This window comes from Notechis scutatus, chromosome 5 (assembly GCF_049901735.1).
Source record: "Notechis scutatus isolate UNSWTSFEM ecotype Mainland chromosome 5, rNotScu1.2, whole genome shotgun sequence".
Classification (NCBI taxonomy): Eukaryota; Metazoa; Chordata; class Lepidosauria; order Squamata; family Elapidae; genus Notechis; species Notechis scutatus.
In genome coordinates, this window is record NC_142013.1 from 90,529,739 (window position 1) to 90,651,634 (window position 121,896).

Consider the following 121,896-nt stretch of genomic DNA (forward strand, 5'->3'; position numbering starts at 1 on the left):
AACCAACAAATTTCAGCAAATATAATATTGTGTGTCTCTTTGTTGCTATCTGAATGTTTACATCCCAGGTCCAATAGTATGGATACATATAGCCTAGTATGATCTTTCTATCCATTTAGGATAGAATGAGGTTGAGGAGAGTATCCAGTGAAGGGAAAGTGGTGAGTATGTAGAAATGCCTTATCATGTGTTGCAATTTCCCCAGACTACTAAAGAATTTCCTTCTCCTGTCCTGTTTCAATCACCATGCAACCTGCAGTGATGGTTAAAGGAGATGAAAAAAAGCACCTGGTTGTAAAAATTGATGGCGTGATAATGATATCAGTTTTACAACCCTCAGTGCTATTTTTAACATAGGAGTAATGTTGGTGTAATATTCAGGCAGCTTCAGCTTATTGCAAATACCATTTCTTCTTTCCTATAAACAAAAAACCCTAAATATTGGGAATTCCCTTTAAAGGACGAGATTTCACTTATTCCTTTGAACATGTTTGCACATTTTTTCCCCAAACAAGGAGACAAAAACTATTACAGATACTAAAAGCACACAAGAACAATGTATGTGCTAGCAGCTTATTTCCTTTTCATGTGGTGTGGAAGGGGAGTTCATTCTTGGGTAGGACACTGTTTTAATGGCCTTTCTTTACTTGCTGTATTGACCAGGCAACTGGTTAGGCTCATGTTTTTCAGCATATTTGTAGTATTCCTGGTTCTGAAGTGATGCTAACTCTCAGGACCATTTCAGTTGCTTTGAGGGCATTGGGGTAAACATGGTGGCATGTGCAAATGCCCTGACAATGTGTTTTCCCATCTGATATAGCATATAAACATGAATCTGGTTTTATCTCAGGAGGCCACACTGACTGAGTGTAAAGTGATAGGAATTCTTTCTCCCAGCATCACCTTCACTGCTAGCCCAACGTGGTAGATAAGCTTGTGCAGATATTCTGTCTTTATTTGGATGTTTGTGCAGCCTTTTCCTAGCCTAGTTGCCCCCACAGCAACTAAGAAATGATTAAAATAATAATAAAATAAAAAATACAAGCAGCAGCAGAAATGCAGCACAGATAACAGATAAAACAATGTCACCATCATTTTAATAGAGTTGAATGATCAAACTGAAACAGGTTTCTGATGGAGACCATTCCAAACAAAACTTAGCTAACCATCCAGGATCTGCACTAATTAGACCATTTCAACCAAGCTGCTATTAATCATCATCGTTTTTTAACAACCCCATAATCCCTTGTGGGGTGGAATCTGGGCAACTGAATGGAGCTAGCAGAATGTTTTAATGGCTGGATTCCCCTCCTGTCACCAATGCAGAGTTATATTCAGCAGATATATTCTCAGTGTGCCCAGGGAGAGAAATATCTGCCTCTACCTAAGGATCGAACTCACAGCCTCGCGATTGTGAGGGGAGAGTTCCAACTCTAGGCCACCGCACCACTCCAACCAAGCTGCTATTAATGAATTAATAAAAAGTGGGTTGTAATTTTGATGGGAAATAATTCTAGAAACTGAGTGAAATATCAAAAAAATTCCAACCGCAATCTCAAGAGAAGAGCTTTGGCTCTTGTTCCTAGAATTTTTAGCAGTGTCTAGAAAAATGCAACCCGTTTGAAATAAAGCAACTGTAATCACTGGTTACATTTTATTTACCTAGACAAATGCGTAGATATAAATAATAAAAGAGCAACTGGGATGCACACTAGCATTCAGATTTCAATCTGCTACAAGAATAATTACTTTTTATGAAGCTACAAATGCCAAGATAGAAGAAGACCAAAAGAAGAAAAAAAAGACACTTTCTCATGTTAAGAGATGACTCTCCAGTATCAAAATCAAACAGCAATTCAGCAAATTAGATGTAAATGAATTACCATTATAAATTGTGAAATAACTTTGTACATGGGTATATTTACATAAGAAGTTAAATAAAGCAATTCTTCTGAGTCAGGTGTATCTCAGATACTTCCTTATGGAGAATTTTAAAAGTCTGTAAAATTTCTTTCCTGGATTTATTCAACAAATAGACAGCTCCTAGCAAAGCCAGTCTGCTGCGGTTAGCAATGGGAACTAATCAACCACAATAATATCAAATTAAATGGCTTTAAAGACAATAATTATAAATAAACAATACACAAAGACAAAACCATCATCATAAAGTTACACAACCTAGGAATTATCAAATTCCTATAGGGCAGGAGTGTCAAACCTGCTCACACCATATTGTGATGCATTGCAATGTTTTTTGCCTTTGCGGAACTGGGGTGGGTGTGGCCTGCACAGGCCGCCATTTTGACAAGCCTACTATAAGGCAGGGAGTTGGACTAGATGATCTATAAGGTCCCTTCCAACTCTGATTATTTGTTATCTGTTAATAGGGAAAAGTGTAAAGCATATAGATAGGGGGTTTTTAAAGTTCTTTTTAAAGTAGTTCAAAGAATGGGCAGATTTTACTTCTCTTGATTTCATTGACTTCTCTTGACTGTGTTTCAGTGTCTCACAATATGTTATAATTCCATATTTTCTCCAGTTGTTTTCTGAGCAAAGGAAAGAGTAATTATAAGGAAAATACCATATATATCTGAGCTTAATGATGCTTCGGTAGTGTTTTATGCCACAGTTCTATAAATAGGCTGTCATATTTCATTAGCTAGTTTAATATTAAAACATCCTTTACACACCTCAAATATTCCAGACAGAAGCATTCTGGAATTACTTCTTTGGGCTATGCTTTAAATTATCATTTATGGCTTACCTAATCTCCTTCAGTCTTATTATCACGTAAAGATTAAGTTATTTTATTTTATGATACTTGAGCATAGAGATGTCTATGTGTCTTTGGTGCCTGGAATTTTTCAAAGATATGGTCATTTTTTATTGTGCCATATAAGAAAATTATCTATTGATTAATATTTCCTATCAAGATATAACCCCCAATTTAGATATGCATTAGAATATAGATAAATATAGGTATATAAAATCTGTTAAAGTAATGCTACTTTTACTTTTAAATTGGTTTAATACTTTCTAAAATAAAATTGACTAGGTGGCATTGTCGGAGTCAAATCTTAGCAACCATATAGATAGATTTGTTCCATAATCCTTACTTTGGTCTTTCACAAGGGTGTCAAACTCAAGGCCAGTGGGCCAGATATAGGCCATGGGGTGCTTAGATCTGACCTGTTTATTGGTGAGCAGAACCAACACACACACACACACACACACACACACACACACACAGCGTGCAGTTATGGGACAGCTGACAAAATTGAGTTGAGAGTGAGTGTGTTTTTATACCTTCTTTGGGCTTTGTATTTGAGATTCCTGTTCCTGTTTCTGTGCAAGAACGTGTCCTTTAATATTCTAGTGGCTATTGTCAGATTCCTATGGGGTCATGGCTGGCTCTATAGGTAAAAGGGGAAGTGTAAATCCTAGGTATTTGTCTGAGCTACTCTTGTCTTGCCTACAGTGGAGCCTTGGGCCACAACCATAATCCATTCCCAGACTCCGGTCATGACCTGATTTGGTTATGTCCAGAAGCATGACTACGCATGCGCACATTTAAAAAATGGTGCCGAAGGGGAAATTGGCACAGAAAGGGAATCTTTCCATGCTAATTTTGTTTGCCACCCAATTCAAAAATCGGGTTGATTTTTTTGTTCGCCACCCAATTTGGTCGCAACAGAAGCATTCATGGCCCAAGGTTCCACTGTAATTGCTTATCTGGAGTTTCTGTCTGAACCAGTCTTTCTAGATGGATTACCAAATCTGCATTTCTAAAAGCTGGCCTCCTCAGTTTCTGCTTGGGGGCAGAAAGACTATTGCTGGTTTCTGCCTCCCTTAAGATTTTTTCCCATTTCTCCTTTAGGGGAAATATTTTATCCTGCCCTTTTTATATTCCCCAAAACATTTCATTCTCTAGGAGGGTGGGTGGGTGCTGACTTTCTACAAGAGAAAGAGTATGAAATAATTAAAGTTGTTTTCATTTTTAATGATACAGTAGAATATACTAGTCTTTATGATAACTTTGATTCATTGTTTATACACTCTTAGCTTATTATTTGTACCATATTTCCTATCTTCTTACATGTTCTGTATTTCTTTTTATTTATATTCTTTCTTTTTAAAACATCTGAAAAAAGACAAAAAAGACACAAGGGAGGGTTACTAACCTAATCTAGGGTTATCCAACCAATATTATGCCAACATTATCTATATATATAAAAGCGAAATACCATTCATGCATCATCACAAAATCTCCAGAACTGTAAAGCCTATAAACTTGAAATTTGGCATATATGTTCCTCTTGGCTTCTAGGTGCTCGCTAAGACCATCAGAGCATTAGTATTTTGTATATTATTATTAACATGCTTTGATGCTAAGGAGTTCTACTCCCCCTCCCCACCTGAAAAGAAATCTGTTCCAAATGCAAAACACAAGCAGAGGAGAGGAGTTTCAGTTTCACAGCACCAAGCAGCTTTAGTATAGGACAGTTGAGCTAAGCCACGCCCAGGGTCCTTGCTGTCTCCTTGCTCACACAGCAAATACTGTTTCAGTTTCCAAGCAGCCCTCAACTCTCTCACACACTGACTGGAAGCTAGCCAGATGCATACCGATGGATGCTGGTAGGTAGAGGCACAATTTTTTTCCTTATTTTCCTCCCAAAAAACTAAGCCCAATCACATAGTTTTGTAGCAAAGCACAGGTATCGAGCTAGTAATAAGTAATGAAGGCAGGCTTTCTATCACTTCAGTTATGGTTAAGTGATGCTGGAAGTAGAGAAATTGCCAAAAACAGGAGTCCATAGTATAAAATATTTGGCTGTTCAAAGTTAAAATTAAATAAGATGCATTTGAAGAGATGTCTCTCTAGACAATTCAAGCCTATATTTGGAAACTCCAAATGGCAAATTAGCACCAACTATGCTTATATTCGATTTGCAAACATTTTACACTAGCAATTTGACATATGTTGCAAAGATTTCAACAATGTACAGCCAACTATCACTCAAACCTCCCCATATTTTAATAAAAAGTTTAGTAAATGTCTTGGAAATACTGAATCTTCAGTTTTCTTATAGGATTTGTACAGAACTATCATAAACATTCATAATTAGCATATTAATGGGAATGCTATCGAGCAGGTGCACTCTTACTAATACTCTTCAATCTGTTCTGTTTTGTCCTCTCTGTTGTGGAGAGAATATTTCTTACATCTGGCAAGTATTGCTCAGCATAAGCTGCTTTAAGATGTTTTAGATTGCAAACCATTATTGAGGTTCCCAACTAGCACATCTTTCTTTAAAAAGGGCAGCCACACATCAGCCATGAGTTAAACCACTTGTTTTAACTGACTTTTTTCCTCTGCACTGCAGCCACCAGAACCATCAATTCTATAGTTGCTCCTTCTCGTCTTCGTTGCCACAGTGATCCTTCCACCATGTCACTAAAAGCCAAACCACAGTTCAATTACTCAGGAGTGAAGTTATCTCTGTGGCAACAGAGAATAATCCAGGGGCAACAGCGGTGCTAGTCAAACAGCTACTGTTTTTCTCTCTTCACCATCTGTTCTTAATGCTTATCCTCATAATTATATTGTTTGGTTGTGTTAAAGGCTTTACTGGGAGAAGAAAGGGAGGAGGAAAATTATAGCTGAAATGCAAAGAACAACATAGTGAATATGCTGCTTCTGTTTGGGTCATGTGCAGTTCTTGCACATTTATTTAGGAATGGTATGTAAAAGTTGGTCTAGCAGCATAACACAATTTGCTTTGGCAACTGGTATCTCAAAATTAGATATTCTAAACAGGACACATGGAAACTGACCAGAGGTGGTATTCAGCAGGTTCTGACCAGTTCTGAAAAACCGGTAGTGGAAATTTTGAGTAGTTCAGATAAGTGGCAAATACCACCTCTGACTGGAGATTTTACAGTATCCTTCCCCTGCCATGCCCACCAAGCCACGCCCACAGAACTGGTAGTAAAACAAATTGAATCCCATCACTGAAACTGACCCATTTCTGAACAACCTAAGTGGCATGTGGTCAGACTAGCTATCCTTATAGGACAAAATAGTATCAAGGACCACTACTAGTGCACAGGGAATGTCCCTCCACTGGAGTGGAGCAGTTGGCACACAAAGAAGTGATACGCAGCCAATAACCTGGAAAGCTGAAACAAACTGGAAAAACTATTTTTGATTTAGAGAAGTGGAGGATGCCTCTCCTATGAATTATGGGTGGATCAAAAATAACATCATTCTTTTCTATCCCCAAGCAGCAGTGGGTGGTCCATTCTCATATATTGGGGCAACCTGGCAAGCAGGATCAACCCTAAGAAAACAAAATGGTGGCCAGAGCAGGAGGGTTCTAAGCACAATGTTGCTTTCAGTTGTTGACATGGTATTTCTCTAGAATTGTTCACTAAACTTCATTCTGCCTTCACCAGAGGCGGGAAAAGAAACAATGGTTGGAAACTAATTAAAGAGAGAAGCAACCTGGAATTGTGGAGAAACTTCCTGACAGTGAGGACAATTACCCAGTGGAACAGCGGATGCTCCATCACTGGAGGTTTTGAAGAAGTGATTGGATAGTCACTTATCTGAAATAATATAGTTTAATAGATAACAGATAATCAGAGTTGGAAGGGACCTTATAGGTCATCTGGTCCAACCCCCCACCCAAGTCTCCACCCTACACCATTTCTGACAAAGGGCAGTCCAATCTCTTCTTGAAGGTCTCAAGTGATGGTGCTCCCACAACTTCCGAGAGCAAGCTGTTCCATTGGTTGATTGTTCTCACTGTCAGAAAGTTTCTCCTTATTTCCAGGTTAAATCTCTCCTTGTTCAGTTTCCATCCATTATTCCTTGTCTGGCCTATAGGAGCTTTAGAAAATAGCTCGACCCCTTCCTCTCTATGACCCCCTCAAATATTGGAAGACTGCTATCATGTCTCCCCTGGTCCTTCTCTTCACTAGACTAGCCATGCCCAGTTCCTGTAACCATTCTTCATATGTTTTAGTCTCCTGTCCCCTAATCATACTAGTTGTACTTCTCTGCACTTTTTCTAGAGTCTCAACATCTTTTTTGTAATGTGGTGAACAAAACTGAATGAATAGGTGTGGTCTTACTAAGGCTTCTCCTGCTTGAGCAGGGGGCTGGGCTAGAAGACCTCCAAGGTCCCTTCCAGCTCTAGTCTAGTCTAGTCTTGCCTTCTCCAATCTAGTCTAGTCTACTCCAGGAGTCGGATTCAGCCGGTTCAGACCGGTTCCAGCGAACCAGATGTTAAGTTTACATCTGGTTCACCGAATCGTTATTTGAACCAACCGGCTGCCCTGCCCACCCTGCCCTGCCCCTCCTAGAAGTCTCCATATGGCCCATTTTATTTTATTTTTATTTATTTATTTTGATTTGTCAATCTCTTACAAGATAATAGCTATAAGTATGTACATAGTTATGAATACATGAAATGGGTACATATAAGAAAAATAAAAGAAACAATAGGACAGGGACGGTAGGCACGTTGGTCCGCTTATGCACGCCCCCTACAGACCTCTTAGGAAAGGGGTGAGGTCAATAGTAGACAGTCTAAGGTTAAAGTTTTTGGGGTTTGGGGAAGAAACCACAGAGTCAGGTAGAGTATTCCAGACATTGACCACTCTGTTGCTGAAGTCGTATTTCCTGCAATCAAGTTTGGTGCGGTTAACCTTGAGTTTGTATCTATTGTGTGCTCTTGTGTTGTTATGGTTGAAGCTGAAGTATTCATTGACAGGTAAGTCATTGCAATGTATGATTTTATATACTATACTTAGATCAGACCGAAGACGGTGTAATTCAAGGTTTTCTAGGTCTAGAATTTCAAGTCTGGTGGCATAAGGTATTCTACAATGAGTAGAGGAGTGGAGAACTCTTCTTGTGAAATATTTCTGGACTTTCTCAACTGTGCTAATATCAGATACGTCATGTGGGTTCCCGACTGATGAGCGGTATTCGAGTATTGGTCTAGCAAGTGTTTTATATGCTCTAGTTAGTAGTGTGATATTACCAGAGAAAAAGCTATGCAGGATTAGGTAAACAACTCTTAATGCCTTTTTGGCTATGTAGTTAGCCATATGGAGCCCTATGTAGGGCTCTAGCACTTAGATCATTAGAGATGAGTATTCCAAGGTCCTTTACAGAGCTTGGATCATCAACAAGATCTTGACTATTCAGCTTGTATTTTATTTTCTGATTGTTTTTGCCAATATGTAAGACAGAGCATTTATTTGTTGAGATTTGAAGTTGCCATTTGTTTGACCATTCTGATAAATAGTCAAGATCTTTTTGAAGGGTAGCAGTATTGTCTGTGGTATTGAACAGCTTTACATCATCAGTGAAGAGAACGCAGTTGCTCTTAATATGATCACAGAGGTCATTTATGTAGAGTATGAAGAGAGTTGGTCCTAGAACACTGCCTTGGGGGACACCACTATTGACAGGTACAGAATTTGATAGGACACTCCCAATTTTGACCATTTGTTGTCTGTTTGACAGGAATGCTTCTATCCAGTTATGCAGTTTGTCCAGAGACACCATAAGATTTTAGTTTTAGGAGTAGTTTGTCGTGAACCACTGAATCAAAGGCTTTACAGAAGTCTATGTAGATTGCATCTATTGTTTTTCCCTGATCAAGTTGTGTAGTCCATATGTTTTTGCAGTGTAAGAGTTGCAGATTACAGGATAGTTTTTTTCTGAAACCAAATTGTTTATTGGAGAGTAGGTTGTTTGTCTCTAAGTGGAGGATAATGGATTGGTTAATAATTGATTCCATGACATGACAGGTGATGCAGCATAACGAGATTGGTCTGTAATTTTCAACTAGGCTGGGGTCTCCCTTTTTGAAGATGGGGATGACCGTGGCTTGTGACCATAAGTTAGGCAAGGAGCTGATCCTGAAAGATTTTTCAAAGATTATGCTTAGAGGTTCTGCTATGGCAGTGGATAGCTTTTTTAAGAAGTAGGCACATATTCCATCTGCTCCAATAGATAGAGATGGTTTTAGATTGCGTAGTGCTTTTTCAACATTGTCTTCTGTAAAATCGATATGTATTAGATCATTGTAGTTTTCTGTGGTTCGGCTAGGAAATACTGGGCATGATCCATTGCTGTTTACAAATACTGAGCCAAAGAATGTGTTAAAGATGTTGGCTTTAATGGTGTCGTCGTTGCAGTCTTTACCATCAGGTCCTATCAAGGGAGGGATGGACCTTGAGTCTTTTAGTTTGTTGTTTACAAAATTGTAAAAAGCACGGGTGGAATTGGTGCGTAGAAAGTTTTCCTCTTGTTTGATGTGATAATTGGTGCATTCAGTCTTTATCTGGTGGCATATATTTTTGTATCGGCTTTTGAAGTTGGCAATGTGACCAGAGTGTTTGTTTTTTTGCCAGAGTGATCTCTTTTTGGATTGAAGTTTCCTTATTGTTATGAGTAATCTGATTTTATTTTGTTTTGGGAGTTGTTATTGGTACATATAGTTTGATGACACTTTTGAATTCAAGTAAAAATATGTTGTAATGGTCTTCAATAGTATTGCATCCAGTGAATAGAGATTGCCAATCAAGGGATGAGAGATCGTTGTCTATAAGATCATAGTTGCCTTTTTTGAAGTTATAATTGGGCATTACATCATTGTGTCATTTTGTGTGGGCGTATGTTGAGACAAAAGTCAATCATATTGTGGTCACTGTTGGAAAAGGGTTCTTTAGTTTGTATTCCGTAAATTAAATTCAAACTACTGCAGAAGATGAGATCGAGGCAGTTGTTAAGTCTAGTATTGTTGGTTACTGGTTGTTCCAGTCCCAGATTTGTAACAGCATTGTAGAAGTTGGCATGTATGGGTTCAGTTGTACATTCATTTAGGGTCCAGTTAATATGAGGTAGATTGAAATTACCAAGAAAGATAAAAGTATGTGGGCAGGATGCTGCCCATGTTAGTATTGAATTTAGCTTGTTTGCATGTTCGATGCCATAACCAGGTGCTCTGTAACATAGTAAGAACCGAAATGTGATATTTAAGGATAGTTCACAGATGATGGTCTCAGGAAAAGCAAGCTCCTGGGTAACTTGGATGTTTTTTAAATGTAAGGACTTTTTACAGAAGATAGCAACACCACCTCCTCTACGAATTTCACGATCTGATCGGTAAACATGATAGTCTCTTACTGTGGTACTGGAGTCAGGGAGAGATGCGTTGAGCCATGTTTCACAGACAAATTAGATGCAGGTAAGTGCAGGGTCCATGCAGAGATTCTGGGAGGGTGAAAAACATGACTCCCAGAAGTTCCAGAAGTCCAGAAACTGGCCTGATACTGGCTTCCAAAGGGCCTCTTGGACCCCGGGGGAGGTGTTTTCGCCCTCCGGGAGGCCTGAGGAAAACCTCCAGAGCCTGGGGAGCACTGAAAAACCAGCATCCCAGAAGTTCTGGTAGGCCACACCCACCGTGGCCACACCTACTCAGCAACTAGGCAGAGAACCAGTTGCTGGGATTTTTGAATCCCACCCCTGATCTTGTCTAATCTAGTCATCTATTCTATTCATCTATTCTATTCTGTTCTTTTCTGTTCTGTTTGCTAGATGTGATGGTTGCTAAACAATCCTTTGGCTTCTACGGATATTTCACAAAGTCCTGCTCAATGTTTTGAATATAGGGAGAGTGTTTCTTTGATATTTTTTTCTAGAGCTGATCTTAAGAGAACAAGAGCTATCATTAGTGTTGTGCCTTATATATAGATTGCATCACTGTCCTATTAGAATGTAAAAATGGACTCTGTACGTGTGGGTATAGATGTCTTTGTGGATATGGATGTGTTCAATCTTGGGTTTTCTTTTCAACGGAAATTAGCCACATATTTCTAAATCAATAACATGAGAGACGTGAGATGCGCTACTAAAATATTATGAAGTAAACTCCATCTTCAACATGAAAGTAATATCAGTTACTGATGCTATATGATTACAGCTCCTTTGATTTCTGTACTCCCATTAGCAAATCAGTTGTTCTAAAATAAGTATCTTTGAATCCTTTCTCCCAACAAACTGAACTGAGAGACATAAACACACTCATTGAGACTACTTTTTTCCCAGAAGTAATTACCTTGTTTATCAAAGAATTCTTTGAGAAATAAAACTCTTCACAAAGAACATTTTTCTTGGGCAGATAAGAACACATCCTCTCATTTTTGTTCATTTAGACTAGCTCATTGTAAGCCTGCTTTATAACAGAACTGAAAGGCCTTCTTCAGGGGGCTACTTGAACAGGTGAGGCTTGAAGGTAGAACATAAAGAGGGACTGTGACCTCCAGCAGTTCTGCTCCATGGGCAGCCTCCACACTGACGGGGTAGCAATGCAAACAACAGCTATTTAGCCAAAACAGCTTTTCAGTGCTTTACTTCTGAGTTCAGCACATCAGGAATGTTAAAGAATAAGATATTAACTCTTGCTGACTGGGGGCAACAACTTACTGATATTAGTCACCTGCTTCAGCCACCATCATTGGAGACTTTTAAGAAAAGATTGGACAGCCATTTGAAGTGGTATAGGGTCTTCTGGTTGAGCAAGGGGTTGGAGTAGAAGACCTCCTAGGTTCTTTCCAACTCTGAAATTCTGTTCTATATTCTACTGTTTTTGCTTGCCTCCTACTATTTTAAAATCCATTTCCTCAGTTCTGGCCACAATACTTCTTGGACATTTCAGAAACCACCTTCAGTGTGAGCTAATTGTTCCTAGCATGGTTAAAGGGGCTAAAGCAAGCATGGCTAGGACTGATGCCCAAAAATAGTTTGGGATATCCATTAGAATAGAATAGAATAGAATAGAATAGAATAGAATAGAATAGAATAGAATAGAATAGAATAGAATAGAACAGAATTTCAGAGTTGGAAGGGACCTTGGAGGTCTTCTAGTCCAACCCCCTGCCTAGGCAGGAAACCCTACACCACTTCAGACAAATGGTGCTTTGGAGAATAGCTTGATTCCCTCTTCTTTGTGGCAGCCCCTGAGATATTGGAACACTGCTGTCATGTCTCCCCTAGTCCTTCTTTTCATTAGACTAGATTATCTCCCTGATATCCTCTTGTTTGTTTTTTCCTTTCTTGTATGCTCTTCCCTCTTCTCTCCCTTCTAAGCAACTGGTTTCAGGGAATGTACACAGAGCTCTAAACAGAAATCTGAACTACTCTTAAAAACTGAATCTGAAAAGGCAGTATGAAATGACACTGCAGAATCTCACAACCTCCCTTTCACTTCTCCAAGGAATAGGCACCCATAAAGCTTATCTGAAATATTCGATATTACTTAAACCAGCAAAAATATTATTAAAAGCCTTGCTATACTGCTATTTATTTATTTATCTATTTATGTAAGATCAAGCACACCCTGATTGGGAATAATAATGGAAGTTTTTAATCACGTACAGGTAATCCTAAGTTTATGAGCAGCATTGGAACCAGAATGTCCCTCGCTCAGCAAGGCAGTTGTACAAGGAGTCATGTCCAATTTTACAACCTTTTTTGTCATGATTGTTAATCACCGTAGTTAAATGAATCACACAGTCATTAAGCAAATATGGCTTCCTCCTTTGACTCTGCTTGTTGGAAGCTGCCTGGGAAGGTCACAAACAGCAATCACGTGACCCTGGAACACTGCAGCTGTCGTACATAAATGCCAATTGCCAAATGCCCACATTTTGATCATGTGACCTCGAGGACACTGCAATGGTTGTAAATGTGAGAATTAGTCACAAGTTACTTTTTTTCAATGTCATTGTAACTTCACAGAGTCACCAAACAAATGATTGTAAATCGAGGACTTTCTGCACCCCCATTCCAAGATTTTAATGGAAGAACAGTCCATACCATCTCATCATTCTCCCTTTCTAGACTTCCTATATTTCTCCATCATTTCTTCCTTCTTTGTATACTGTGAAATATTCTTTTAGGAAAGGAAGGCATGCAGTATCTTTTGAATGTTAGTGCAAGGCAGCGCCTACTGTGAATAACTTTGAATATCATGAATACCACAGAAGCTGGGATGCAGGAAGTTCTTTTAGCCTTCCAAGTTGGTACTCAGGAAGGACAGGACAGGGAAGGTAACTGGCTGACACCAACGTGAAACTACAGGGAAGGAGGAGGAGATCAATTTGACATGGTTCATTGGGCACCAGTTTCCGTTATCTGATTAAGCAAAACAATCACAAACAAGATTACGGTTTAGAATGAAGAAGTGGTTAGACTAAAAAAGCAAGTTGTTAAAAGGCAATGGTCAGAGGGAGGGAACCATTTTAGAAAATGTAAAAGAAGCTCTTAACTTAAGCTTTTCCTGTTGCTTCTATCTTTAGGTGGACAAAAAAATCATTAGTATTGATATCACAAACAGATCAGGGCTTTTCCAGACAAGTCAAATTAATGTATCTGTTTTTAACTAAAAAAAATTTCCGAAGGCCATCACTCTGCTAAGTAAATAATTCCCTCAACACTGTCCAACTATTTACAAAGTCTGCACTCCTATTACTATTAATCTTCTCATCACTCCTTATCACCCATCCCCTCCCACTTGTGACTGTATGACTGTAACTTTGTCACTTGTATCCTTATGATTTATATTGACTGTTTCCTAGTATGATTTGATTGCTTATTGTACCCTATGACTATCATTAAGTGTTGTATCTTATGATTCTTGACTCTCGACGAATGTTTCTTTTCTTTTATGTATACTAAGAGCATTTGCACCAAGACAAATTCCTTGTGTGTCCAATCACACTTGGCCAATAAAAGAATTCTATTCTATTCTATTCTATTCTATTCTATTCTATTCTATTCTAATGATATAAGAAGGAAGTGTTGCTTACATTTTAGATTTGTGCATTTTCAATCAATAGGCCAGCCCAATATTATTGCATGTTAAAGCACCAACTCTTTGATTGTTCAGCTTCCATTTGTTTGGAGGAATCATACAGGGCATCAGCATTAGAATAGTGTATGTGACATTTTTTTTGATCCTTGCAATTTATTTCAGAAAGTGTTGTGGAAATGAAATTTACTTTTCTTAGCTGACCTTCAGAAAATAAATACGGTCAAATCAGGAGGCACACCATAAGGAGAGTGAAATTTACACACACTTGTTGGAGAGTGTTTTTATTTTTAAAAAAACCACTTGCAACCAGCATTTTGTTATTGAGTTCATGGTTCTCCCTCACTATTTGTATAGTGTGTATGTAATTATATTCTCCCTCAGTATTTGTATAGTGTGTATGTAATAGTATGCAATTGTATTTATACATGAAATTTACATTTATGCATTAAATTATACCAATAATGCATTAAAAAGAATCTATTTGCTTATTATCCATATAATGTTCTGTCTCACTTGATCCTGCTTAATAGCAGATTTCTAGAGCTGTTAATTTCAAACTGTAGCCATGGTAGCATTGGAGGATTTTTGCAGGTTCTTCAGTAAGAAAACAAATTTTGATATCCAAGACTCTTTTAGAAAAAACACTTCACTTGCCCACCACTAGTGTCTTTTACATGGTGAAGTTGAAGAGACTATTCAATTTGTTCAATTGGGGTGAGGAAATCTTTTGAAAAGGCTTCTTGGGAATGCACAGGAGCACACATGAAGCAGCCATGTCATTCTCCAGATTCTAGCATTTGGAAGTTTGTTTGTTTGTTTGTTTATCAAATTTAGAAATCATCCATTTCCCTCACAAAAGTCGGATGTCTCTGCCAGAATGGGCAACCAGATACAGCTTCCAAAAAGGTTCACAACCTTGAAAGAAGATACAATCTCTTTCTTTCTTTCTTTCTTTCTTTCTTTCTTTCTTTCTTTCTTTCTTTCTTTCTTTCTTTCTTTCTTTCTTTCTTTCTTTCTTTCTTTTTCTTACTTAAATGCAGGGGTGGGATTCAAATTTCTTAACAACCTGTTCTGTGGGTGTGGCCTAATTTGTGGGTGTGGCTTGGTGGTCATGTGACTGGGTGGGCATGGCGTGTATGTAAATATTATAAATATTTATGTAAATATTGATTTTTTTATAAAAAAAGAGCAACTTTTACCCAAAAGCAGGCAAAGCAGGCAGGCAGATTGAGTTGCTCACAGAATTACAGATTCACTTAGAGATCTATCTTCCTGCAATCGGCTCCCTGAGTCTGTCACATAAAATTTACTTGCAAGCAAACTCACAAAGTTAACTCACAACACACCATGTATGTAAATATTGAATATTTTATTTTAAAAAAGAGAAACTTTTACCCAAAAGCAGGCAAAGCAGGCAGGCAGATTGAGTTGCTCACAGAATCACAGATTCACTTAGAGATCTATCTATCTGCAATCGGCTACCTGAGTTTGCACTGAAAAGCTTCAGTCCGAAGGAAGGTTCGGCTCTGCTTTTAAATTAGCTAGAAAGCAAGAAATCCAAGGATTTCCTGCTTTCTAGCTAATCTAAATCTCACGGCAGAGCAAAACAGTTGATGGTCAGGGGAAAAAAAGGAAATATAGCAACTTACCAAACCAGGCAAGTTGGATGGCTCGCATGCCAGGTAAGAAGTGAGTGGGCGGGGAGGGGAGGGGCCAGCCAGTGGAGCAATTTGCCAGTTCACCGAACTGCGGACATGTGTGTGCAGCGTTTGCAAGAAATCATCAGCTTTGCCACCTGGACAGCTGACAAGCATTGCGCGTGGGTGCACAGCATTTGAAAATCCTCTTGTTTCCTGCTTTTTCAATCTCAGCTGTGCCGTGCAAAACAGCTGAGGAGGGAAAAGCAGGGAATAGCCTAGAGCCCGGGCAAGTGGGTGGGCCAAATACCAAACCAGTTCAGTGTCAGCTGCTCTTCGCAGCTGCAAGTTCTATAGAACCAGGCTGAACCAGTGGCATCCCACCCCTGCCTAAATGTAGAACTTTACTTTTTTCCCCATTGAATTTCCTTTTGTTAGATAATGCCCAATGTTCAGATCTGTCAAGATCCTTCTGTATCTTAAGCCTATCTGGTACCCAAGACAAAATTCAAAGGCCTAATTCCTCCCTTAATCAAACAGCAATAGTAATAAACGTTTCTGCATCTGAGTTTTCTTATGCATCTTTCATTTATAACCAATTGGAAAATATTTTATAATTTTCTGTAGGTTAGTCTTATAAATCACTTAGATTAGCCTTCTCTGATTTGGGTAACCTCTGATAACAAGAACTTCAACTGTCAAAAATTGGTAGGATGGCTGGAAAATTCTGGGAGATTAAATTCACATATCTAGCTAGCATCCAGTTGGAAAAAAATTATTTCAATAACTTTAGCTCTCTTCTGGAATGTCCCTCCAGATGTTGAATCAGTGGGATTTCTGGGATTTCACACCTTGATATCTGTTTAGAAAACCTTTCTTTTTCCTGTCTTGTCATGCTCCAAGAATCAGAATCTGTTTTCCTTTCTGCTTTAAGCCTGAAGTCGCAGCAAACCAGCATAAAAGCAAAGGTTTAAAAAAAATGGAAAAGGTATTATGCCAACAAGATGAATCTGGTTTACACTCTAATTCTTGAAGTACATAACTAAGAGTCGTTGTGTAGTTGAAAATAAAATATATAATAGAAAAAGAAACCCAACATTAAACAAGTGTCCTTGTAAAATACACGTAAAGCATGTGTATTATTCAAATATATTTATCATAATACTAAGATAGGCTGGAGTATCAAGCTGAGTGGCCAAACATAAATAAGATTTATAAATTCAGTGGCCAAACATAAATAAAATTTGTTGCTAAGCAGCAGTGAAGTGGCCTTTTAAATGGAGAGTAGGTAGAGAAATAAGATGGCATTTCACATAGCTACCCAAATGCTATTTTTGCTTAAATCAGTTGTGATTTATTGCAAATTCTCACGGTAAAATATATCAATAATATCATCAACTTTTGTTCAACTTTTAATCTAAAATAAATACACACTTTCAGAGTGGAATTTAAAATGTACTTCCAGTTGGAAATACAAGCTTTTTGTTTAAAGTATACAATTATTTCAGTAAGTATAATCCTAAGAGAAGCATCACTTATATGCTTAAGAAAACAATACCTTACTCCCATCAGACCCAAATGCATCCTGAACAATTCCTCCTATACAAGAAGCCTTCAAGAGCCTACAACATTCTACTAACAGCAAGGACTCTAACCAAGAAATGCCAGTGTCTCCCTGTTTCTAACATAAAATAAAATAAAATAACTCTCTCTCTCCCTCTCTCTCTCTTTCCCCTTTTCTCCATCCCTCCACCCCACCTCTCTCATTTTACGGGTTGAAATGCAATAAATATATGAAATATAAGACCAATGGTTTCTTTCCTTCAAAGAGGAAATTTTGAAGAAACTCAGTGTTTTATCAAATCTTAATTCAACTATAGTAGGCCTCTTAGAGCCAGGCAGCATGGCTTGAAAGCACCAGACTTAACCTGTGGAGCACCTGTCTGCAATTTAAACAATGACAGGCTAAAACAGGGGTCTTCAAACTTGACGGCTTTAAGACTTGTGGACTTCAACTCCTAGAATTCCTCCTCCAGTCATGTTAGCTCAGGAATTCTGGGAGTTGAAGTCCACAAGTCTTAAACTTGCCAAGTTTGAAGGCCTTTGGGCTAAAACAATGTTTAAAATTCATCTTCAGTACTTAATAAAACAAACATATTCTGTTATGAAATGCATTAAAACAAGATTTGACAAAAGTTTATTTTGTTTCTCTCAGTTTCTCCCGGAAGCTGTGAAATGTTCAAGGGATGGAGTGGATGGGATTATGATATCAAGGAAATTGTGCAAAAGTAATGGTTTCATAACTAAGTTCCTGCAATGTTCCTGAGACATTATATTCTTTTGAGTTCATCAACTCTTTTTATCTAATAAAACCACTCCAGGGATCAAAGTTTAAGAGAATCGATGATGCATTTGAGTATCCTAGCGTGCAATAAGCCACTCCTGAGTGCTACCATTTATTGGGATGTAGAAGGTCATTCTGTGAATTGTTCAAGGCTGAAGCATCGGGAGGTACAGTCCATGCGATTGCACACCTTATAACTTTTAAGAACTGTACATACTATTTTTATGGTATGACAACTTTTTTAAAAAGAAGAGAAACCCAGTTTTAATTGTTTTATTCAGCATTACTCATGAATAATATAGGCAATAAAAAAAACAGAGGTCTCTGGCCTCTAGATTTTAGACATTTAAAAAAAGAGAGAATTTTACTTGGGATATGCATATCAAGGCAGAAGTTGTTTTCTGGACTGGTTATTTCCTGGAGCTTTACTTAAACTTCTATTGCCCCATTGAAGATGGATTTCCATGAACACATATATATTTATCCATTCAGGAAAAGTATTCTGTTTTCTCCATTATTTCTTCTTCCCAGCTACATACACCACATGTCATTTACCTATCCGTTGGGAATTTCCTCCAGCTTCTGGATGGAGACATTCATCCAATCCAAAGCATGCTTCAAAAAGGACAAAGATACATAACTACTTAAAATTAACTGTCTATAAAATAAGATACTACATTTATTGACCCACGCCTGCAATATTTGAAGCTATTTGCACCTCCATAGGTCAGGATAACTATAATTAAGCAGGAGAGCCAACTCTTAACAACCATACAATACTAAAACATCCTCCATCTATTAATTAGCAGCAAATCACTGAAGCCTGGATTAACAATTAAACAAAACAATCATATGCTTGGGGAACCAAAGGTAGAGGGATACCACTGAGGTTCTTCTCCTAGCTATCATGCCCTTAATTCTTTCACTGCCACGCTCAACTTTAGTTTAATTTTTTGCCATTGTCCTTATCAGCCATGTTCAGCTTTAACATTTGTTTTAAAAAAGCAATTTTCTGTGGCATGATGAGTAACTAAAGTTAAATTTTGATTTGAAGGTGTTGTCAAATATTTCAAATATTACAATATGAGAATTTTGCTTCGGTCAGGGGGCACCATGGCTGGGTCTATTCTTAGGACTTTATTAAGTCTCAGTTGACTTAATCTGGCCCCAAGTTAATAGCATTAAATCTTAAGACAGGAAAATACAAAATACACTTAGGAGCGGGAGGTGCCAAGAAAGAGCCTTCCTCATCAAGCAATTATCATAAAATCCACTTGCTTACTTCCATTGGTGAAAGCAAAGATTTTGACGGGAACTTTACCCCACATGTGGTCCTCCAGCTCATATTTTGGAGCATCCCCAGTTCACATCATTGAGGTTCAGGAGGAAAATAACTGATTTTCACTTTAGTGGGCTAGGAAGGGTGGTGGCACAGCTATTTTAGCAAAAGTAAGACAGTAATAAGTTTGATGCAGTGGTTAAGACAGCAGACTAGAAACTGGGAGACTGTGAGTTCTAGTTCTGCCTTAGGCACAAAACCAGCCAGGTGATTTTGGGCCAGTCACTCTCTCTCAACACTTGGAAAGAGACAGGAAGAAACTTTGCCCAGAAAAATGTAAGAATTAGTCCAGGCATCAACACCATCTCTGAGGCACATGCACAACAATAAAGAGTGGAGAAAATACGTTAATTCTCAGTGAGGAAACCATACCTATCACCACCTGAAATGTCTAACCTACAAAAAGTTGATTTCTTATTAGACATCCCATGACATTGCCATATCACCAAGTTTATATTCAGCATATCTGAGACAAGATTATCCTAACAATTTATTTAAAGTACAGACTATGAATTAGGAAAAACTGAGGAATATAGATCAGGACATTGAGCACAGTGTAATGGTTAAAAAATAAACTTTTAAAGTAGCCAAACTTGTATTCCTTAAAAATTGGAATGCATCTGTTAAGGATTAGATCAGACTATCAATATTTTAATCTGGGCAAATAAATCATGACTCTATTTTTAAGACATATTGATTTTAACCTTAACAGATACTAAACCAGAGTTTATTAAATTTATGAAATGGGTGAGGTGGATAAAAAGATTATCATCCAGGGAATAAGAACAGGCATACAGAAATGTGTAATTGAGGAAATAGTTTGCATTTTGAATATTTTATAGTTTTTAGGTCATGCTCTGCAAGAGCAGGTATTCTAGGATCAATATACAGTGATCTAGTTCCACAAATACTGGGGCGGAATGTTACCATATTGTTATATAAACCCCAGCAGAAAAGGTGAAGTGTTAAACTTCCCTCATTAATTAATTGTGTTTCACACAATCTTGTCAGTTACTTTTGAAAGGTCAGGTTGATTTCCTGCCTGGCTGATTCACAGAAAGCGGCATGTGTAAATATCTAATTTAATACACTGAACAAACAGATTAAGCATCTTCTCTGTGATGGTTTCTGGCCACAGTTCAGTCAGAAAACTCCAAGAAAATGAAATTTTTAAGAATTAAAAGGAAAGAGGTTTTTTTTACCATTTTTTGTTGGATGTTGTTTCTAGTCATTCCAAAATGTTTTGGGTTTTTATTTGTTTGCCGTTTTTTAAAAAGAGAAAAACCACAAGTTCCCTGTATCTAGAAGTCACATAGAAGGTTACCCATTTCAGAGATTCCTACATCAACAACAAGATATCTAGTAGCTATGGCCATACTTATTATCACTCCAATCTTATCATCTCCAGCGTTTTTTTCAAGATTTATTAGAAATCCATGTCCTAAGCCAGTCTTCTCCAAAGTGGAGCCTCAAAATGTGTTAGACTACAACTTTTTGAATTTTCAGCTGATGGGGCATCATGAACATATTGTGACGTTTTTCCCCTTCGCTAAACCGGGCATGGACATGGCCAACGTGTGACGCATCCAGCCTGCAAGCCGTGAGTTTGACACTCCTGTTGTAGAAGGATGTCAAGGCTTTTGTCAAGGTTGAGAAACACCTGTCTACTTTAACTAAGTAGACCTTGGCATGGAAGCAGATTCATGTTTCCATCATTCATTTAATAAGGAGAAAGTTATGCCAATGGACGTAACTGAGCAACATTACTATATTTCAGGTCTATATTATATATATTTTTTCCTTTTAACAACTCCAACCCCTTGCATCAAGGTGGAGTTGGAGCAACTAAAGCAGAATTGTCCAACCTTGGCAACTTTAAGACTTGTGGACTTAAACTCCCAGAATTCCTGAGCTAACATGACTGGAGGAGGAATTCTAGGAGTTGAAGTCCACAAGTCTTAAAGCCGTCAAGTTTGAAGACCCCTGTTTTAGCCTGTCATTGTTTAAATTGCAGACAGGTGCTCCACAGGTTAAGTCTGGTGCTTTCAAGCCATGCTGCCACAAGTCCACAAGTCTTAAAGTTGCCAAGGTTGGACACCCCTGAACTAAAGGGAGCTGAGCTTTTAATAGCTGGATGTTCTTCCTGATGCCTGTGCAGAGTTCAAAGGGCTCAGAGAGAGAAATATCTGCAGTACTTAGGACAGAACTCACAGATTGTGAGGTGAGAGCTCCACTTCTAGGCCATCATGCTGCTCATGTGTATTATACATATAAATTTAACACATGAATATTTTTAAAGAACTATGTATCTGTTAGAAATAGCACTGTTCTCATGCCAAAGCACAACAGTTCCTCTTATGCAGGGCCATCATATGCCACCAGACTAACCAGTTCTGCTTGAGAAACTGAGGGCCTTAGGAATAGAGTGCCATGATATCTAGGTAAGTGCAATTAATTAGACCTCCATATCTAAAACAACACAACTCCTCATATCCGGTCACTAGATATGATACCACCTTCTACAAAATTGTTTTTTCATAGTATTATTTTGATTTGAACATGTCTTTTGCATGCAAGTGCTCCAATTGCATTCATGGCAGGTATAAAAAGACACCGGTAGGCAAGAAATTACTTTACATGTTGGGATAGAGAAAACCAATATTGTTGGATCGCCATGTGCAGAACAAAGATCCTACAGAGGTTTACTCGTACTATACTTCTTGACATGAGCACATAAATACTTTTATACTATCTGGAAATTATTGTCTTATTTAACCTATTTAACCAAGATGTAAAGAAAAAAGAGAATTGACCTTTTCTTAAGCTCCTGGAGATAAGGCAGAATATAAATGAAATACAAGCAAAATAAAAGTACAAATAATTTTTGAGAAGTCCAATCCTAACAATGTTTATGTGGAAAAAACAGAAAGTAGGACTACATCTAATCAAGCTTTCATAAAATAAATCTATAAAATTCAGGTATGTATGTATTGTGTACGCACGTACACAATACATTTATCTGCCATAAACTAGAATATAATTGTGATACATACAGACATTCAGAGCTTCTCTCTCTTTTAGAAGTGTAGGAACAAAAATGGGAGAAGCCAGTGAAGTGGCTCTTTCTAATGGCAAAGCTGTGTCTAAATTTCAAGATTAGTGGCAATGTTATATGAAATTACCAGTTAAAAGACCATCCTACTTGAAATCATCCCTTCCTAAGCATGAAGCATGTCTCCCAAGCTTTCAGAGTGGCTTTTCCTATGTGTAAAGAGCACAAAAGAAAATAAATCAGCATGTGACCTCTGAATTGTGTCTATGTTCCTATGTTCCAAGCTATGGATAGGGAGCTGAGCAGAAAAATAGATGAACATAGTGATGTGCCTTGGGCTAATCATGAAGAACTTTGAGGATAACTCATTGCCAAAGCCTTTCATTTCTCTGTCCATTATAATCCTTGTGCACAAGGAAAGTGGACTAAGGGAAAGCAATAACCATTTGTACTTACAGGTGAAAATCAAACTTAGATTACACAAGGGCTTCAAGCCACATTTCAATGGAATTCATGATTTTAAGAAAGAGGTTTACTCATATCAGTTAACAGCTTGAAGAATTCCTAGTAATGATCTTCTTAAATAGCAGTTTTCAATTATTTATGTCATTTCATTGTCACAGCATTCCTCCACTTAAATACATCGTTTTCTGCATTTAGCAGTTTCCCACATTAAATATCTCTTTGAGCATCTCTAGTACTATTAGTTAAACATGTAAATGATGGTGATATAAGTTAGAATATAGTAAAAGAAGAAGAAACAAAAGTGATTACATTCCTTAACAAATTAGGACTTTACAGATCCATTTAAACATGCACTTATTTAAACCTTACATATAGAAGGGATGCAGAGGGCACCTTCTAGTTGACATTGATCAAAATCACAAGGACCACAATCAACACTTTCGAAACCTGTCGATTCCCAAAAGAGGGTTTAACACTTATCGTGTTTAATCTCTCTCCCTGAAACTTTAAAAAAAATGTCTTGCCTGAATGAAAACCACACTCTCTTTTTTCCCTAAACCTGGAATTCTCTACCTCAGGGGTCCCCAAACCTCAGGCCGTAGCCCAGACTGAGGCCTATTCAGAACCAGGCCACACAAGCGGCAGCAAAGCGAGAGCAGCTCCATTTGCAAGAGTGATGGGTACACGCGCATGCATGCTACTCACACAGAACCATTTCCCCTCCCCCTGCTGGTCTGCAAAGCTAGTGGCCTAGAGGTGGAGCTCTTGCCTCACAATCAGAAGGCTGTGAGTTCGATCCTAGATAGAGGCTAATATTTGGAGCAGGGGGTTGGACTAGATGACCTCCAAGGTCCCTTCCAACTCTTGTTATTCTATGATACTACTGCTTTACCTCAGCGGTCCCAACCTTAAACTCCACAGACAGTGGCAGTGGCAGTGAGTAACAGCAGGCAGCAGCAGCAGCAGAGGGGAGAGGATGGTTTCGCATGTGCAACCTAATCCCTAATGCTAATAGATCTTTGTGCGCTCGGCTGCAGACTGCTACCATCTGTGGACTGGGAGTTGGGGACCCCTGCTCTACCTGATTTTATACATTGATAAAACAGTTACCAACCTCAAATTCAACAGCTTTCAGAAAAACACTTTTGTGTTGTTATTATACATATGAACATAAAACATGTGTTTTGCAATACAGACACATTCAATATGCCTTGCCAAAATTACAAGCAGAAACTTCACTGCTAATTCCCTTCCGAATAACGGGAAGGGACAGAAAGAGAACAGGCTATGAAAAGCAACCTGACGTGGATTTGCCAGAATTTAACATTAAAGCAATGGAAAAGTTACAAAATATCCTAGTCTCAATTTGAGGGCAAGCTTTGCGGAAAATTATCCACAACCAATGTATAAATCAAAAAAGAGTTTGTATTCTTTGAACAATGTAGCTTGGATAGTTCCATCCACCACTGAAAGCTGTTCAAAGCAGGCAGGCAAATCACTCAATCAATCAATCTTGGCTTTTACTCCCTAAATCTATTATTTGGGTGAACCTCAGTGAAAACTGAGAATTTGCCACAGGCTGCCATGCCACTGGTGTGTTTAAATAATAGCTGATATCGGGAGCCTGTGTGTCATTTGACTTTGACTGATAAATGATGCTTCTAATATTTCACAGACCACACTAGAGATAATACTTGTTTACACCAAGCCAACTTCAAAACCCTTTGTCTTCTGCCTAGTATTCTTCACTCTTGACAGCTAATGTTGACCCACTCTTCTGTTGCATTTATTTATTTTATAGGACTAATTTTAGAGATTTCTTTTCTGTAACATAAAGTAAAACAAGAATCTTTTTGTAACATGTTGCAGCAATCATTCATTAAGAACCACCATTACAGCTCCCATACAACGGAAGGTGTCTACATCAGGGGTGTCAAACTCATGGCCCAGGGGGGGCGATGCGTCACACACTGGCCATGCCCACCCCCTGGTTTAGTGAAGGGGGGGAAAGTCACAATACATCATGTGAAGACATGACACTGCGAGTCTGACACCCCTATTCAACATCATATAGTGCCTTATTGTTCATGGGCCTGAACCTATAAGATGATATTTACATAAGATCCATATCATCTAGAAACTTAATTTCTAGCAGTTTCAAAAAGGGGACTTGTTAATAAAAATTAAATTCTCCAAGAGGACAAAGTAAACTTTGCTTTTTATTCAGGATATCAACCATGAAAATTGGAATCCTCCTTAACAAATATAAGATAGTGTATTATTTATAACTGTGATTTTTTTAACCAATAGTACTCATAATAAAAGTGGGATTCAGAGGTATTCTGGGTGAAATTCAGAGTAAATCCCTGAAATTTTAACTAAGTTTTAAAAGTATACACACATGAGCGAGCATACATACACACACACACACCCTTCTTCGGGAAAAATATTTCTTTGTTTTTATTTTTTATCATGATGGAACATTGGGCCTTTGATAGACTTCAGTTCTTTGGTGAAATTTAAGACACAAAAATAAATTGAGAACAACTTTACTACAATGTTATTTTATTGTCAGGACCAGGCTCATGAAGGCAGGGGAATGGGTATTTTCCTGAAATTCCATACAGACAGGTTGCTGTATAATTAATTAGGTTTTTAGAAGAAGAATATTCTATGTTACATCAAGAACTATAGGTTTTTATTTTTGCCAGTCTTTTCTGTCCACTGACAGAGACAAACTAGTTTCAGCAGCTAACTTTAAGACAGGAGAGACAAAATACCATTATCACCAGAGAACACAAAAGTGTAAATGCTAAGGTTTGGTTGGCATGGCTTTGTGGGTGCACTTTGCACACACGCATACACTTTGCATGCATGCACACACCAAACGCGCACTTTGCACAGGCACAGAGGCGTTTTGACTCACCACCTGCAATCCTGCACTCTCCCTGTCGCTTCAGCAGCTGCCGCTTTGCATGGCAATTGCTGTGCCACGCAACGCAACTGCGCTTCAAAAGCAGGGCGTAAAGGTTAGTATAGGAGCCCGGGCGGACGGGTGAGTCCAACACACAGCATCAGAGAGACCAGTTCAGTCTCCACTGCTCATCGCTGCTAGAATCAGGCCGAACTGGTAGAATACCACCACTGCTCTGGCCTATACCATTTCAGACAAATGATTGTCCAATCTCTTCTTTAAAACTTCCAGTCTTGGAGCATTCATAACTTCTGGAGGCAAATTATTCCACTGATTAATTGTTCTTACTGTGAGGTAATTTCTCCTTAGCTCTAGGTTGCTTCTTTCCTTGATTAGTTTCCGTCCACTGCTTCTTGTCCTGCCCTCAAGTGCTGTGGAGAATAGCTTGACTCCCTCTTCTTTGTGGCAACCCCTAATATAAGAAATGTCATTAGTTCCCAAAGATAAGGAACCATGTCAAAAGGCATGGTTTTCTAGGTGTCACCCTGTAATCCAAATTAAGGGATTACAGGGTTGTAAAAATGGAGCTTTTCTATGTGCATCACTTATAAATTCAACAGACAGCCTCTCCTGTCTATTAAGAGAAGTCAACAAACTAAAAACATAAGTTTTTGTTTTCTGAAAACAATAGCTAATGCTACTGCTGCTGCTGCTGTTGTTGTTAATATTTGAAGACCAGCAAGGAATTGTAGGCAAGACAGGAGAAAAAGAGAAATACTATAATTTATGTCAATCCAAATCAGTATATCTGGTCACTACTTCTTTCGCTTGTTATTGAAATGGAGTGAAGCTGTCACATGCAAATATATGTCTATGCTTATATTTAGCTCCTTCATCTCTGCATGTTCACAGTAACATGAGAGAAATAATTGTTTATGACAAATACTGTATTCTTATTGCTTATTGAATTTGTTCCTATTTTTACCTTTTTCATTACTATTGCTGCCTCTTTCTCCGGACCACCTTCAAAACATTTTAACAAAATCGTAAGTGCCATAGTGACCCCTGGTGGCTATTCTTGTTCAATCAACCCCTTGACTGCTCAGAAAAATTCAAATTAAAGTGGCAAGTAACTGAGCCCTGATCATTATCAAAAATGTGACATACTGAATAGGAACCAGAGACAGAAGATTCATCCACCACATCTTGGATTTACATCAAAGCTGAAATGTTAGCTGTATTATCTCTTACACTAGGGAGGCTTGACTTTAAAGCACTCATTATTGAATCGCTCTGTTAGCAAGTCATATCTTAATTAAAATGCAGCTGACAGTGCACCTGTCTATAAATCTTCTTAATAAAACCCATTTGTTTGAAGGAGGTGGGTAAAAGTAAGTAGCTCCCCTCTCTTCTACCTAAAATGAAAACATTTTATTATTATTAATTTTTTTTCAGCACAGTTTGAATAATTCATGAAAGCATTGAACATGAGGAGTCTGAGAAAGTTTACTTAAGAACATGGACACTTTCAACTAATTTAAGAAGGGGAGGGGAGACAGGTGAAGTCAAAATTCCAGCTGCTAACTCTTCCATGCTTACAGGATGCTGATCCTCCTGGGAGAATATCTGTTTACATTGTAACTCTCTTCTAAGCTTGGTATGTCATGTTCCTTTGTTAAGTCCTTATTTATTCTCTCCCTCTACATTCTGCTTATGTGTCTTCCCAAACTCTTCCTTCCTGCTTGGATACTAAAAAAAAACACCAAGCCATCAGAATTGTCACCAAGCAGCACACAAGAACAAAAAATAAAAATAGTCTCAAGATGCCCAAATATAGTATACCTTTATGAAATTGAGATCAAGCCTTTTCAGCTTTCTTTGGAAGCTATTATTTAATAAATCAACAACAAATGCTATTCTCTTTCTTTCTTTTTTTAAACCCTACATTAAGCAAACCAAAACTCAGTTAAACTTTCTTTAAAGCATTACTTATGCGTATATATTGTAGAATTTCAGATGCACCGGCCAGTATTTGCCACAGTTGGGATTCTCTGGAAATGTTGCAAACAGATGACCTGTAAAAAAAATGTAATAGGCAAATTTAGCAGAGCTCCATTTGCCTTTATGAACATATCTTCGTGCTCTATTCAGTGCCAATATGGGACTTGCACACAGTCCAATCTAGGGATGGGATGCTACCGGTTCACTCCAGTTCTATAGAACCGGTAGCTCTGAAGAGCAGCAGACACAGAACCGGTTCGCTGTGATGATCTTTCGGTTGTCTGTTTGACCCAGCCGCCCGCCCGGGCTCTTGGTTGTTCTTTATTTCCCGCTTTTTCAACCTCAGCTGCTTTGCATGGCACAGCTGACATTGAAAAAGCAGTAAAGAAGAGGATTTTCAAACGCTGCGCACCCGCGTGCAGCGCTTGTCAGCTGTCCAAGCAGCACAGCTGATGTTTTTTTCCAAATGTTCTACTCTCTCTCTGACTTACTCTCTCCCCAAACCAGTAGTAATACTGTTTGAATCCCACCCCTGGTCCAATCTCCAATATACTGTTGTTGTCCTCTGGCCCCATCTAGTGGCTGGGGTCAAATACCAATCTTTATCGTTTGGAAACTGATCCGGCCATTTAACATCTCCATTCCCATCACCCCGCTGCCCATTCCAAAAACAAATGCATCCTGGAAAGCCAGGTTCCATTTTCTTTTATCACTCCAAGGAAACAGAAGCATCAAGAAGAATCTAGCTTAAACAGTGATATACGTTCATCTGAAGACAAAAATCCAGATCCCATACACGCAGCATCACTGGTGAGATTTAGATTTATCTGTATTTGTTAATTGTTATGCTCACCAGCAGCTCAACATCACTTATTTTGTATTTGGGTTCTTACTGCATGTATTTCTATTTTTCCCAGTTTCATCCATCCTGTTCCTTTAATAAAGCATTTAGATTAGGGATGTCAAACTCAAGGCCTGCGGGCTGGATCCAGCCCATGGGATGCTTAGATCTGGCCCATGGGGCCACCCTGGAAACAGTGAAGGACCAGCCTGTGGTGGCTCTGCTAATGAAAATGGAGCTCAGGAGGCCACACACAGCCCTCCCAAACACCATTTTTGCTGGCAGGTGGCTGTTGCAGCCGAAAACAATGCTGGTAGAGCACTCAAACCACCATAGGCGCCCTAACACGTGCGACGTGGAGCTGGCTACACCCATCCTGGCCATGCCCACCTTGGCCCACCCAAGGTCAAACACAACCCTGATGCAGCCCTCAATGAAATCAAGTTTGACACCCCTGATCTAGATCTATGCACATGGGGTTTTTTTATTGGAAGATAGGTAGGTTTAGCTTCATTGTAAGCTGCACAGAGAGTAACATGTAGTGAGGACAGAACATTAGAAGAAAGTAGTGGGTGTAGTTAGAACTGGTTCCTGAGCCTTAAATCAAAATTTCCCATTCCCACAACCATGATGAGAAGAGCAGCAAGGTGGTCCAGCACTGACTGGAAGAAGGGAAATCAGGCACCTATATGGGCACAGGTGCTCTTTTCATTAGTTGCATTTTAAGTCGTGGGTGTTCTTTTTCTCAACATAATCACAATTCTTTCTAATAAAAGATGGTCATCTAAAAGTGGACTCAGTACAACTGCTACCTGCACAGTCTTCTGCAAAGAACCATTAAGCACAACCTCACCCTCCCATTATGGAATCATCTTGACTATGGCTCCCATACGCTGCTCATGTAGCAGCAAAATCAATATTCAAAAGATGCTCGGAGTGTAAAGTGTGGAATACCACTGAAGAAAACTGACTTGAATCAAGAAATATGCATGGTGAAATTTCAGTTTTGCAGATAGTTATGCTTAATGATCCATTGTAAATGACATGGTCATATAGTGCAATGTCATATGACTGTACCACTTAAAAATAGCAATTCCAGCAGTCCCAATTGCCATTGTTAAGTGAGGACCTCACCTGATCATAACTTTTGACTTCCTGAAGGCTTCCCAATAACTTTGCTTATGGAAAGCCAGTAGGGAACATCCGAAATCTCAATCATTGCAGCTCACTGCAACATTGTAATCATGATCCAGGCCAAGCTTGTAATCATGTGAACACAAGGACGCTGCAATAATCAGAACTATGAAGACCAGTTATAAGTACTAATACCAATGCAAGTTTGAACAAAAAAATGGACATAAACTGAGGATTTTCTGTGTCTGCATCTGATTTTCTGTTGTTAAATGCTAATGCATTTATAGATATAATACAACAGTTTAAAAATGTGATTGAATATGACCGCAGGTCTACTAAATAAAGGAAAATGGGAGAGACATGTTGCCCAAATTTCAGATTCTCAGTCAAGACTATAACTTTCAGCATTTTTGGTTCTTGTAGCAAGGATTTGAAATGATACATGTCCTCTTACTTGGGCACAAATTTTGAAAGTACTGCCTTCTTCCTGTTCTACTCCTCTCAAGGTACCATTCCACTACCACTATCAAATCAACAGTGGAGCAAGAACCATTTAGCATGCCTTGTTCAAAAACTCTAACTTTCAGGAAACTAAGTGGAAAAATGTAAGTTTTCTTGCATGCACAGTTGATCCTGGCATCTTTATCTGAATAATCAAAGCAATGGCTTTCCTACCAATCTTGCCTGCTAAAACCTTCATGAAATTTCAAGGCCTGGACCAACTGAGGTTCTAACAAGATGATTGCAAGGCTGACTATGCCCTCTGGGTCAATGTAGTTGTGTTATTAACTTCAGCTTGAAAAACCTACATTCCCCACTGGTAACTCTTCTAGGAAGTATTAAATGTATGCACGAAATCACTAAAGGATGTTGAAATAGGTCAATCATCTTTCTTGTGCACATATATTAAATGCCAGTTTCCTTACAAGATAAGGAATTATAACTCTCACATTTTGTGGGGCCTCTGAATATAGAACAATGACTAAATGTCAAGTCTTACTTCACTGCTCAGAAAAATAAAGGGGGGGAAATATCACAGGGAGCGCACTATTTTGTGATTATTTCTATCTAGCATTCTTTTAAGAGACAAAATCTGAGTATTTGGAAGTGGGACAAGAACAGGAGAGGAAGGCTGTAAGAATAAGGAGTACCAGTATGACTTTGCTGTCTCCAATTGTTCTGTTATTTTGAATATATCAAGGTCAACACCTTGCAGTCTCCTGCTTACGTTTATTTCAAACAGTTTCTCATGCCTCAAGACTAATCTACACAGAGAGTATATATTCCAGACAGTTCATTTCCCCTTGTCACTGTTTTGTCATGAACCGTTTCTGCAAAACATTATCTCCTATAATGACAACAAGGACACCATCCATCTTCAGCTTTGATGTTTGATCGGCTTTATAGCATTCTCTTGACTTTCCATCATAGAGTATGCAGTGGTTTCAATGTCAAAGAGATGTTTCCAGATTTTGCTTCACAATTTGCCACCAAAGGATCACACAGATGTTTTGAATTACTTTAAAACATTTAATAACCTGATCCAGCATTGCTGACATCAAAATTCAATCATGTTTCCTAAGATATTTTGCCTTTCCTCCTGACCCTAATCCCTAATTCCCTGTCTTAAAGTCAGTCCATCCCAGTGAAGATATCCCAGACCACAATTTCCTAAATGCCAGTTACTAATATATTTACAGGAGTTAACTGTAATTCATAAGGAGGGATAACTATAAAATAATGTCCAGGAAACAGGGTCAGCTCTTTTCTTCAATCCTCCTATGAAAAGACCCATTATATTATTTGCTTTTAATTTAATTTGCTTCTTTTGCTTTTACTCAGTTGGTTAAAAATATTAAATCCATTGCTGAACCTCTGGGAAAGGTATGGTGAACTGTAGACAGCTCTTGATATCAATTATTGAAATGCACAAAATGACATTAAATATTATAACACTGGAAATATTAAAGGAGATATTTCAAGAATGAAGCAGGAATTAGTAACTACAATATCAATGCTGTCAGTAATGATATCTAGTTCTGTGGATAGAGCAGAGCAGTGATCCCCAACCTTTTTTATGCCGCGGCCTGGTACCGGCATCAGCTGGGCGCCGCGGCCCGGTACCGGCATCAACTGGGCGCCGCCATCTTTTTTTGATGAAAAAGTGCTTCCGGTGACCTCACCGGAAGCACTTTTTCATCAAAAAAGATGGCGGCGCCAGCGCTTCCGGTGGCTTTCTACCCGGAAAAGCTCACCGGAAGCGCTGGCGCTGCCATCTTTTTTTGATGAAAAAGTGCTTCCGGTGAGCTTTCTACCCAGAAAAGCTCACCGGAAACACTTTTTTATCAAAAAAAGATGGCGGCGCCCAGCAACCAGCAGCCCGGTAAGACTTGTTCCGCGGACCGGTACTGGTCCGTGGACCGGTGGTTGGGGACCCCTGGAGTAGAGCATGTCTAAAAGATGTTAATGATGGAATAGTAAATGCAGAACAAATTTTATTTGACAAGACAGAGAAAATATCAAAAATGGGACTAGAAATGACAGGCCAAGAGAATGATTTCAAAAAGAACACTTTACTGGAAGTACAAAGGAAACTGGCTAAAGTTTTAAAAGTTAAAAGAGAAATACAAATGATAAACCAGAATGATCTGGAAAGCGCTTTAATATTGAATGTGCAAAAGAAGCTTGTTAATGCTTTGGAGAAATCTGTGCAATAGATTAGAATTCAAAAGAAATCAAATCTTATGGGAATATTTAATTCAATTAAAGATTAAGACTATTAGATGTAAAATAAAGCAATATAAAGTTGGTTTATTTGATCAAGGTTAAAATACAACCTTTTTAAAAGTTCTGGCAACACTTTGTGGACTTTTTGCTGACACCAGGATTGAAAGTTGATATTTTATCAATTTGTTTATACATAAGGGAAGGGAGAGGGGATGAAGAGATATTTATTTAACCTCATCGGGTGAAGAGTTATTAAATTAGTTTATATTTGCTATGATGAAATACATACACACACACACACACACACACACACACACACAAATCATTTTTTCTTCTTTCTTTCCACTGTCTTTTCTTTCTCTAAATTTACTACTATAATTAAAGGTCGTAATAAAATTATTTTAAAAATAAATTTTAAGTCCACTGCATTCTAAATTCTCATCAAATCAAGATGACCAGTTACAATGATCTTCATATCTCCTCCATAGTAATGAGACATTGTTTTACTTCATTTACCTTAGCTGGGTCTTCTACTTGGTAGATCTAAGTTTTGAAAGTCTTAATATTGGGCAATCTGTAAGTGAATTTATGCTGTTAGACCTAGTGAGAATTCTTTCTGCAAAACAACAAGAGACAACGAGACTCAGTTATACTGTTAAAACCTACTTAACTTTATTGTGGCATTAACCAGCACAAGTAAGTTAGTATTCAAATATCCAAAATATCCCAAAGTAAATTGACAATGTCAGGATAGTTAAGAAAAGTACATACAGACCAAAAAAAATTAGCTAAAAGATCACGTTAAACCAAAATATACTACAGTATACTCAGGCTATTGAACAAATTGGTGTATCCTGCAAGGGTGATCTATTATCCGATTTCTGACTCCCTGGTTCTCCACATATCTTTTCATTACTGTATTCTTATATATCTAACTTATCTGTATTTTGTCTTGTTATATATTTACATTATGTTATTGATAAGGTCTTATGACTATTCAATTAAATAAACAATACAATATAAAGTAAAAATTGCTTATATGGTTATTGATATGATTGTTGTATCCTGTTTTGCTAATCAGGTTGTCAGCATTCCAAAGAAATTTCCCCATTTCAATTCAGCACTCAGAGACAAAGTCCATTCAAGTAAGAATTTATTAAGGAAGTCATGTTGGCACATCTGGGAAAACCCGAATCTGAGACTTCCGGGTTTTCCTTTCCCCAAGTGAAAATCAAAGATCCATCCCCGGCACCCATCAGTCCATCACATGGCCCAATCAAACGTCGTTCTATCTGAAGCCAAACCTTCACCCACTCCCATCTAGGTGCAGGCTGACATGTCCTTGACTTGTGAGAAGAATGTTGTTGAGTCTAATCTACTACTCACTAAGAATTCCCCCTCCCAAATTCCCAGACACTAACTGTGGCAGCCTTGAAGCTTCTAAGAAAATATAGGGCAAATTTAAAAAAATGTGGCTTTCATGGCTGACACAGGTATGGCGTAATTAGACCATTTCAAAATTCAGTTTTAAAACTGGCAATATAGAAGAATATGTTCAATAGTTTCTACCTGTCCTGAGTTGCAAAGACATACTCTTAATGAGTATGGGAGCTTTTTGTATCTTCCAGCTAGACGTGCTGAGAGCATTGCATGGGACTAAGATTAAAAAGAGCATTGCATGGGACTAAGATTAAAAAGAGCATTGCATGGGACTAAGATTAAAAAGAGCATTGCATGGGACTAAGATTAAAAAGAGCATTGCATGGGACTAAGATTAAAAAGAGCATTGCATGGGACTAAGATTAAAAAGAGCATTGCATGGGACTAAGATGAAAAAGAGCATTGCATGAGACTAAGATTAAAAAGAGCATTGCATGGGACTAAGATTAAAAAGAGCATTGCATGTAAGATTAAAAAGAGCATTGCATGGGACTAAGATTAAAAAGAGCATTGCATGGGACTAAGATTAAAAAGAGCATTGCATGGGACTAAGATTAAAAGAGCATTGCATGGGACTAAGATTAAAAAGAGCATTGCATGGGACTAAGATTAAAAAGAGCATTGCATGGGACTAAGATTAAAAAGAGCATTGCATGGGACTAAGATTAAAAAGAGCATTGCATGGGACTAAGATTAAAAAGAGCATTGCATGAGACTAAGGTTAAAAACCCTTCTCTGATTTGGGATATTAAGCTGTGAGATATATAGCTGTACCAGAGTGTATCTCCTGCTGTCTGACATGGGAAACTGAGTGATATTACTGGCATCCATTTGAGTTAAGAACATCCATGTGCTGTATTAATAGTAAAGCCTTGGAGCAGGAGTCCCCAAACTTGGCAACTTTAAGACTTGTGGACTGCAACTCCCAGAATTCCTCAGCCTGCTGGCTGAGGAATTCTGGGAGTTGAAGTCCACAAGTCTTAAAGTTGCCAAGTTTGGAGGCCTCTGCCTTAGAGTAACCCTGGTGGCACAGTGGTTAGAATGCAATATTGCAGGCTAATTCTGTCCACAGTCTGAAGTTTAATCCTGATGGAGCTCGAAGTTGATTCAGTCTTTCATCTTTCTGAGGTCAGTAAAATGAGGGCCCAGATTGTTGGGGGCAATATGCTAACATGCCACCCAAAGAGTGTCTCAAAAGTGGTTTTTTAAAAGGAACTGGACTGTTTTTCCTTGAGGAAGAAGATAACAGATAATCAGAGTTGGAAGGGACTTTGTAGGTCATCTAGTCCAACCCCTAGGCCAAGCAGGAGACCTTATACCATTTCTGACAAATGGCAGTCCAATCTCTTCTTGAAAATCTCAAGTGTTTCACTTCTCATCCAAGAAGCTTCCTCAGTTGTGACTGGATGGTGAGGGGATGGAAGGGTTGTATTTCTTTGCAGTCATCTGGTCATTAGCGTTTTCTCTGAGAGCCTCTGAGGCCACCTTATCAGAGTGCAAATGGTTGTAGAATCTTCTTGAAAGAAGCTAATGAAGCTCCTTGGATGAGAAGCAAAATTTCTTCTTCTTCCTCAAGGAAAAACAGTCCAGAGACAACCATGAACTATGAGAATCTCCATAGACATTCACTCAGAGAACGCTGTAAAAACACTATGGGGTGGTATATCAGTCTAAGTGCTATTGCTCTTGGTAAAACTATTCTAGGGTACTGTGAATTAGTGGTGCTCCAGAAAAAAAAAAAACTTCAGCCCTATTTCTGGAGCAAGATGGTATCCTTCCCAGAAAACTATTGTCCTTAAAAGAACAATATGACTCTCATTGGATGTGTGCTAGCTTCCATATGAAAATGCAGCATCCTGGCTTGTGGGGAAGCCAAACCATCTCTAACTATGCTTAATAGAAGGATGTCTGCAAAACGTGATAAAGTGACATTAGCAGGTTGTTACCCAGATTGTGAATGCTCCAACACTGGAAGTTTTTAAAAAGATGTTGGATAATCATTTGTCTGAAGTGGTGTAGGGTTTCCTGCCTAAGCAGGGGTTGGACTAGAAGACCTCCAAGGTCCCTTCCAACTCTGTTATTCTATTCTATTCTATTGCATATGTGAACTCTACATGAGCAGAGAAAGACAGAATATAAGTGATAAAAAATCACACTATGAGATTGAAAGCAATTAAAAAACTACCGTTTTTCTTCATTCTCTCACTCATTCATTCATTACCACTTTCATACATCCAACATTATAATCTGAATGTTGAACATTAATCCAGAAATTACACACACAACACTCTTTCCAAGCTTTTTGAAAAAGAATCTATGGATAGAAGATGAAGACACAAGAAACTTTTTTCTCCGTTTATTGCTGTTGAGATCACATACGTGTCAAAAGATGCCAGACTGAGCTATATTTTGGAGAAATGTATCATGCACACAGCATCTTTATGCCCTGTGTTTTACTCCTTGAAGAATAATTGCTTCTAAAATAGGAAATAATTAGCAACAATCATCCACGTTCAAAAACAAATGAGGAATAATTAGCTTAAACATCTATCCAAGTTCAAAAACTTTGTAAGTTTATTTTTAACACATATAGAGACAGGCAAGAGACATGTTATAAAGAGAAAAATGACTCCATCTTATTACATATAACTCTAATAGTTTGAACTTAGACAGGAAGACAGAGAGTGGGATTAAAATTTTCCAAATAACAAGTGAAAGGAAACACAGTGGAAATTCCAGGGCATGGCATTGATACAAATTGTGGGCTGGGAGGAAAAATAAATGTATGCCACTAACAAGAGCACAAACATGCCTTGATAAACATTTATAGAGGATATATGTCCTCATGAGCTTCCCTCCATTTCATCCCTAATGTCATCTCCCTGGCCAATGGAGGTACCCTAAACTGCTGTTCTAGTTTTTAAAATAGTGTTCTTCCCCTTGTCCTGATGTAATTTATATCATGCAACATGCAGAATACAAAATAAAAGAGTTGGCGAGACCTGGGAGGTCTTCTACTCCAACCTTCAGCTGAAGCCATTCATTGCCTGTCTTGCCATTCCCTTGAGAACATTACCAGTGTAGGGTACATGGAAACTGGAATGACAAGAGTTCCCTCCCTTCTTTAGTCTGAGTGGCAGGTCACCAGCACAGAAGAAGAAAGATGTGGGGAGAAATAGAAACAGAAGATCCAAAGCACCTCACAACCCTTCCAGTTAATCGATAAGCTGTCACTTCGGCTATTTCTGGACATGAGTGTAACAGTCTTCTGGAAAACCACTTAATTGTGCTCAAAAGTAGCCTGGCACAAATTGGTAAAGTAAAGAAAAGATGCAGGACAGAAACAGGACATGTAACAGAAGATTCTATCTAGTTTCACCCAGCACCAGCAACTTTATACTCAGAAACTTGAAAAGCAGCTAAATCCCAGCTAAATGGGCACCCACCCATAATCTCCCAAGCACATCCATCACAGATGCGTGACAGTGATTGTTGGCTGTTTTCCCTGCTGTCAGGTAATGCTATGCAGGAGGAAAAAGCAGCCAGGAGAGTCCACCTGTGCTGTCCAGAGAGTTTATAGTTAATTGGGAATTGGGATCCATTTGCTTTCTCCCATTCTCCAGCCTCATCACTCATGCAGAATGGAGCTCACTTAGGAAGGCATACTTTTCTGCCAACAAAAGGCATGAATATGAATGCAGCCATGGGGAAGAGCCCCTCAAGTGGAAACAACAGAATGTGCATAATTATAATTATCATTGCCAAAAATAACCCCCACTCCATGTCAATATGGACACAATGTGTTTCAAAAATTATTGTGGGCATAGTTCAACTACTTCAGAGATTGAGTTCTTCTTCTGTCAGCAAAGTCGGTTAGGAGTGAATTAAGAAGAGCAAATAGCCTGAATCAATCCAAATAAATGGAAATAATTTTTCGACAATTCCTCTGACTATCATCAGTGCAAACACTCACCAGGTAAGTATGCGTATGGGACATACAAACCTGCTTCCCAGTAAACTGATGCATCTCTATCCAATAGGAAAATGGTAATTGATCTATATCCCATCTTTATTATTTGTATAAATAATTCAAGGTGGTTATTTATTTAGCATATGAAGAGAACATGACAGAAGAGAAGTAGACATATATACACAGCCTATATAATTATAAGTAAAATGTCTATGAGGGTATGGCAGTGGCCTCATAACTGAATGTCCAATTCTGCCATTCGGGCGATCACCTCTGCAATTGCTTCATAGATCTAGGGAACAATCTTGCACAATATGTTTAATAGTTTCAGGGGTGGGCTGCTGGGGCCTTGCAGGGGTTCAGGAGAGCCCCTAGCTAAGGTTCTGTGCAGTTCAGAGAACCCCCAAATCTCACTCCTGGCTGGCCTCACCCACCCCGCCCCACCCCTCCCAGAAGTCCCCACATGGCCCGTTTTGGATGCAGGTAAGTGCAGGGCAAACACGAAGACTCAGGGAGGGTGAAAAATGGCCTCCCAGAAGTTTGAGAAAGCCAGAAATGGGCCATTTCCAGGTTCCAGAGAGCCTCCGGAGCCCGGGGAGGGCAAAAACACACACACCCTGCTATTGTGCAGGAGGCCGATTAGGCCACGCCCACCATGGCCATGCCCACCAGCAACCGGGCAGAGAATCCCTTGCTAAAAATGTTGAAGCCCACCCCTGAATAGTTTGCACATCAGCACCACAACTGCAACAAGGGGAATCTTTCCATCTTGACTGAAATAGGGCAGAGGCCCTTCTTCCAGTATCACACCTAATTCTTTTCAATTTCGATCAAGCAAAGAGAGGCAAGTCAAAACAGGTGGTTTGGTAGAGGGATCACTAATGATCAGGCCACAAGACCATTCCCCTCTCCAGGCATTCTTGGGGTTAAACTGGTAGATGTTGAATGAATAGCTGTTTTTCAAGCTGGCCTAGGGATTTCAATCTTGTGATGGGCTATGCATTGTCCTGGTGAATAGGGAGAGCCTTGTTGTTCAGCATCCTTGACTGTACCCAAATGAGAACTTGGGGTGGTATGATATTGCTATGTACTGGTAACCAGTGCACAGGACTGGGATGCAATGTGCCAAAGATGATACTCATTGTCTGGCACAATTGGATATTGCCCATTTGGGTGTGGGCACTGTTAAGCCATATGTTGGCACAATATTCAGTTGTGGAATAAAGCAAAGCCAAGGGCAGCAATAGTCACCCAGGTCTGTAACATTCCTTAAGCTACATGTGGTCCCTGGGTGGTGCTAAATGGGAGAGAATGACCAGATGCAGCAGTACTGCCCTTACGGACATCACAAACAGAAGTGCACAAAATCAAATTCAAAGTGGTGAACACACACAATACTCCTGCCTCCTATTTTCCCTACCACAACAACCATGTGAAGTGAGTTATGCTGAGAGTGAGTGAGTGACTGGCTGAAAACCACCCAGTCAACTCTCATGCCTAAGGCGGGACTAGAACTCACACCTTGTGGCTTCTAGCCTGTTGCCTTAACCACTTAGACCAGGGGTCTTCAAACTTGACAGCTTTAAGACTTGTGGACTTCAACTCCCAGAATTCCTCCTCCAGTCATGTTGGCTCAGGAATTCTGGGAGTTGAAGTCCACAAGTCTTAAACTTGCCAAGTTTGAAGACCTTTACACTAGATCAAACTAGCTCTTATGATTACAAGACTGCAAACTTGCACTTATGATTGCAAGACTATTACGATAGATCATTATCCTGGCTTTCAAGACAAGAGTAGGAAACTTAAGCTTCTTAACTAGTTCCATATAGCCTTTGGAGTAATTTCAAATCCTCCCTTCCAAAGGAATCGGGCCACTCTTCTGATAAGTGTTCTCGTCTTTTCTTGTAGCTTGGAATAAAAAACAAATGGTGGAAACATAGTTCTACCCACTATGTTGCACTCAACAGATCTTCCCTCAGCTAAAGGCAGTCAAAGAGGGATTGTTCACCTCTTTTATAAGAGATTAACTCTTTTCTTTTGCATTTTGTATAAAGTGATTCCATGCCATTCCTATCCCAAGATCCTTGACGTTCAGCTTTTTAAATAATCTCCCAGCAGGATGCTCCCAAGCTTGAAAACTTGCTCTGACTTCAAATTCGTGATTTGTTCCTTTTCCATTGCCAACAATGGAACAGCCATTGCCAACTGACCTCCCCTTGTTTAATGCATTGAGTGCCTCTTTGAAGATTTCTTCTCACAGTTACTGATTAAAACAACGTCAGCTCACCAAAGTACACCGCAAAATGATCAGTTCGGCTTCAGGCCTATGCACCCTTTGGTTCTTCATGGGAGACAAAAGGAAGAAAGCTAGGAAGAACAAGCAAGGGTGAGGAAAGAGATCTTTCACTTACTGGAACTCTTGGCTAAATGGCAAAGAATCCCCTTGTATGTAAATGTGTAATTCTTTAACCAACAGAATCCATAGTATGCCCTCTCTGCCTGCCTGGGTGGGATTGGTCGATGGGATGAGGTGATTCCTTGAGTAACCCAAATCTGTGGGGGCAGGCTTTAAAAGCGATAAGCAATACCTTGAATTGGATCTGGAAGCAAATTGGCACCCAATGTAGCTTGCATAGCAAAGATGTTACATGAGCAACCCTAGGGGTGCCCAGAACTATTCATGCCATTACATTCTGCACCAGTTGTAGCTCCTGGATAGCCTCCCATAGAGTGCATTGCAGTAGTCCCTCCAGGAGATGGGCATGAATGATTAAAAGGACAGCTTCTCAAATCAGGAAGGGGCATACCTGAAGTTAAACTAAGGCCTTCCGAGTCATAACTGCCCCCTGCTCCTCAAGCAGGAGTCATGAGTCCAAGAGGACTCCTTAAATTACGGTACCAGTTTCATCTGGGGCAATGCAACCCATCCAAGACCAAAGGTCAAGATACATTTGCTTTCATATGCAAAGTAGCCAAGAGGCTGCTGGCTATGATTCCATACAAGATCCCATCAAAAACAGACAAATATGTTCAAGCCAATGTAAAAGAAAAATAAAACTTTCAATCAGCAGGAGGAAAACACATTCCATGTTGAATTTGTGATGGGAGGGCAGTGAGTACATGTGAGAAATACATTTCCTCAGTTCCTGCCTTCAAATAATTGCTGTCTTGCTCCAGAGACAGCAATCAGCCTTTACGAACAAGCCCCAGCAAGGGATGGAGATTACAGTGGCTAAGATTTAAGCTAAGAACTAACAGTTCTCAAGCCAGTGCTAGTAGCTGTATTAATCCCTTGACAGCTGCTCAGAGTCAAGTTTGGGTCATACTGTAAAGTGCATGTTCATTTATGGAAACATTGGGAAGAAAATTAAAAACTACAGGTCTGAATCCCTCTGAATAGAAGAGGCACATTCACATTGGATGTGGGCAATCCTCGGTCTCATTTGGCATCACTCTTGTCTGAGCTAAAGGTTCTAATAAAGACAAGACCCTACTTCTGAGGCTACTACTATCCAATAGCCAAGTTAAGACATGTAAAATCAGGAGGGTCCTAGTCAGTGGTGAGATTCAAAAAAATTTACTACCGGTTATGTGGGCGTGGTTTAGTGGGTGTGGCGTGGCTTGGTGGGCGTGGCGTGGCTTGGTGGATGTGGCAGGGGAAGGATACTGTAAAATCTCCATTCCCTCCCCACCCCACTAACCGGCTTTCCAGCTCCGTTCTCCTGTGCAGGGCAACCAAAGAAGACCCAGCCGATCATCTGGGACTTGGGAGACAGAGAATAGATGGGGGTGGGGCCAGTCGGAGGTGGTATTTGCTGGTTCTCCGAATTACTCAAAATTTCCACTACTGGTTCTCCAGAACTGGTCAGAACCTGCTGAATACCACCTCTGGTCCTAGTCAGCAATAGTATAATAGGTTGCTTTTGGTTATATCGTCACCCCCAGGGCATCAAAAATGCAAAATGATAGCTATGGCCATGCTATCAAAGCATGAAGCAGATACCCCCCAAAAACTCATTCTAAATCATACACAAAATAGTACAGTATGTCCTGTTTGGCCAGGATTGGCTAGAGGTCAAGGCACAAGATCAAAAAGTCTTGTCAAATAATTTAAGTTATATTATCAAGAAACATTCTCCGGTTGTCTTAACTTTCATTCTTAAGTAATCTATTCTATTATGTATACAGATTAGTTTTTGTGCAAGAAATGCACATCTATGCTGCCACCTTGTGTAAATATGGGGTCCAAGCAAGACGAAGCAATGCACTGAAATAACTTCAAAGCTGAATTAGTTGTCAAAAACAAAACCAGAGCCTGGGACATCCATCAAAAACTTACCTAAATATTTTTTACTTGCACCTTCTCTGTAGAGAATTGTTATAATGTTTGTTTATAATGCGTGTAAGTCTTGTCACAGTGTCCTAAAAAAATAATATCACTCTATACAGCACTTGTAGGACCAATAAGATTTTGAACACTGTATTTAAAATGCTATTGTTACTCAAAAACATTGTTACTCATATCTTTCTTTAGATGAGAAAGAGAGTCACAGAATGAGACTGAAAGATTTCAAGGTCTGCTATTCAAAATATTTATTTAAGGGTGTACATTTTTTTTAATGCATCCCAATTCCTGACAGCTACTATAACTATTACAACTATTAAAATTCGGTTCTGGTTATTACTTAATGGGAATTAGCCATTACCTCCTACTATTTTCCAGAAAGCATGACAAGCTTTGCATATAAATTTAATAAATAAATAAAACTTGATAAGGCAGGCAGTTGAGTCTTCCTTAGGCATTATCAATGGAATAGCATTTATCAGAACTATAGACACATAGCCCTATACCCTGTCACACACTTTCTTGCACCCGCAATATGTGTTGCCTGGAGCACCCATCTCTCTCTCTACTTTATCACAGCAGGTTAACCTGCCACCCTTGAAATATTCAAAATGTCAGTTGAGAATGTAGGGTTAACCTGGCAGCTCATAACTGAATAATGAATTCATTCATATAATGAATTATTATATGAATAATATAAAAGCATGCAACTGAATTTTAGTTTTATATTACTCATTCATTGCAGTAGCCTGAATCTGCTGTTGAACTGAAATGTTATAAGAAATAAAATATTTGAATACTCCAGCAACTTTGCACATTCAGAACAGTGGTGGTATTCAATTTTTTTTACTACCGGTTCTGTAGGCGTGGCTTGGTGGGCATGGCAGGGGAAAGATACTGCAAAATCCCATTCCTTTTCCACCCCACTAACCTGCTTTCCAGCTCCATTCCCTGTGCAGGGCAACCAAAAAAGACCCAGCCACATCAACTGGGACTCAATGGGAAGCAGAAAAGAGATGGGGTTGGCGGGGCCAGTCAGAGGCGGGATTTGCTGGTTCTACTCAAAATTTCCGCTACCGGTTCTCCAGAACCTGTCAGAACCGGCTGAATACCACCTCTGATTCAGAACTGAAAAATCAAGCAAGTTAACTTGTTTGATTTTGATCCTATTACCGTGTTTCTCCAACAATACGACCTCCCCCAGTAGGAAGACCCAGCATGTTTTCTAGGCATAAAATGAAATTAAGCCCCTCCCCCAAATTTAGGCCTATTTTAGAACATGCAAAATGGGGGAAGGGCGGGGGACTTGCAGTTAGGAGCGCCCGCAGTGGCAATTCCTCGCCACCAGCTGCTCCTAATGGGCGATCATGGCAGAGCGTGGAGAGCTCCCTACTCCTGCCAAGCACCTTTGCGGCAGACCCAAGACCTTCAGCGCCTGCCGCTGTTGATTTCTCTTCTGCCCATGCCACCACCGCGTTTGGAGCTGCCACTTCCACGTTTGGAGCACCACTGCTGTTTGGAGCACCGCTGCCGTTTGGAGCTGACGCTTCTGCATTTGGAGCTGCCGCTGCGTTTGAAGCTGCCACTTCTGCGTTTGGAACCCCACCGCTGTTTGGAGCACTGCCGCTGTTTGGAGTTGCCATGTCCGCATTTGGAGCTGCCACCGCGTTTGAAGCTGCCGCTTCCGCGTTTGGAGCACTGCCGCTGTTTGGAGCACCACCACTATTTGGAGCGCCGCTACCACTCCAAACACGGCGACAGCTCCAAACGCGGGAGTGGCAGCTCCAAACATGACGGCGGTGCTCCAAATGGCGGCGGCGCTCCAAATGGCAGCGGCACTCCAAACACGGAAGCAGCAGCTCCAAACGTGGCGGCGGTGCTCCAAATGGCGGCGGCACTCCAAATGGCAGCGGCACTCCAAACACGGAAGCGGCAGCTCCAAACGTGGTGGTGGAATGGGCAGAAGGGAAAGTAACAGCGGTGGGTGCCAAAGGTCTTGGGTCTGCACCAAAGGTGCAGTAGGGAGCTCTCTGCGCTTCGCCATGATCACCCGTTAGGAGCGGCTGGTGGCGAGGCTGCCCACGGGGCGCTCTAGATGAGGATGCAAGGGGGGGAATTAAATCACCCCCGAAAAGACGGCCTAGCCGTTTTTTCGGGGCTCAAAAAAAATAAGACCTGGCCTTATTTTATGAGAAACACGGTACATATTTTTTTAGCTTCTTATAACTTTATACTTTATTATTTACATTGATTGCTTATTTAATAACCTAAGACTATGACAGAATGCTGTATCTTATGATTTATGATGTTTGTATTTTATTATTTATGATCATGATTTATCACTTGTTAATGTATGTACAATGAGAGCTTATGAACTGGAGACAAATTCACACTTGGCCAATAAATAATTATATTCTTTTCTATTAAACTGGCTAATTATTAACAACCAACAGGCAGGATGCATTCATTGGAGTTGTTTTGGTGTCTCCTCTTTGCTCTAAACAGGGTTATATTTAAACTAGGAAAATCAGAAATCATTTCCAGATGGAACAGTTTTTTGAATTGGTCCACAAACCAGTTTTCACTTTCCAGTCTGAACCTCATGGCCCAGATGATGGTGGTATTATCCATACACAAATGATCAAAGGTTAGAAGCAGCTCCTTCAGGTAAGGGTGGTCGTATACAACATCAGCAGCCAATATGTAGTCAAACTGAGATGAAGATCTGGGGAAATTCTTCTCCAGGTCCACCCCCCAGACCAACGCTTTCACCTTAGGCTCATGTTTGCATTTCAGTTTTGTGTTTCTGAGGAGATTGTACTGAAGGTTTCCTAGCACTTCAGGCAAGTCAGTGGAAACCACATGCGCACCTGTGACGAAAGGAACCACAATGATATTATTTATGGAGGAGAGTTGACGAAACTAGTGCAAATTCTTTTTATAATTCCCTGTGGCATAAGTAAAAATGATGAACTCTGGCCCACTGCAGGAAATACAATGCTTTTATGTGTTCTCCAATTCCTTACTTGATGAAATTCCAGACCAGTTTTGGATTATACTTTTGTAATATTTATTTAGCTTACAACCGTAAGCAGAGCAAACTTAAGCAGAAAGACTCTCTCTCTGATAATGTGACACTCCAAAACTGTACATTAAGTTTGTAGGCTGAATGAATCAATACGGGCTTACGGTCACATTGCCAAACTAGTCGAGAAGCTCACTAGATAACTTCAGACCACTTACCACAGGCTCTTCCATGTAACAGGACTAAACTGCTACTATCCAAGGTGTTTAAACAGGGCTGCAGTGAGGTTCATGGGAGAGGTTCATGGGAATAAAGCCCATTGCTCCCCATACTAGAATTTGATCCACATCAGCCCAAGTACAAACACCTAAGCAGTTTACTTTAGAAACTGATGAACCCCACAAATACTAATTTCAAGATTGGCATCTTATTCAAGGAGACTTTACCCTGAGAACAAATCAATTTTATCCCTGTTTTTCCACCTGTTTTATGTCCTTCAAGATACCAGTATCACATGTGCTATTTTTAAAATGGAGGCCACAGCAGGAGATGCTACCACTTACCAAGCAAGCTGGCTACTATAGACACGAGGCCTGTTCCAGCTCCAATTTCAACCACATTTTTGTCAACCAAGTTACAAAGCTTCACATTTGTTTCCAGAAAATAGCAGAGAACAAGAGCCTGAGAATGAAGAAGAACAAATTGTCAAATTTGAATAAGGATAAATTGGCAATTGGCAATTCTGAAAAAGAATAATGAAACAATGCCTTTAGCTCCACAAGGCCACCCTTTAATTACTGTAAAGTAACAAAGAGGAGAAACTTCAGCTTATATGAACAAAAGTATCTCTTGACACACAAAAATATGTATGAAAAGCATGAATCTTAGGAAGTTAGTAAAATACTCAGAAGTTCAAGGTTGTTTTATATGAACTGATTTTAGACAATTGACTAATCTAGGGTTTTTCAGATTATTTGGATTATAATGCTCCATCATATCTTAATCAACATGCCAGGGGACGGTGAGATTTGCAGCCCAAAACATAAGGAGACCAATAGATTAACTTCCTCTGCTGTAAACTGTAAAACTCCTGTATTGTCTTCCACAATTAATTACAAAGGGAGTTTATCTGGCCTGTTTAGCAAAGGGTCTTCTAGCATGATGCAATTAATTCCTGACTATGTCTATTCTAAACCTTGCCAACATTGTTATTGGTGCCATTCTGGATAGCCAGCATGCTACTGCCAAAAATGGAAACTAGGAACAATGTATTTCACTTTTCATCCAAAGCTGAAGAAGCTTCTTGGATGAGAAGCAAAACATCTTCAAAGAAAAAAAAAAGGAAGGTCCAGTTGTCCCTGGAAAAAGCACCTTTGGGGCAACCAGGACCTGGAAGACTGAGAATCTCCATAATATTTAGGAATAATATAGTGCTCAGAATTAAAATGGGGCAAAACATGCATACCATGTGAGGGGTTTAAAACTGCAGTTCTTGAGATTTATTTTTCTCCTTTTTCTTTAAATAAAATGCAATGTGAGCCACTAATTTCTATAAGACAATGGAACTGTCTCCATCCATTATCATTCCATCTAGCTGACTCATGGGTCGCAAAATACCCATGAATAACTACCAGGATCAAAGGTCTTTTAACCTTAAGACAACTGCTAATAAGCTAATTGCTACTGTGTATTTTTGTTTCATTCTTTTTTCATCTCTTTGTTTCAACTGTACACTTTAGTAATTGGCAGGTGAACATTTGCTTTGAAATAACATCTTTTACCCTCGATAGCTAACATTTTTAAATTACAATATAAATGTCACACAATACATTATTTTCAGATTCTGATATCTTCTTTAATAAAATGTTTAGGATCATACAAACCTATTGCACAAGTTGTTTGTGCAGGATTGGAACAAAGGTCTATTTAAATCAGGTTGAATTTCCAGAATAATGAACCAAATGTCTATTGGAAGCCCTAGTAAAATATACTATAAAGACAATTACCATTTTAATATCAGACACTTCTAACTGTCTGGGTACATCTCCATGTGCCTTGACCCCTGCTTTTACAATCTGAATGATGTGCAGAAGTTAATGTTTGGAGCAAACTGGTAGAAAATGATATTATCTAGTTGCAAAGGGCTGTAATTGGATGAAGTTGGAATCAAATGGGGTTAAAAACTTCTAGAAAAAGCAAATAGAAGATGAGATTAAGAGGAAATGAACTGTTGCTGCAAACAAAAAGTAGGACAACTTGGAGCCAGTGAAAGAATATAGAATTGGAAACTTCTTGACTAGGAAGTTGTCCCAAAGGGTAAACTAGCATAAAAAATAGTCAGCAATTAGAAAACTGTAACAATCATCTGAAAAGCTGGAACTGAAGAAGAACTGAAGAAGTTTAGTCTAGAAGGTTACTCTAGAAAGGGAGAGCTTAAGGAGAATAAGACCAGAAAAAGGGCTATTTGAGAGTAAATAAGAGATAAGGAGTGGGGTGGAATACAAGGCTTCTCTCCCTGCGGCATTCTGCTCAGCTGGGGCTCCATCCTTGCAAGTGTATTTGGAAATACGGATAAATAATAATAAAAGCAATAAGGGTAGAGTAAGGTAGGGTAAGGTAGGGTGAGGTGAGGTGAGGTGAGGTGAGGTGGAGGAGGAGGAGGAGGAGGAGGAGGAGGAGGAGGAGGAGGAGGAGGAGGAGGAGGAGAGGAGAGGAGAGGAGAGGAGAGAAGAGAAGAGAAGAGAAGAGAAGAGAAGAGAAGAGAAGAGAAAGAGAAGAGAAGAGAAGAGAAGAGAAGAGAAGAGAAGAGAAGAGAAGAGGAGTTCTGTCAATGGAAAGATAGGGAAAAGCTGGTGGATATTAACCAACAAGGAAAAAGTCTAGTGCAGAAAAATTGAGACCTCAAGAGCTGAAAGGAGAAGTGGACAGAGTCAAACAGGCCAGAGGAGGGGAGATCTAACCCAAAAGAAGTACTCACACAGTGAGATTTGGATGTTACAACAGAATTAAGTATCATCTAATGAATGATAGATGGTTAAATACTTCTGAAAATGCAACATGGGAATGGCCTACTTTTAAATTTGAAATATAGGCAACGGTCATAAAAAGCAATGTAGAGCAAATAAAATATATTCAGAATCTGGACTGAAACTGCCTAAGGAGCATTACTGATAAAAAAAGAGGTGGGCTATGCTTTTAATAAATCTAAGATAATTTAATGCTTCTGACCTCTGGTAAATTACATTGCCAAAAGATTCCCTTTTGATCCATGAATATTTAATCTGCCCAAGAATAGAGATGTGGAAGTCCTAATCTTATATATTCCACTGTGTGTGAACTTTCCACATTTATATTTTTGAGCATTATGTTTTTCAAATTTTACACAAAAAATCCAAATACATGTAGTGCTTATTTAGCAATCAGAGTGGGGATCAGCAATTCTGTGACACATGTTTGGATCATTCACTCCAGCACTGAGATAATTAGCAGGAAGAGATTTAATGGTTATATTTATATTCATTGGAGAGGAAGGGACAACAAGAGAGTAATGAAGTACACAATGGGAAATATACATCAAAAAAATGAGTTAGCATCATCTGCTTGCCTAGTATGCTTGGCAAACAGCTGGCACTTATTCATTCCTTTTGAGGTGTATTTCCCATTGTGTGCCTGTTTACTCCTTTTTAATCCCTTCCTCTCCTATTTATCTGCTCTGGGAGGAGAAAATAAAATGGTCAGGCACAGAAGAGATTGCTTTTTTAGGCAATCTCTCACACTGCAAGAAGGGTAAAAGAAGAAAAGGCAGGTCAGGCACAAGGTATGTATGAAATGATTGTAATGTGAAACATGTGACAGAGAGAGAGAGAGAGAGTACAAAGGTCATAAATATACACCTTGGTTGCAAAGGGGTTTTTTTTTTTTTTTTGCATCCTTATAGTTTCAAATGGGCATTCCATGAGGTATTTGATAAGCAAGGTCTACTGTATTTCATATACTAATCATTTTCCTTGGGGTCATAGGGTAGGTGATCAGAAATACCATGCCACGCAAGCGAACTAATGCAGGAGAGACAAGACTCCATCCTGGTCAGCCAACTTGCTTGCTTCCTGTGCTAACTGCTCTTAGCCCAAAACTAAATCAGAAATTCAGCGGACTGATAGAGGGAAGACAGTCCCCTCTGCATTAACAAGAAGGAAGTAAGGTAAGCTAATTACTACTATGGCCTTATTTCCAAGGCAGATGTAGGCCTATGGAATATGCTGCTGTACTTTGTTTCAGATACCAAAGCCAATAATATTGCATGACAACAATACCGAAGGCCAAACCACAGCTCCATAACTGTCTGTAGCTTCTGTAATCTTGATCCTGTGGCCAGCAAAATTGAATTCTTCCCAAGTGTAGGTGGTTATCAAAGAGGGACAGAAATATCGCCCCATGATCTCTGCAACTATGTCTTCATCTCCATTTTGTCCTAATTTAAAATAATAACAAGCATGTAACAATGACAGTGACAATAAGAATAACAGACATTTTAAAAATAGTAATGGTAGATATCCCTTTTAAATAACAAAATATTTATTTTATGTCAGTGCTGGTAAAGGATTCCCCACAATAAAATTTTTAATGTATTTGTAGATATTATGCAGATATTCATAAAACTGTAATAACATAACTTCCTTTGTAATTCAGCAACAATGAAATAAAAAGTTTACCACAGTAGTAACAAGATGAATCTTCATAATTAGAAGACAGATATGGATCTAGGACAATTGGCCACAGCCACATGGCCATGCTCACTTCACCCTGCCCCCCTTACCACAGCTGACCCACCATGGGCGTTCATCCTCAGCTGGCCCTCTGCTAGCTCTCACCCCCGCGCTCCTCTCCCTCCCCCTCATCTTGAACTATTGGTCGAGGGACACTTGTTCTGAGCCAATTCACAGTGCGGGACAATTAGCTGAACATCCAGGCAACCAATCCCTGCACTGAGCAGTGAGTCTCTGCCTTCTCATTGGATGCAATCCTGCCAGCTTGGCTTTCTGAAATGCTCAAGTTCCTTCTCTGGCATTGGGCAGGCATTGGACAGGGGAGGAGGGAGAGACTTAGCCTCGATGGGAAACTTTTCAGGTCCTCACCTAGCACGGAGATGGTGTGGGATGTGGAGGGAGGGGAGAAAACATTGTGGAGAATTGGGGTGAGGGGGCTCCAATCTCTTCCCTGAAAAGCTGGTCTCAGGGAGGGAATGGCTGGCATCTGTAGTACGCAGGTCCAGATTGGGTATGATCAAGAAGACATGTGCCAATCACTTTAACTGTGCCCATTGAAGCTCTTTCACTCTTTAGAGTGCAGCAGCAGAGGTGTCTGGAAAGAGAGTGGGTGCCTGTAGCAGGTGAAGGATTCAGGGCAGCGCAAGGGTAGATGGGGTGACGGGTCCCTGAAGCTGCCTCTGCCAGCTGTTACAACTGGAGTTCCTAAGGGTGAAAGAGCTTCAATGGGAACAATTGACCCTGAGAGGTTTTCCAGCAAGGCAAAGAAAGTCACTCCCTCCTATCTAACCATAGTCCACCTCAGATGCCAGAGGAGGAATTTGAGCATTCAGAGTCGGTGGGACTGCATCCAAGGGGAAGGCAGAGAACCACCCCTTGGCATGCAGATTGGCAGCCAGGATACACAACTAATTGTCCTGTGCTGCGAATTGGCCAGGGACAAGTGTCCCTCAGCAAATCACCAAATGGGCTAATTTGCAGAATATGTCCGAAATCCATCACTTGGGATTAAAATTTGGCAGAATTATGGCCATTTCAGCATTGTGACATCTTCCAATTGTACTTCTCAGAAACCTGTAAGTTGTGAGATACAAAAGAAGATTTATTTATTTTATTTTTATTTATTTTTTGTCAAAAGCTTACAATACAATAGAAATAAGAATAAACATAAGTTTAAATACAAGAAATAGGGAGTAATAATTGGGGACAATAGGACAGGGACAGTAGGCACGATTGTGAGCTTATGCACGCCCCTTACAGACCTCTTAGGAATGGGGTGAGGTCAATAGAGGTTAGTTTGAGGGTAAAGGAGTGGGGGTTTGAGCAGATGACAACAGAATCAGGTAGCGAGTTCCAGACATTGACCACTCTGTTGCTGAAATCGTACTTCCTGCAATCAAGTTTGGAGTGGTTTACATTAAGTTTATATCTGTTGTGTGCTCTTGTGTTGTTGTGGTTAAAGCTGAAATATTCATTAACTGGAAAGACGTTGTAACATATGATTTTGTGGACTATGCTTAAGTCCAATCTTAGCCGGCGTAGTTCAAGGTTGTCTAAGATGGGAGAAGCTTATCCCCACCCTCCTTCCTGTTTCTCTTTGGCCCCTGTATCTAATTGGATGGCAGCAAGGCTCAACGAGCAAGGTAGAGCTGGCTTGAGAGCACTGGCAGTCACTGGGTGAGCCCTCTTCTTCCCTGGAGGGAGGGGGCTCTTGGGAACACACCAGAAAAAGAATCAAGGGTGTAGTTTTCCTCACAGCCGATAGCTCCCTTGGTTCTTCCTTTCCCAGGCCAAGTGGCAGGCAATTCCTTGGGTCAGCTGTGAAGGGGATGAAGCTTCACTGGGACTCTCCTGAAGGGTCATGAGGGTCATGAAGCTTCACTGGGACTCTCCTGAGGGTCATGAGGGATAGAAAGAAGCACAAGTCTATATGGAACGAAGACTGACCTAACAAGTCATGGATTGTCTAGTTCACGTATGAACTACAAGCTGGATTGCTTGTTAGACCAGTTGAATCTAGGTGGTCATTTAACCACCATTGAATACAGCTCAACTAATGAGTCAGGGGATAGAATTTGGGAAAGAAGCAGCTTTATGTAAAAATATTCCAAGTTTGAGCATGAGAACAGAAAAGTGGGGGTGGGGGAAGAAAAGCACTGGGAACCAGTAGTGACCTGCCACTCCTTTTCCTGTCAGAAAGACTTCTCATGAGCAAAAGATAAAAGTGAAAAGGTAGAAATATTGGTTCAATTAATTCAGAAGTATTAATTGTCGGTCAGTCTCCATATTTCCTATTTACAAATCCGAGAAATTAACACCATTTTAAAAAAAATAGTAATATGTTATACGGTGTGGCATGAATCAATTTTCAGATAAATTGCCTTGGGATGTTTTTATTAAAAAAAATAGTCATAATTTCATTTGCACACTGCAGAAATCAGATTATGATTGCAGGAAAGTGTTTCTGTTCTAAAGGACTAAGAGATTTACTATTGCAAAAAAAGAGAATTGATTACCAAGCTGGACAAATTTAAAATAAGACTCATGCTCTTAAACGCAATCAATGGCTAATAATCATTAGTTATATATCATGTTTTCCCCAAAAATATGATCTACCCCAAAAACAAGCCCTAGCCTGATTTTCACGCCTGCACCTAATATAAGACCTACCCCCAAAATATGTTAAACCCCACCCACAGTCTGGTTGTATGAGGTGAGGTGAAGTGCAGGTGTAAAAATCAAGTTAGTGCAAGGGTGGGGGAGAAGCTGCCCCATGGACCCCTCACCCACTTACCTTAGGACTGCTGCAGCCAGGCCTCCCATACTCCAACACCTGTCGCACCACAGCCCAACTTTTCTGCAGCCGCTTGCAGCTGCTTGTGGGCAGACACCACATGGTGCATTGCACTGGTGCCGCCACTTGCATCAGGACGCTGCATGGCTTGTCACACCAGTGATGCTACTCGTGGCCAAATGCCGCAAAAATTCATTGCTCCAGTGTCACCGCTCATGGCAGAATGCCACAAGCCTCATTGCACTGGTGCCACCTCTCTTGCGAGCAACAGGACAACACAGCATGTAGCCTCCTGCTGTGAGCGGTGACACCAGCATGACGAGCCACACAGCAGACAGCTTCGAGCCGCTGCAAACAGCCGCAGAAGTCAAGCAGAAGCAAGACAGGAGTCGAGGCATAGGGGGCGTGGCTGTGGTGGCCCTAAGGAAAGCAGATAAGACATCCCCCCAAAATAAGACCTATACTGAGGGAACACATTAGCCTTTGGACATATCTGGTGTAACTCTTCTTATACAAGAAACTGATCTTAGGGCAAATTTCAGCTTTTACTAGATGTTAAGAATTAGCTTTGAATGAACTATGCTTATCCTCTCAAATTAGTTTTGGTACCCAGTTGCAAGAAAACAATGAACATCAAGAGCATCATGCCCTCAAAGTCATGTAATCAAGTCATGACATGACTTTGAAGAATTCTCAGCCTGTCCAATTAGAGAAACCCTATATTGTGGCAAGGTGTTTATGTGATAGAGTTGGCTCCTTGGCCACATTCTTTTTCTAGATGGAAATGACAAAAGGCCTATACAGAAATTGGGCAAATTATTTTCCAAATATTATGCACTTAAAGATGTTTTCAATGGATTAAAAAAAAGTTAAATTTCAATGTAGGTCAGGCTGAAATGAAGGGAAATTACCCCTTTTCTGCATCATTTTCTAGTTAAAATCATAACTTCTAATTTTCCTTCAAGTATTACTTTTACTATATTGGAAAAACATAGACTGAACATTCTATACCTGATATGACTTGAAAAAAAATACCTATGGTCACTAGATAGCAGCCATGAGATAAAGAAACTTCCACATTTTTTTACTGACATCTAGTGGTCATCTGAATTTCTAACTTTAGTCTTGTGTCATATTTGTATAGCTTGGCTTTAAAGAGTTCCAGTTAAAACTATTTTAGACCTCAACTATGTCACCCTGATTGCCCTTTAAAATATATTTTTGATGCCCAATAAAAAACAGTCCTCACAGCAATGTAAATGTGAGATAGGTTGACGTGTGTGGTTTTGCAAAAGTTAAATTTTTGTTACCTCTCTCATATTACACACACACACACACACACACACACACACACACACACACAGAGTTGGGAATAAATCCCCTTGAACACAGTAAGATATGGTTCCATGTCTTGTACAATAGGGTACAATCAAGAAAATTTACGTTGATTGCTTTATAAGAGGAAACCGAGGATCAGAATAAATCACAGACACCAGGTTTTTTTCACATGAATATTTAAACCATCAATTAACAGCTTAGGATGTTAATATTTGTGCATATTCTATGCCATTTTATCAGATCCTATTAAAACCCTGTAAACTAATTTTCTAACTTATTAGATTGCTCATCCAAGCATTTTACTTATATAAATCTGTCTTCTTCTTTTTTCTTGTTTCTATTTTAACGAAACTGAAACCCCTTACATGATGAGTCCCCATTCACTATATCATCCTTCAGTAACTTTCATTCCTTTCTAATGTAATAATCTTTTTTTTCCTCATCACTTCAACATACATTCTAAAAGCTGGATTTCTCTGAGCCATCATCCTAACGAAGTGAGAGATTTCAGCAAGTGAAAACATCTCTACTAAGGTGAAAGCAACACACCCTTTGCAAACACTGAAACAGGATACAGGGGTTATCGGATCAACCTTTTTTAAATATTGCCAAGGAACATGATACTCCTGCTAAGTCCCCAATGACCTGGGGACCTTAGTTGCTCTTTTCAAAAGAGTCCCTCATAAACATAAACCTAACCTTGAATGTACGCTATGATTCCAGTGTTGATATGCTACGGGTTCGGCCTGGTTCAGCCAAACCAGTAGTAAAAAAAGCCGACGATCAGCTGAGAGGAGGGAAAAAAAATCCTCCAATCGGCTGAGAGGAAAACTAAGAGAAAAGCGCAGGATGGGCCCTCCCACTCACCTCTGCACTTTTCTCTTCTTTATCCTCTCAGCTGATTAGTGCTCCAGGTCTCCGCTGATGTGTGGAAAGCTGCGCGCCAGCATTAGGCAAAGCATGCCCACCAAGCCACGCCCACCAAGCCACGCCCACCGAACCAGTGATAAAACAATTTGAATCCCAGCACTGTATGATTCCATCTCTTTTCCCTGATCTAGCAATTACCAAAGAGCCAGCATGTTCTTAAGGGAGATTATATTGTTGGGCATGGATAGGTAATAGGTAATTCATTGAAGGAAAGGCAATATTTTTGCAACGTATTAGTTGTTCATCTCTACTATAATGTCATTTCCACAGCCCTGCTTAGGGTTTACTCTGTGCTACTCTGCTATTTCATTAATTTTGTCTCTATTCTCCTAATTGCCTCTTCCTGACTAAACAGTGGGCAGCAGTGATCGTGGGACATGAATTTAGTACAGGTAGTCCTTGACTTAGGACTGCAATTGAGCCCAAAATTTCTGCTGTTACGTGAGATAATTGTTAAATGGGTTTTGTCCCATTTTACAACCTTTCTTGCCACAGTTGATCACTGAAGTTGATGTTAGTAACCTGATTATTAAGTGAATCTGTGCCCCTAAAATATTTATTTTATTATTTTAGAAAATTTATATAGCTGCCTACTCGCTCAAGGCAATTCTAGCAGCTTACGGACAAAAAAATAATTATGATAACCCTGGGTGTGGCACAAAAGCAACAAAGACACAAAAGTAGGCAAAGTCCCTTTAATACCTCCAATTTAACCCCCCCAATGTCCAGTTATCATTGGCTGGAGAAAAAACTCTCCCAAGAACAGTTTTTAAAGGGAAGAAATTCAATCCAAACCCAAAGTACATATAGATTATAAATAAAAACCAACACAAACCACGCTGCAGCAGTCAACGAGACAGGGCAACATAAGGAATTGCAGACTTCAAAAGATAACAAAACACACACAGTTGGGAGGATGCCAGAACCCAGATAAGACTTGATAAACAAAGATAATTCACACTTTGCTTCCAGCAAGGTGCTGTGCGCAAATGCCCTTTTAAAATTTTGTTTTCCCAGCTGCAGCTAATGAAGGGAATCAGGGCCCTTTTCTCCCCCATAATCCACGTAACTCACATTACTCCCTTCTCCGTTCCTCCCTGCGTGCCCTAGGATGAAGAGGGGGTGGCCCTGGGTCTTCCTCTGAATGCACAGCCAGACTGTTCCCTTCCCCAGTTTCTTCCACAGCCACTGGAGCCACACTCCCACTCCCTGTCAGTTGCTTGACCTCCCTCTCAGAATCAGATTCCAACAGGGACATGACAACAATGTAGAAGAAATTAAAATAATAACAAATAATAAAATAATATCCCTCACTCCTCCTTGGTGACAATACACATGCAAATCAGCCATTTAATGGGCTCCATCCCACTCTGGGTTTCTCAGGCCCACTGACAAAACCACGTCTTCAGGGATTTCCAAAAAAGTGGGGGCCAGTCTAATTTCTGGAGGAATGATGTTCCAGAGGGAGGGAGCCACCACGAAGAAGGCCTTTCTTCTGGGTCTCACCAGATGTACCTCCTTAAGGGACATGATCCACAAAATTCCTTGCCTCTACTATATTCTACGATAATATCTTGAGAACATGGAAATGATGGGTGACTATAATGCAAAATTTTGTTTGGAATGGCATTCTCTGACCTATACCATAGACATTAGCTGGAGGAGAATAGACAGCATCCTGGGAGGACCAGAGTGAGTCATAAGAACGATCTCACTATGTTCTCCTTTGTGATATCATTTAACGGTGAAATCTCTTTTGCATCAGTTTCATTTCTTGGTGATTTCATAAAAACATCCACATATTTTTTTTTTGGCAAAAATGAGAGTAGGTGATTAGTCTCATCTTCTACACTGTTTTTAGGCTTCCCAGCCTAGTATTCCCTGATAACTTTCTATCCAATACTAACCAGGCTTAGTTTCCAAGCCCAAAGATAAGCAGAAGCTATCATCCACAGGTAGTTCTCAACTTATGGTTGATCATATTATGACCTTTCAGAGTTATAACAACCTCAAAATGGCCATCATGAAGTTTTGTGCATGCCGCCCTCCCCCCAGCAGTTATATGACCTCATTTTGTGCATTTGGTAACCAATTAGCCTTTACAACTAGCCTTTACAACTAATTGCAGCAGCCCACAGTGAAATGACCACAATTTGCTGTGGGGGTTTGTTGCCACTTCCAGCAAAAAAAAAACACATTTGGAAGCATGGATTCATTTAACAGCCACACCATTCATTAATAACTGCAGTGATTTATTTATTTATTTATTTATTTATTTTGATTTGTCAATTGTTTCCAAGATAATAAGTATAAGTGTATACATAGTTGTGAATACATGAAATGGGTATATATAAGAAAAATAAAAGAATAGAGAAACAATAGGACAGGGACGGTAGGCATGTTGGTGCGCTTATGCACGCCCCCTACAGACCTCTTAGGAAAGGGGTGAGGTCAATGGTAGACAGTCTAAGGTTAAAGTTTTTGGGGTTTGGGGAAGAGACTACAGAGTCGGGTAGAGTATTCCAGACATTGACCACTCTGTTGCTGAAGTCATATTTCCTGCAATCAAGTTTGGTGCGGTTTACTTTGAGTTTGTATCTATTGTGTGCTCTTGTGTTGTTATGGTTGAAGCTGAAGTATTCATTGACAGGTAGGACATTGCAATGTATGATTTTATATACCATGCTTAAGTCAGACCGAAGACGGCGTAATTCAAGGTTTTCTAGTTCTAGAATTTCAAGTCTGGTGGCATAAGGTATTCTAAACGAGTAGAAGAGTGGAGAACTCTTCTTGTGAAATATTTCTGGACTTTCTCAATTGTGCTAATATCAGATACGTAATGAGGGTTCCAGACTGATGAACTGTATTCGAGTATTGGTCTAGCAAATGTTTTGTATGCTCTGGTTAGTAGTGTGATATTACCAGAGAAAAAGCTACGTAGGATTAGGTTAACAACTCTTAATGCCTTTTTGGCTATGTAGTTGCAGTGGGCTCTAGCACTCAGATCATTAGAGGTGAGTATTCCAAGGTCCTTTACAGAGCTTGGGTCATCAACAAGGTCTTGACTATTCAGCTTGTATTTTATTTTCTGATTTTTTTTGCCAATATGTAAGACAGAGCATTTATTTGTTGAGATTTGAAGTTGCCATTCACTGCAAAAATGTCAAAAAAATGGTTCAATTTACATGAGTGCCTCAACTTATGATCACAATGACTTATGACCGATTTCCAGTCCCAACTGTGGTTCTAACTTGATGATTACCTGTACTGAGAGACTACTATTTACCAGAATGTTGAAAATAATATATATTCATCTCAGAATGTCAACATGTGGTTATCAACTAAACCCAGTTTGTCTACCACTGTTGGTGGTTTTGTTGTAAGATCTGTTATGTCACCAGTTAACAAATATGAAATATAGCAAGCTAGCCACAAGACCAGGTAGAAGAGTGGGTAATATTTACCTTTCTTATGGTCTGACTTTCTAGGTAGTTCATACTTTTCTTGAGAGGATTTTGAATCCATGTCATACAAAGTCCTGGTTTAACAATCCTATAAATGAAACCAAAAACACTATGTAATAATATAAGAAGTAATAATAATAGCCAATTTGATTCTATGAAAAAGTAGAGCCTTCCCATTATCTTCAATAGTCATGCTTCCTTGATTGATTGGATAAATAAATAAGAATTTTACTGCAATGGTCAACATCCAGTGATAATTTAGCAGTTAGATTGTTATTGGCTATTGACAGGAATAGCTCCAATAGCAAATAACAAGTCTAAATTCATGTTGAGGAAAGCCAACTTTGCGGACAAACTTTGTGGAGCTATGTCACATCTCAAGTTTTCACAGATTCCAGAATCTCTTCGAAAGAACTTTACCCAAGAGATGTAAAAAACAACAACAATCTAGTAACAACCCCACAAACACCTGAGATAAACTTCTACTCAACAAAATTGCAAGAACTATAAAAAGATAATTATGACAGAGATAGTTGTGTTTCTGATCTCAAATACTCTGCATATTTTCAAACTTGCACACCATGAAAAGATATCTCATTTGGGAAAATGTTATAAAAGTCATATTTAGAAAACTGAATCCATGTATTTAATACTTAATAAAATGTAACAAATAGTTTAGGTTTTAGAAAATTATAAATGACATGAGTTATTTATAAATCTAGATAGATCTTCAAATCCTTAATAGAAATATCTTGACTGATATATTTGTTTTACTAACTAATTTATTTCACATGTGAATACTGACAGCTCCAGGTTGAATGTTTTGTTATATTTTGGCAAATACTTCACAATAATTATCCAGAAATAATCTCTTTACTGTACTGTCAACATTATCATGAAAACTTAAAATTGTTTTACACAAAAAATACCCCTGTAATGAAGTGTTTAAAGGATATGGGCTCCAGCGAGAATCCAAAAGCTCCAGTACCCAACCTGATTCCAGTACCCAACCCAGACTGGATCCTGCAGTGATTAAAGCATTACCAAACAGCATATACATTAAATTGTATGGGAGGAAATACAGGGGAAAAAATAAAATATAAAATAATAACAGAAAATGTATTCAATTTGAAAGGATACGAGTAAAAATGATTCTTCAATAGTAGGAGCAGTGTAATGGTAGATGCTCTTGAAATATTTCAATTAGTAGGCACTATGGCTGAGAATAACACATAATCCACATTTAATGACACTGCAATAAGATCTCCCCAGATTAGTAGTGATCCTGCAAACTTACACCAGGGAAGGTGATTTTTGTGTCCTTGTTTCAAGTTGACTTAAGGCTTTATATGCCTTATAAAGTATTTAATATTAAAATATCAAACTTGACCCAATATCTAATTGGTAACCAATTGTTGTTGTTCATATGAACTGAAGTTGCTTCAATCTAGATGAAATATGTAGATAGTGATCTCAACCAGTTGGCCAGCACAGTCTGCATCAATTGCATCTTCTGCATTCAACACAAGAGTAATTCCACAAAGAAGACACTCCAGTAAACTAAATACAGAGGTGCATAAACAACAGTTCTTAAGCTATCCATGTCTGGCTGAAAAAATAATTGAAACTAGAAATAGGCATTCTCAACCTAGAAATCATTTGGGCCTTTAGTAACAGTGACAGTTCTAGAAACACCTAAGGCATATTTCCTGTGCTGAGAGTGCCTTGCCATTAAGAAAACTCCCAAATTCCTATGCCTAGGATCCATTCATTCACATGTATCCACTGACAAGATTCAATAGTGATTTCTTTGTTCTCATCCAACCAATTCTAGATACCACTTTGGAGCATACATACATCCTGCTGAATTAGATGCAATAGACATAATCACCAGTACATTGATGGCAATTCCTAATGATTGCTCCCATAGAGAACAAGATAAGGTGCCTTATAATATTGGTAGCATAACTGCCCATAAATGCCAGAGCACAAATTAGTATTAGATGATTAATAATAAAATTTATTGAAAGATCCTATGAAACCAGAAATATCTACTTATTTCCCACTTGCGGTCATTATCAGGACAATGAAGAGTGGTTCATTCATATACCCAGCTCTCAATCCAGATAGAAGTGAATTAAGATTATTATTTTTTCTTTGTAAAATGTTGCCTGTCTTCTCCAAGTATCCAAAAGCGGGGAATTTGTAACTGGACAGTAATTGTTAGAAATTTCTGAATCCAGTGAAGTTTTTATTTTTAAGATGTGGATGCATTACTATCTTTTGTAAGACTAGCAGTACCACTTATTACATAAAACATTTATACTCACTGGATCCACTAGTCACACAGACACTAGCTGCATTGAATAAACCAAGATGGGTAAGGCTTAGTTGAACAGACTGTAGGCTAACTAGCTACCCGTTTCTTGTCTATGCTCTCCAGTCTCAAAAGATGAAAGGAATCCTACATCAGGGGTCCCCAACCTGTGGACTGCAGTCCTCTAGTGGACCGTGAGGGGTTTGCAACTGGGCTGTGGAAACGGTCGGCAAGCGAGCACGCATGCACATCCTCACATGCGAGCAGCAGGCAAGCCTGTGCACTTCATTTGCAGGATCTAAAGCCAAACTTTTTTATTCTTATGCAATAGTCATGTTGTACATTGTTATGTTTGTCCAGCTGGCCTCAGAGTGGGTATTGCACCATTTACCCTCCAGCTGTCCCTTGGCTTATTTCATTGCTTGGAGCTCCTCAGAAAAGCCAGCTTAGGCTCCAGAAAAAGGGCATTTGGAGGCAACTTCAGTCGTTTTGTTTTACCTTCTGAAATTCAGCTAAGACTTTGACTGACTTACACCAGGGAAGCATTTTCAGCTTTGCCTTCTGAAAAATTTCCCCAAACAATTCAAGTATTTGTTGCATTCCATAAAGCTCTGGGAGGACCATCTTGTTGGTCCTCCGTTTCCATTTATCCCATTAGTACAGCAGAGCAAGTAGCAGGAAGTATAGCATGTTTGCCAAATGCTTCTAAAAACACAACCGCGTGCCAACAGTAGACTTAGAGAATCTTTTTCTCAATGTTTTAACACATTTCGAGAGCATTTTCTGCCATATCATTGGAAATGGTTTGAGTCTCTTACAAAAGCTTCTTCTTATATAGTAACTTCTAGATTTGCAGGTGCAATGTAAGGCTGAAGCTATAAAATGAAGCAAGTATACTAGTATCTGTACAGAACATAGATTTGTGATAAATTTGTGATAAGCATGTTTATGCAGAAGAAATAAACATATTTAGATCTAGTTCATTGTATTTGTTGCAGTGGCAGGAAAAAAATTATCAAAGGAATTTTCTGCACTGCTCATTCCTCAGTTGTAAATAAATTCCCCTTCATTTTACAAAATGTTTTTCTTTTCCATATGATCTGATGATCTGTAATCTAGAATAGCCTGCAAAGCCTAAAAAAAGAGCTACCCAGTAGTTGTCTAGCTATTGGGTTATGTTTACTGTTTTGACTACAGTATTCTAGCAACAATTGCATTACTAAAATAGTTCAGAGTAACTTTAAAAATTGTTTCCAGAATCTGAAAATATAGGCATGCAATCTATTCAAGCAACATACCCTTTGTTGTTATTTATATTCAGAAAAAGTAGAGGCAAAATGAGGCAGGATGAAAAAGCTGTTAATTCTCACTCTCTCCAGCATTGATGAAGCACTAGAAGCAACAGATCTGTCTGAACTGCAATCTGTCAACAACTCCAATAAGAGAATTAATAAAACAGCTGCCCTTGAATTTCATTGGGAGAAAACCGACACAAAGCACACTTACGTAAAACAGAGGAGACAGTGATGACAAGCAAGCAAGCCAGTCAGGTGCTGAACTCAAATTAGCAAAATCAGACTGGAGTCCTACTGCGTATCCCAAGTTGATGAAGACCAACTCAGTAGGGCTTAATTTTGAGCTGACACCTAGTTTTACAGAATGGTGTTTTAATGCCTTGTATCCCACAGCCAGATATACTATACTGGGTGACGGGCTTTGCAGAAATACGATTCTTTTCTTATTTTAGAACTTACAAGGCAGGTGCTGAGTGAAACTGAAATTAAAGCATCCTCACAGTCCAGATATCATTTTTCTCAAGAAGAGTTGAGATGACACCAATATACAAGAAGGATTTGAACTTCCAAGTTTTAAACTGTTTGGAAACACCTACATCAGCCTTTTTCAGTCTTGTGAAATCTTTCAGAACTACCTAACAATATGGCTTAGGTACAACAGCTGAAGTTTCTCGGAACTGTCATTCACATGGCATCAAGTTGGAGAAGGTAGGAGTAAATGAAAAAAAAAAGTTAGAATCAAGGAAATGGATGGGATGGGATGGGATGGCTGTACTAAGCAGTATCTGAGACAACAGGGCGATCATAGAACTGGCACAACTTTTCCCTACCTGTACTATACCAGCTATGTTAATTCCATCACCCTCAAGATTCATGTTGGCTATAAGTTATAAAGGCTGGTAAAAATGGACTCAATTTTTACCTCCATTTCTCTTCCAAATTTAATACAAACCAATCTGGGCTTAGAGGAGACACATGAACAGAGAAATTTGCTAGCCCTTTCTACTTCTTCTCAGAGGCAATCCTGTTTTTATTGAATTGAATTCTTTATTGTCATTGTATGTATATATACAGCATACGTACAATGAAATTCATATAACACCCAGAGACCAGACATGCACACATACATGACAATCCCCAAACACCCACCAAAATTCCCTGCCTCCTAAACACACACAAGCATCAACACAACAGACCAAGTAATACTGTCCAATAGCTCACTAATGGTGGTCCTTAAGTTCATTGTTAAGTGTAATTATAGCTCTGGGATAAAAACTAGTCAGAAAACATGTGGTCCGAGTTTTAATTGTTCTGTATCTTCTGCAAGAAGGCAAGTTCGTAAAGATTGTAAGCAGGATGGGAAGAGTCTCTGAGAATGTTGTGCAACTTCCTCAAACAGCGAGATGCGAAGATGTCATCCAGGGCTAGTAGCAGGAGTCCAATGATATTCTGGGCAGTTTTAATGATTCTCTTTAGAGGTTTTTTGTCTGCTAGAGCTGCTCCCATACCATGCCAGAATGTCATATGTCAGGCCACTCTCAATGGTGCTGCGGTAGTAGGACAGAAGTAGATACTGAGATAGACTTATCTTCCTGAGCATTCTCAGGAAGGACAGCCTCTTCTGTGCCTTCTTCACAAGCATGTTAGCATTCATAGTTCATGAGAGGTCCTCCGAGATATAAGTGCCCAGAACTTTAAAACTACCAACCCTCTTCACCTCCTCACCATGTATGTACAGTGGTAAATATACATCTCTCTTCCTCCTGAAGTCAATTATAAGTTCTTTATTTTTTTGGTGTTAAGTGTAAGATTGTCATATCAAATAAGCTGAAATGACACACAAACATTATGTAATGCTCCAGATCAAAATATCACATTTAGTGATCATAGGGAGGAAAACAACTAAAAGTTAACATCTCTCTATCCTGTGAGATAATCGGAGTTTCTGTCCAGTGCATCTTTTAACACTTCATTGTAGTCATGAAGCAGGAAGTCAAGCTGTACAATATTCCAAATTCACATCCAATTTACTCCCAGCTGTTGTTCACCAAAGTTAAGCAAAGCCAGTTGACAATTCTTCATCCCATTATTTGCTTGTGGTACACAACACAGCCCATTCAATAACTAAAATCACTTTTCTATGTCACTTCATAGAATAAAAAAAGGAGAAATATCACTGCATTATCATAACTACTATCTTTTCCTCATTTAATAATTTTTAAGTACAATAAAGGAAAGCAATAAAAGAATAAAAAGAACAGAAAATACATTAAAAGGAGATTTACAAGTATTACAGTTAGCTAACATTCAAAGCAACATTAATCTAATTTGCATGTTGGAATATCTCATTTGAATTTGAAATGTTATATTAGTAGTTTCTCTTCATATTGTATAACTATTTCATATATTAGTAGTAAAAAAGGGCAGCATCTATGTTCAATACATTTAGATCACCATACAATTATATTATGTAAAAGAAAATGTAAACTTTGGATGTGATCTGAACTTATTTGTAAGAATTATAATTCAAAGTTTCTATATGGCGGTAAATTCTATATCAGCTTTATTTTTTATACATAAAATTAATATTGACATTATTTCATCCCAATTCAACCATTAGTTTAGCCACTCAATGAATATGTGAGCTATAACTCACAAATGTTTATGTATTTTAATAAACTTTCTTCGTCTGAAAAAGACCTACAATAGACTGACAGAGTTAACCTGACAGCGGAACATACTCCTACAATTTGCTTTCTCATTCTTCTATGGAAGAAATTGTATTTTCAGTTGGAGGTATACAAAATTCTTGTAGCTGTTACATGTACAGACCCAAATCAGTATAGGGGAATATAAAGTTTAGCAATATTAACAAAAAGCTGACAGGCTGGAATGGAGCATTTATTTCATTCTATTATAAATCATTTTCCACACCTGTTGGACTTTACAACATAACATAACATCACACAGAAAAAATGATCCTATATACTACAGCATTTCCAGAATATTTTAAGAATTGTCTATTCTGATAATCAACACTAAAGTAATACAACACCAGTAAAACATCTGATGAGAACGAAATTATTGTAGTAGCTAAGGCATCAAGCTAGAAACTGGGAGACTGTGAATTCTAGTCCTACTTTGGGCATGAATTGGGTGACCTTGGGCAAGTCACTTTCTCTCAACCCTAGGAAGAAGGCAAATCACTTCTGAAAAACCTTGCCAAGAGACTGGTCAATCTCTGACGATCAGACATGAATGAATGGAAGGAAAAAAATCTGACACCAATTAATCAAATTATTCTGGTCATTCATAAGGGAACACAATGAAAGATTGCTTTATTAATAAGATTGCAGTTATATGATTATACCTTATATTCTTTATTTATTTTCCATATTTCTTTATATATTTTCCATAAAAATATTTGTTACCAAGGCAAGGGGCAACAGATAACAGAGTAACAGAAATGGAATGGACCTTGGGGAATCTTTTAGTCCAACTCTTTGCTCAAGCAGAACAGATTACAGATAGAACAGATTATGTTTCCATTTATCTCATATTTTAAAAGATTGATCTTTTTTTTCTGCCTCTATCAGACATATTTGTGCAGCCCTTTTAAAATTCCTACTCCTTCCTCACAAGCAATCCAGCCATCAAATGTCATAATCAAATGTTATCTGACACAACTAGCCTGGTAATACAAATTACGATTTGTTGCTACTAGCCTATTTATTTGTTCAAGTCTTATATTTTGTTTTTAAATTTTATCCTGGGTATTTTGTTACGCCATGTATACATTTTTGTTTTGTTTTTGCTGTCAGTCATTTAATACTGTATATTTTCATCCATTTTTATTGGGATCTTTTAGATCAAAAAGTTAAGATTTGCGTTTTTACCCATGCAATTTTTCCTATCAGAGTTTCTGCCTTTCCTAACTTGAAATGTTTAGCATTATATTTCTCCACGTGTGAGTAATTGTTATTAAATAAATCTTTATTATTTTTTGTTAAATAAATCTCCATATAAATGATCTTTTTAGCAATGATGTTAAAGCTTATTTTTCGCTATAGATTTTCTTCTTGAAATAAGTTCCATACCCATATTTGGATCTTGTATTTATTAATCCAATCAACTGAAAATGAATCATACTGCTCTATATATTCTATTAAGCTTTATTAAGAATTGTTTGGATAAATAATTGTAAATTCAGCATAATATGCACATAATTTTATGTTTTTGGTTTGAGTGTTTGATTCCAAAATGTCTATTATTCTATTGGATCCTATAACAGCCATCTTCTTAGTGGTTAAAGTTTAGTTTTGTATTTCATCTGCTTTTTCTGTGTTGTTAGATGAATGTAAGTATGCTTGGACAGAAAACTGAAATTCAGTTAATGTGAGGAATTCAGTTAATTCAACAAATGTACAAAGCATTTGTTTTATAAAACAAAAAATGAAACCAGTAGTTTATATATTTTGCACATTTTTGTCTGCAAAAACTGCGCGTGGAATTTCCTTTATATTGGTCAACTGAAGGAAGATGAACTAGATTGATACAGCAGGCTTCCTAATTTTAAGTCTAATGTAAACTTTGAGTCTAATCTTTGCTTTTCTTCAATTTATTTATGTTTGTTTGATACATTTGTTTAATATCCATTTGTAGTAAGATAAAAATGATCAATTCTCCTCTTTCCATTTAAGTTTCTTTGCAAAATGCTCACATGGACCACCCTTGCAATTCAATGAACACTTAGATCATAGAATAATGGAAGGGACCTTGGAGGTCATCTAGTCCAACCCCCAGTTCGAGCAGGAGAATCTATTCCAAATATTAGCCTCTACCTAGGATTGAATTCACAGCTTCCTGATTGTGAGGCAAGAGCTCCACCTCTACGCCACCGGATCTGCCCTAATGCCTAATTATTTATTATTATTAATTCCCTAATGCACAAACTGATGTTTAATATAAGTGGCATGGCAAGATACGTAGGAAATTAGGCTGTCCCACATATTGCCTACTAATGAACTACAAAAGCTCTGAACAGTACGCCACTTGTGTCTCTTTTGTTTTTGGGAAGTGTGAAGCTTAATGGCAAATTAGAAGCACCATACATTGAATTCATTTTCATTCTGAAAACCATACAGGTCACAAATCACCTTCAGATAATTCTCAAAGCTGACAAACTTAACAGAGGCTTTCTTGAGGAAAAAACAGATGTTTCCTATATTAAAAGGTTTTTTTAAATTCATATCATGCTGTTGAATATAAGATGGGGATTGATAAAGAAAGTGGAAAATAATATCTTTCTAGTGAAGCAAATATTTGTAAGATAATAGTCTTTCTTAATCTTAGCAGCTTGAAGATGCTGCATGGACTTCAAGTCCCAGAACTCCCCAGCCAGCCTTGAAGTTCATACATCTTCAAGTTGCCAAGATTGAGATAATTTTTAAAGCCCCATATATGTTTCCAGCGAGCATTATTTCTTCCACCTCCTCCTTAAAGTTTTGCCTCTTGCTTTTTTGCCCTCAAAAACTGGCCTGGCTGTCACCATCTGCATTTCTTCCTCTGCACTGGAGCTGCTACTCCTGGCTTCACTTTGCGCAGATGCAACTTCTAGGCTAGTTTTGTGACTTGCCATGTTCGTTTCGAGCATTTTTGCGTTCTCCCCTTTTCTGTGCTTTCTGGAAGCTTCATTCTCCAAATCACCAGCTGAAGACTCGCTGGATGCCTCCGAGAGCAGAACCTCTCCTACGAAGCCACCACACAGAACGCTCTGTTGCTGAGATGGCAGACATTTCTTCCGTTTGCTTCCTCGTTTCTGGCATCCAGCCCTCCCTTTATTGAATGCCTGCCCTTTCTTCTGTTTCAATTCTTTTTCTAGAACAGCAGTTGCCTCCTGGACTTCACTGTCGTCTTCTTCCTTCTCTTTTCTCCTCATGCAGGTCACAGCCCGGCGAACCCTCTGACTCTTGATGACTTGTTTTTCATGTTGTGCCAGTCTGAAGAAAGAGTCAATACGCAGCTGGGTCTACAAAAGAAAGAAAAGTACCCTTGTAAGGTTCGGTAAGGGTTATGGAGAATACTATTTGCAGCAGAGAAAACATGCAACAAAATTCACATCATTGTCAAGAGAATATTTGTTCAGAGCTCCATGTCAGCGTTCCAGCAAACCTCCATTCCAATCAGTAACTCCGAGACAAACATATCTCAAAAGTACCTTTATTAGAATAGCACCTGGCACATCTGTGGAATCCCAAATCTAAAAGTTTTCAGGCTTTCCACAATTTCCCAAACTACAAATCCCTTGGTCGTCATCATATCACCTGGCCCAATCACGATCCGTCCAAAAGTAAGATCCTTATTTCATCCTGCGCCATACTCAATGACCTTGAACTAACAAGAGTTTATTTTGTCTACTTAGAGCTACTTAATTGAAATCACCCCCTCCCACTTTCTCAGGCTATGTGGCAGCGTGGAATATGGCTTCCAAAGGTGACACTCCAGTTGCTTTGTCTAGTCCTGATACATTTAAGGTAGAGACTATCTAGCCCTCCAGCTTAAGATCAACTACAGTTCTCAGCAGCCTCACCTAACATTGACAATGGTGAGGAGTGCTGGGAAATGAAGTTTCACAACACTTGGATAGCCAGATATTCTCTGCCATCTAAAGGCTTTTTGTGGAGGTCAAGCAGGCCAATTCACCCCAACTCTATATTCGGCTTCCATTAGGGTTGCTCCGATGTTCTAATATTCCACTCTGGTCTCTTAGTAGCCCCATTTAGATTTCATTTTTGTTGGTACAGAAGGATTCCATTGAAATAAATAACCTATCCATGTCCTGTACATGTTTTGGCTCCACTACAGGCTGCAACGGACAGTTTGTCAGGCTCTGAATGTGACGATATTAACCGCGGAGCCCGCCAGCATTGCTAACGAGATCCAATCTTCCATGTTATGCTGTGCCGCGACATCTGCTGAAGGGCGGCGAATACATAGGGAATCCCTAAGAGTAGATGATGTTGACATTGTAACAACGGGGATTCCCTGTGCAGCGAACATCAGCACCAGGCACTTTGGGGATGATTGGACTCATGAAGGAGAGCCTTCCTCTCTCACACACACACCGGAGGGGGGGGGGAAAGCTGAGGATTAGAGAGGGGTCAGAGCTAGATAGGGAATCAGAGCGGAGTAGGAATGATAGGGATAGGCTCATATATAATGGTAGACAAGGTTAATTAGAGTAATTTGAATGGGGCGATACGCAGGAGTTAGCTGCGATTAGGTGGGCGTGTGTGCACTATAAATAGCACTGGAAGGCAGACGCTCCCAGCACTAACCTAGATCGGATATTAGCCGTCCTTGCCGGATGGGATGTTCATTGCTTGTAAATTAAACTTCTCCTAACCTTGCTGTTTGTTGGCTTGTATCTACAAATCTGTGAGCATCTAGAAGACTGGCTGAGAGTTGCTCTTAGACTTTTTAAAAGCTTTCCCAGAGCTTGATGCTAGACTGCTTTCAAAGGTGCATAGCAACCTACTTATTTAGACAACTTTTAATAAGCAACCATTTAGTACAACCTGCTGTTGTTTGTATTGCTATGATGTCATTAAAATATTAACTCTTAATGGCTGCATGTTTACTTTCCTGTCAGTTTACTTGGAAAAATTATAAATTGTTAGAAAAAAAACATGCAGATTGCTAAATAGCGGCAACCAACAACTTATACAATTGTCAAGACTTATATTTTTGTGCTTTTTCTCTCTATATAATATTTGGCTAGATTTCACCCTAACCAAGTCTGGGATATATAAAATCAGACTCCCTTCATCTATAATCTTTTTTGCCATTTCTAATCAACTACTTACATGACTGAAGCCTAGTCTTTTGACAATGAGCCCTTCATCTAACTAACTCTAAATGCTGGGATTATAAACACTGTGCATTCAAACAGTAATTCTGCCATTCCCTATGGTTGCTTTCAATCTCTGAACAAACAGGAATATTCTGGGGGAAATAGCCTGCTTTATTCCAGGACACTGACCCATGAAAACAAGTGGTCTAGATGTAACTTTTCTCTGCTCAGTATTAAGGTTAGCTACTGCTCTTTTCAGACTGTATATAAAGTAACAGTTCTGAAATGGTGAAACACATAGCTAACTTCTTTATTATATTTTCATCTGATCCAACCAATTTTTATACCAAATTTCTAATTAACCATCTGCTTTTTAAAAATTTATTTTCAGACAAGCTACTTTTCCACAGCTGATATAGTATGATAACTTATATATTTTGTGGAAGGGATAAATATAAGCTTTATTCATTATTGCGCATACATAAATACTTTTGTAAGTTTATGGCAAACCTGAGTATGAGACTTCAAATCCACCAAGACCACTGTCAAAGAAAAGGTTTCATTTCAGTAATACCTGTTGAATATTCAGTTGTTTGAGAACAGGAAAGAGAACTTCATCAGTTTTTAACTTAGTCCATCCAAAATGACTTTGACAAAATATGCAAACAGTTAAGGACCAGTAAAAAGCAAGCACTCCGGAAACATTTCTAAAGATGTGTCTGAATTAGACAATTTGAAGTCCTTTTGCTAATTTTGAACTTACTTTTCACATGCAAAAACTGTATTCCCAAATTATTTTGTACTGACAAGTACACCAGGCAAGTAAACAACAATCACTTTTTTTAAAAACCAGTAAAAACCAAATATGGGATTTAATATGCTGACTTCTTAATTGTATTTATACTAGGGTACAGACTGCATCTACCAAACAAAAAACAAATAATAAATAAGGAAGTCTACTAATTAGTATTCAGGAAAATTAAATTTGCTCTAGCCAGATAAGTAATTTACTAGCTATAGAATTTAGAATTCTTCCACTCAAAGAAGGAAACAAGAAACTATCAGACTGAAGCACAGTTTATTTATGCAAACATTTGCATTAGAATATCATTCCTTTTATCTGCTTGTTAAGGGAAGAAACAGTAGAAAGGATATTCTCTAATTTGTTCCACATTAGGTCTTCCCCAAGCAAAGGATGCCTTTGACTCATCCACCACAGGATGCAAATAAGCTTCCGCCACAGAAAGATTTGGGAAACCAGCAGCAATTTCTATGTGCCGCAGTTTTTTCTTCACTTTAGTATCATATGGATTGGGACGTATTTTCTTATTCTTTTGAGCCTCAGCCCACCATTCCCTGAAAATGAAGAGAAAGAAAAAAGAAGCACATTTTAAAAACATGATCTGACTTAGGCTTTGGAAATGAAAAATGAAAGCTCCATGATGAAAACTGCCTACACGAGTTTCAAGAGAGGCTCTAGTCCTCGTCCAGGGAACTCATTCAAAATCTCCATTGCAGTTACATAGCCAACGTTAGGGATGCCCTCAGTGTAGTCACTGCCCAGGAGGTAGGCCAGATTAATCAACTTGTTTCGATCCAAGCCTAAGGGAGAAAAAAAGGAAATGATCATCTGCAAGTTTATCATGTATCAGAAAAAAAAGCATTTGTTTTATTTATTTATTTCAGGGATTCAAACAAGGTTATCTCGTGGAAGAATACAACAAAAACAAACAATAAACAAAGGAAGCTAATTATGCAATGTTAGCAAGAACAACCCAATTTAGAAAATATGAAATGATGACCAATGGGGGATAACTAGTCAACTAAAAGAGGACTCTAGTCAACTGGACCTAAATACCTGGAGCGAGGGGAGAAAGAGCTATACTACAAATCCTATGCTCATGTCCTAGGTCCCATAATTACGGGACAATGTTTAAAAGGTACATGTTCTATAAGCCAGAATGTTTAAAAAGGGAAATCTGGAGCACACCCACCCAATGAAAAATTGTTGGGGGAAGCAGGACAGGCTTACATCCATTTTGTTACATGGAATTTAGCATTGGGAATGTCAGCAGAAACATACAAGTAAATTAAGTGAAGCAGGAATAGCATGCTTTAGAAATATTTAGAGTAAACCAAGAAGAGATGTTATTCTGTGATTCTGTAAGAATAAATGGGTGCTGATCTTGAAGACTGAATATAAAAGTGAGGGATCACTTTAAAATAGTATGTTGAAGCTGTTTGATCATACAGAGTGAATAATGGCCAAATCCCAAAGTAAATGGAGGAAGCATTAATAAGTCAACAGGGAAGGACAGATTTTTAAAAAGTTGTGTTGAAATGGAGCTGATAAGATCATCAAACAGAGAGAAATAATAATCTAAAGAATAAAATGGAATGTATGACAAAGTGTACAGATAAAATGGAAGCAAAAAATTTTTGCAAGGCAGAATGGTATAGAAAGAAATAATTATTAGTTTGGCATAAACTAGATTTAGCCTCTTCTTTTTCCTTATCTCATGATTCAATTCCTTTGATTTTCTATTTCTTCCTCATAGTCTCCCCTTTGTTTAAAGTTGTTTATCTCAAAAGGGAATCATGTGATGGGCGTGCGAGTTCACAACTGAAATTAAGTTATATCTTTGGAAAAAGATAAAAGAAGCCAAGATTCAAGATTTCATATAATGAATTACCTAGCTGATTTTGGAAATCCACATACTGATAATATTCGACGTACTTGCTTTGATTGAAGAAGTTTTTGTACACATGACGTCCTCCAAACAACCAGATATCACTGTCATCTGTGATTGTCCCAGAAGTTTGATCAGTAAGATCCAAGACAGCACACTGAGCTTCTGCTTCCATTGGAGCCTCGATGTATGGAATGCCAAACAGGCGCAGAAGTTCCTGTGAACAAGCAGGAAAAACAGTTCCAAAATTAGTTGGTGGTGAAATCTGCTAAGGGTCGGTTCATCCATCACATGTGCTAATTTCATGGAGATGAATGGACTTGTAGAAGATACATCTTTAAAATTGTTCTTCAAAGCAAGATTTGGACATTATTTTTACAATTAGTCAGATTCATTGACTAGACCAAGCAATAATTAGCATATATGGATCAGAGGCATATATTTTGTTCAGATGTGTAACAGCAATAAAGACGCCCATTCTTTTATTTTGCTTCATCTTATTCTAAAATTTCTAGCGCAGACTATGAGAAAAAACAAAGGGTCAACAATAAAATATAATTGGCAGATAATATATTTTCATAAGGTAGCTGCAATTTGAAATTTATTTTATTCAGCAACAGGATTAGAAGTTAACTTCTATATAACATATGCTATGTTAATTAGTACTGATCGTGAATTACAGGAACAATTTAAAAAACAATTAGATTTGCAACATTCCTGATTAATGTAGACACCTAGGAGTAATTATTATTAAAATTGGCACCAAGTAAAAAATAAAAAGCCAGTTTGGTGTAGTGATTAAGACATCAGGTTAGAAATCAGGAGACTGTGAGTTCTAATCCTACTTTAAGCATACAGCCAGCTGGTTGACTTTGAGCCAGTCACTCTCAGCCCTAGCAAGGAAATAATGGCAAACTACTTCTGAAATCTTGTGCAGAGAAATGCAGACTTGTCCATGCAGTTTCCAAGAGTCATCACTGACTCGAAGATACACCCCTCCCCCAAAATAAATAACTGTGACTCCCTACAAATGACAATAAAGTCAGCATTTGTTATTAGTACTGCTTGATAGAATCGTGGTATATGCCTATTTTTATTTCTAAAATTCTCTATTCCATCATCGCATTTTATTTTCTTTAACACGAAGAATGATGAGATATAAACAAAACACATTTAAATTTGAAATATTGTTTTGATGGATTTCATTGAAGATAACTCATATCATTAGGAATTCAAATATTTCCCAATTCTCATTTTAACTGTGTCAATACTGGATTTTCTATCAGATAAGGATATACTATTCTTCCCCAACATTAAAAAGTAGCATCAACTATTTTAAATTGATGCTTAATGTTTATTTGAGAAATCTGGAAATGTAAGAAAGATGGCTAAATGTCCACTTCTTGAGTTTTCTCTCTTCCTATTTGTTTTTTTAAACAGGAAGATTAGTTGTTCAATATGAGGCATGGAATCTAGATTGAAAACCAAACACAATTTATAGAATTAGAGATTGAATTCTTGAGTCTCTGATCCTATTACTACTAAATACAATTTGCAAAATGAATTGGACACAAATTCCATCTTAAAAGGGAAAACTGGACATGGGAAAAATCTAATGCTACTACGTCCCAAAGGTATTTTTTTCCAAAAGGCAACTGGACTTTTTCCTTTTAAAACATTTTACTTCTACTGCTACATTTGTATTGGAAACACCTATGAGGGAAACCCCTTTCAGGGTGAAAGGATTAGCCAGTGCATCACCTGTGCCCAGGGGATGACCAAGGCTCCCTTCATGTCTCTGTCATTTTCCCACCAAAGTGGTCCTTCCAGTTCAGTTCTGAACAGAAAAGGCAACTTTGGGACAACCATGACCTGGATGATTGAGAATCTTCATAGACACTACAATGCTACTATGAATATTTTCTCAAACCACACTGCTCAAGCACTTCATTTCTCTAGACACTCTTGCCAAATCAATATTCTCATTTTCCTCCTCTATATAATAGACCGTCCCTCTTTAATGCAAGTGAGAGATGATGGTTAAAAAAAAGAAAAGGAGAGTATGATTTTATAGAAATGTGTATTATTAGTTAATATATATAACTGCTAAAGGTAATAAGTAAGAATATTAACATGCTATTGTAGGAAAAGGAATGACATATGGAGTTTGATTGACATAAAAATAATATTGTGAAGTATTGTATAAGATAATGAAAGGCTATAATTTAATAAAAACTGTATTATTAGAATTGCACAACCTGTTAAACGTAAATATGATGAATACTATTGTATTTGTATCAAAATGTGAGTAGAAGGGGGAATTTTTTTGAAATATAATAGTGGCATATTTAGAAACTAAAATGGGGATAAACAATGGAAAATTATAATTTAATATAAATTTGTGAATTGTTATTAGAACTATATAATCTGGTAAACACTGCAAATATGATTATTAATATATAATTGGAAGTAAAAGGAGTGAGATTAAGAATATAGAGATTGACACAAAAAATAACATATTCCAATATTGAATAATCAAGATTGATAATTTAACAAAATATATGTATTAACATCAAATTTTAAAAGATTGTCAACTATATTAAACAAGAGGAATATTGTCATATTTGTATCAAAATGTAAGACACTACGGAATCACACTGTCCACACAATATTTTTGTTGTAACAAAAAATTAAAAAATCATTGCAAAAAAAAAAAGGCCATCTCCATCACCCGTTGAGAACAAATGAAATAGATCATAAACACAAACCTGACTCTCTAAGAACATCTGTCCTGTCACAGTGGCAGCCGTACGTTCCTGCTGCTGTTTCTGAGCTTGAAGTGCTGTTTGCTCAACAGACAAGTTTGTTTCCAAGACCTCCAAATCCTCCTACAAAAATACAAATCAAAACATTGTTAAATCTAAAGTACTGAGGTCTGTTAACTGTCTTCATTTAAGCCTCTTATAGATAGATATAATTAGAAACCAATTCTCTCACTTCCTGCCAAAGGACCACATAAAAATTAAATCTAGGGGAGATATGTCACAGGTAGTAATATTACATTAGGTGAGCTCCCACCAACAGAATCCAGAATTTTCAACTTTAAATCCATAAACACACACACCTTTTCCAAGGCTCACGATTACAGGAAAAATTTATCCCTACAAATTTAAGTCATCTCATTCTTCATTATTTCCATGAGACTCCACAAAGTTTCCAAAATAAAAATGGTTCACAGCTCATAGTTCTGGCTTGTTATTCCACAAATACAGATAGTTGCAAAATAATTACCATACTAATATTCTGCCATTCATTAATTTCAGCTTTCTCTGTGCTTTCCATTCCAGCATTTTGTTGCATAGTCAGCTCTGCATCTTCACCACTTTCTGATTTATTCTCTGTAGTGTCCTCACTCCCCTCTCTCATTTCCAATGAAGCTTCAGACACCACTCCAACCTCCTCTTCAATGGAGGCAAGTGATGTCTCAGATGTTCGATCTTGTTCACCCTTTGGTTCAGTCTCTACTTCAATGAAACTACCTGCAAATATATTGCATTATATATTACATACCATGATAATGGTGTATAACCGGTTTTGTGGCATTACATTAGATGCCCTCTAGCTATTGCTTGCCACAATATTTTTTTTTCGTTTTACCACTACTTAGTTAATAAACTTTGGCTACAGTTACAATATGCACATCTTTCTATCTGTATTTTTAAATCAGCTTTACTTTTTTTCATGAAACTAAAACATTTTTCAATGTTAAAAAATAGCATAAGAAGCCAACTTTAAAAAATGAAAAAATGCATGCCTTCCTAAACTGAACAGATGAAAATCTCTGAATTACCTGGACATGCATATTCACAAGCCAATTTATCAGTAAAGTTCATAGAATTTCTTACTTTCTGACTTATATACTTTTATATACTTTTAAAATTATTCCAGTAATCTAATGTAACATTAAAACCGACATACCATCAGAATCACTTTCTTCAGACTGTTGATGTTCCACACACTCTTCAAGTTTAGGGGTACCTAAAGCAAGCAAAAATTCATTCTGTGTACAGGATACCCTTTTTTCTGAATGGCCAGCCAATTCCTTTAAACACTGAAGTTTTCCAGTTTGGGCTAACTCTGCAAAACCTGAATGACTTGAGCCAACTGATGGAATTGGAGACAAAGATATTTCTGGCTGCTTTATGCTGTTGTTTGGACTCTGGCATTGTCCAGGACTTATATCTATTTGAGAAATCCCTGTTTCCACATTTTTTTCTTCATTTTCTGCCCCAGACAAAAGTCTTTTTTGCACAGCAGGAATGCATGGGCTTTTTTTAATATTTCCACCTTCCAATTTCTGTACTGGTAAAAGTTGTTTTTCATTCTGATCTTCAGGAACTGCTCCTTCTTCATCTGAACTGCTAGCAAAATGGTCCTTCCTGGACATTCTTTCTCCTTGAGTAATATTAGTCCTATTGATAAATGGTGCTGTGATCATCTCCTCCTCCTCCTCCTCCTCACATAATGCCTGTTGAATAGCCTTGATTGTTCGTGGAGACATGTTACTGCTGTCTACACTGGATGTGGACTCACACTTGTCTAAATTAAGGTGCTTCTTGTTTCTATCGTCCAACTCATCTTCTGAATCACTTCCCAATATAGCAGCCTGGATAGCAAGCATCGTTCTGGGAGATGGGGATGTTTCATAAGTACTACTGGTTGATTCCACTGAAAGGTCACATGAAACTGGCTTAACTTGCATGTCGTTACTGGCAATATTTTTGCTAGGTTTTAAATCTTTTGGCATTGCAGAAGAATGGATTGCAGATGTCACACAACTAGAAGTATTTCCTTTGGACTGGGTACCTGAAAGAGAAAAGGCATAAACAAAGGAATTTGATTCAAATGTTAAAAGAGTAAAATTCAAATGCAATTTTTTTAAAAGCATTACTTGAAACTAAGCTACAGTAGTCAGCTATCGTGGAACTCTCAATAGTACTCTGAATCTGGGGCATTCCCGTGATACCTTTTAATAGGATGTAATGAGAGGTATCTTCAGATACAACCCTCCTGGTTTCCAATTCTTTCAAGAAACCTCCATCTTCTTCATACTGATGCTGGATTTGGCCAGAGTGTTGTTCATTCATCTCCTTCTGCACTTTTTCTATGTGTCGATTTAAGCTGCTTTTCTTAAGCAAACCCTTGAGCTGATACTGGGAGAAGTCATTGGATTCCTTAAAAGAAATACTGGAATTAAATGACAGTCTGAAAGAACTAGACATCCTATATTTGTAGAAAACATATATTGACAAAAACAGGGTGTGCAACTAAAAGGATTTCTAGGGGCAAAAGCAACATCGTTTTAAAAATTTCCTCTAAGGATTTTAATTCGTTTTTTAACAGTACCAACATTCTGTGTATTGGTAGGATAAACTTAACATGAAAGCACATCTACTGACTTTGAAATACTTGAACATGAGTAGGAATAGTTCTTCTTCGTATATGACAAGTCCTTACCATAGTGTCATACAGGTAGTCCTCGGGTTACTACAACAACTGAGTCCAAAATGTATGTTGTTAAGTGAAACATTTGTTAAATGAGTTTGCCCCATTTTATGACTTTTCTTGCCATCGTTGTTAAGTGAATCAATGCATTTGTTATGTTAGTAACACAGTTGTTAAGTGAATCTGGATTCCTCATTGATTTTGCTTGTCAAAAGGTCTCCAAAGCTGATCACATGATCCAGCATACTGCAGCAGTCATAAATATGAACCATTTGCCAAGCATTTGAATTTTGATCATGTGACCAGAAGGATGCTGCAATGGCTAGAAGTGTGAAACATTTAGTGAACTGTCACTAAATGAACTATTGTAACTCAAGGACTACCTATACTGAGTCCCTGGCTGGAGACCCTGCAGCCAGAGAGCAAGGAAGGTTGCATTCACTGTGACAGCACATGCCGTATAGAACAGTATCCCTTTGGAAATCCAGGTGGCCTGTTAGCCTTTAGTAAGGCACTGAAGAGCCGTCTGTTCTCCCAACCATAACAGATTGGGCAAGTTTCATTGCTTTTATGAGGTAGGTTCATTGGTTTGACCTCAGGGGTCATAGTTTAGATGGTTAAATGAAATACACAGACACATAAATCATGCTTGTGTATGTTTGTATGTATGAGAGTGAGGGTATCATCAGTGCTGTCATTATTCATAAGTTGGGCATGATGATGTTACCTAGTTGGGAATGAAATGTCTGCAAACAAACAACCAAGCTCAGAGAACACCAAGAACTCTACAGTTCAACCCTGAGCTAGATATTCTCTTGTGTGTGTGTGTGTGTGTGTGTGTGTGTGTGTGTGTGTTTATACGTATGTATGTATCCATCCATCCAGCTATCTAATCTACCTATCTGAAAAACAACTCACCAGGGAAACACCAAAACTTTACTTTTGCTATTACTTTTACAATTGGTATTTTAACTGTTTATACTAGGTCAGCTGCTTTTATTGTTTTACGAAACAGCCAAGATAAAAATGTAACAAGAATCTATAGTACAAAGTACAAAGCCAGCAGTTAAGTGCACAAATAATAAAATCTGCCTAAAAGGAAACTTCACTTACTGTAAATTGTCATTCAAACTATCCAGGGATTATAAATGATAACAAATATCCTATTTCCCAAGGTATCCTCGTTTAAGTAGTCATCGTATGAATGTCCTACTACTGAAATACTACTACTCTACACTCAGTATTATTACCCAAGTATTTTCAACGTTATTATTTAACAAAGATACAAGGCACCCTTCTGCTTGAAAAGGCAAAGGAAAGTCTGTCCAATACCTCAGGCATGGCTTCAAATAATGTTCTTCTTCGTTTAGTGAATTCCTTCATGTCAGTCAGGATCTCGTGTTTTATTTCAGGAGGCAAGCTCAAGAAATCGTCTGATTCAACATCTACAGAACGAGGGTTTTCAAGCAATTCTTTCTTTGGAAAGGAGGAAAGAGGAGCACAAAAACATTTTGTAAAACGAGTGACATAAGATATGCATGTAGGTTAGGCAAGAAGCATAAAAAGGATTAACCAAACCTCCTTTACACTGATTGAAGATGGTTTTCTGAAACAAGTAGCAGAATGTTGTAAACACACATTAGGAAGTTAGTGGATCAGCATTAGAAAAGAGTCCATCCAGTATCAACTTTTGTCAATAAAGTCCAAAGTACACCTCTGGTATATTGGGGGGTGGGGGGGAAGACAACACTGAATTGGGATGTTTTCAGATTAAAGAACAAATCTGCCCCTTGTGTTTTCCTTAAAGTCTGAGACAAAATTTGCCCTTCTAAGACCGTTTTTTATTATTATAAGAGGAGGAAAAATCAGTCCAACTATGAACTTCCGGTTTGAGCTTCTTCAGCGACAAACCGAAACCTCGTTTCTGCGAGGCTTCGATCCGTGCTCGCCGCTGGAGTGCCCCGAGCCGGCTGGTTCCGGGGCTAAGCCACCCCGTAGAGGTGGTGAAGAAGGGGGAGACTGCCTGCAGGGTTGAGGAGAGCCGCATCTCTCCTCCCCAGCTGGCCATTACTCCCTTTCCCGAAGGCGGTTGTAGCGGTGATCAGAAATGGTCACCACAAAGAAGAACTTGACCGGAAAAGAATGTGCAGGAGGAAGATAAGAAGAGAAAGTTTTGGTTGACCAAGTCAAACAGCAAAAGCAACAAAAAATAGAGTGAAAAATAAGTATAAAATCAGAAAGCAACGGAAGAGGGAAATGCAGAACAGAGAATTAGAAGTAGAGAGACAGGGGGGTAAAAAGGGGAGGGAGAAGAAGAGAGGGAAGAAAGAAAGGAAAAGAAGTTATAAAGGACAGAAACAAAATATAGAGAAAGGGCCTATTTAGAGATAATGGGTGAAAATTTAATGGAAAAAGGGATTCTGCAAAGGTACATAAGATAGTATTGTTATATTAGAAACAGAAATAATTTTAGAAAATATGAAACAATGTATGATTAAAATGTTTGATAAAATAGCTATCGTAATTCAGTGGAATGCTTGTCAATAAATAAATGTAACAAAATGAATATCTAATGATTTACAAAACATATGTGAAGAGAAATAAGGGAAAAATTAATTATGGAGATTATATGTGTCTTTAAGGAAGTATGATATTTAATTGAAAAGAAGTGTTAAAGATGTTAAGATTTTAATGATTATTAATGATAGAACTGAATTGGATTCGAATGAGGGTTTATAATTACATATATTTATAATCTTTTGTTTTTAAAGAATATAGGGTGCATTATAAGAATGTACCAAGCAGAATTCGATTGGAAGTTATGTATTATATTGATGGTCATAACCTTAAGGTATATACTGAAGTTTAAATAAGAGTTGAATGGATATAATTAAAAGATATAAGGGTGTCATACTCCAATTAGTAACTACAGGAGAAAATTTGTTTAATGAGAAAAGATAATATGAAATTGAAACAGAACAGACAAAAGTATAAATATAATGATTTGAATTGAGATGAGATAATCAAAATAAAACTGAGAAAATTAAAAGAGGGGGAAAACTATATAGAAAATGTAGAATAGTATAAGATATGAAATAGAACACAAAAAGGGGCATGAAATTGAGTTTTGTGTCTGTATAAAGAAGTTCAACCTGGGACCATGCTATTTTCAAAAAAGATGTTTTATTTGTATTTTGTATGTGTGAAAACCCAAATAAAATTTTATTTAAAAAAAAAAGACAAACTATAGGGCATCTCTGATGCCATGCCACAGACCACAAGATGAAAGTACATATGAAATATAGGGTCCTCTTGTATATCTAAGGAAGAAAAGCCAAGAGACCTAGCTTGTTATCACAAGGATCTGTTAATATGCTTTGACATATCAGTTTCTAGAAATAATGCAGGAAGGTGACTATTGTCCTCACAAATCTTCCCCTATGAATTTCCCAGAAACACTTGGTTGACCATAGTGGGAAAGCAAAATGCTAGAGTACATTGGTCAAAAAAATATAATTATAGCAAACATGATTAATGAAGTGATTAGAGTCAGCATCAAAACCTTGTTCCTCCTGATTTGCAGCTTAATCCCTTTTTGTTTCACTATCCTATCCTTATTAATTGCATTATGAAAGCTAGTTTTTAAGAAACCCAGTATTTTATAGGTCCAAAAGTTTATGCAGAAGTTTCCTACTTACTCAAAATTCTTCTCCATTTATGTGTGCTGTTGCCCGAATCCTGCAGCACAATGAACTGAACTTTGGGACATTTTCCAAAATAGAAATAAAGTATTTTTTATTAAATTTCAGACAGCATCACAAGCCTGTGAGGGTTAAGCCTCTATTTCAACTAGACCAGTATTGTCTGCTCTGTCTAGAATGAGTTTCTAATGATCTCATGCTAAAATCTGTACCAGTTCAACTGCTTTTAAAATATGTAATCTTCTAACTTACATCACACAGTCTTTTACAAGCCAAGAGCTCTGCTTCAAAAATGAGTATGCTAGGGACAAATCTACACATAGTCTTCAACTTACAACCATTTGTTTAGTGACTGTTCAAAGTTACAACAGCACTGAAAATAGTGACTTATGAATGTTTTTCACACTTATGACCATTGCAGCATCTTTGATCATGTGATCAAAATTCAGATGCTTAGCATGTATTTAACATCTCGAGGTGATATGATCACCTTTTGCAACCTTCTGACAAGCAAAGTCAATGGGGAATCCAGATTCACTTAACAAACATGTTACCAAGTTTACATTGCAATGAATCACTTAACAATTGTGGCAATAAAGTCTGTAAAATGAGGCCAAACTCACTTAACAACTGTCTTGCTTAGAAACAGAAACTTCAGCCTCAATTATGGTTGTAAGTTGAGGACTACCTGTATATTCATTTTAACTAAGTACATGTAACCAACCATTAGTTCCTCAACATATTTAATATGTATCCTGTCATTAAAAACAACAATTTGGAACCAATTTTTGAGCCATCTGAGAGAATCCCACTGAAGTCATTCACAGCTCATAGATCTAGCACTATATGAAGTGCAAACAACCAAATTCAGAGAAACTGTAGCTTCAAATTCTGGCGTATTAGAGGACCCATGGTTCGTAGTTCTAAACCAAAATTAAACAAACCATGGGAAGAAGTTCTAGCTTACTGTGCCATGTAAAGTGGTCTAGTGTTTTTCAGTGCAGCATACGGACTTCTTGATCCTTATGAATCACAGGGAGTTGGGCAGCAAATAAATGCAATAACTTTTAATATTATGTTGATCGCACCAAACCAGTTGCCTAGACTGTATTTGACATTTCAATCGGTTAATGAAAGTTTTTTGGGGAAAAACAATTTAGTGTAGTTTTGTTACTATATATACAATGTGAGGTCACAGCTGCAGATCTTTAGTTGGTGTTGGCCTTCACGCACACTGATTTCTTCCAAAGAACCTAGGATGCCATAATGTATCAGCATAATGTATCTGCAGATCCAAACAGTGTGGCCATTTATAGATGACAGATGGAAATTTGCCGATATGCAGATTTTCTAAGTCCTGTTCAAGATCTTTTGGTATGGCACCCAATATGCCAGTAACCACTGATATCACCATTATTATTACTACCCATTTGTTTTGAAAGGATTGCAATGTAATATAAAATACATAGGGGCCTTACTTGCAATATTTTTTTCTGGGTCATCCTTTCTTCCCACTCTTTTTCATCTTCCTCTTCTGAGCTAGATCATTTCAAAAAAACAGAACTAATTTAATAAATGACAAAATTTGTCCACAGAAAATGAAAGAGTATTTTAGATTATATTGCTTCTTACTGTTTACATAATAATCTATTTTTTTAAACTTGTTTCACTCACCTGTCTTTTTTATCTTCTTGTAAGGCAGGGAGCACATAAATGTCATCCACCTCTTTCCTTCTCACCTCTGCAAGACTAGGAAATTCAGAATTGCTGGGAATATAAGGATATTTCATGTTAGGGAAACCAAAATACTTAAAAATTGAAAGTTCCCCATAGGCATTTATAAACAGAGGTTTATAAATAAGGTTGTTCTTGCCTCTTTCCTGATAAAGCAGCCTTGATCGCTTGTCGTTTCAGGAAGGTTTTCAAAAGCTTCTCCTTAGTTTTCTCTGAATCTGTGACTGCAGCTTCTTTTTGCTGCTTACGTTTAGCCTGCAATACATTGAGTAAAATACTTTGTAGTCATTACTTTTATTAAAACCCTTAATTTGTCTCCCACCTTGTTGCTAGCATGGCTGTTCCAACAACTTGGAGATCAAGAAAAGGCAATTCTTGTCCTCGGAATTACCACACAAAAAAGGAAACGGATTGGGAAGTCTACAGAAAAAGGGATATTTAGCTACGGATTCTTAATGATACACAAATGTTGTAATTACTGGAAGGGATTAGTGCAAACCCCACTGGAGTGGAAATTGCTCAGAGGAAAAGCCCACAATTAGCGGTGGCTCATCTGAATGAGGGCATGACCTTATTCCATACTGGAATCCTAGTATAACTGCTGTTGGAAGAAGCAGCAAAGCCCAATGAAGCTAAATTCGCTGTGATTATTTTCCTAAATTTAATTCTCATTTCAGTGAAGACAGTAGATTGACAAATGCCTTTCTTTTTAAAGTATTCCTTAGACTGCTGACTGTGACTGTGGAAGACAACTGTATTGGTCTGAAGTTTGAAATTACTGGTCTTTCTATGCGTCCCTGCATCAAATGGCTTTTCTTCCGTATTCTCTTGCACAGCCTAGCCAAGTAAGGCCTTAATTTTCTAAAAGAAAGCCTTCAAGAACGTCTGTCCCTCTGCCCCACCCTACATCTTCTGATGTAGCCTAATTTGGGAATGTTCTTTCTTCTTTCTAGATGGGCAGCATATAAATATAATAAATAAGTGGCTTGCCAAAGCCAGTCACTGACAAGGACGTTTTTGTTTTGCTACTGCTCTCTCAGTAGCAATTGTTAATTGATAAGTAAGAAGCCTATGTAATAAATGCACTTAACTAAAAATATGAGTAAATACATAATTTCTTGGACTCCTTCTAAAGTTGAGCTTCTGCTAACTTAGGAATAATACTATGCTTTAGATGAAATAATTTGGGGAACAGTTTTAAAAAGGATAAGATTCCCAGCTGGTGAGGGATACAAGATGCTCCTCTACAGAATGTTGCCATGTTCTGTTTTATTTCTTTGCCTAAAAATTTCTTTTGCTTTGTTTATCAAATTTGTCCTTACAAAATTTTGTTTACAAATTCTGTTTTGTTTACAAAATTTGTCCTTCCAGTTTTCACTTTGGGTACTCATTGTTTTTAAATATACCGCCCACATTTTGTTGTGGTAAATACAAATCAAGTTATTCCAAAATCAGACCATTAGTTTCAAAAGCAAGTCAGAGGGATTTAATACAACAGTCTGAATCATAAAGAAAACAAGATTTTAATTCCAGTCTCTCCTATTCCTTTATTCTATTCTTGCCACAGTTGCTAAATTCTCTAATCCTTGGTTTCCCTAAATTTGCTTATGTGAAAGTAACATGTATTGAACTTAGTAATTCCAACTTCAATGGAATTGTGAGCGGGATAGGTATGGCTTACATACCAAAGTTTGCCTCTTCAATAGAGGAGCTTCTCCGTCAAAAACAAAAATGGGACGGATCCGAAAGAAGAGCAGTTTGCAAAGTCGGCGAAACAATATGAGGAGATGAGCATTATGGATGGAATTCCCATGACGGTCTCTTGCTCCTTTAATAGCTTGATTCAACCAAATACTAATATCTTAAGAAAGCATTTAAAGGAAGACAACAGAAAAATGACATATACAAAGAAGCATTGATCTGTTTAAACATACCAATCATTCATGCTTACATAATCAGCATTTTACGAAGCACATTTTATTAATTTTCCTAAGATTGTAAAACCGATATATCAGGTAAATTTAACAAGACTGAAAATAAAATATTGGCATTCAATATTTATTGACTGGAGAAAATCAGCAATTATACATGAAATCTATTAAAACGTTCTTAAGGAAGCTCATTTTTTAAAGGATACCAACAGCAAGAATTTTTCCTTCCAACGTTTCTGGGTTTATAGGTCTTCCTGAGCATTCCAGTAACTTCCAAAGCCCATGAACTCCCATTGTTCCTTAGGTAATATAATGAAAGTAAAATCTGTTGAAAGCAACAAAATATTGGTAATTGCTTATATATTAAATATGACAATCATAACATTGTATCTATTAGCTTACTGCAGAACTGCAATCTTGCTAGACAATTTAAAAATATTTAACTCAAGTTTTTTCCAAACTTGTGCCTTCCAAAGAAATTGTTTCCTCCCCAATTATTAGCCATGTTGAATAATGACAGAATTAAGAAACCCACAGGTAACTGCACAATTTGGGGAAGGCCTGATTTATCTGAACAGGAACTTTAAACAATAGCTTATTTATTAAAATGTCAGTTTTTCTACTAAAAATATGTGAAAACAATAGTACTTAGATAAAATAGCTTAATGAAAAGAAAACTGGTCAAGAAGCAACACCCTCCCTCACATCATTATCTATAAACCAATAAATCAATAGTTAAACCTTACAAGAAAAGGAATAATACTTATAAAGGATTGCTTTCTTCATATATATTTTGATTTAATTCAACCAATTATGAATATTGCTTTAAATGAGCAGTTTTTTTAAAAATAGAAATAATCCTTGAATCAACTACAATACATATCCACCTCAGGTGCTACATTACCTAATCAACATTAGTATTCACATGTAAAACTGTGTAAAATAAATATATTATAAATAACTTCGTAAAATATTATTCTGCAGTTTTACTAACATAATTCATTTTTGCTCCGTTACCTCAGCAAGATGGCAGCTGACAAGCAGAAAAAGTCCTAATCAAATTACAAGATTGTTTAAGGGTTTGAAGTATATATTTTTAATTACTCCTGAATTAGCATTGGTCTGAATTATTTAAAAGGATTTTTCCCCGTAAGGACAAATAAGAGATCTGGTGCCATTAAAGCGCTGGTAAGACAATTTCTCTGGTAGTCTTGGAAATGCTATCAAATGTCTTCGCTTTGAAGAGGAAATCCAATCCCAACTCCAATTCTTTTAAGTGCCTTGCCTTGACTGCGCAGATACAAACCCCTAACCTGCTTTGCATTTTGCATTTCTCCTCTGTGCTTTAGATCTCCTAAGACAAATTCCCCACTGCAATCTTCTCCGGGACGCAGGGATTTTCTTTTTTTACTTTTTCCTACAACTCCCGTAAAGCCATTATGGTCCTTGTGTAATCGCTCCTGCTGCCTATCAAACTTCCGACACCGAAACCAGAATTCACTTGGGCGAAACTTCTAATAAAAGGGACTTGCTGCAACGCAGGGCGAAAAGACCGACGAACCTTAATTGGTGTAAAGCGAAGATAAGCTTGAGTGGGAAAATAAAATAAAACGTGAAAAAAATTGGGCCGAATCCATCCGGGAACCTAGAAGATACAGGGAAGAACGTAAAGCGCCGCTCACCCAGACAGCGCCATGTTATTACGTCACAAATAGACTGCACTGCCCGCTGGGAGATGTAGTTCTTACAGAGGCTGTGAGAGAATCAGGACGAGAGAAACATGTAAGGAGTGCTTCTCTCGTTTTTGCAACCGCAGAACTGTCATTTCTTCATTTTTTCCCTTCTGCTGTCCCTTAACATTGGAAGAATTTTGCTGAGAAACTAGGATCAAAAAGCAGCTGCCATAAATTCTGAGTCTGCACACTACAGACGCGCTCAGAATTACTTAGAAATAAGGGTAGAGATCCAAGGCGATTTTTTTTAAAGCAAAAACACGACGTAATGTAATTTGTTGCTTCCTTTTCCTGCTCCCCCCCCCCCCCCAGTTCTTCTTCCGAACCTAGTGTTTTCTGGCTTTCCCATTCCAATGTTACCAGCTTTGTCCTACTTAATTTTTTAAGATCAGGCTAGCAAGCTGTTCTGAACGCCTGAACTACTTCCCAGTAAACATGTACATTCCTGCTCCCCATTCCTTTACCATTGGAGAGTGGGATGCTAAGGTTAAACAAAAACTAGAATCAGAGTAGGGTTTGGTAATCCATTCAGAAAGATTGGCTCAGACAGAAATTCAGATAAGCAACAAACAAAAAGGTTGACAGGCAACCTTGCCAGGCAGTGGTTCTTCCCGATACGGTCGGACGCTCAACTCATCCCGGGCAGAGCCGTTCGGGAAAGATCAGCCTTGGCACAGAATCCCCTCCATAGCAAAGAGGCGCCTGACCCGCTTCATCCTTTCGAAGGACTCGCGCCCCCAACGTGCAATGTGGGAAGCGGCAACCCGGGTCACCATTTCGGCCAAACGGGTCGAGCCAGGCTTTATCAGGGTCCCGGGAGAAAAGTAGCGAAATAGTACTCGAACTGCGCCAGAGAGCCTCTTCTGGCTGCCCTGGGAGCCCCCCACGGGCGCGCAACCCGCCTGCCTCCATTCACCGAACTGGCCCCCTTCCCAGCCGGCGTTTTTCCCGCCACCAAGAGCGCGTCTACCCCAGCAAACCCCCACCTTGCTCCTCCTCCTAATACCAGCCCCGGCCGAAGCGACCCCTAGGTAGGAAAAAAAAAAAAAAGGCGTTGGAGTAACCAGAGGAGAAAGGGAAGTGACGTCACAATGGGTCGTTCCCGCCCAATCATAAAGCCCCTGCTCTCGCCGCCCAATTGCAGCTCACGCCCGCCATATGGCAGCCAATGAGCGCGCGGCATTCCGGCGCCGGCAGGAGGGGTTTGTCTGGCCGGGAGGGAGGGGAGAGGTTCCCAAGAGCTCGGCAGTGGCGGCGGCTCCGCCTTCCTGTGGTCGGTGCGCGGCCTCGCGTCCCCTTCTTCCTCCTCCCCGCCCGGCTGGCCCCTCTCTCTCTGGCAGCCATGGCGGCGGCAGCGGAGCAGGAACAGCAGCAGTTCTACCTCCTCCTCGGCAACCTGCTTAGTCCGGACAACGTCGTCCGCAAACAAGCCGAGGTGAGCGACTCGCGCGGCTCCCCCTTACGCCCGTCCTCTCCTCCGGCCCCGCCGCGCACGAGGTTTTCGCTCCTGGCCTTTGCCTGTCAGCAGTGGCCGCGTCGCGGAGGGCCTCCGCCGGGCCCACGTGCTCCGGCCAAGCCGGCGGCCGTTACAGCCGTTGGCCGGGAACTAGAACCCAGTTCGGGGGCGGGGGGGGGAGGAGAAGAAGCCAACTGCTCTTCCCGCTAAACTCCGGCCGAGTCTTCTTCGCCGCCGCCGGCGCCCGGTTGCTCTCTGTCGCCCATCCTCGGCTCCGATCCCCGGTTCAAACGCCCCTCTCCCACCCACAGATCCCCATGGAGGTTTTCTCTCCCTCGCTGATGGCCGCGGAGCCGGCTTCTCCCTCCGCCGCGGAGCCGGCTTCTCTCCTGCTCGGTCCCCATTTTCTCTGGGTTTCCCCCAGCTCTTGTTACCCCGCTCGCCACCCCACCCCACCCCCATCTGATGCTTCGCTTTACGGTCCTGACGCTTGTGATTCGGACAACGACAACCTCCACCAACTCTTCAACAACTAACTTAAAGAGTCTCTGTTCCCGCCACCCTGTTTGGGATGAATGAGAATGATAATACTGTACGTGAAAGAGCGAAGGTTGTAACTGATGAGTAATTAAATGGGGGAGGGGGTAGTAAGTTAAGTAATGCATACAAAGGAGGGAAACTCCTCGGCTGCCCAATTGATCTCTTGTTTCTATGGTGCTTAATAATATTTGTATTATGCCGGGCTGGGAAATGGCTAAGGAAGTGAGGAATGAGAACTAGTGTCTTGGCTGTTGTCCTTAAGTACCACACTCGCAGTAGAAGGAGCATTGTGAACTAAGTTCATTTACAGTTTCCAGTAAAACAAAAAGCGAGGGAAATATTTCGGCTTCCCATAATATTCTGAGCTCAAGATGCTGGCCTTGAATAAAGGAATTATGGAGATAGATTTCATTCAGAAACTAGCTGAATTGAAAATTATATAGAAGGGTAAAAGGGCTGCTGTTTCCCACGAATTAGACTTGAAACCATGGTTTCTTTTCATAATGCAGGGACATGCTATACCTAACTGCTTTATTACTCTGGTTCTGAATAGTCTTTTTTATTATAAGTTACAATTCCAAACTGCAGGATTTCTCTATAATTAGTATAAAGGGATAATACTTTTTCTGCTCCAGATTGCTTTTCATTCTTTGTTATTTTTTAAAAAAAATAGTGGGGAATCTTTGTCCCTCGAAATAAATGCCAGTGCCTGGGTTAGAGTTTTCTCATTGTATGGCTGTGGCTGGGCTTTTATCATTTACATCACTTGAGTGATCAGTAGAGTTCAGCACATTCTTTCACTGTGAATAGTTGTACAAAAAGCTGTTCTCAGTGCCCAAATGTAAAACAATATGGTCTGATTTTTCTTTCTGGGTCTGAAATAGGCACCCATCATTCAGAGTCAAAATTCTGCATATCATTGCAATCTGTTTAAGTACTAGGAGTATAAAATCTGCTAAAAATTAGACAAAAGAAGCAGCAAATGGGGGAAAATAAAAGTATGACCAGATTCTAAAGAGTTTTGTGAAATAAGATGTAGAAACAGGCATAATATATGAATAAGATGGCAAATTATCAGTATAAATATTGCCTGATTGTGATAATGTCCCAGTTTTTACTGTGGCAACATATACAAAGTTCCATGTTCTGAGTTCCATATCTGAATATTTAAATGTTAGATACAAAAAGTAGGGGGATTGTTTCCTGGATAGTCTTGAGAGTTTCCAGAATCACTGGCTATATAAATCCTATTCATTACCATATAGTTCTAAACCACACTGCAGGACACTGCTGTAGTGAAATCCTGAAAGCCCAGATCAATAAAAACCTTCAGGTTATACGAATAGCAGTATCATCTGAAAAGGTTTGTGAGCTACTATGATGATCATCTATGTGTATGTTAAGAGAAAGGAAAATGTTGTCTTTTTCAGCAGTGACAGCTGCTTCATTAATACCATTAGTGCAAGTTTATGGCTGTTTGTGCAGGTTACATCATAGATTCCACACAACAATGATGCTTATATGAGATAAGTAACTGGAGCGCCATCCACAAACATTTGCATTTTACACCAGGTAGCTGGATAACATGTATTCACAGACTTCGTTAAAATACATGTATAAGAAATAAGATCTTGATTGCATTTATATAACTACTAAAACTAAAAACTACCATATTTATAAGCCTCAGCAGCTTTAAAATTTGATATAAGAAACCAGTTGTTGATAAAAGCTAACCTGGCATGTCTGGAATCTATAAGTTGAGCACCTCTTATTTAATGAAATAATAAATTTAAGCAATCATTTCTAACCACTTTTAACAATTATAACCATTTCTTGAGTAATTTATTGATGACTTTTAAGCTCTGGTTGCCAGAATTCAACAAGATCCTACTGCCAAAATGTAGCAGCAAACTTTCTTAATAAAAGTATGACTTTTTTAAAAAAATTATTGGGCAGAAATAAAACAATTGTGCTGAACTGTAATCAAAGACACTGCCACAGACTGGTGATGCTCAGAGTTGTGGCTATCACTTCAAGGCATAAGACCTGATTTTTGAGGATCCACCTGTACCTCATAGTTTTCTGCTTGACCCACATGATCTGTCACTATGCTTGAAATATCACTTTTAAACAGTGTCATCCAACAGGACTCTAGAAGTGGTCTTTTCTCTCATGGCACCTACCATCTCTAGAACACTTCTGATATTATGGGAGGAGTGACAGACCCAGGACAGAGTTAAAAGAAAGATCACCCTAGAATCCCGACATAGCCAAAAGTAAACTAAATTCCCCTCTCCAATTATGTAGATCCTTATCTAACTGCAAACAGGTGTTAACCATTAATTGAGAAGATTCCTGTGCAAAGGTTGTTTAGCAATAAATCAGTTTAATTGGACATTATCCACCTCCTTAAATGAGCCCTTAAAAAAAATAAGCCCTAAGACCTACCTGTAAAAGTCAAAGCTGATGAACCATTTGTATGATGTTTTGATTTTTTAATGTTTGCTGCTTATTTTCTGAACTTTCTGATTTTCATTATTATTATTTTTTAAAGAAATATGGTATCTGGTAAGTTTAAAGTTGTAATGTATTGAGTTGCCCTATAAATCTCATAAATAAGTTCTATTGCTGTTGTATTGAATGTGGCTTTCAGTGGCTGAAAAAATTCAAACTGCAGCCTCTGGATGGCAAATGTTACTCACTCATGTTCTAAGTAATTGGAAGAGTATTAAACAGCACTTCATAGCACATCAGTGTTAGAACATTTTGCAACCTGGTACTTTCCAGAAAACTTGGGCTATTTTCCAAAATTTGTAAGATTCACCCTGATGGGTACAGCATATTAATTTATTGCCAAGGTCATTTGAAGATCACCAGATTGACATCATTATGACATATCATAGCTAATAATGTTGATAATGTACTAATGTTGATAGTACTAAAAAGCAATAAATTTTGTTTTAAACTTTCCTAGGAAGAAAAAAAATAGGATTAAAACAAAGTTATAATTTCTTTTAACTAGCTGCTGTATATCTTCATGACCTTCATTAGCAGGATCATATTTGAGAGGAAGAAACAGACTGAATCTACATGAGTAAATTCAATATATTTCTCTGAAGCAGAAGAAAATCTTTGGGTGTCTTCCTTATATGCTTTAGAATTATTTTTTGTGAATTAAAGGTTCCTTTCATATTATAATTTCTCTTCCGTTTGAGATTTGAGGTCTTGTATCTTTCCCAATATAGTACTTCATATTCCTGCTTTGAGTAAAATAACTACTATAACAGATTATTTGTATATCTTAAACAGTTATCTACTTAAAGCATATTAAGTGGCTGTTAAGTCTTGATACCTCATTTTTTTAATGCTAAACTGTCTCTGATCTTTTCTTTTTTAGGAAACGTATGAGAACATACCAGGCCAGTCTAAGATTACGTTCCTTCTACAGGCTGTCAGAAATACTTCGGTTGCCGAAGAGGTATTTTTCACCCTAAGGAACTTATAAGAATTGTAGGAATGTTTTATGTTGTAAAACAGGGCTGTCAAACTCCCAGTCTGCAAGCCGGATGCATCACCGGCTAGCCACACCTGGTTTAGCGAAGGGGGGAAAGGTCCCGATATGTCACGTGACGACGTGAGTTTGACACCCCTGTTGTAAAACATCATTTTGTGATTGTGACTTATGGTCATACCATCTAAGGTGGAATATATTACTAACACTACAACTTAAGCGAATGGTCAGGAAATTGCAGCATTAATGTTTGTTACTCCTATACTGCTAAACCCTAACTCATCACATATATAGAAGTTTTCATTCCTAGTTTTGTAACAAACCAGTGTTTAATATTTTGACTTTATAATTATAAAATTGATAAATACTCTTGATTTCAATTTTCTTTTCATGAACAGAACATGGCTTTTCTGCTTTCTGTGGCCCCTTGTACTTCCACAAAACCCATTTCAACTAGGTGCAAGGGCTTTGAAATAAAGGAGTCAAATATGTGTTTCATTCTTCATTTCAATGAAGAAACTCCTTGAGCTGTAACTATGATTACATTAAATTTCTAAAGAGATACAAAAAAATAATAGTGGTTTAAATGAGCTGCATGTACATTAAATGAAGCATATCTATATAAATGCAGTCAATTGTTGGGGTAGTCCTCAACTTACAACCACAATTGAACCCAAAATTTCTGTTGTTGAAACATTTAAGTGAGTTTTGCCCCATTTTACTACCTTTCTTGCCACAGTTAAATGAATCACTGCAGTTGATAAATAGTATCCCATTTGTTAGGGTTGCAAAAGGGTGTCTCATGACACACAAACACCCCTGGGCATAGCAATGGTCATAAGTATGAACCAGTTGCCAAGCATCTGAAATTTGATTACATGATCATAGGGATGCTACAAATGTGGTAACTGAAAGGTGGTCGTAAGTCATTTTTTTCAGTGCCGTTGTAACTTTGAACGGTCATTCAATGAACTGTTGTAAGTTGAGGACTACCTGTATAGTGGATAGGTTCTCTAATCTTGTCTTTAGAAGAACACAGACAATAATACATGATGTGATAATTTTTACATACTACAAGTGGAGATCGTTAATCAGTTCTCCAAATTTTCCATTTATGTGATCTTATGCAATAATATGTCTATATTTTGGCTGTTTATTTGATTAATTGTCTTCTTTCCCTGTCCCTATAACCTACTGTAATATAAATTGTTACAGCTGCGATTGGTATAATCAGTGTGGGATTTAATGATCCTTACTCAATTTTTTATTTTATTATTAAGTTTAGATGTCCATCTCGCTATCCAAAGTGTCTTCTATCATTTGTTCTTGAACAACACTTTCTGTTGTAAAGTTTTATTTTAGTTCTAGAGTTTTATTTACTTTGCATTTCTTCTTATACTAAGTCATTCTGTTTTTTTTAAAATAACACACCTTATTCCTCTACATTAATAGTTTTTACATTGTCTAGAAGTCATGTTTACATTTTAATGTATAATAGAATGTCATTGCTTAATTTATTACTACATGCTTCTTAGTTCATAGTGCTTTTGCTATAGAGTCAGATGTCTCATTTAGTTCTTATATTAGTTATGGAGTGAAATATTTGAGGGGGATGGAATAACTAAAGATACCAAAAATAGATCAGCTGAGTCAGCATTTTGGCTCAGCTGCTAAATTTTTATATATGTAAGAAAAATGTCTTTACAAAATCACTATTGGGTTTGTTTGTTTTTAAAGGAAACAGTTTACCATGTATTTGTCTTAACAGGCTAGACAAATGGCTGCTGTCCTTCTGCGGAGACTTTTGTCAGCTTCGTTTGAGGAAGTTTATCCAACATTACCCTCTGAAGTCCAAACTGCCATCAAAAGTGAACTGCTTGTGATTATTCAGTTGGAAACACAATCCAGTATGAGGAGAAAAATCTGTGATATTGTAGCTGAATTGGCCAGGAATCTAATAGGTATAAAATCTTATTTTGGTACAGATGCATAAAGGAAAAATATTTTAGCTGACATGATGGTTGTTGTGTTTAAAAAAAATGCTTTTCTGTATCTGCAGCTATGTTCATAGATTGTGCTAAGTCATAATAGGGTTCATTTGCCTTTAGCATATTGGGTGAATCAGGTCAATTGTGATTTACTCTTTAAAGTTAGCCCATGACAAAATATAAGCATGATTAAGCTATGATATAGTATTTGTCTAAACCTGGAATGTTTAATTTCCTTGTACTCTATCATGCTTTGGCTCCATTATTGGCTTTGAAATGAAGATAACACTTTTAAATAATGATTAAACATCTACCACTTTAAATATGCATTTTCATATTTAGAAATATATATGCTGCGCAAGCCTTGAGGACTATAGCAATCCACAACCTTATGTGATCTCTGTGCAGCCTTTTCTGTTTGACATTAGTGAGTATGGCATCTCTGCACGTGATATTTCTGCATTGGTGGAATGATCTCTTCTGAAATAATGGGGTATTCACTCAGATTATTTTTTAATTTACCATTTTGATTTAGCGAAACAGTAGGCAACCACTGTCCTTTCAGTATTATGCTTCATGGGTGCTTTACTTACTCTTTTCCATTTGCTTTTTCAACAGCCAGTATAAGGTCAGTTGAAATCCTAAGTGTAAGGGTGGAGGTTAAAGTGAAGATTTTCTAAGCATTGTGAAATTTTTGCAAAGACTAGTCAACCAGGCTAGGATGTGATAAAAGTCTTAGGAAGGAAAATTCACTGTGTTCATCAAGAGTTCAGAGCTAACAAGCCATTGAAGGAGAAGAATATGCATCAGACTTCATTGATCTAATTCGGTTAAATGCCATGATTTCCATTTTATTTTTATTTAATTTTAAAAACTACACCTAAAATGTTAATTTTTCTCTCTCACATAGATGAAGATGGCAACAACCAGTGGCCAGAAGGTCTGAAATTCTTGTTTGACTCAGTCAGCTCTCAAAATGTGGGACTGCGTGAAGCTGCTCTACATATCTTTTGGTATAATTATTCTTAAATAGTTCATGAGGCCTTTATATACTCTGATAGAAATTGTGAAAGAAGGAAAGGTTGTCAGTTTGTTTCAAAAGCTTGTCACTGCCTCACACGCACATTATACATTACAGCTAGACAGTTTCTTTGTTTCAAGCCCATCAATCCTGACCATTATTTCACAATATATTCAGAATGAAAAATTCTTGATTAAAACAGGAGAGGGGACTGCCAGGGATCATCTGTGCCTAGTTGGGAAATGCCTCTTTACTATCGTTGAATAATTGGTGCAAAATTTATGTCTTCGTCTTGATTACTCTTTCATTTACATTGCTTCCCAGCAGGGATGCACTTCATATCATGGAATTGCAGGATATTATAGTTAGAAATTTTTATTAACATATTTTAGTCCGTTTTTTTAAAAAAGCAATAAGAGTATTACATGTCCAACAAGCAATGTTCAAAGACTTCGATGGCTTGCAAAGAAAAAATCGTGGCGATAGATTTATTTATATAGAATGCTTGCAATTTTGTTTAGATAGGCACTGAAATTCATTTAGATTGCTTGTGCTGCTATTGGGTCTTTCTCGGTGAAATAAGTAATGACAAAGAAATGGCCACAAGTGAATTTTTAGTACATTTTAATAATTCAATATTTATTTTATTCTCTGTTTAGGAACTTTCCTGGTATTTTTGGAAATCAACAGCAACATTATTTGGAGGTCATCAAACGAATGTTGGTGCAATGTATGCAAGATCAGGAGAATCCAACAGTAATTTAACATTTAATTTTGTCTTTTATTTTAATGCCGTTGCAAAAAAAAATTTCTTGTTTAAGGCAATTAAAGTTCTTCATTCTGTTCAGTAATTTACATGAAATAACTACCTGGTGGGACCCAGAAGAAGGGCCTTCTCTACGGTGGCTCCCTCTCTCTGGAATATCATTGCCCCAGAGATTAGAATGGCCCCCACTCTAGCATTCTTCCGAAAGGCACTGAAAACCTGGTTTTGCCAGCGGGCCTGGGGAACCCAGAGAGGGATGGAGCCCATCAAATGGCTAGTGTGATCTGCTGTCGTTGGGGTGGGAGGGTGGAAGTTGGTTTTTTTTATTTTATTTTATTTCCAAATTTTGTTCCATTGTACTTTACTAATTTATTTGATTCTTTTTGTTCGTTTTTATTGTTTTTTATTTTTATTTTTTGTTTTAAATATGGTTTTACATTGTGTAAGCCGCCTCGAGTCACCATGGGCGAATAGGCGGCAATATAAATTAAATAAACTATACTGGGATTATTTTAGATAAATGCTTCTGGGGAATTGTTGTGATCTGTTCTTCATAGAGCTGATATTTAAGAGATTATCAGTTCAGAAGACTGACCTTGGAATCCCGTAGACAGCAGTATTTTCTTTGCCAAATTAATGGAAATCTGGGTGATGTCAGTGTGTTTCACTAACATCCCTTGTTGACTTTTATTGGATTTGGATAGCAATACATATCCCCCTCCCCTCTCTGAGTATGTCCTCATCCTAATGTTAGTAGAGATTGAATAGAATTAAGCCCCATACTTTACTGACCGCTGGTTTTCTTTCTAGATCAGGACACTGTCTGCTAGGGCTGCAGCTGCATTTGTTCTTGCTAATGAGCAAAATCTTCCCCTTCTTAAACATTTTGCAGACTTACTTCCTGGAATTTTGCAGGTAAAATCTCGGAAAATTTATGGTGACTGAAAGGCTAAGCTTGTTGCTATTATTTTTGTTGTACAGTGGGTGTCACTCAAAATAATAGCATAGAAAAACAATTATTGCATCAGATGAGTTATAGAAGAGGTGAACATGAATAAGCCTCACTTGATTAACATGTGATAAAACAGTGCTTCCCAAACCTAGCTGAAATGACCCAGAATTGTGTAAGAGTGTTTTTTTTTTTTTCCTTTGGGTAGCAACATACGAATTTATTGCCAAACTACAAAAAGGAACAGTTAAAGTGTTTTGCCTACATGAGATAAAAAGAACTTTTTAGGTAATGAAAAAGTTTGGAAGCACCGCGCTAATTGCCCATACTAAGGGAAACTTTTGATGTTAAGGTCAAATGCCTTTGTTGTGGAAGCTTGCAAAATGTTGAGTGGTTTCCTGTTAAATGCTTTTGAGTGCAAATTTACAAGGGAAAATATATTAATTACTGTTTTTCTTCAGGCAGTCAATGACTCGTGTTATCAAAATGATGATTCGGTCCTAAAGTCTCTTGTAGAGATTGCAGATACAGTTCCAAAATATTTACGTCCGCACTTAGAACCTACATTACAACTGAGTTTAAAAGTAAGTTTGTATTCTAGCACTTCAATTTGAAATATTTATTTGTTAGAACTCTGGCCTTGATTTTAGAGTTTTCCTGAAATATTTTTCAATTCCAGCTATGCGCAGACACAAGTCTCAATAACATGCAACGTCAACTGGCCCTTGAAGTAATAGTCACATTATCAGAGACTGCTGCTGCTATGCTGAGAAGGCATATCAATATTGTCGCACAAGCTAGTAAGTAAGCCACTTTCATTATTTTACTCAAATTTATAACACAGGTACTCAATTGAGCCCAACATTTATGTTGCAAAGTGAGATATTTGTTAAGTGAGTTTTGCCCCATTTCATGACCTTTCTTGCCACAGTTAACTGAATCATTGCAAGTGTTAAATTAGTAACACAGTTATTATGTGAATCTGACTTGTCAGGAGGCGGCAAAAAGGTGATCACATGACCCCAGGGCACTGCAGTTGTCATAAATATGAGTCAGTTGCCAAGCATCCAAAATGATGCTGCAACAGTCGTAAATGTGAAAAATAGTCATGAGTCACTATCAGTACCATTGCAACTTTGAATGGTCAATAAACTTGTAAGTTGAGGCCTGCCTGTATATAAAAAGAGGGTTTTGTTTTTTTTTAAAAAAAGTCTTACTTTGGATTTTAAAAGCCAAAATCCTGATGGTTAAGTACAGCAAGAGTCCCCAACCTTTCTGGTTTGATGGACCGGTAGCAGTGGCAGTAGGGAGAGGGAATGGTTTCACGCACGCAGCCTAACTTCTGCGCATGCACAAATGAAACTTTGCACATTTGCCCATCACTTGCATGGCCCAGTTCCCAACGGGCCACAGACCAGTACCAGGTGTTGAGGACCCCTGAAGTATAGAATAGAATACTTCATTGGCCAAGCGTGATCTCAAAGTGCTAGCCACCCATATCTCTCATGAAGGAAGGCAAATATAGGTGTCCCAAGATAATGTTGCAGGATCCAATCAGCATTGGTATCTGGTAAAGAGAAGTTCCCTGAGGGTGGGCTTCAACACAAGTCAGAAAGCTCAAAAGACTAAACCTCTGGTCCCAATGACTGACCTGGATTTGATCCTGCAACATTATCCTGGGATACCTATATTTGCTTTCATTTGTGTAATAGTAATGTACAAATTATAATCAAATCTTAATTTTCCCCCATGACCACCAGCGCTCCAGAAATCCTTGTGGAGACTTATAACCAAAGTCAAGGCTTTTAAGAGTTACTTAGTGCATAATTCTGATTGTTACTACTACTTTATTTACGCAAAGGCTAATTAAGCTAATAGTTTTAACACTAAAGCTACGTTTTCATTTGCTGCTGTTTAAAGCTATCCAAAATCAGGCATACACTAGATTGCAGTGCTGAAGCAGAGAAAGCATAAATGTATAGGAATATATATGCCTATAGAGATAAAGGTTTCCCAGTCCAGTCAAGTCCGACTCTAGGAAATGGTGCTAATCTCCATTTCTTAGCTGAGAGAGCCAGTGTTGTCCAAAGATATTTCTGTGATCATGTGGCCAGCCTGACAGAATGCTATTACTTTCCCACTGAAGTGGTACCTATTTATCTACTTGCATTTGCATAGTAATGAGAGCTCATCCGTTACACGGCTCTTGGATATCGAAACTGGGCTGTGTCAGCTTTTTTTAACCACTGAGCCATTGCATCCTCATGTAAGACTATACATTTCTTCGAATCAGGAAGTGTCAGTATTCTTCATATACTTTCTGTAATTTCATACAAACCATATCTTTGTGGATTTATTGATAAAAAGAGCTATTGGCTAGAATGGTTATGATAACTAATTGGCTGAAATGCCAAAATGAATAAAATCTTCAGAACTGAAACATTTTATATAGCAATAGCACTTAGATTTATATATTACTTCACAGCCCTCTAAGTGGTTTAGAGTCAGCATATTGCTCCCAGCAATCTGGGTCCTCATATCATGATACTATAAGTCTATATTAAACTTAGCTATGTTATTGCTGATTTTAAATCTTTTTTTTTTAATACTAGTTAGGATAGTGTGTAAGGATTATTAAAATATATAGGTCCTATGTAGAAGATTCTTGGAGACCTTGTTTCATTACCTGCAAATTAATAAAGGAAAATGATTGGGTATGAAATATAATATTAATAATTGCCTATTTTATATCTGTTATTCAGATGTTACTCAGTGTCTATTGAAGTAAATCCTAAATCTGAGTTTAGAACTAATAGCATGCTTGAGTTAGAAACACCACAACCTAATTTCTTTCTTCCTGTGGGTTATTTTATGGATTTCTCACTTGCTTCTTTCTAGAGTATTCTGAAAGTAGCATCTCTGTTTAGATTATAATGATCATATGGTGTCCACACAGGACTGCTTTTTAATCAGGTTCTATTCCTGGTTATAATCTGTTCAGAATGTTAACTTCCCTTTGTCTTTTTGGAAATTTGTACAGTTCAAAGAATTAGTGCATATCCAGAAACCTGGTATTTGTTTCAGTAGAGCTTTTATCACATGTTAAATGCTTTTGCAATTGTTTGTTACTGCTTTCGTCAAGAACTTTCAATCTCCTTTTATTTATTCAATATATGGCTCTTTTCAGCTCTGTAATTTTAAATGAGAAGCCAAATATGTTACTTCTAGCCTAGCCTCCCACTCTCTTCTCTTAATATATAAGCTACAAAAAACATAAAGGGAAATGGATAAAAGATCATTTTAGATTAATAGAAAAGCAGTAAATATACATACTTGCACAAATCCCATGTATCAAACATCATGATGAAGTCATAGATTAATGGTTGTAATTAAGAACAGAAAGTTACTTTATAAAATTCTGACATTTATGAACCATTTTGTTTTAACCAACTTCAAACACTAACTACTCACTAACACCTTTTAGCTGAATCTTTTAGTTGCCAATTAAATGACTATGGCTCACCAGGATCTGCAAATTATATACTGTATATAGATTGCTTATAAAATGATAGAACAATGAGATTCTCAAGAGCTTGGAACAAGCCATTTAAAATATAAATATTTTGTTTCAGGTTCAGAACAAATGTATTTTGTGCTGAGGATAGGATAAAGTCAATATGTTTTGTTTTGAGTCTTGAAAAATGTTGGGAGCATGTATGTTTTGTTACAATTTCGAAGTACTCAGAACATATTGTATATCCATATTTTACTTTACTTAGCTATAATTATTCCAAATATCAAACTGATCAGTTTTTCACATTGTGTCAATGTATATTGCAGTAAGTAAAAGTCCGTATTTCTTTTTGGGATTGTTAGAGGCTATGTTAACATCCAGTACATTGTTGGAAATTTGTTAATAAGCACTGTTAAATTTGTTTTAGTCCCTCAGATGTTAGCAATGATGGTTGATCTAGAAGAAGATGAAGATTGGGCAAATTCTGATGAATTGGAAGATGATGACTTTGACAGGTAAAGATGCCTATTTTAGAAATTCAACTTAGGGTCCTTGATTTTTCCCAGGATTATTTTGTACTTTACTCTGTGTTGACATTTAATTCATGTCAAGGCCCAGCCCTAAATGTATGGGTGCACCATCCATTTCAACTGGTTAAGGATCAATGGTAGACACATTTTCTTTCTCATTAAAAAGATGTACAATATTTAAGAAATTACATTGTTTGTACAGAAAAATAAAAGTTTAATCCATTTGTTTAATAAAGTAAAAGCAAATCAAAAGTTAGAAAACATCCTCACAGAAAGAAAAATAATAATTTCCAATTTGATGCAGATGTTTCCATACAAAGAATCTACTCTAGAAATCAAGTATCACATGACCTAGGTCTTTATTGTATGAAGTTCTTAGAGTTTCCTTCGAGTTCAGTCCAAAATTCTTGGTCACAGTTAATTCATTGCATTTAAAAACTCTTTGTTAATTGTGAAGTAGTATGGCAGTAGGTTGACAATTTTGTAATGGAGGTTTTTTCAGAATAACTTTGACCATCATTTTATGCTGCAGTAATCACTGAACTGGGCAGAGTGAATTAAAATCTGGGCAATATATACAGTAGGAGACAAAGTCCAGGAACAGAATATTGAAGATGAGATGAGAGATAGTGAACATCAGATGGCTCCGTCTGTGGATAGAATGATTTGCCATAGGACATGAAGCAGTGCAATGATTTAAAAGGAAAATGCAAAGTTAGCTGAAGTTCATAGCATTCCAAAGCAGAGTCAAAACTAAATCAGATGAGGCCCCAGAAACATAATATGTATAATAAATTGGTATGGAACTGATTGCAATGTGGGTTGAAAGCTCTCTGTCATAACAGAAATGTAGTTGAAGCAACTCTGTATTAGCTCCAGGAAAGCAGTGCTAGATAAGATGTATAATTATGCAGCGTAAGACCTGGAGGTTCAGATTTTGCTTAGGAAAATGCGAAGGTTAAGCACAAGATTTTTCAAGCAGGATTTTCTTTGAAACAAAAGTCTAAAGAATAGGAATAGGAGCATCAGTTGATATTCTAAACATTGTTCTTACTGATGTTTTGCAAATTTTAGCAATGCTGTTGCTGGTGAGAGTGCACTGGATAGAATGGCATGTGGCCTTGGTGGAAAACTTGTCTTACCTATGATCAAAGAGCATATTATGCAAATGCTTCAGAATCGTAAGTAATTTTATTTTGGATTTTCAGCTGCTGATTAAATGATGTAGGAACTGAGCAGTTAAAAATGGGTTTAAACGAATTTATAGTGAAGTAACCCTTGCATGAAAACTAGTTTGGTATTTGCGCGTAGGGCATCAGGCTAGAAACTGGGAGTCTTGAGTTCTAGTCCTGCCTGAAAAGCAAAGCCAACCCAGGTGATTGGGTGATCTTGGACCAATCATTCACTCTCAGACTTAGAAAGAAAACAAGAACAAATCCCTTCCAAAAATTGTGCCAGGAAAACTGCAGAGATTAGTCCAAGTAATCCCCAGGAGTCAACACTAACTTGAAAGTATAAATATGTATAAACATATAATGGTTGCAGAGTGTCCAAATCACAAACGTGGAGGCAGTACATGGACCAATCATATATCACTTTTTTGTGATAATTTGAAGTAGTCACTAAACAAATAGTTGCAATTGAGAGCTTCCTTCTATCATGAAGGTTTCTTTCAATTCATTGAAATAGGTACCCATGACCGCATACTGCACTTCTCTGAACCAATTTTATCAAATTGCTAACTGGGGTGCAAGAGAGGGAGAGTATTGCCATTCTGGAAATTGGAATGGAAAAGAAACTAGTTTGAACAATTCATGTTGTGAATAAAAACATATTGTTATCTTCTGTATGCTTTTTTTCCTGATTCTGAATTCTTCCATTTAATTACAGCTGACTGGAAATGCAGGCATGCTGGCTTGATGGCTCTATCAGCTATTGGCGAAGGCTGCCACCAACAAATGGAGGGAATTTTGAATGAAATCGTTAACTTGGTATTGCTTTTCCTTCAGGATCCTGTAAGTTGAATGGCATTTTCCTTCTCCAAATGTTTATTTCGGTGCTTTATTTTATGATCTTACTAATTAAATATAAATATTTCAGCATCCACGAGTAAGATACGCAGCTTGTAATGCAATTGGCCAAATGGCTACAGACTTTGCACCAAGCTTCCAGAAAAAATTCCATGAGAAGGCAAGTATAAAGCTTTGTGTTGCACAGTTATTAACAAAGCTTATTTAGGGACCTATCACTCATGGTTGCTATCTTTGTTGTAGGTAATTGCAGCTCTTCTGCAGACCATGGAAGACCAAGGCAACCAACGTGTTCAGGCTCACGCAGCTGCTGCTCTGATCAACTTTACTGAAGACTGTCCAAAATCACTGCTTATTCCATATTTAGATAACTTAGTGAAGCACCTTCATTCCACTATGGTATTAAAACTACAGGAGGTGAGGACATCTTAAGATGAAATGGAATATATTTAAGTTACTGTTTCAGCAAGACTTCAATTTTATTTTTATTTACTTGCTACTTTTTTTCACAGTTGATAGAAAAAGGCACCAAGCTTGTTTTGGAACAAGTCGTTACATCCATTGCCTCTGTGGCTGATACAGCAGAAGAAAAGTTCGTTCCATACTACGATTTATTTATGCCTTCTCTGAAACACATAGTTGAAAATGCTGTGCAAAAGGAACTTAGGCTTTTAAGAGGCAAAACTATAGAATGTATCAGCTTAATAGGCCTTGCAGTAGGAAAAGAGAAGGTAGGTATCAAGTTAATTCTCTGCTGTCTTCAGCTTTGTAGGTACATTGAGTTGTTTCTGTACTTGTAAATTGAAACCATTCTTGAATACATCGTTATATAAAGATACGATGTATCTGTTTAAAAACTGCCACAGCTTGATTTGGGTTCTCTCTTTATTTTTAGTTTATGCAGGATGCATCTGATGTGATGCAGCTCTTGCTGAAAACACAGACTGACTTTAACGACTTGGAAGATGATGATCCTCAGGTATGTGACAGAGAATATCTTAGTTTGGTCCAAATTTCTAAAACTACATATATTTGGAAGAGAATTCCTAAATGAAGTTATAATAATCTGCTTTACCACATTTAACTTAATTCAATATTTTGCAAACCATGTATAGTAGAAATCTACATTTTACCCAATGACAGCACAGTTTTAATTGACATACTGCAGTAGGGACAAGGAAGCATTTTAGCTACCAAACCACCTAAAAACTTGCTAAGCATAATCAGGATAGGCCTGAAAAGTTTGAAGTTTTTCCCCAAATGCACTCAATATCTTCCAGGCTTTTGCAACTTCTGCAATTTCAAAATATTGTTAGCTTGCCCATTTTACTCAATCAGGTTCTCCTTAGGTAACTACTACTCGTTCAGCAAGTATTGGCACTGAACAAATGGTAATTAAAACCAGTCCTCAAAGTTTGTCTCTCACAGCACCTCCCTACTTCTTTCCATAGTGCTCACCTACCTCCCCAACCTGCTTGCAAGCCACCCAGGACTTGAAACTTCAACTGGCTTCCCCATTGACTTTGCTTGTGGAAAGCCAGGAAGAAGTCATAAGTTGCGGTCATGTAAGGTTCTCACTTAACGACCTGTGATTTTGCTTCATGACAGCAATTAGTGGAATTGCTGTCCCGAAGCAATGTGTTCTTACAATGTCACACCTTATCACTGCATCACTTAGCAGTGGCAATTCCAGTCCCAGTTATCATATATACATAAGAAACATATTCACATATTTTGTACAGAAATTATTGTACAAAAATGTCCTGTACACTTTTGATGTGATAAAATCTAATTGGATAGCTTGTAGCAAAGTGCTGTTGCAATGCTTATGCCAAGCCTCTGTAATGGAGACTTCATATTCCATAGTGATTAAGACTGACCTATGAAAGTTTCTTTTCTCATTTATGCCATGAATTGGTTAGCTCAAGCCCAATTAATTTTGGGAGGACACTAATATTTTCTAATAGTTTTGTAAACGTATTTTTGAAAGACATTTCAGATATTTCAAAGTACTACCCAAATCTGTACAGTTAACTTTTAAAACAGGTTTGTTAGGGATCGTTTTTATACAATTCCAGCTGTAATATAGTTTTATAGTCATTATCCTTGAAGAAAATGAAATCTCATTTTATTAATTTACAGATATCATATATGATTTCTGCATGGGCTAGAATGTGCAAAATTCTTGGAAAGGAATTCCAACAATATCTTCCTGTTGTTATGGGTCCTTTAATGAAAACTGCATCAATTAAACCTGAAGTGGCCCTTCTTGACAGTAGGTTCTGATATTTTAATTTATATTTCTTAGTTAATTAGGAATGGTACAACTTTACTAAAATTAACCTTTTTTTCTCACTAGCTCAAGATATGGAAAATATGAGTGATGATGATGGCTGGGAATTTGTAAATTTAGGAGATCAACAGAGTTTCGGTATTAAGACAGCAGGTCTTGAAGAAAAAGCAACTGCATGCCAGATGTTGGTAGGTGCTATTTTAATTAATTTTTTAAAATAAAAATTTGGTTCCTGATGCCCAAAATGTTTGGGAATGACATTCCTCAAAGTTGAAGAGTTAAAAACAAGATGGAACTTGTTGAGGTAATTCCCTGTTACCGTGTTTCTCACATAATAAGGCCGGGCCTTTTTTTTTTTTGACCCCCGAAAAAACGGCTAGGCCGTCTTTTCGGGGGTGACTTAATTTCAGGCCACCGTTGCTTTCCCTTCTCCCTTGCTGCCGAGGCGTTAGAGCAACGCCACGGCATTTGGCGCAGCCACGTGCGGCCAGTCAGGGCTCCTCCCTGCAACTGGAGCCCTGAGGAGACACTTGGCTTCAGGAGCTCCCGTCACCGCCTTCCCTTTGCTTTCGAAGGTAAAGCGAATTATTTTAAAAACGACACCCTACTACAACAAAGCCTCCCCTGCCCAAGAGGGCAGCCCAACCCCACGTGGGGAGGCGAATCTCTCGGGGCCTCTTCGGTTCCTCCCTGACCTCCCTACACTGCGCACCTCTGACGCGCCGGTCCCTTCAGCCCAGCGAGCTCTTCCACCTCAAAGAAAGGCCAAGCGGGCGGCTGCAGAGCAGCAGCAGCGGGTCCGAGCCGCTCGCAGCGGAAACAGCCACCACCCTTAGCCCGACGCGGGGAGAACGACCGAGGTTAGTGCCCGCCAGCCCGTCCTTCCCGCTTTTGGAAGCACCTGCACCGAGCGCCTCCACGGCCAGCCTAGGCACGCCGCTTCCGACCGACTCCTTCGGGAGCGTCCGCCAAGATAGTCTTCGCGGCTCGGTTTCCCCTACCCACCCCTGCTGGCGGGTCCTCCTTTTGTGCGGAGGGCTGCGGGGGAAGGCGCTCGCCCGAGAGGATCTCTCCCTCTCTCTCCCCGCAAGGTCAACGTCTGCGCTGCGGCTGACGAGGAGGAGGATGCAGCCGGTTCCTCCTGCTTGCTGAGAGGTGAGGAAGCCGCGGCTTTGCAGAGCAAGCGAAGCGCTGCTCGCCCGGGCGAGATTTGGGAATGAGGGGCAGGAGGCGGCACGCACGCACCCGCACGGCTCTGGCGCGGCTCTGGCGGCATGAGCGGAGGGTCCGGCGGGGAGGTGCTCGCTGCCTGCCAGGGCCGCACCAGAGCCGTGCGGGCTGGGCAGAGCCAGGAAAGCGAGCCGCGGGTGCGTGCGTGCCTCCTCCTGCCCCTCGTTCCCAAATCTCACCCGGGCGAGCAGCGCTTCGCTTGCTCTGCAAAGCCGCAGCTTCCTCACCTCTCAGCAAGCAGGAGGAACCGGCTGCATCCTCCACCTCGTCAGCCGCAGCGCAGACATTGACCTTGCGGGGAGAGAGAGGGAGAGATCCTCTCGGGTGAGTGCCTTCCCCCACAGCCCTCCGCACAAAAGGAGGACCTGCCAGTAGGGGAAACCGAGCCGCGAAGACTCCCTTGGCGGACGCTCCCGAAGGAGTCGGTCGGAAGTGGCGTGGCTAGGCTAGCCGCGGAGGCACTCGATGCAGGTGCCTCCAAAGGCGGGAAGGACGGGCTGGCGGGCGCTAACCTCGATCGTTCTCCCCGCGTCGAGCTAAGGCTGTTTCCGTTGCGAGCGGCTCGGACCCGCTGCTGCTGCTGCTCCGCAGCTGCCCGCCTGGCCTTTCTTTGAGGTGGAAGAGCTCGCTGGGCTGAAGGGACCGGCGCGTCAGAGGCGCACAGTGTAGGGAGGTCGGGGAGGAATCGAGGCCCCGGGAGATTCGCCTCCCCACGTGGGGTTGGGCTGCCCTCTCGGGCAGGTGAGGCTTTGTTGTGGTAGGGTGTCGTTTTTAAAATAATTCGCTTTACCTTCGAAAGCAAAGGGAAGGCGGCGACGGGAGCTCCTGAAGCCAAGTGTCTCCTCAGGGCTCCGGTTACAGGGAGGAGCCCTGACTGGCCACACGTGGCTGCGCCAAACGCCGTGGCGTTGCTCTAACGCTGCGGCAGCAAGGGAGAAGGGAAAGCAACGGTGGAAGGTCTCCCAATATGAAGTGCCCCACCAACACAGGCAGCACCATATCCGGGCATGCAACAAAAGTACTTCCTAACGGCAAGCCCCCCCCCCCCCGCCATTCCCCCCAATTTCGCATGTTTAATATGGGCCTTAATTTGGGGGGAGGGGCTTAATTTGATTTTATGCCAATAAAACATGGTGGGGCTTCCTATTGGTGGAGGCCGTATTGTTGGAGAAACACGGTAGGAGAATGAGCGCATACAGGGAGACGTATAGAGAGTAGTGTTGGAATAATACACACACAGCACACAGATACACTGTACAGTAAATGTACGTTTTTACTTCCAGAAAGGTTTAAGCAAAGTCCAAAATAAGCCATCCAAAGTCATTCACAAGTTAAATCAGTCAGTTTTCAATCCAAGGATAATCCAAATGTCAAAGTCCAGTGTCAAAAAACAGTTCAGTAACAGACTTACATTAAATCCAGAAAATATCAGTCAATTAGGAAAAATGGAGCAACGGCAATACTTTCCAAAAGAAGGAAACAGAGATACTCACTCAGACACACTCTCTTCTGAGACTAAGACTAAGACAAACCAGGTTTCTGGCTCCATATTATGGCCGTTTGAGAAACCACACCTAATTACAGTTTTGCATTTTCTTAAAGTTACAGTTTTAAAATGTTTATCCTGGTTTATACATTTCTAACCCAAATACCTGTTAGGTGACTTATATTCCTAACAGAACTCTTTGAAAGCAGTGGTGGTATTCTTTCTGTTCGGCCCGGTTCTGTCGAGCTGGTAGCGGCGATGAGCAGCAGAGCTCTCTCCGCTGCTCTGCTGTTGGGCCAACCTGCCCGCCTGGGCTCCCATACTCACCTTTATCCTCTGAATTTGAAGCGCAGCTGCTTTGCGCGGCAGAGCAGAGTGCCGCGCGGCAGCTGTTGAAGTGACCATGAGAAAGCAGTCTTGCAGGAGGTGAGTTGGAACACCTCTGCGCCTGCGCAAAGTGTGTTTGGTGCATGCACACAAGCCACGCCCATCTAACTGGTGGTAAAAAATATTTGAATCCCATCACTTTGAAAGGAAGCTATTGAAACACCCACCACTCTTAAGAAATATATGTTAAATCACTATTAGCAAGAAAATATATTCTTTTAAAAAATATGTTCTTCCACTATTCATTTACAACACTGCAGTTTTCTTTTGCATTTGTACTCTGTTCATGTTCAAATAGAATTTCACAATTTGGGGAAATACATTTATTTGTCTGTATTCTCCTTTATTGGTATTTATTTATCTATTTTATCAGTTTTAAGTCTACCACTAGTAGTTTGTTTATTCATGATCTAACTTCCTTTGCTGAAGAAATTTATGTTTGGATTTTAGGTCTGTTATGCCAAAGAATTGAAAGAAGGATTTGTGGAGTACACCGAACAAGTTGTGAAGCTAATGGTTCCTTTGCTGAAGTTCTACTTCCATGATGATATCTTTTTCTAAGTCTGTTCTGTTTTCCTATGAACTGTTAATGTGACAGTTTTTAATGAATGTTATCAAATTATTTAATGACATTCTAATATAGCTTATTCCGGAAGATGACAATATTCCAGCCTTCTTATTTGTCCAAGTAAATCCTTTTGTTGCAAATCCAGATCAGTTATGCAATTCCTGCCATTTTATGGTGCAAATATTTTTAAAATGTAATGTGAGACTTAAAATTGAGAATGTGGCTTTAAAAGAAAACAGCATTCTCAATTTCACTTGATTTAAATCTGGGTTAGTTAAGCAAAATTAAATTATAAAAGTTATACTGCTTCATCCTTAATTGTTATTTAATGTTTATTACTAGTTTAGTCTAGTGATTGAAGCATCCGACTAAAAAGCCAGGAGGCTGTGAGTTCTAGTCCTGTCTCAGGCAGGAAAGCCAGCTGGGTGACTTTGGACCCCTCAGCCCAACCTACCTCACAAGGTGGTTGTTGGGGAAAATAGAAAGACCAAGGGATATGGTGTATGTTCATGCCTTGACTTTTAAACTACAAAAGTGGGGTGGTTACATTGATCACATTTTCTAAAATAATTTTTACATTGCTAGAAAAATATAATGATTTCCCTTAATGAATTCAACGTGTTCGTGTGGCAGCTGCAGAATCAATGCCTTTACTTCTGGAATGTGCAAGAGTTCGTGGCCCAGAGTATCTCACCCAGATGTGGCATTTTATGTGTGATGCTCTTATCAAGGCTATAGGAACAGAACCTGACTCAGATGTTCTATCAGAAATCATGCATTCTTTTGCCAAGGTAATTTTTTATTTTACGTGGAGAGCATTTTGCTTCTGTTAATAATAGCTGATCTCCTAGGATCTTTATTGAGTAAAAATAAAGTAGCATATACACAATTATTCAGCGTATGTTTATTGGCTGAATTTTTCTATCCTTTTATTCAAATGTTCATTGAAGACATGGATAATTTTAATCTTCGAATTCCCAAGTTTTGCCATTTTACTTTTTCTTTTGTATCACAATGATTCAGTCCACTGTTTCATTGAACTTAACATTTTTTTTACCATTACATTTCCTAACTTTTTTTGGGGGGGGTGGGGGCGCTTATAGATTTACCAAAAAGTCAGATTTCTAATCTTCTCCTCTTACAATGAAAAGAAAGGAGGAAAAAACTATGAAACTGCAGGTTTCTGATCTTCTATTTTTTTAATATAGTAGTCTTTATCTTGGAATTTCTACATGGGGATAGAACAGTGTTTATCAATGGGAAGAACTAGATCTGTCCATTCCAGACAAATGTGATCAGTAGTTTTATGTGCATTCACTAAAAGAGGAGCAAACATTTCCTTAGTTAATCAAAACCCTGTACTTCTGTTACCCAAAACATGTTTCACTGCAATATGCAAGAAGGAAGCTATTTTCTGATTTAATTATTTCCCACCCAATAGCAGAAGTTCGATGTGCTATATACAAAACAAAAATCCATCTTGCAAGATCAAGCCTCCTTTTTATAGTATTTAGTTATATGAGATGCAAGAAATTACAGCGATGGCAATAGTTATTGTTAAATATGTTTTCAAATTAATGTTATTTCTTTAGTGTATTGAAGTAATGGGAGATGGCTGCCTAAACAATGAACATTTTGAAGAACTTGGAGGAATTTTGAAAGGAAAATTAGAAGAGCACTTTAAGAATCAAGAACTAAGACAAGGTAAATCAATTAAATGTTGCTAGATATTAATTAAATATGCATTTCAGAGCAAGAGCGTCAAAATTTAAACACGTATTTATCTTTCCAAATTTCAGTGTTTAGAGAACTTAAAATGTAAATACTTAAAAGAAACATGATAACTCACACTTAAAGTTAAAATAGCAATCTGAGCAATTCAGAAATTCTTCCAAATTTGCTTTGAAGTTCTGCATGAATTTATCACAACACTTTATAAAGAAATTAGGAGTAAATGCAAAATAAAAGTTCCTCCTTATTTACACTATTGCTAGGCAAAAAGTGATTATTAGTTAACTGATAACTTTGTGATTTTTCAGTAGAACAAGGTGTCGTGGTATGTTTTTAAAAATCTATCTGGCACCTTCCTATTATATTATTGTAATAAAGAAAAAATATGAGTAGCTTATTAGCTATGGGGGAACACATTTCAATTTTAGTAGTCAAAACTTTTTTGACATTTTTATTTCCTGATTTTATATGTATGTATTATATTCCTTGTCTCTATTTTGAACCAAATGAGTTTCTCCAAATCTGAGCTTTCCATGATAGCTTGGTGATAATTTATCCATGTTAGCTAGGATAATACCAAATAATTCCTCAGTGTTCCTTTTGTATATCTGTCTTACAGAAAGCTGGAATGTTTATGAAAATAAGCCATGCTAATACATTTATTTTTTAATTAGTGAAAAGGCAAGATGAAGACTATGATGAACAAGTTGAGGAGTCCTTGCAAGATGAAGTAAGGCTCTTATTATTTGTTAAATATATAATTGTTGAAATGTATAATTTCATGTTACAAACTTGAGAATTTGAAAAGGAAACACAGCTTTCGAAAGCTTTGTTCATGTATTGCATCTTTATTAAAATTTTCTTCATGTGGTCAGAAACAGTGCATACATCAGCAGTATTGGCTGTTCAGCAAAAAAGGAAAAGATTGTCCAGGTTTTGACATGTATACAATAATTTAAAAAAAATATCATGTCATTTGGTCCAATATAGTGACAGAAATCATTAACAGGTCCTGGAATGTCAGATTATTTAGATTTGCTTTGACCTGCACACAATTTTCATATTTATACCTAAAAATAATTTGTGTACAGAAAAAACAGAACATAAAATACAGTATATAGCTTACAGGGCCTACTTGAGCAAATCAATTTAAAAATGTTGGCAGAAAAAAAATAATTCAATCTCCATTATCACCACCATACTGCCTTAACACTCAATAAAACTGTAGCTAATCTTAGTAGCACTTTACTTGCTGTAGAAATCTTACTTTTCAAGCAAGTCATGAAATAAATTTGTATCAGAATGATGAATATAGTGCAGGCAATGAGGAATTTCACATTCTTAAACATGTTAAGATAAACAATAGAAATAAAAATAGTGGTTTTAGAACCATGCTTTTTTTAAAAAAAAATATCCCATGGGCCAGTTAACCCAGCAACTACAACTGGCAACTGGAGTACAATTTAACGCTTTACTTTCTGCCAATTCAATATATTTTTGAGATTTTCCTTGCTGGCAGCAGTGTTAGAACTTTTGTATTTGGAGCCCATTAATGTCCTTACACAGACTGGCTCATTTGTCAATTCATCCTCTTAAGAAACACACAAATTGTTTTAAACACAAAGCTTATGAAATGTATAACATTTAAGAAAGTTACAATTATTCAAATATATAAAGGTTTCCCTGTCATATCTGATCAAATTCCACTTTTTTTCTCTTCATCAGCATGACAGTGATGTCTACATTTTGACTAAAGTTTCAGATATTTTGCACTCAATATTCAGTAGCTACAAAGCAAATGTGTTACCATGGTTTGAACAGCTGTTGCCACAAATTGTCAACTTAATTGTAAGTAGCCTGTATGAGCAGTAAAGTGTCACTGTAAGACCAATAAGAGAAAGTGCATGGGAGTGATGCTTAACTGTTTGCCTATTTATTTTTACCTTGTATTGATGCCATCAATGCAAAGCTTAGACATATACTCTCTCCCTCCCTCCCCCCTCTCTCTTTATATATATATATTTATTTATATGTATATACATACATACATATATATACATATATATACATAGATTTTCATGGGTCCAGGTATGTAGGTTTAGGTGTGTTCGGGTCTTTTCCCATGTAAGATTAAGAGTATCTTCTCAATGAAACGTCACCAAGATACTCTTAATCTTACACGGGAAAAGACCCGAACACACCTAGACATACATACATACATATATTTGTTTTCATAGATTTTCACAGGTACAGCTATGCAAGTCTTGGCGTGTTTGGGTCTTTTCCTGTGTAAGATTGAGAGCATCTTGGCAACATTTCAACGAGGTCCCACTTGCCATCTTCAGGCTTTCAGCTTCGTGCTTGTGCGAGCAAAGCGTGATCGGAGCTGCTGTCTCCCTATATATACTGGTGGGAAGGTTGGCTGTGTTGTCATTTCTTGATTGGTTGATGGAGTTGATGTTTGCGGATTGGCTGGCTTTTTCGTAAGAACATGTGTGGCTGAGGTATTAGCTGTCTGTCTATCCGCCTCCTGTGTTGTAACAACCTGGGTAATGGACTGTGTGATGACCTTCTGAGTTCTATTGTTGTGACATCCTGGGTATTGTGCTGTAATCTCCTGGGTCGTTGGCTGTGTTGCAACATCCTGAGGTTTTGTGGCGTAACCTCCTGAGTTCTGTGATGTGATATCCTAAGCGGGTGGCTGTGATGTGACGTTCCGGGTTTTGGTTTGCCTCCGAGTTTGAGGCCTGGATATGTGTTCATGGCATGTGTCTGTTTGCTTGGTTTCGGGGTCAGGTTGTGTGGCAGCTAGTGATGCAGCCGTGGTCTGGTTTCTGGACGGTGGTTGTCTTTCGTCTATGGGATGGGTTTTGGGTTTGAGTCTAGTGAGGGAGAATGGTAGTGGTGTCATGTGTTGTTTTGGGTCCAGTGCTGGTTTTCATGGCTGGGACTCGTTTGTTGGTGAGGACTAGTTTCCAGATGTCTGGTAGGCGGGAGGCATTGTCCCGTTTATTCATGTTATGGGGGTGTTTCTCTATTTCGATGGCTTCCCTGATTATTCTGTTGTTGAAGTGTTCAGTATTGGAGATTAATTTGGTTCCCTCAAAATTAATTTCATGTCCTGTGGCTTTAGGGTGCTGGAAAAGGGAGGAAGTATTTTCTTCTTTTCTGTGTTCTGCGATGCGTGCATTTATTATTATATATAATAAATGATATTTATATATATATATATAATAAATGATATATATCATTTATTAGGAAGCCATCCGTTTACTCGAAGCCAAGCCGCACTAAAAGCCTCCAATACAGGAAACACAATGTTGCCAGTCAATCAAGACAAAAAAATGTTACAAAACAGACAGAAGATATTAGAAACACCAATCAAGCAGAACACAGCAAACTCCAAGACCAATAAACACAGACCAAGACTCCCAACCAATCAGGATGAAGAAAAAACCATTCTGGCACAGCAGTAGGCTAGCACCAAATTTAAAACAGAAACGGCTGTGAAAGTCTGACTCACAGATGAACACTATACAGAAGCCTGATGATGGCAGATGAGATTCTGCCGAAATGTTGCTACAACTTTACAAGCACAACTATAATGACGTGGGAAAATACTCGAACAAAGCTGAATACCATACACACATACACACACGCGCACACACACACACACACACACACACACACACCATGGTAGTTGCAGAGCATTCTAGACAACTTTGGAATATTCCATTTCTTCTCTGGATCAGGCCATTTTAAGAGTGACCTGACAGTTTTCCAAAAGAAAAATGTTTCTCCTGTATGGAAAAACATTAGATGGTAGATTAATCTCCTGAACAAATGAATGGAAAATAGACTTAAGGAAAGATGATATGGAAACTGCATGGAAAAGAGAAAAATAGAAGGTGTTATAAGGTGCTACACAGTTGTGTGGAGTTACTGTATGCTAAAAAGAATTATGAAAAATAATACAGTACTTAAGCTGAGTGGTGGCCTAGAGGTGGAGCACTGACCTCACTGTGAGGCTGTGAGTTCAATTCTAGGTAGAGACAGATATTTCTGTGGGCACAATGAGACTCTATCTGCTGAATATAAATAACCCTGCATGGGTATGGAAGAACATCCAGCCAGTAAACACTCAGCTTCATTCAGTTGTCCAGGCTTCATCCCGCAAGGGATTATGGGGTCATTAAAAGAAGATGAATACAGTACTTAAGAGAATTATAAAGTGAAATCTTTTCTAACCACTTATGTGTTTTTGCTTAATATGTATATGAAAACTGCATCCATCCTTCATTGTTAGAAGAGTACTGTTATTTTTTTCTTCTACAAGGGAAATAATAATAATGTACTTAATCTGAAAGAGAAAGTATAGTAGAATGTATGTACTCTTTTGAAATGGAAGCATTTAATGGTGTTTTGGACAACACATTTCCAGAACCCTATGAACTTCTGGTTTAGGACTAACTTGGGGAAACATCTGGTCCACACCCAAACTCCTGGATAAATGGAACATTCTGAAATATAAATAATTCTTCACTAGCTCGGTAGGCTTTATCCATCTCTAGCATTTCCTTTGGTCTGGAATGATTTCCTTTATTGACTTTAGAAGAATATGTTCATCCACAATGATTTAAAAACCTATAGAATGATATTGAAGAAGGCAAAAAAGTCAGGTTTTGTAAATATGTTTTAACATGTTTATTGCAATGTGGTTTTTTTTTTTAGATCTTAGCAATAAATTGTATGTTTGCATAAACCACTTATAGGAAAAGTTTGTGTGTGTATGCTGTATTCAGCAATATGTACAACTGAGTAAACAATAAAGCTGTTAAAGTGGCTATGCTCTGGCTTATCACAAGAATATTCAAAGCTATGAAAGGTATTTCAAGCAGCAGGGAGACTACTGTTCATATAGTGTGGTTGGATGGTAGAGTTACATTTTAAATAAACAAAAAGCTGGATATTTATTTCTTTGTTTTTACTTCATAGTGTCCACATAGGCCATGGCCTGACAGGCAATGGGGTTTGTGCATTTTTGATGATGTCATAGAACACTGCAGTCCATCCTCATTCAAATACGCAGAATACTTCTTGAGACCTATGCTACAGTCTGTGTGCGATAACAGTCCAGAAGTTAGGCAAGCAGCTGCATATGGTATTGGAGTTATGGCACAGTTTGGTGGGGACAACTATCGGCCTTTCTGTACAGGTACGTAAAGATATTTCTCAGCATGATCTAAATAAAAGCATTATTGACCAATATATTTCTTTAAAAAGTAGTGCTTTATCATGTTTAGCATATTAGAATAACCAATAGAATGATGCATTGCTTCATGCTTAAGATTTGTTGTCTATATTCAGGCATAGTTACCTGGATATAGAATCTGTCTCTTAACTATTTAAAGTTGGTATGCCCTGGCACTGTGTAACAGGCATATAGGATATTTCTAATCTCAGACATGTTTGCTGGAATGTCTGTAATTCAGACAGTAATGAGCACTGCTGAATGGAAAAAGTGAAATGTGTGTACAGGTTACAACTACTTGTTCAACAACTAACAGTGAGGAACTTATGAAGGGTTCTTGGAGTTCTGGCCATTGCAGTGAGCCATGGTCATATACTCACGATTTCCAAAGTCCTGATTTCGTCATGCAAGATCTATGGGGAAACCAGTAGGAGGTCAAAGTTGCAGTCATGAGGTCCTCACTTAATATTGTCCTCATTTATTGAAAGCATCCCTGACTGCTCCTTTTTCACTTTTAAAAAAGATTATTGAGAAGAATGTATTTTTTAATTATGTTATGCAGTACCATGATTAGAAGCCATATTATGTCTGGAAAAGGGCACTTTATTCTCTAGTATTCTCTTGCAAGTCCAAGTAGTCGAGTGCTTTAAAATGCTATATTTAAATGCTGATATTAAAGTATTATTACTCAAGGTGTTTTTTGCTTTTTTGAAATTTCACCTTATCAGAGGCACTTCCATTGCTGGTACAAGTAATTCAGTCAGCAGAGGCCAAAACCAAAGAAAATATCAACGCAACAGAAAACTGCATTTCAGCAGTGGGGAAAATCATGAAGTTCAAACCTGACTGTATAAATGTTGAAGAAGTTCTGCCTCATTGGTTATCATGGCTTCCTCTTCATGAAGACAAAGAGGAAGCTGTCCATACATTCAATTACTTGTGTGACTTAATAGAGAGGTAATTAGAAAATACGTAGACATAACTATTTGTTTAATTTGATGGCATATTTGAATGTTGGGAATTTTAAAGCTTTTTTTTCCTTTCTTGGAAAAATAATTAGAGATAATTTACACTAGTGGTTCTCAACCTTTTCTTCACCATGCCCCCCCCCAAAAAAAAAAAAAAAACCTTTTGTGGACCATCAAGACTTAACCGATTTAAATAATAATATTTCTTCAAGCCTTCGCAGAACTGATGACTTTTCAGCCTGCCAGAGTCCACAGACCACAGATTGAATTAATGATTCAATTTGAATTAATGATTTAATTAATTAATTAATTGAATTAATTGAATTAATGATTCAACCATTGATTAATGGACAAAATAATATATCCATATCCCCTAGGCAGAATTACTGATTTCATTTTAATGAATGAAATTATTGTTTAGCAAATGCAGCTTTATACTAAATTATCCTTATATGTTTTAGAAGCAGAAGAATCGAATGAACTTATTTTGAATTCTTATTGCTACGTTTGTTTCGATAAAGCTGCTTTAAGGCATGCTTTCATAGACATAGTGACTCCGTCAATTGATCAAACATTTTTAACAAAGAAATTTATGATTATTAGATCAAGAGATCAAAATTGTGCCCAATGTTTATTGAACATTTAGTGCATTTAGTACTGTTTTGACAGATCTAGTAAAATCTGGTTTGTTTTGTTTTGCCTTTTTATACATCCTTCTCAACTTTTTATCATTCTAATGAGAAAAAGGGGGGGGGGAAGAGTATTGATCAGTTTTCGGATAACTTCTGGTAGGAGGATCAAGGGAATAGTGTGTCCATCCTTGCTCTTAACCTACTGGCTTTCAATACCACTGATTCTTCTGCCACAGCTCCAGAGGTTGGAAGTTGGGGACACAATATTTTGCTCATTCTGCTCCTTTTGTCGTGGTCAGTTCCAGTCAGTGTTGATAGAAGGCAGAGATTGACCCCAAAACCATTTCTTTGCAGACTGCATCAAGGCTTAGGACTCTCCACTCTCTTATTTAACATGTACACAAGCCACTGGGCAAGGCTGTTCAATAGCATGGGGCGAATTATTATCAATATGCTGATAATAATCAGGTGTACATTTCCCTTAAGATATGGCTTTTATCCCAGATGCATGGGTTGGAAGGTTAGGTGAGCTTAAACTTATTGTTACTGCTGATGGTTATTCTCAGTTTGCATTAACATTCAACATTTGTTTTTATTCTCAACAGTAATAATCCCATTGTCCTGGGTCCCAACAACACTAATCTGCCCAAAATATTTGGTATAATTGCGGACGGTGAAATTAGTGAAGCAATCAAGAAAGGAGATCCATGTACCAAACGACTGGCAAATGTAGTTCGACAAGTACAGGTAAATGCAAATTAATATTGATAGGCAGATTATTATATTGTTTGATATAATTGTACTTTCATTTCCACCCTCAATCAGTGGATGGGGACTATAGATATAGGCAATTTTCAAATTTTATTTTGAATAGCAGATTCAGTGCTTTTGTGCTCCTAACAAGTACAAAATATAATTGCATTTTAGAAGTAGCAGATAGTAGAAAGGAAGGACTGATTGGGATGAGATTGCATTTCATCAGGCATAAGCATAGGCACCACAGTTGAGATTCCAGACCTTGAGATTTTCAGATTTGACTAAGGGCAAAAAAGAAAAACTTTCATAAATTAGAAATAAGGAAGAGAATATGACGTGAAAATCAGTTTTGGTCATCTCACTTAGTGTCACGTGGAGAGTTGTTTACTCATTAGCCCTTAGCAAGAAAAATTTTGGTTTCAGTTGAATACTAATTTTTAAAATACTTTATATCATTATATGTATCTGAACCCACAATTTTCTATCTTTATTACAATTTCACTAATGACCCTTCATGTTGGTTTGCATGTTGGTTTCCTTCTTTCCAGCATAGATTTGTATTTTTATATATTTTAGGTAGTTTTTCTGGTATCATATACCAATGGTGCATTGTTTTTAAAACATCAGCACCCAGATTGTTGAGGGCAATATGCTGACATTTGTAAACTGCTCAGACGGTGTTATAAAGCATATGGAGCATTATATAAGTTTATGTGCTATTGCTATTTAAAAATTATAAAAATGTTATTTTAAAAGCTTTTCACTCTTGTATGCTACAAGTATATTACACTTTCTTTATAAGATGCTGAATTTTGAAAAAAATATAATAGCATTGTTGATTATATTAGAGAGATTTTATTATTTCCCTTTCCTCAGCCATATAAAATTGTTAAATCTGTTTTGGATCACATTTAAAACTAACATGGATATCTTAAATATTGGGGGGGATGAACAGAAAATGTCATTTCCATGTTATCCTGTTTGAAAATACATTTTGAATATATTCTTGGTGTTGTGTGGACGGATTTTCCATGCTGTTCTTTAATTTCTATCTATTGAACATTGTTATTTAGTTCTTTTTATCTAATGAGCCACCCAGAGTTGGTTTAGAGTTGGTCAAAAATTAGTTTAAGCCATGTTCATGCTTCATTTATCTGTTCTCTCTCTTCTGTAGACTTCTGGAGGCTTGTGGACAGAATGCATATCTCAGCTAAATGCAGAACAGAAGGCAGCCATACAGGAGCTCCTGAACTCTCCATAAAGGGCCTTAATTATCATCCACAAAAACTCCAAATAAACATTTACCCTTCGGTTTAGGTTTCTTTGTTTTGTTTCTAAGAGAAAACTGCAGTGCATGTAAGTCATTCTGCAACCTACATGCTGTAGCAGCAGGAAGAAACAGTTACAGATGGTGTTGCTAAGAATTTCTACCCCATCAGCACAGACGCAATTCCTTATAAATCCTACAATAGCACTGAAGAGTATTTTTGTAATGGTATGAACCAACTATATGGCAGTGAAAGGGAAACAAGTTGAAATTTCTTTTTAAGGATAAACTGATTGAGACAGCTTTAAAGCAGGTATTTCGTAGGCACCCATTATAAAACAGATTACATGCATTTTTACCCTCTAGTGTTGAAACATATTGGAGTGAGTATTTTTGTAGGGTAGAAAACTTCCTTCTGCCCACCAATCCAATAGATTAAGGATCTATAAATTGAAGGCACCATCAAGCATGAAGACTTCATTGATATCAAATTTAGTTTTCTGAACCAGGCTTGTATAGTGGCTCAAGAAAACCATTGAGTTCTCAGCCTTGAATGTGAAGTGTCTGGCATGTCTGACGGTATCTCATCCACTCCCTCAATAAATGACATTGAATACAGTCAGAGTTTGTGTAAAAGTCCAGTGCTGTGTGGTTTCTTCTTTGCTTCCAGTAAAAATAGATTGTTTCAAAATTCATATATTAATCCACATCCCAAATAGTTACTCTTCAATCACTCATGTTTTTACCCTTCCTACTACACTGTAAAGCTGTGGAGAGCCTGTTTGTGTTTCTTTTTATATTCAACTTTTCATGTTGGCTTAATTTCATATGCCTTCTAAAAGTGATATAAGATCAAATCTGGGTCATTCACCAGGACGAAAGATTTGCTCTTGCATGCAGTACTTCATCTCTAGGAGTTAACTTATTGTGGAAAGGTGATCTTGGCTTCAGTCAGTTCATGTGTTTGTTCATTCATGGTTTTAACTGCACATTGCATATTGTACTGTAGCATTCCAAGGTTCAGAAAAATTATTCCAATTAACTGAAATCTGTGCATGTCAATTAAGAAATAAGTGCCACTAACTTCAATGGGGTTTATTCCCTGTAAATTGATAACTGCATTGTTTGTAAGAGTAAGCCATTTTAGAATGATAAAACACTGAGGTTTTCTATAAATTCTATTGAAATACTTTGAGTAATAAATATTTTTGAGTGAAGTGATGGAGAAGGACACAGAGAGGGATCTTTTATTTTCTGGAACAGTTACTTCTAAAGATCGAATACTGTATGTTACAGAACAAATCTTCTAAATTCTGTGTTGTTAGTTAATTTCCAGTGAAACTTGGAAAGTTTTTATCAACTAAAAAGGGGAAAACCCAATTTTCTACTTATTTTCTGTGTTAATTGATTCTGCAGATTTTCTTATATCCTTGCTTCTCATGATTTTGTCGTTCTGTTTTAAACGCATTTGGGAGCAGTACTAAGAATTTGCAGAGGTGGACCTCTATAAAATCCTGATGGCCTTATCAAAACATTTCAACTTTCTGCAAAATCTTTCCCATTTTTTCTCTCATAAAATGCTCTTGGTGATAATTCTGTATTGCTTATTGCCACTAGATGGAAGTAATGCAGTTTAAGAAAGGTACCTTACTTGGAAGACCTATGTGATCATTCCATACTATCATACAGTATGGAAAATACAGATGAATGAGCAAAATGTTTTATAACAAGTATGTTGCTATTCGCACACCTCTGGACAAAGTAAACTACTTGGAACAGAATAAAACCTGATAACCGATACTAGGAGATCCAAACTTAACTTCGCTGGTGAGAAAGAGCTATT

At 38.3% G+C, this 121,896-nt stretch overlaps 3 protein-coding genes across 7 annotated transcripts; 1 reads left to right on the forward strand and 2 right to left on the reverse strand.

Moving 5' to 3' along the window:
• Window positions 1–44,127: 44,127 nt before the first annotated feature.
• On the reverse strand, window positions 44,128–62,245 carry LOC113412931 (methyltransferase-like protein 21E). Its single transcript, XM_026668867.2, has 5 exons — window positions 62,037–62,245; window positions 58,422–58,509; window positions 49,443–49,600; window positions 45,693–45,810; window positions 44,128–44,974 (listed from the first exon to the last, which is right to left on the reverse strand). Exons 2-5 carry the CDS (start codon window positions 58,480–58,482, stop codon window positions 44,544–44,546), a joined length of 768 nt encoding a protein of 255 aa, XP_026524652.1. The 5' UTR covers window positions 58,483–58,509; window positions 62,037–62,245; the 3' UTR covers window positions 44,128–44,543.
• Window positions 62,246–65,429: 3,184 nt separating this feature from the next.
• On the reverse strand, window positions 65,430–88,217 carry ERCC5 (ERCC excision repair 5, endonuclease). Of its 5 annotated transcripts, none has more exons than XM_087967291.1 (16): window positions 87,008–88,217; window positions 85,653–85,771; window positions 85,201–85,376; window positions 83,655–83,770; window positions 83,456–83,548; window positions 83,260–83,320; window positions 79,413–79,556; window positions 77,602–77,809; window positions 76,554–77,441; window positions 75,867–76,114; window positions 75,344–75,463; window positions 72,579–72,792; window positions 71,343–71,487; window positions 71,039–71,241; window positions 70,460–70,542; window positions 65,430–68,061 (listed from the first exon to the last, which is right to left on the reverse strand). In XM_087967291.1, the coding sequence occupies exons 2-16, from the start codon at window positions 85,738–85,740 to the stop codon at window positions 67,510–67,512; spliced, it is 3,339 nt and encodes a 1,112-aa protein (XP_087823417.1). In that variant the 5' UTR covers window positions 85,741–85,771; window positions 87,008–88,217; the 3' UTR covers window positions 65,430–67,509. The 5 variants fall into 5 exon arrangements, with proteins under 5 accessions (XP_087823417.1, XP_087823420.1, XP_087823418.1 ...); XM_087967294.1 differs by having other exon boundaries at window positions 87,770–88,137; XM_087967292.1 differs by having other exon boundaries at window positions 87,129–88,137.
• Window positions 88,218–88,387: 170 nt separating this feature from the next.
• Window positions 88,388–120,689, forward strand: IPO5 (importin 5). Its single transcript, XM_026668912.2, has 26 exons — window positions 88,388–88,614; window positions 92,573–92,653; window positions 94,455–94,647; window positions 95,585–95,687; window positions 96,355–96,451; window positions 97,272–97,376; window positions 97,872–97,994; window positions 98,090–98,210; window positions 101,352–101,439; window positions 102,529–102,635; window positions 103,345–103,469; window positions 103,555–103,644; window positions 103,728–103,901; window positions 103,997–104,215; window positions 104,380–104,463; window positions 105,627–105,759; window positions 105,844–105,965; window positions 109,331–109,427; window positions 110,067–110,239; window positions 111,041–111,152; window positions 111,854–111,909; window positions 112,905–113,027; window positions 116,175–116,394; window positions 117,159–117,387; window positions 118,636–118,777; window positions 119,961–120,689. The coding sequence occupies exons 1-26, from the start codon at window positions 88,522–88,524 to the stop codon at window positions 120,045–120,047; spliced, it is 3,297 nt and encodes a 1,098-aa protein (XP_026524697.1). The 5' UTR covers window positions 88,388–88,521; the 3' UTR covers window positions 120,048–120,689.
• The last annotated feature ends 1,207 nt before the right edge of the window (window positions 120,690–121,896 follow it).

What these genes read in the sequence shown, in the direction of transcription:
- IPO5 (XM_026668912.2), top strand. Translation starts at nt 88,522, where the DNA reads ATGGCGGCGGCAGCGGAGCAGGAACAGCAGCAGTTCTACCTCCTCCTC. An exon ending in CATTACAACTGAGTTTAAAA is followed by an intron (nt 97,995 to 98,089) that starts GTAAGTTTGTAT and finishes TTTCAATTCCAG; the next exon opens with CTATGCGCAGACACAAGTCT. An exon ending in TTGTGTGACTTAATAGAGAG is followed by an intron (nt 117,388 to 118,635) that starts GTAATTAGAAAA and finishes TATTCTCAACAG; the next exon opens with TAATAATCCCATTGTCCTGG.
- ERCC5 (XM_087967291.1), bottom strand. Translation starts at nt 85,740, where the DNA reads ATGGGAGTTCATGGGCTTTGGAAGTTACTGGAATGCTCAGGAAGACCT. An exon ending in CCCAGAAAAAAATATTGCAA is followed by an intron (nt 79,557 to 83,259) that starts GTAAGGCCCCTA and finishes TCCTTTCCAAAG; the next exon opens with AAAGAATTGCTTGAAAACCC. An exon ending in AATGGCAGAATATTAGTATG is followed by an intron (nt 75,464 to 75,866) that starts GTAATTATTTTG and finishes GTATTTTTGTAG; the next exon opens with GAGGATTTGGAGGTCTTGGA.
- LOC113412931 (XM_026668867.2), bottom strand. Translation starts at nt 58,482, where the DNA reads ATGGATTCAAAATCCTCTCAAGAAAAGTATGAACTACCTAGAAAGTCA. An exon ending in AAAGTCAGACCATAAGAAAG is followed by an intron (nt 49,601 to 58,421) that starts GTAAATATTACC and finishes ATTTTAAATTAG; the next exon opens with GACAAAATGGAGATGAAGAC. An exon ending in GAGCTGTGGTTTGGCCTTCG is followed by an intron (nt 45,811 to 49,442) that starts GTATTGTTGTCA and finishes CTTCATTCTCAG; the next exon opens with GCTCTTGTTCTCTGCTATTT.